The sequence below is a fragment of the Canis lupus genome, chromosome 22 (assembly GCF_048164855.1).
Source record: "Canis lupus baileyi chromosome 22, mCanLup2.hap1, whole genome shotgun sequence".
In the NCBI taxonomy this organism is placed as follows: domain Eukaryota; kingdom Metazoa; phylum Chordata; class Mammalia; order Carnivora; family Canidae; genus Canis; species Canis lupus.
Genome location: NC_132859.1, coordinates 45,900,991 through 46,045,169, shown reverse-complemented (window position 1 = coordinate 46,045,169; position 144,179 = coordinate 45,900,991). Strand labels below are relative to the sequence as shown.

The window sequence follows — 144,179 nt, the reverse complement described above, 5'->3', positions numbered from 1 at the left end:
ATTTACCATACCTCCATTTCCTTAATGCCAAGTTCCCTAAAAAGTTCTCCTCTAAAAGAGGAGATTGCATGTGTTGTCCTGCCCTCACTCTCATTCACTCTCAGTGCCTGCTCCCTCCCCCACAATAAGTGATGAGGATCACTCATCCACAGCCTTTGCCACCTGACTGTCTCCCAGGCTACTCCATTGACATGCTGACCACATGGCTGAAGCCAGCCAATCAGTAGCTTAATAGTTGCCACTTGTGAGCAGAAATTTTAAATATGCTTGCTTCATTCATTTTGGCCTCGTGCCTTCTTGCCTTCTTCCATGAGAATAGTATGGGAAAGAAAGCCCTGATTCAGGACTTTAGCTTGAGTCCTAGAAGATGTCTTGAGCCCAGGAATCACAGCCAACTTGCAGCTTTCATTTAATGTTACAAGGAAATAAGCATTTGGTTTTATTCTGTTGAAAACTGTGTTGGTTGTTACTGCCACAAAAGCTGACTGATACCTAGAATCTGTTCTTCTGCCTATCCAAGTAGCCCCACTATAACAACTAATGAAGGATGATCTGACAAGGATCCCCCCCTTAATGGAACTTCCCCTTTCCCCCCATTCAATTCTCAGTATACACGATACCCCTGAATATTGCCATGTTTGTAACTGTTGACTCCCTGGCCAGAAATTATTGGCTCATATACGGGTATCTGACCTGGTCTGCAGTGGGAGAAAAGAACAAAGCCACCATACACAGAGAAACAGAATGAGAAGGTGCATTCAGGATGGCTTGAGCCACTGGCTAATGCTGTTCTGTTTTTATTTCTAAATGTTCATGTATGGGAAAGAGTTCCTGGCTAAAAGGAGGCAGGTTCAGGATGACCACACACATGAGTAGGAAGGAGCAACATCCTCTGTTCACACAGAGGGACTTACCATGAGCCATTTGGTGGTTGGTGAATAGTAGCTTGAAGAGTCAGGTCCAGAAAGAACAGGTTGGTATTTAAGTGGTTTAGAGCCAAGTCTTTCAGTTCAGATATGGTCCTGACCAAAGATTCAAGAAGCCATCTAAATTCCTCCATGTGGTGAAGTTAAATCTAAAGGAAGAATATAAGGACTTGAGAAAAATTGATACTCCTCAGGACTGGGAAGAACATCATCAGGCAGACCTGGGACACCAGAGGAGGCATCAGAGCACCAGGTTTTTGACAAGTCTACCCAGGACTGTGAATAAAAGACTTTCCTACCTTCAACAGCAGCTTCTAGAGCCAGCTGGGGGAACCCTGCCCAACATCTGAAGAACCAGGTGAATACTAAGTATAACTGGGTTGGGTTACAGATTATATAGTATGCTGATACAATCGTAAGAGCCAACACCTCTTGGGTGATAAGTAAATGATAGGAAATAATCTAAACATGACACAGAAGAATTATGATAATTCTTGAACCATCCTTGTGAAGTAGATCTTATTGAAAGTTCCATCTTATAGAGGAGAGACCTGAAGCATGGGAGAGTTAAGTTAACTTCCCCAAGATGCATTAAGGTAGAATGTAAAGATGTAGACACAAGACTATTCATTATGGAATTATTTTTAATAATGGCAAGGTTTCCATAGTGATATTGTAGGCAAAGTTAAATGTCCAACAATAAGGAGTAAATTACATAAATTACAATATACGCACACTACATTAAAAATAACATTGTAGATGTGTACTTTGGAAATGAAAGTCTGTTTATCACGTATTATTTATTAAAAAATATCAGGGCACAAAATAAATTGAGGCACAATCCCATATTTTGGCAATTATAAACATATATGCATTTTTTAAAGTTCGGAAAGAAACTGCATCCAAGTGTTTCTAGCAGTCCACAGATGGTAAGGTTGTGGATGCTTTGGGTCACCCTTTCATTTATCTAAATTTTCTAATAAAAAATATTTGCTTTTTCATGACAGAAAAGTTAGTTTAATTTTAAAGTTAATAAAGTAGAGTGGAAGATTACCTGAGTACCAAGATCAGATATGTGGAGGGCTCTTAATTCCATGCACATCAAAGGCAAGGCCTCTGGTGCAAGTGGAATTAGTGTGATCCAGCATTTCCCAAAGTGTTTTGCTGGGAAAAGGGGTGTTTCGTGGTCAAGTAAATTGGAAAATTCTGCTTACTCCCCTCAAAGATCCACAATGCATGAATTCTGTTAAAAGTAAAAGAAAACACGACAAATCTATTTTACTTAGCTTATTTTTTAATTTTCTGAGTATAGTGAATACACGATTATATTAGTTTCAGGTGTACAACATAACTATTCAACATTTCTATATGTTATGCTATGCTCACAAGCTTTGGTCTTGACCAAAGATTCAAGAAGCCATCTAAATTCCTCCATGTGGTGAAGTTAAATCTAAAGGAAGAATGTTGAATCACAAGATGGAAGCTTCCATCTGTCTGTATATACAATAGAATATTACGCAGCCATGGGAACCCTGGGTGGCGCAGCAGTTTAGCGCCTGCCTTTGGCCCAGGATGCGATCCTGGAGACCCGGGATCGAATCCCATGTCGGGCTTCCGGTGCATGGAGCCTGCTTCTCCCTCTGCCTATGTCTCTGCCTCTCTCTGTCTCTCTCTCTCTCTGTGACTATCATAAGTAAATAAAAATTAAAAAAAAATTTTAAAGAATATTACACAGCCATAAAAAAGGATTAGATCTTGCTATTTGCAACAATATGGATGGATCGAGTGGGTACTGTGCTAAGTGAAATAAGTAGACTGAAAAAGACAAATACCATATGATTTCCATGCATGTGGAAATTAAAAAAAACAAAACAAATGAGTAAACAAGCCAGTAAAAAGCAGAATCAGGCCTATAAATATGGAGAATAAACTGATGGTTGCCAGAGGGGAAAGAAGTGGAGGGATGGGCAAAATGGTGAAGGGGAGGGGGCCATACAGGCCTCCAGTTATGGAGTGACCACATCACAGGAAGAAAAAGTTAAGCATAGAAAATATAGTCAATAGTATATAATAGTATCATTTTACTTCATTTAATCCAGCATTTTCCAATTTTATTTAATCATGAAGCTCCTTTATATAACACTTACTTCAAGAAATGTTTAAAGGTTTTGGAAGCAGTAGTATTGCTTACACTCATTGTTCTGCTGAGCATATGATCCTTATACAGAATAATATATATTTATATATCACAGAGCTTGAAAATATCACAGAGTTTGGAGCATTTCAGTTCATCTCCTCCCTCTCATCAACACTAATACCCTCCCTTCTTTACAGGTGTGATTTACAGGAGAATTCCAGAAAACCTTTTACATTCCAACCATCACCTTAGAGTCTATTCCAGCCAATGACATTTGAAAGAATTAAATAGAAAAAATAAAAGGTATAGCAAGTTAGAAAACACAAGAATCATACTTACTTACTAATTATTCTCATATTTAAAAATCAAATATTAGAAATTATATTTTTCTTTTCTTTTTCATTTCTTTTTAAGATGGCTAGTTTTTGAAATGCCATGGGGAAAAACAACATAGAATTATTACAAAACTGGATCAGGATTTTTTTTGTTGTTTAACCATTACTTTAAATATTACTGGATCCACTCTGTTTCCTCTATTTGTCTTATTTGTGCCTTTCTGGCATCTTTTGAATACTTTTCCTGTACTTTCCTGTACTTTAGAAATTTTCTACATGTTGAGGTCCACCTGTGCAAGAAAGAAACCAGGAAATGTCCTTTCCCAGCTTCCTTTGCAATTAGGGCACAAGGAAGTGAACATACCCTCACAGATTGCAATGACAAAAAATAAGACAGGGAAGGATTTAGCCCAGAATCCATTTTATTGGAAAGGGAAAAGGAGCTTAGAAGAGAAGTACTAAGCTTTCAGAATCTGGAATGTTAGAAGATTTCACAACAGTGTCTCAGGTCACTGTTTTTGGTGAGAACCAAGGGATGAGTGTTCTGCCTTCAGGGGACTGTATCTGTGAGGAATACTCGGGAATATGATTTCGGTTTTCTTCCTGACTACAGAGGCTCAAACCCTGATTCTCTGAGTATTCAATAACTTCCTATTCTATTTATACTAGCCGGAATGGGTGAGCAATGCATTATTGCAGAACCAGATGTTTAGACACATCACAAAGTTTCCTAAACACAGAGCTCAGTTGCTCTACTCTTTGGTCTAATGTCATCAGGCTACCTCTTCTCACAGGATGAATGAGGGATGCTAGAGAGGAGACAGGTTAATTTTTTCCTGATATTCCAGTGTTAACTAGATGGTTGTTCACTTTATTCCATACAGTTAGTGTTCATTTTATATTTGGCTGGGTGAATTGTATTTATTCTAGCAAATCCAGATTGTTTAAATGGCTAACATAATGCTATTCCTAAAGCAGTAAGAGTAGCCTTCAGCACTTTCCTTTCTTGGATCTGTAACATGTCATATTCTAGTTTTCTTCCTATGTAATTGACCCCTTCTCTGCTACTTTGTACATTCTTCCTCCTTTACCCAAAATATAAATGTTTACATTTCTCAGACTGGGTCCTTTCTTTCTATATACTCTCACTTGATAGACTCCAGTGTCCTATAGTTATCAATAGGATCTGCATATAGGTAACAACTATATTTACAACTTCAGCCTCAAACCCTTTCATGAAGTTTATACTTCATATATCACCTGATAATTATCTAAGAGATATCTCAAACTTAACATATCCAAAATAGAATATGCATATGGTGTTATCATCCACCCCAAACACCTAGAGCTTTCTTTCAACCACCTTTACCCCTTTAACCCACGTAATTCAAAGAAACAGCAAACGTTTGAAAGAAGCTGTTAAAAACACAAAAGTAATATTTATAATGGATCTAATTTGCGCTCTCACTAAAATATGAGAACATATCAACTCTATTTTTAGCATGCAAAATAAACTAGGAAATGCACAGACTAAAATATGGACTGAGATTAAAAGCTCATTGGAAGTCGCTGGAGAGGGGGGTGGGAGAATGGAATAATTAGGTGAAGTGTAATAAGGAGGGCTCGTGACATAATGCACACTGGGTATTATATAAGATTATTGAATCACTGAACTCTACTTTTGAAACTAATAATACACTATATGTTAATTAATTGAAATTTTTTAAAAGCTCGCTGGAAAAAAACAAGCCTTTGAGAAAACAATGTGGGAAACTAAAAGCACAAAATCAGAATGGATTTTGATGTTCATAATAGCAGAATCACAAGTACTGATTTGTGATATAAGGGAAATGATTCAACAGTAGTAATAGTCCAGATTTATAATCCCAAATTGGGGTACCAAAGATCAGGAAATAGTATGGTGAGTGAGGGTAAATAGAAGCAATCTTAATACCAAGAATGACATAAGGACACCTGGAATAACTGACTTGATCTTAAATTTAAGAACTGGAGAAATAGAGATGAATGTTCCAGAAAAGTTGAATAGTAAGATCAAAATGGAAAGCATTACACACATTTAGCAAGTGCCTGGAAAATAAGGAAAGAAAATATGTAGGCAGATAAGCAGATAAGAAAGTTGCCAAAAAGCTAAATTTTTCTATTTTATTCACACAAATGGCATGAGTTAAATCCCACTATTTAAAGGGAAAAAGAAAGAACTTCTAAAATAAAATAGTATGTAGAGGGTATCTGGATGGTTCAGCTGGTTAAGCATCTACCTTTGGCTCAGGTTAGGATCTGTGAATCATGAGATTGAGCCCAGTTGGGGGAAGTCTGCTTCTCCCTCTCCCCCTTTCTTCCCCTTCCCCTCATGCCCTCTCTCAAATAAATAAAATATTTTTAAATAAGTAAATAAAATGGTACATAGAGGTTAAATTTAAATGATGAATAAGAAAAAAATAATAAAGAAAAAAGACTATTATGGTAATATAAACATCAAATTAAAAAAATTAAAGGTATGAAAAGGGTCATTTTATAGGGTACAGTCTATAAATTAAAATTAAACAAAACTGTGGAACATTCTTAATAGCCACAAGGTTTAAGAAAGAAACTTTCTGCTATTGGTCTGGCTGGGGTGTCACATCAGGTGCTGCACCACCCAACTTCACAATTCCCACCTCTCTCATATCTTTCTTTCTGCATCAAGTTGCATTCTGAAAGTTTAAGGAAATAACCCCAAACGTGGGGTAGTGACAGTCTGCTGAAGTGAGATTTCCAAGAAAGAAAGCTCCAAATGCTCTGACAGCAGGTTATAGGGACTAAAGATTGTCATGAACGCTATTTGTTGAGGAAGCAAAAACACAGTGGAGACTTTTAAAAATAAATAAAAGGTTCCCTTTCCCCCTGCCAAGGGACCCAGGATGAACTGGAGCTAGGAATTATTCACATCAGCTTCCACAGGGAACTCAGGCAGAAGCTGCCCAGATTTAGAATGGGACCAAGGGTATTAAGTCTCACTCCTGACAAGAGGTAAGGATCAAAGTCAGAAGTCTCCCGTATTCCAAAAGAAAAAAGAAAAAAAAGTGGGCACTAGAAAAAATACTGCAAATTCACATGAAAAATATAAGTGAATGTTTACCAAAGACAAAAACAGAATCTGTGATGTTGCCTGAAAAGAAAAAGAAACAAAAGCAAGCGTGTGTGTGTGTGTGTGTGTGTGTGTGTTGATTGATCCTGAAACAAAGTTCCAGCCTCATTCTGCCAACACTGAAGTATATCATCTGCGCCCTTCTATATATTCTGTAATTGAACTAAATGAAAAAGACAGCCCTGGGGGCTGAAGCTCATGAGCACAAGGCAGTGGGTCAGATGATGTGAACACCATGATGCAGACCCCTCCAATTTTCCTCTGGAGTGGGTGCCTGTTGGGAGCAAGAAACAGGCTTAGGAATGGAACATGAAAGGGACAATAAATAAAACAACAACAGTGAACAGTGAGGCAGTGCAGGGAGTAAGAATATTCATGTGCTATAAACCGAGGGATAGGTCCAATCATTCCAATTCTTCATGCCAGGGAGGGAAACTGCTTCCAGCCAATGCCAAGATAATGTCTCTTTTAATGCTTACAACAGCCTGAGCTGTTTTACAAGGGAGTAAAGCAGATGAACTTAAGACATGTAGCCAAAGGTTCCCAACTTCACTGCATTGACAAACAGGGATTAAAACCCAACCCTTTCATGACTCTGCAGCCTACGTCTCAACCATGACACATTTTTCCTTCTCTGATGTTCATGCTGGATGTGATTTTCTACAAGTATTTTCTTTGGGTGTGCAATGTCACAGTTATGCTATAGCAAAGGGCTCTTCCTCCCCCCCAGGCCACATACATTCCATTTCCTCTCTGTATCTCACTTAAGTTCCCTTTATCCTGTAGGCAGTTTGCATATATGTATCTGGGAGCTGGAAAGAAGCTCCTTGTTGTGGCCTTTCTGCAGAGTCTATGTAAACATACAGAAAAATATATATTTAACCAAGGTTCACATCCCTCAAAAAGAACATCTAGATAATTTGAGTCACTACATTAAAACTTTCATATGCTATCTTACCTTGGGGTATAGAAACTGCTGTAGAAATCAGACTACAAGATCTTTGTCAAAAAACTGTATTGTGTCTTCTTACAACTCCCCATGGTTCTTCCAAAAAGGAGATATTTGAAAAGTCTGTGGGCAAACCACAATGAAAAAGCCCCACTCCTCCTCATAAATCATGCTATTGTTTAGTGATGCACCATCAGGACAGGCCGCATTTATCTCCCCAAAGCAAGCCTGGCAAAAATATGTTCAGGAAATATTGGTCATATTATCTTTCCAAAAGGTTAAGAGAAGGATTTGCTTATCTATGATGATTTATGGAACTGACAAGCAGGTGCACAAATGTGGCCAGGAAATGCATAAGAATAGAGAGAATGGCTTAGAACAAAATTATGGTGTCAGGCCACAAAGCTGATAGCTTTGGGGTTCATAAATCGCATTTGTGAAGAATAAATAAAAAAAGAGAACAGGACGAGGCCAGGGCCCCTTGTTGTTTCTATATCACAATTTGTTGGCCTGCCCTGTCCTGCCTCTGTCAGAGATAAGGACTTCTATTGCTTTCTTCTATCTCCAGATTCAGTCTAAAGACCAATAAATAAGACACTCTGGCTTCTGTTAGCATGTCCTGTCCATTTCTGACTTGCCATATGACTGTTAAATGATTTTTGGTGACTGGATGATTTACACAGTGAGCAAGCATGTCTGACAAGACCCTATGTGGGTCCCATCCAGCGAATAAGCCCTCTGAGACTACAACAAGAATGCCTGTTTTCCAGTTCTAGCCCTGCAAGTACCCACCTGTGTGACTCTGGACACGTTTTCTGCTCTAACTTCTTTCATTTGCAACACTACTGAAAAATACATCATCCATCAATTTTAAAAGCTGAGGTCATAATCCAGAAGAAAACAAAAGAAACTGTATGAAGTCATTCCAGGGCTCTGGACCCCATAGCTATTTCATTGCCAAGCATATTGGGGGCTGCAGCGGGTGGAGGTGAGAGCAAGTAAATATTTATGCAGTTGACTTGAAAGTCATGTCTCATATCTCTAAATGAAGAAGTGGAATAGATGTATACGGAATTTGTCAGTCTTTCTAATTCTGAATTTATATTATTGAACTTGTAAAGAAGAGTAGCTAACCATCTGCTGATTTAATTGACATTTTAGCACCAGCTGAACTGTTCTGGAATAAATATGTTTTATAACTTCCTGGATTTTGCAAAACATTCTCTCTTTGCGTTTTTATTGTGGCCCTAACAATAATCCAAAGACAAACAAACTTCAATACAAACCCCCTCCGCCTCCAACACCTTGGTCTATTTTAAGTTCAAACTGCACCAGAGATAGCAGTGGAATAAGCACCTTGCCAGAAAAGCTTTATTTTCATTCCCTAGAGAAGACAGCTAACCTCCAGGTGTTCTATTCAGTGGATAATATGTATGCTGTGATGCGTATGCACTTGTTTTTATCCATCTTGAAGCCTAAGCTTGGAACAAATACCATTTTAAGACCATGTGCAGGATTAAAATATGAAAGGTGTCATTAGATCAGGTTCTTATCCTCTGCCCTCTCCCCCCGGCTTCTCCCCATGAAGTGGCCCACACAGCTTCAAGGAGGCAGCACTGTGTGCCCCTCCTCAACCTCATGCTTCACCTCCATCCTTACCCCCAGCTCCCTGCATGCTCTGCTGGCTCCTGTCTTACTACCGTCATCTCCCATTTCCTGGTGAGTGCTCACTTCCTGAATCTGACTCAGCCACCCCCATAGCAGCAAGCACATCATCCACTGAATCCACTCCTGGGAGAGAAGCTTGTACTTGCTCTGCAGGTCCATCCAATCTTAAAGGAGGTCACCCAGTACAGGCCTGGCCCTAACAGCCTATGTTGCATGGTCCTCTCAAACCCACTAGGAGGAAAGCTGTGGCGGTTACTTATTTGTGACTGCGGCTCCACTGCTCAGCTACTGCAGAGTGTAGACACAAACCTCTCCACTTCCTCAGTTCCTTAAACGAGGAAACATAAGAGAGTAAGAGTCCTTAGAGTTGCCAAGAAGGCTAATTATTCAGTCAGGGAAAACCTGACAGGAAAATCTATTATTTTTTTAAGTAATCTTTTTAAATGAACTATAGCCTATGTAGAGAAGAGTTCAAACTTATACATATCCAGGTTGATGGCTCATCTCAAAAAAATATACCCATCTATCAACCACCCAGATTCAGAAATACAGTATTACCACCAAGAAGCTACCCTCATCTGCCTCCCATAAGAAGTCCCTCCTGGGGCACCTGGGTGGCTCAGTTGGTTAAGTGTCTGCCTTTGGCTCAGATCATTCTCTTAGGGTCCTGAATTGAGCCCCACGTTGAAATCCCAGCTCAGCAGAGAATTCTGCTTCTCCCTCTCCCCTTGTCCCACTTCCCCACCCTCACTCCTTCTCCTAAGTACTCTCTTTCAAATAAAAATAAAATAAAATATTTTTTTAAAAAAAGAGGAAGCTCCTCCTTCCTCCTCAAAAACAACCAATATCATGACTTCTGCCCCCAGACATTAGTCCGCCTGTGTTTGAATTTATATAAATGGAATTGTACCTCACATATTCTTTTGGGTCTGGCTTCCTTGGCACAACACTGTTTGTGAGATTTATCCATAGGGTTGCATGTAGATCATTTTTATTTCTGTATAATATTCCACTGAATGAATGAATGTACCATAATTTATCCATTCTAGTGTCAATGGACTGTTGACTTTGCAGTTTGGAGCTAGTACAAGCAAGACTGTTCTGAAATTCTTGCACTAATACTCAGTCAATGTATGTGCACACTTCTGTTGTGTGTATACTTACAGTGGACTTTCTGTCACAGGCCCAAGCAAAGGCTATGCAACAATACTCCAGTGTTATATCAATTTATACACAATTTATTACCAGTGGTAAAGAGTTCCAGAAGCCCTATTTGTCACCTGTACTTGGTATTGTCAGTCTCTTTAATGCTAACTCTACTGATCTGTATGTAACAGCACTGTTAAATAACAAAAATATTCAGTACATATGTGTTGATGGATGTTACCTTAATATAAATAAAAGATGACCCCCCCCCAGCCCACATGCCAGCCTCATGCTAATAGAGAAACATCAGACATTCTCACTTAAGTCAGGAATAATACAAGGATGGCCAATGGCACACTGACTCTACCCACTATTACTGCTAGTATTTAACATTATACTCCAGGTACTACCCAATGTGATCAGACAACACAGAGATATTACAGGTTTAAATTGAAAGGACTAGTGGGACGCCTGGGTGGCTCAGCGGTTGAGTGTCTGCCTTTGGCTCAGAGGATGATCCCAGAGTCCCAGGATCAAGTCCCATATTGGGCTTCCAGCATGGGGCCTGCTTCTCCCTCTATGTCTCTGCTTCTCTCTGTGTCTCTCATGAACAAATAAATAAAATCTTTTAATCTGTTCCATTGATCTATGTGTCTGTTTTTGTGCCAGTACCACACTGTCTTGATGACCACAGCTTTGTAGTACAACCTGAAATCTGGCATTGTGATGCCCCCAGATATGGTTTTCTTTTTTAAAATTCCCCTGGCTATTCAGGGTCTTTTCTGATTCCACACAAATCTTAAAATAATTTGCTCTAACTCTCTGAAGAAAGTCCATGATATTTTGTTAGGGATTGCATTAAACGTGTAAATTGCCCTGGGTAACGTTGACATTTTCACAATATTAATTCTGCCAATCCGTGAGCATGGAATATTTTTCCATCTCTTGTGTCTTCCTCAATTTCTTTCAGAAGTGTTCTATAGTTTTTAGGGTATAGATCCTTTACCTCTTTGGTTAGGTTTATTCTTAGGTGTCTTATGCTTTCAGGTGCAATTGTAAATGGGATTGATTCCTTAATTTCAAAATTTTAAAGGACTAGTGTTAACATTTTGTTTACATATGATATGATCGCACACATGGAATACCTGTTCCCCTAAATTAACTGAAAACTACAACAAATAATTAGATTTCACTAAGTTAGCAAGAAACAAACTTAAAATACAGAAATCAATGGCTTCCAGTTATAGAAACAGCCAACAGTTAGAAGATAAAATGAAAGAAAAGACTCCATTTACACAAGAAATCTATGACTTAAAATAGTCTTGGTAATAGTCTTAACAAGACTTAACAATCTTCGAGGACTATAAAAAGGAAAATTTCAAAACTAGTAAAAGAAGTCTTTAAAAAATGGAAAATCTCCATACCATGTTCCTGCATAGGATGATTCAACATCATAATGTCAATTCTCCCTCAGTTGACTTTTTTGTATATTTTTTTTTATTGGAGTTCTATTTGCCAACATATATAGCATAACACCCGGTGCTTATCCCGTCAAGTGCCCCCTCAGTGCCCGTCACCCAGTACCCCCGTGTCCCTGCCCACCTCCCCTTCTACCACCCTTTGTTCATTTCCCAGAATTAAGAGTCTCATGTTCTGTCACCCTCTGATCTTTCCCACTCATTTTCTCTCCTTTCCCCTTTATTCCCTTTCACTATTTTTTATATTCTCCATATGAGTGAAACCATATGATGATTGTCCTTCTCCGATTGACTTACTTCACTCAGCATAATACCCTCTGGTTCCATCCATGTTGATGAAAATGGTGGGTATTCGTCCTTTCTGATGGCTGAGTAATAGTCCGTTGTATACATAGACCACATCTTCTTTATCCATTCATCTTTCGATGGACACCGAGGCTCTGATTTATAAATCTAACAGGGTTTCCATAAAAATATCAATGAGTGGTTTTAGAAGTTGATAAGCTGATTCTAATTTTAATATAGGGACAAAATGTTTCCAGGAAAAGTCTGAAGAACTAAAAGCACCAAGGAAAGACTACCTTCCAGATATTAAAACAGATTATAAAGCCACTGCATAAAATAAAGCCACTGTGTGTCATTGAAACATGGATATACAGGCGGACCAAAGAAACATAATGGGAAGTATAAAAATAGATCCAAATTATTTTAAGAATCTAAAATATGATAAATGAAGCCCCTCAAATCCTTAAGGGGAATGTAGTTTACTTAATAAATGATTTTAGAGTAGAGTTTCTCATCCTTGGCACTATTGACATTTGGGACTGGAAAACTCATTGTCCTGGGTGGTTGTCCTATGCATTGGAAGGTGTTCAGTGGCTTTTTGGATTCTGTCCATTAGATGCTAATACTATCCCCCCATCAAGTTGATGACCAAAAATGTCTTCAGACATTGCCAAACAGCCTCTGTGTGGCAGCATTTCCCATGTTTAAGGACTATTGCTTGAAAACAACTAGGTAAACCTCCAGGGAGGGGAGGGGGGTGTGAGCTATAATTCAGGAAAAAAGCAAACTCCAAAATGTCAAAAATAAAATTTTAAAAATTAATATGATATAAATGTAATTCAAGGAAACATGAGCTAATTACTTTATAATTTCAAATTAGAGGAGCCTTTTCGAATTCTGACTCCAAATCCAGAATCTTCTTCTCCATCTCCCCACAAATCTTTGAGTAAAATACCCAATTCTCATGAATATGTTTTGGAATAAGAGCTATTTGGGGGATGCAAGTTAGTGAAATTAATGGCCTCACGATTTCCACTAGGAGACAATCACCAGACATACAAGCCATGGGATACATTTTTAGGTTCCCTCTTAAAATAAAATTCTGACAACTACTGAGCATGGAGGCTACTACAGTAATCCAAGTATGGAGCAATGGTTTTTTCATGATAAAAATGAGGAAATTGAGAAGAGGATCCAGTTGGGGGGAGGAGAATTGTAGGGATTACTAAACTCAGTTTCAAATATATTTCCTTTTTCCTCAACAGTTAACTGTCAAAAAAGCTACAAGAGGACCACAACATTGACTTAATTCAGTCATTGAGATTGTCAAGGCAAACACACAGTCCTATTAATAAATGAATTAGCCACGTTCATTTTCCTATATTATTTAGCAATTAATCTGCCAACAGTCTATCATGCTGGTCATTTACATTGCCCACAGTCAAAAAAATAAAACTGAAGTTTTCTGGTTTGCGAATATTTCCCTAGGCACCAACTAGAATTCTGTTATTGCCTAGAGTTTGAAAATGACCTTATGATCAGTCCCGAGTAAAGCAGTCAGGGATGGATGTACTTTGAAGACAATCTGCTTTCCTTTGTATCTCAGCCTCACAAGAATCCTAACCTCATGCCAGGCTTATCATATAGTAGACAGTCATTTTACAGTCAGGTCTTTCCCAAATTCAAGTAAGACTCAGAATACCCTGAGTAGTTTGTTTAAACGCTTGAGACTGTCCCCAGAGATTCTGCTTCTGGGAATCTGCATCAATGCCCCCAAAGTGATTTGGAGGTATATGTTCTTCATGGATCTCACTTACTCATATTATTATAGAATTGATTCTTTCTGTGTGTGGTAGAAGAAAACACTTTTTCTTTAAATTCCAGTCCATCACAGACTGACAATTTTATAAAATGCAATAAAAGTGAAATACTAGAAAAATGAAATTTTGAAAAAGCAGATACTTACATACAAATATAAGTCCACATGTTTTATTATTCAGCAGGCACAAAATTACATATCAATAAATATATCAATTCATTGACAAATATAATCAGAATAAATAAGGCAGGGGAAAGAACAATAACGTGTATCAAATTCATTAAAAGTGTACGTAGAGGCAGTGAATATAGAGAATCATTATTACAGTCATAATGTCACTGACTCACACTTAAAACTAAGCCAAAAATTATGAGTTAGCAATCCCCCATATTAAGCATCTATGTGCACATTTTTAACACCATGTATATCACCATTTAAAGGTTTTAATGCAACAAATGGATTGGTATCCTAAATTGGATTGGAAATGCGATTCATAAGGAATAAAGTATATCTAAATTATTTCTGTGTTTTGTTTTAATAGCATTTGTAGACTCATAGTAGATAAACCATTCCCACAGAGGTATGTTGACAAAAATATAAGAAGTTTTCGAGCAATTTCAACAGATTCAAGTTGTTCACTTCCAACTTTGAATGTGGCCCTACCAGGCAGAGCTAGTTTGCAGCTCATGCCACATGAGACTCACCATGAAGCCCACCATAAAACTGGTCGTATACTCCATTCAAAGACAAAGCCACTGATCATTGCTTGGGTGGCAACAATGTCAAGTTGCTATAAAATTCTAAATGTGTCCTCTACACTTCCTTACTCACCTGCTCATGGGCTGCTCACAAACAGTTGGCTGACTGGTACAGTCCTCATTCCATACTTTGAATAGTGCTGGCCAATGGGACCTGAGAAATTCACTGGTCTGTATTTCCTTCTGGAAAATCTCAAGGTAAAAGGAACCTCTTTTAAACATCAGAGATTCACTTAACAGTGTATGAAAAGCTAGCATGTTGGGGGCAATGCATTTAACTGCTTAAGGCCTTCAAAACCATGTAGATGGTAAAGTTGCTGACAGACATTCATGTTTTCAATTTTAAAATTATGCCACTTCCATACAACATTAACTTTACATTTATTTATAAGGAGTATGTTTTGTTGGAAATTCTTGTATGTAATAATTGTCATTTCACATTCATAATGACATCAGAAAACAGTTTCAGCCAGACAAATTCAATTAACATGAACACATTGTGATTTTATCAGCAAACAAAAGAGAAACCACAGGGACAAACTGGCACTCTGGAGGAGGAGCAGAAGTCAGTTCTAACGTCTCATATTAGTTCATGCCCTAGCTACTGAAGCCAGGCCCACAGGCTGGAAGCTCCAGCATCATTATAACAATCCAGCTAACTAACTGGTGTGTGGAGTCAGTCCACGCATGGGGCACATACTCTTACCTCATAGGAAATAAGGGAAGCCAGAAGTGGAGGCTACAACTTGGCTCAGGGATGGTTTGCAATTGTTTGTCTTCTGTGAAAAAAAGGTTTTTTTGTAGAAATAGTTTGCTCTTCTAAAGCACTGAACTGTGCTTCATCTGTCTCTGTCTACTTCAACTCCCACTTTGGAGTTATGTGTGTCTCCTCCACCTGTCTGTGTCAACAGCTCTCCATCCCCATATCCCAGAAAACAGCTGCCATACAAATGTGCCGGCAACTGTTAATCACTGTAAAAGACTTACTCCTCCCCATCAGGGGATACTTTTCAGTACGTCAGCTGACCCTCCGAGTGGTACAGGGCAGCATAAAGGGAACACTGCTTGCTGGGAAGGGCAGGGAGAAGGCACAGTAGAAAGTCAGACAGTACTCAGAGAAAGAATGAGAGAACTGTGCTTTCAGCTGTATTCAAGAATGTAGTCAGAGGAGTAGCAGCTTAGCTTAAATGGAAGCATGATTCTGAAGGGAATCATGGGGACTAGTGGGTGGGACCAGGGACTAGGGGGTGGGAGATGCTCTAAGGCAGCATGAGACATTGTATACAGTGAGAGGTTATGCTGGAATGGTGGCTGGTTAGCTGGTGCCGGACTGACTTCTAGCACCCTTACTGTGTGCTGCCGAGAATCCACGAGGGTGCTACAAACACAAAAAGCTGAGAACTCTGCTCCACACATCTGTCACCTCCCAGGACAGTGTTTATCAAGTGGGAACCAGAGGTAGAAAGGAAGTCATAGGCAAAGGAAAGTGATGCTTTAAAGTAAATGCACATTCCCAACTCCAGCCCCAAAAGGTTGAGTGAATCCCAAATAATGGATGGTTCCAGCTAGAGTACAGAGGAAATCTCAGTCCAAGTGAGGCAAGCCACCCCTACTGGCCTGGACCTTGAAAGCTCTATACATCTGCTTTGCTGAGCCCCCGATGCTACAGCCTCAGGCACCTGGACCCTAATCTCTTCTGTCCAGGACAGTGAGGATCACTGCTGCCTCACACTCCTCTTGAAGTGTTCAAGGTCTACCCCACTGCCATAAAACCTGGTTGCCTACACAGCATGGGAACTGACCCTTCCCCTAGCCCTTGCCAGACTGGTCTGAGTTTCTTTATTTTTTAACTCTACATTTTTTTTAATTCAAGGAAACACGAATTTAAAAATTTAAAACTAGAATTTATTAAAACTGTGAGACAGCATATGGTATGTAAATAAGTGGTTTTGTACAGAGTCACATATGGTTAACAATGGTATTCTTCCAAAACTAATGAACTTACTTGGTGATGAGACACCTAACTTATGATTATAATATGAAGCATAATTCAATTTGTGATAACTGATTTATGTAATATATATCTGCTAATGACATTGGGAAAGTGACCCAAGAATTAAAATTTGTGTTTGTTTGTTTGTTTGTTTGTTTGTTTGTTTTTAATAAGTGAGATCTTACAACAAAAGCAAAATCCCTAAGGGTTTTTGCTCAAATCTGGGAGTTTGCAAAATTCCCAAGCTCAAAATTATGTAGCTAGTAATACTAGATTTTTAGATTTGCTCATCTAATTAAACATTGGGAGAAGCTTCCATTAGCTGGCCTTGCCAAAGTCTGATTTTCTGATTAGCTCTCTAGAGTTTAGCAGGAACCAGAACTCCACCCTCTAATGATGGTAGTAACCTTCCCTGTATATTGAGAACCTATGGTGTGCCATAAGTGCCATAGCGGGTGCCTTAAAGACTTTATATCACTCTCACAGCATCACTCAGAAATAGGAATTGTTATCTCATTTCACAGATTTGAAAAATGAGGACCTATAAAGTTAGCACACAACTAGTGAATGATAAAACTAGTTGTCTCAGCCACACCACATGTGATGTTGGCCTACGGTCGAGATCCTGAAACCCCATCTAGTTCTTGCCATTCCCCTCCTCCTGACTTTGATCCCTTTTCCAGAATCTCTCAATGTCCAGGACCTTCAGACAGAAAACCCAGAACCGTGCTAGGGCCCCTCTGTCTGCGAAACCCAGCTCCCAACTGGGTACCTGGGATGTCAGCTAGGGCCTGGATCAAGCTAGACTTTGTTCCTCTTGAAACCTGTGTAAACTGGTCCCCCCAGCAGAGAGTCCAGTTTGACATTTGGGTTAGACCCCCCAGACTATGACATTTTCTCCTTCTTATGGCTGGAGTGTCCGGAAACCTGGTAGGTAGGAAAACTACATTTTTCTGGAATCCTGGAACCTCAGCCAACCTTTCTTGTTTAATAATAGAGCAGAAATTCTCAAAGTGCAACCCAGGTACCACCTCCATCAGTCGCATGGAGGCTCTAAAAATGCACATTCTCAGATGCTCTGAGACCTCCCAAACCAGATTATTGGGGTAGTTCTTTTCCCACAGGTGCTCTGTACACACTACCTGAATTCCATCAGCATCCTCACAATAGAAACAGCTTGCCACCATTGTCTTCCAACTTTAAAGTGGATATATATATATATATATATATATTTGCTTTTCAGATATAATTCACGCTACTCAAGACTTTCTTCAGTCATGTTAAGAGCAAAGTAGAGAAAAAGGAAATTAACACTCTAGAGCTGCTATGAGGCATCAGGCATCTTGCAATCTTACTATAGTTAATCCTCCCAGAAACCCCTATACTGGTGGCTTATAAACACCTGCATTGTCAGTTAGGAACACTGAGATGTTAAGTGAAGATCTTGGAAATAGAACGAGTCAATGCAAATACATACCCAAGTCTTTTTGATCCCAGGCCTAAGCTAGTCCTTTTGCACCACTTCCAGCCTTCCCCTAGTTACCTCCTACAGCATGTTCCACACACTGCTGGCTGTTTTGGCTTTTTTTTTTTTTTTCAAGAGAGAAAGAAAGCAGGGGAGGGGCACAAGGAAAGGGAGAGAACCTTAAGCAGGCTCCATGCCCAGCGCAGAGCCCATCACAGGGCTTGATCTCACAACCCTGAGATCATGGCCTGAACCAAAATCAAGGGTTGGACGCTTAACTGAGTGAGCTACCCAGGTGCCCCTTGACACATTTTAATACTTGGTTACTTAGTTGGTTGTTTTGCCATAAGATAAAAATTATTCATACCTCCCACACACAAAAAGCTGTCAATCATTATTTGGTTAATAAATGAGTGAACTCTGTGTAGCCTTTCAACTCTATAACTAAATCATATATTTCAAAATTCCATGCAAGGAATCTGCAAAATCTTGTTTATTTAAACTCTAAAATCTGACCAATTTTATTGTTACAAATCAGGGAGGTGGCAAGCTATGGAGTGTGAGTCCAACTCAGCCCACAACCTGTTTCTGTACAGCCAGCAAGCTAGAATCATGCTTTATTCTTATTATTTTTAAATAATTGTTTTTGAAATAAGCAAAGAAAAGAATATGTGACAGATACCAGAGACCACATATGGCCTGCAAAGCCTGAAATGTGTACTATCTAGCCCTTTACAAAACAACAACAAAACTATTGAGCCTCTCTGTAGACACTAAGAAATTATTAGGCTAAGACCATGTATTCTCAGCAGGGATGATATCACATAAAACTGATTTTTAGGGGAATGAAAACAAGTTTACTTGCTTTATGTATCAACAATGAAACACATATAGAACATGAACAGATACACAGTGTACCTATGGTTTGAAATTTCAGGGGATAGGAGCAATTAGAGAAAAATGTCTAAACAGGTTCCTTAAGGGATAATAATGAAAAATAGGTTGAGAAACACTGTGTCCCTCTGTAGTAAATATTCACAGAAGAGTTGTTTTCATGTTCTTTCAGCCCACTCCACTCCACATCCCTCCCATACAGCTGTTCTCACGATGATCAACAGTGAGCTCCACATCCAGTAGATGTTCTCATCTCATGTTACTAGACCTCTTACAAACTTTTGAAATTTCCTCTCCTTCCTGTCATACTCCTGTTTTCTTTTCAGCAACTCCATACTTTGCTGATTTTCCTCTTACCACCCTGGCTCACTATTTCAAGTTTCATTTTTCAGATTCTTCTTCCTCCATCTGAATTTTGAGTATCAAAATTCCCCAGGGCCATCCCAGACCCTTCCTCTTCTTTCTCTATGTTCTCTATATATATATTACATAATCTCTCCCTAGCTGTGAATGTCACCCACATGCAAAAGAACCCCATATTTGTATCTCTTCATCTCTCCCATGAGTTCTGGGTCCATGCTCAGCCACCTTATTGACACCTCCACATTTTTTTTTTTTTTGGCTAGAGGATGGTTGCATTACATTTCTATAGTGTTAAGCTGCAGACATTTGAAGATCTTTTTTTTTGCCATAATTTAACTCTCACTAATATCAGTGGTGAAACGGAAAATGAACCTAAGTTTATCTGATTCTAAGACCTATTGGGCTTTATATGTCTTCCTGATATTCCTAAACAAGTCTGCTTAGATCTTCTCAGTACTATGATATGTCCTCTCCCATCAAGGAAGATGTCAAGGAAGAGTCATTCATTAACATTTCCATTTTGATATCTATAGGATACCACAAATGTCAGGAAGTTATTTTCCTTCTCCCTCCAACCAACCTGGTTCTAACCCAGGGTTATCAGTTAGATTCTAGTCAAGAAAACAAAATCATTCTAGGTCTTTCCAAAAGAGGATTTAATGCCAGGAATTGGCAAGACAGGTGATAGAAAAGATAATGGTGAAGCCACCTGCATGTTAGCCACAGCAGGACGTCACTACCACCTGAAAGGCTGGAAGGAAAGGGGAGATGGATGTGTCATCAGAGTCCATAAGTCAGCACCATGAACTCTGGGTGCCAAAACCCGGGACCATGAAGGCTGACAAAAGCTAGGGCCATAGAGCATAGCATGGGTAGACGCAGAAAGGATATTAAACTAAACAGGAAGTGACCAGTCTCTCCTTTCTTGGTAAATGATGCAATCTCCACTGACTTACTAAAGCCAAATTATAGAAGTCATCCTTAAAGCTACCCTTTTCCTTATCATCCATTTATAAGTCTGATATAAAGTCCTGACAGTTCTATCTCAGAAATAAATCTATCTACTTCTCTCCATGTCACACATTCTAGTCCAAATCACCTTCATCTCTCACCTGGTCAACTGCAGGACTCCTTACTGGTCTCCCTGATGCCTATCTTCCTCTACTTTCAGCATAAACATAGTCAATGTGACACTTTTTATATTTGATACCAAATTATGTCATCTCCTGTTCAAAGAGTTTGAATGGGGCTTCCACTTCCTATATGGAAATCTAAGTGATTCAGACAAACCCTCCTACTAAAGATGTCTAAAATTCTGGGCAAAACGTTTTTTTAAGAAAGAGAAATCACCAAACAAAAACAAAAAAAAATTATCCTAAACATAATTTAGGTGCAATGTACAGCACAAAGCCAAAGAAACAGGTGAACAAGGAAGCAAATCACTATAATCAAGAACCAGCAGAAACAGAAACAGATTCTCAAATATTTTCTGTATTGTGATTATAAAACATAGGCTACTACCTTGCTGGTTTAAAGATATAAAAGCCAAGTTTAAAAGTTTTGGAAAATAATTAAAAACTATAAAAATTGACATAGCATATCTTTAAGAACCAGATATAATTTAAGAATGAAAAAGTCAATAAGCAAAAATTTAATGGCAGGTTCAACTTTGCCAAAGAAAGAATAGCAACTTGGTTTATAGAGAGAATGTATCATACAAAATACAAAACACAGAGACAATGAGATGGAAAATAACAGAAGAGAGCATAAAAAATATAAAAGACACAATAAAAGGGTCTAACATATTTACTTGGAATCCAAGGAGGAAAAGAGAAAGAGTGGAGCAGAGACAATATAGGAAGAATATGGCTAAGAATATTCCAGAACTGACTAAAAACATCAGTTCACAGATTCAAGAAGCTGAAAATCCCAAACAGAATAAATTAAAAAGCAGCTCATATATGGACATTTCATAGCAAAGCTGCAGAAAAAGAGATCAAAGAAAGTTATAACAGCAGCCCAAGGAAGGGGAAAAAAAAACAAATGAGACTCAGTGGTAGGTGACTTCTTATGAGCAACAATAGAAAACAGAAGTGGAATGATAGCTTCATTGTGTTTAGAGAAAATAAGTATCAGCTTAGAATTTCATACCCAGAAAAACAAATTTTTCCTCTAGGAACAAAGGTAAAATAAAAATATCTTCAGACAAACCTTAAGGACTTTATTACCAGAAGTACCATACCAGGTATAAGGAAGCTGCTTCAAACAGAAAGGAAATTATCTCACATGGAACGTTAGATGTGCAAAAAGGAATGAAGAGCAAACAAAGAGGCAAATGCATGAGGTTAAGATACATAACTACAATATACAATGTCTTGCCCTGTGCCCACAGCCCCAGAAAGCAGCTTCTGAGACAAAAAAAAAAAAAAAAAAAAAAACATAAATGCAATTTTGGATAGGTAATAATTGCAGGGGAGAGGAATAACTGAGGAGAACAAAACAGGAAAAAGGAAAGCCAATAAAAGAGTTCATAGGGCAGCCCAGATGGCTCAGCGGTCCGGGATCGAGTCCCATGTCAGGCTCCCTGCATAGAGCCTGCTTCTCCCTCTGCCTGTGTCTCTGTCTCTTCTCTCTCTCTCTCTCTCTCTCTCTCTCTCTGTGTGTGTGTGTGTGTGTGTCTTTCATGAATGAATAAATAAAATCTTTAAAAAAAAAAAGAGTTCATTAAGGAGCAGTTCACAGCAATGGACAGCTGGAACTCCATCTTAGCAGAGACTTCTGACAAGCCACTTACGATTGTCCACAGGAAGGGCAAAAAAGAGGCAAACTTATTCACCAGCTTGTGTCCCCAAATGGTCATTAACCTCCTAGCATTTCTGGGCTATGGATGCATGAGTGCTGGACAGGTTCTTGCAGACAGGAGAGGAGGTTGAAAAAAATGTAAGATGAGGCATAAGAACAGTTCAGTATTTATTGTAAGTTCTGTAAGTAAACAAAAGTGAAGTGTCCTCAGGGCCTGCTCTTTTCTGGAATGAGAGTAAAGGTATTATTTGGACTGTGATAAGGTAATGTTTCCTCAAGTAATTTCTAGAGTAATCACTAAAAGAATGTAAACACTATGTAAACTTAAAAATGAAGAAAAGTGGAATTTTTTAAATATTTAAACAAGAAAGTGGAAGAAGGGTTATGGAATATAACAAGTAAAAAAACACAAAATAAAATTATACATTTAAACCCAGATACATTTGTTCTTATATTAAGTATAAATAAGTTAGATTTCCAGTTAAAAAATAAAGATTATCAATCTGAAAAGCAAAATAAATAGTAAAATATCACCATGGGATATAAAAGAAAATTGTTAAAGTATTCAACATATAATTATACAATCAAAACACTTTCATGGTCAAGACATTAATCCTTCCCAAATTAATATATAAATTTACTCAATAAAAATGAAAGTAGCAACAAAATATTTTGGAAAAATTGACTAAATAGTTCCAAATTATTTAGTCTGGAGAATATTTAAGAACATTTTTTGAAAGCAGAATAATGAAAAATGTTAAATATCAGTAAAACCATAAGAATAGATAGACCTAATCAGAACAGTTCATATGTGAATACTACTTGACAGTTGTCTGAATGTATTTATCTTTATTATCTCAGTTGATCCACATAATAAACTTTATAAGCCAAACAGACCTCATATAAAGGAAGAAATTGATGCTCAGAAAGATTAACCTATGCAAAGTCACCCAGCAAGTGATTGACCTAAAGGTCAGATCCAGCTCAGACTCACTCCTGGTATGATGGTCTGGTTCATCTCACCCTTTAGAGATAGCTATCATAATTAATCAGCTATACTTTTGAAAACACGTCACAATTTATAACAAAGTAGGTAGAATGGAGATTTAAGTGGGAGAAATGTCCTTGGTTTATTAAAATATTACTTTCCTTTGAGCACAGATATAGCAAGATGTTGACACAATGACAATAAAAGCAGTAATCTCAAGCAGAATTCTCCCTTGAGTTTCTAAAATCTGATATTAATCAGCTACTTAGCTCAAGCTTTAAGAGTTGGTTCTCCCTTATATCATGAAGCTATAATCATTCCTATTTAGATTGGAACCCCCAAGGTTTTCTATAGCTTGCTACCATAACTTTTGTTTATTCATTTGTTTGCTTATAATAGTAGCTTATGTTTAGAATCCATTTGAGCTTGCTCACGGCATGTACCTTGGGCCAACCATATTCTGCTTGGTGTACTTGCAGACTTGCCTGACTCTTGCATCTTCCCTACAATGATGGGAAGATGAACAATCAGCAACTATTTAAAGCTGATTCTTGGACTGTCTAATACCTAACACAGTACTACATCAATGTATAGATATAAGAGTAAATAAATCTGTCATTTCTTTAAAATTATGATGGTGATGATGATGGTAATAGTGATGATGTGGTGATGGTGATGATATTTCCCTCCACAACATCGGAGTATAGTGAATTATTTTACCATCTGCCTACCGAAAGCAAACACAGGAAAACTACAATATGGACTTTTCATCAGCAAGTATGCCTCCTACTGTCCACCCTGAAAAAGATGAGATGGAGTCCATATAGTCAGCAGGCATCTCTTGCAGAGGACAAGGTGCTCAATGGAACCCAAAAAGATTATACTGTTCAGCCTGGAATTAGTTGTTAGATTTCCAATGAATGAAAAATGAGAATGACAAAAAAAATATTCATTTGGACATTCAGAGTGAACATTAAGCAGCCTAGTTACATACAAATATATTTTTCATGTTTGTATCAAAAATATCGCCTTTTGAACCAAATGAGTATTTAAAGGATTTTTAGGTGCAGAATATAGATAATTGTTTTCACATAGTATTCATAATTCTTGAATATTTATCTTATATCAAAAAAGAGTTACTTACATAGTCAGTTTTATTATGTAAAATTACCAGATGCAGTTATATGACTTCAAAGGAATTTCATAGTCATAAATTCCTCAGCCTCTTCTTACCTATCTCATGCACCCCATGTTTTCTCACCATTACTTGTCCAACTATGTTCCATGTTAAAAATAATGACAATGAGAGATGGGAACCAGGCCTCCTGTATAAAAACAAACCCATATTTCTCTTCTCATTAAAAAAAAAAGAAAGAAATTGTCTATCCGCTTGGAAGATCAGGCCATTCTAATGAATTATGAATCTCTGAAAAATCCCAAACCTCTTCCCAACCTCAAGCGGATCATCTGTGTGGCTCATTCACAGTAAATCTATGCCTGAACATTTTTAGTTTTAAGCAAATGTTGTCTCATTATCCCCAAGCTGAAACTATGCTGAAAACTCAGCCAACCTCTCGCTTTCCTTTGATGACACACATTGCCAGAACTACAGTCACTTCTAAGTATCTCTCTTATTACTCCTTGGCTAGGGATTAATATCAGACTCCTCTGCATTTGAAATTGTGTTCTTGTTTTTAATACGTATTCTCCTTGCCTCTTCTTCCCTGGCTGCTGGCCCTCTACTCCTTTACACACATCAGTCCATGGACTCAGTTCCAGTGGTTCCAGTGTCATCCTTGATGCCTCCTCTTAAAACCAGAGAAGTCCAGGGGCTGCTAATGGAGTTGGGAGGACATCTTTTTCAGCTCCTGTTTTTAGATAAAGCCTGAATGCAATCCCTCTCCCACCAATGGCCAACCTATCTGGCCCCCCTCTACAAGTGTCCCTTAAGTACTATCCCACCTAAGGGCCTGCAACCAAGAGAGAAACTCTGCTCTGACCTCACATGACTTGCAGACTGAGCCCTGTTTTCCCACCTCAAGACAGCCCAGTTCCTGAACCAGGTCTTATTTCTCTTAATTCCAGCTGTGACTACAGCCAGAACAACTAACTGATCTTTGCATTTTATCTATGCTGCACCTGCTTCATTTCCCAGAATCAGATGCTCTTCCTGTAACCACATCTGTCTACAAGGAGAGTGACCACGTTCTTGTTGAGAGAAAGCTGAATAGGCTGATCCTCTCAAGGACCCAGGCCACTTTTGTATGCCAGTTTATCTCCATGCTTTTTCTGAGAACACCTCCACTATCTACCCTATCATCATTCCTGAGGCCTCCCTTTTTTCCTGCCACACTCCATAGCTGCCATTACTACTTCACCAAGAATTACCACTGCCTGGGGAACCATCAGATCAGCTATTTCTAAGACAAGGTGTCAAAGAATATGTCTAATAAAGGAGAAATTGCACGCAACTCAGGTCTTAAACTAGGGTCACTGACCCTTGGCAGAAGGCCACAGGGTCTTCAAAGCCCAAGATAAACATGGCACAGCTTCCTAGGGCATCAATTTTACTTAATAGCAGTAACTTCAAACTTGTTAAATATTAAATTATTTTGTGGAGTTAAATATATTATAAATTATTGTGGAGTAAAATATAGAATATATGTTAGTTTTTAAAGATAAAACCTAAGACTTGTAAGAGATTTTGAAATTTGGTTGGAAAATATCAGTATGATTCCAAACGACTTACGCCTTCTCACACCACCCCGTAGCCCCCCAGGTGCAGGCATTCACACTTCTCAGGACTGATAACATTAGAGACCCAGGCTTTATGACTGATCACATTTTTAAGGTAGTTCTTGTTGACAGAAATAAATTTTGCGGGGGAGGAGGGGCAAGATGGCGGAAGAGTAGGGTCCCCAAATCACCTGTCCCCACCAAATTACCTAGATAACCTTCAAATCATCCTGAAAATCAATGAATTCGGCCTGAGATTTAAAGAGAGAACAGAAAAAAATAAAAATAAAAAAATAAAATAAAATAAAGAGAGAACAGCTGGAATGCTACAGTGAGAAGAGTTCGCACTTCTATCAAGCAAAATGACTAGAAGGAAAACCTCACCTCAAAAGAAAGAATCAGAAACAGTCCTCTCTCCCGCAGAGTTACAAAATCTGGATTACAATTCAATGTCAGAAAGCCAATTCAGAAGCACTATTATACAGCTACTGGTGGCTCTAGAAAAAAGCATAAAGGACTCAAGAGACTTCATGACTGCAGAATTTAGATCCAATCAGGCAGAAATTAAAAATCAATTGAATGAGATGCAATCCAAACTAAAAGTCCTAACGACAAGGGTTAACGAGGTGGAAGAACGAATGAGTGACATAGAAGACAAGTTGATGGCAAAGAGGGAAACTGGGGAAAAAAGAGACAAACAATTAAAAGACCATGAAGACAGATTAAGGGAAATAAACGACAGCCTGAGGAAGAAAAACCTACCGAAAGATTGGGATGGTCCCCTGCATATTCTCAGACCATAATGCCTTGAAATTAGAACTAAATCACAACAAGAAGTTTGGAAGGACCTCAAACACGTGGAGGTTAAGGACCATCCGGCTAAAAGATGAAAGGGTCAACCAGGAAATTAAGGAAGAATTAAAAGGATTCATGGAAACTAATGAGAATGAAGATACAACCGTTCAAAATCTTTGGGATGCAGCAAAAGCAGTCCTAAGGGGGAAATACATCGCAACACAAGCATCCATTCAAAAACAGGAAAGAACTCAAATACAAAAGCTAACCTTACACATAAAGGAGCTAGAGAAAAAACAGCAAATGGATCCTACACCCAGCAGAAGAAGAGAGTTAATTAAGATTCGAGCAGAACTCAACGAAATCAAGACCAGAAGAACTGTGGAACAGATCAACAGAACCAGGAGTTGGTTCTTTGAAAGAATTAATAAGATAGATAAACCATTAGCCAGCCTTATTAAAAAGAAGAGAGAGAAGACTCAAATTAATAAAATCATGAATGAGAAAGGAGAGATCACTAACAACACCAAGGAAATACAAACGATTTTAAAACATATTATGAACAACTATACGCCAATAAATTAGGCAATCTAGAAGAAATGGACGCATTCCTGGAAAGCCACAAACTACCAAAACTGGAACAGGAAGAAATAGAAAACCTGAACAGGCCAATAACCAGGGAGCAAATTGAAGCAGTCATCAAAAACCTCCCAAGACACAAAAGTCCAGGGCCAGAAGGCTTCCCAGGGGAATTCTATCAAATGTTTAAAGAAGAAACCATACCTATTCTACTAAAGCTGTTTGGAAAGATAGAAAGAGATGGAGTACTTCCAAATTCGTTCTATGAGGCCAGCATCACCTTAATTCCAAAACCAGACAAAGACCCCACCAAAAAGGAGAATTACAGACCAATATCCCTGATGAACATGGATGCAAAAATTCTCAACAAGATACTAGCCAATAGGATCCAACAATACATTAAGAAAATTATTCACCATGACCAAGTAGGATTTATCCCTGGAACACAAGGCTGGTTCAACACTCGTAAAACATCAATGTGATTCATCATATCAGCAAGAGAAAAACCAAGAACCATATATCCTCTCATTAGATGCAGAGAAAGCATTTGACAAAATACAGCATCCATTCCTGATCAACACTCTTCAGAGTGTAGGGATAGAGGGAACATTCCGCAACATCTTAAAAGCCATCTACGAAAAGCCCACAGCAAATATCATTCTCAATAGGGAAGCGCTGGGAGCCTTTCCCCTAAGATCAGGAACAAGACAGGGATGTCCACTCTCACCACTGCTGTTCAACATAGTACTGGAAGTCCTAGCCTCAGCAATCAGACAACAAAAAGACATTAAAGGCATTCAAATTGGCAAAGAAGAAGTCAAACACTCCCTCTTCGCCGATGACATGATACTCTACGTAGAAAACCCAAAAGCCTCCACCCCAAGATTGCTAGAACTCATACAACAATTCGGTAGCATGGCAGGATACAAAATCAATGCCCAGAAATCAATGGCATTTCTATACACTAACAATGAGACTGAAGAAAGAGAAATTAAGGAGTCAATCCCATTTACAATTGCACCGAAAAGCATAAGATCCCTAGGAATAAACCTAACCAAAGAGGTAAAGGATCTATACCCTAAAAACTATAGAACGCTTCTGAAAGAAATTGAGGAAGACACAAAGAGATGGAAAAATATTCCATGCTCATGGATTGGCAGAATTAACATTGTGAAAATGTCAATGTTACCCAGGGCAATATACACGTTTAATGCAATCCCTATCAAAATACCATGGACTTTCTTCAGAGAGTTAGAACAAATTATTTTAAGATTTGTGTGGAATCAGAAAAGACCCCGAATAGCCAGGGGAATTTTAAAAAAGAAAACCATTGCTGGGGGCATCACAATGCCAGATTTCAGGTTGTACTACAAAGCTGTGGTCATCAAGACAGTGTGGTACTGGCACAAAAACAGACACATAGATCAGTGGAACAGAATAGAGAATCCAGAAGTGGACCCTGAACTTTATGGGCAACTAATATTCGATAAAGGAGGAAAGACTATCAGTTGGAAGAAAGACAGTCTCTTCAATAAATGGTGCTGGGAAAATTGGACATCCACATGCAGAAGAATGAAACTAGACCACTCTCTTTCACCATACACAAAGATAAACTCAAAATGGAGGAAAGATCTAAATGTGAGACAAGATTCCATCAAAATCCTAGAGAAGAACACAGGCAACACCCTCTTTGAACTCGGCCATAGTAACTTCTTGCAAGATACATCCACGAAGGCAAAAGAAACAAAAGCAAAAATGAACTATTGGGACTTCATCAAGATAAGAAGCTTCTGCACAGCAAAGGATACAGTCAACAAAACTCAAAGACAACCTACAGAATGGGAGAAGATATTTGCAAATGACATATCAGATAAAGGGCTAGTTTCCAAGATCTATAAAGAACTTATTAAACTCAACACCAAAGAAACAAACAATCCAATCATGAAATGGGCAAAAGACATGAAGAGAAATCTCACAGAGGAAGACATAGACATGGCCAACAAGCACATGAGAAAATGCTCCGCATCACTTGCCATCAGGGAAATACAAATCAAAACCACAATGAGATCCCACCTCACACCAGTGAGAATGGGGCAAATTAACAAGGCAGGAAAGCACAAATGTTGGAGAGGATGCAGAGAAAAGGGAACCCTCCTGCACTGTTGGTGGGAATGTGAACTGGTGCAGCCACTCTGGAAAACTGTGTGGAGGTTCCTCAAAGAGTTAAAAATAGACCTGCCCTACGACCCAGCAATTGCACTGTTGGGGATTTACCCCAAAGATACAGATGCAATGAAACGCCGGGACACCTGCACCCCGATGTTTCTAGCAGCAATGTCCACAATAGCCAAACTGTGGAAGGAGCCTCGGTGTCCATCGGAAGATGAATGGATAAAGAAGATGTGGTCTATGTATACAATGGAATATTCCTCAGCCATTAGAAACGACAAATACCCACCATTTGCTTTGACGTGGTTGGAACTGGAGGGTATTATGCTGAGTGAAGTAAGTCAGTCGGAAAAGGACAGTGTATGTTCTCATTCATTTGGAGAATATAAAAAATAGTGAAAGGGAATATAAGGGAAGGGAGAAGAAATGTGTGGGAAATATCAGAAAGGGAGACAGAACATGAAAGACTCCTAACTCTGGGAAACGAACTAGGGGTGGTGGAAGGGAAGGAGGGCTGGGGGGTGGGGGTGACTGGTGACGGGCACTGAGGGGGGCACTTGACGGTTTGAGCACTGGGTGTTATTCTGTATGTTGGTAAATTGAACACCAATAAAAAATAAATTTATTTTTAAAAAAAAGAAATAAATTTTGCATTCTATAGGTATGAGCCCTTTCCTCTCCAGCCCTGCCACTGACCATCTTCTTGAAGACTTAGCATGAAGATGCTATGTTTCAGGAGAGTTGCAAGGCTGAAGTGGCTTGAGAGTGTTTTCTTTTGGACTGACTTTTGCAATGGAATTATTTTTTGTGAGGGTTACACAGAAATTTATATCTCAATAATAATTATGAATAATTACAATTTTTCTTTTTTGTGCTCCAATAAACACAGCTGCAATGAATATTCTTATCATCATATCTGTGTCTGCCCCATTAGTTATTGCTCTAATGATAACAGAGGTGGTGGCTCTTTCTAAAAAGTAGAAATTGACCTAATATTTCTATATTTCTATTTTTATAAACCCTAGGACAAGATGGTGAGTGTGAAACATTCTCTTATGCCAGAAAGAGGTATACCTGTGACTACCGAGGTTGGACTGTTTGTAAGGTGTGATCTTCAGGTCCCCTGCCACGTCTGACCACAGCCCAAATCACTCAAACATCCCAAATATAATGAGAAACAAAAGTAGAGAGGAGACAAATGTAGGGAAACCTAGAACTGGATTTCATTACCAAGCCACTACCACCATGAATTTTGGCTACTACAGAAAGTACCTTTATTGCTTTATACCATATCTAGCTCTAATACAAAAATCCAGAAAAATGATATAGATAAAATGCTACTGCAGAGAGCAATGCACTTGAGGGCCATAAGAGTAACTGAAATTTAACAGATTAAATTATACCTTTCTTCCTCAAATTGTGGGTTTTAAAGAATATGGAATCGCAAGAGAAAATGTGTATGTAACCTGGGCGACAATGATATGCAACCAATACTTGTCTAGTTCTTTTGATACTCATCCTACAAGCTCACACTTTTAATTTCACTGGCTCTGAGCATCACCGAAACCCATAAAAACTGAGAGAGCATGTTGCTACACCCCAGCTGGGAGTACCTATTGAATATGTATACTGGTGTGGGGAAGGAACTCAAACTGGAATTAATTGAGCACCCAGTGTGTTGGTGCTTCACATTTGCTGACCATTATTCTTATGACCACCATAAAAATTAATATTATTATCATCACCCAGATAAATATACCAACATCATGATAGGCATGCATTTGCTGAATTTATATTAAATTTGACCTGCGGTCCCAAACACAACACAGATATGCAATTGTAGATGCTGACTCATGGGGCCTTTCTAAGGTGGTCATAAAGAAAAAAAAGCTGTGAGCACAGTAATGACCCATTGAAATAGAGATCAGTGTGGCCAGAGTTCAGAGAAGGGTTGCATTCCACCACAGAAAATGATGAGAAAGCCCAGAGTCCCTAGAAATCTCACAGATGCTGTCTGCAGGCTAGTTTAGGGCCAAATTATGGCTCTCAATCCACCTGATGAAAGGTAACCCTAGTAATTTTTCAAGGTCCATACAAGTAGTGACCTCCAAGTCATAGCTCCGTTGCTCTGAATTGCAAAAGAAAATAATTGCACCACACCCATAGCATCTTTGCAGCAAAATTGAAAAGAATGTTACCCCCTCTGCTTCCCAAATCCCTCAGAAAATAGTAAGGACCAAAGGAACATGGCCTTACACAGAACAGCAAAATAGCTCAATAGTGTGATTTTTGTACTCAGGTTGATTAAAGACATCACCTTGCCTCAACAAGCTTCAAGAACTGCCCAGATGGATCCTTTTTTCTCATGACTCATAAATTACACAGTTCGCTGAACCTGTACTTCACAGAAACATATCATGGTGTCGGCCTTGTAAATGCCAATGCCAAGGCACCAGCACCTTTCATTATATGCTGTGATTATGGATTAAATGATTTCATAAACATATTGGTTGTTTCACATTTGGTATGAGGCTTACAGCCTCTACAATCTGTCATCACTGTTAATGAGATATCGACCTCCTTGTAATCCAAGCAAAAAAAGTTCCCCTTTGAATGTCAGCCAAGAAGAAAACCCTCCAGAACTTCTACAAACTCCTTTTAAATACCATATGTAGAATGGCCTCAGGAAAAAGGACAGCGGCATGACCAGATGACAAGGGATGCATCTGTGCAACATGGAATATAGGCACTAGTGATGTCTGTGATCCTTCCTTTCCCCAAGGCAACAAGGACCAGTTTAAACAGGTGAAGCCTTTAAAGTAGGTTTCTCCATTGTTTCACTGAAGAATCCTTAGTAGCAAAAAAAAAAAAAAAAAAAAAAAAAAAAAAAAAGACTCCTTAGTAGTAGAAAATCTGTTAACCCATGAATCCTGGAGATAGGGCAGCTAGAACCTACCATAATTTCAAAATTTCCTAGAATTCTTGTGTGATATCTTTTAAATTTTATTATACACCTTGTATCCTACTCCACAAAATGTCCAAACTTAATTTAGTATGTAAGTGAACTATTCCAGAAAGTGGAAACATGTTTATCATGGACATGGAGTAGACTGTGGTCTTTGCTCACACAAGAGCCCCAGGGATCACAAACCCTACCTTCAGAGCTTCAGTTCTAAATGGACTAGTTTCATTTAATATCCAAAATGGAGAAATTTCTAAGAATGGACATAGTTTGCAGTTACAAAATTCTAAACGTTTTCTTTCATAGGTAAATTAAGACATTCCTCTATACTCTTTCCAGATTTCATTTTCAAATGTTGCCTTTGTATTACTGTTAGTAGATCATGGGGTAAAGATCTACATAACTGGAGTTTTATATTCATCTATTTTTTAGCAATGAAACTCTAGGTTTGGTGGGACATCATGAAGCAAGCCCAGAAAGCAGATCACATGCACCTTCAGGTGTAGAACAATGCTTGGACTTGGGAATTTAGGGTCTTTAAAGGTCTTTGTGCCAAAGGATCTGCAGTATATCCTCCAGTCATATAAATCTATGGTAGTGCTTCAAACTCCAAACTTGTCTTCCTCATACTGCATGAACACAGCTGGCAGGGTCAGCTCCTAATTCAGGGCCACCTTCTCAGCCTCCTTTTGTCCATAAATTTCCTGAAGGATCTTGTGCTGTTCTAGAGAGGTCCACTGCAGATACTGAACCCCCAGCCAGCTGCATTTGTTGTCCTGGATGCCTCTGTCAATCTTGCCTGTCACACTAGGGTCCCTAAAGAGATCAAGGTAATCATCTTGATCTGAGAGAACTTCCCCATCTCCAGCAGGATCTTCTTGGCATTGGCATGCTTTTCTTCCTGCCTATGCTTGCCATATACATGGCAGCAGCCACAGGAAGATAGAACGAATAGAAAGTTATCTTATACTTGACAATAGATTTGTACCTCTTTTCAGTGAATCTGCCAAGATTCACATTGCCCTGGGGGCCTGTGATGAGGCCCAGGATCTGTTCGATCTCAATCTGATAGGAACTCTGTAGGCAGGCAGCCTGGGTGGCTCAGGGGTTTAGCACCGCCTTCAGCCCAGGCTGTGATCCTGGAGACCCAGGATGGAGTCCCATGTTGGGCACCTTGCACGGAGCCTGCTTTTCCCTCTGCCTGTGTCTCTGCCTCTCTCTGTCTCTGTGTCTCTCATGAATAAATAAATTAAAAAAAAAAAAAAAAGAAAAGGATCTCTGTAGGCAAAACTCAATCAAGTTCAGGTAATAGGCCTGCTCCCAGCAGTAGAGACTCAGCAGGCATAGATAAATGCTTCCAGAAGCAAAACATTATTGATAGCATCCAAACCTATGCCTGGGTTCTGATACCAGCAAATCTGTCCCCAACGGGTGAGGGATGAATCCATGTCATGTGACACAAGGAAGAACGCTTAGAGCAGTTCCACCAGCACACTGTCAGGGCCTGCTGGAGACTGTCAGCAATCCTGCTTCCCTGGCTTCACCAGCTCCTGAAAAGCTATCAGCACTGTCAAACCCCACAGCTACTTGCCTCCAATATATTGTACTCCAAGACCTCCTTAAGTCAGGCAATTCCATTTCCTGTCTTCAGGCAGCCAAGGCCATCCTTGGTCAGCACCTTGACAATCTAGAAGAGCTGGATGAAATCCTGCTTCTCTTGAGCATGAGGGTCCAATTTCTGGGCTGCTTCCATTCTGAGGGAGGAGTAAAGTGCTCTGCTCTTGGTCTAAATTCAACTGATCACTTAAGATTTAAAAACTTTCTTCTGATTGAATTACCATTATAATTATTGCAAACTGATATCAAAACAGAAATATATTATTACAATACTGAAAAATAGTTGTTAAACATAAATAAAATTTTCATGAAAAACACATCTCTTAATGAAGAAATTTTTTAAAATATGTCCTATATTTGTACATAAATATTATAAACATGAAAACAGCAAGATACAGCGTTAATTTATTAACTAATTTTCATTTTTTATAGGTAAGAGCATTGAGAAACTTTGTTTACGTAGCTATATCTATAGAGATTCTCATAGCAATGTATTTAATTCTTTGAATCTTTGTTATACCAAAAATCACATGGTGATCCACCATTAAAACTAATTTTAATGATCTATATGCTGACAATTTTAGCATTCCTTCAATTTTGCTGAAAGCAAAGAATAGGAAACTATTTTTTTTTGTAAAACATTTTATTACACAGTCATTCTGTTATTCACTTTTTCAGTTTCTAGGATGTATACGTAAAGGATTTTATCAGGACCTGTCAAGTAACTGTTAATGATATCTTGTTACTCCTGATACTCTCATTTATAGTCACCTTGTTTAACATAGTATACTCAAAAAGGATTGGGGAAATACAATATATCTAATTTTAACTAAACTGTGTTAAGGCAATATTTTGTGAGGAGATTCTTTTACTTTATAACTAAGTGTGTAGCAGCAAGTAAACTATTTCCACATAACCTGATAATAACGCCACTCCTAACATCAAACCAATCATCAAATCAGAGTTTCTTTCTATCAAGATAATCTAATTTCATTTTTCAATTCAAATAGACATATTAATATAGAACCCTATGACTCTCATCTCAATTTGGAAAGCAACAAAAGTCCAGAGTATTTTGATCCTATTTTCTTCAATGATCAATTTTAAAAGCTTTAAGTTGAACATCCCAGATTTATTAATATTGACTAATTTAATGGCATCATCCAATGGTACATGCAAATTGGGACTTAACTTTTTAGAAATGAAATCTTATATGTGAGGAAAATTGCATTTCCAAGTGCAAGGAGGACTTAAACCACAGATATGAAGAATAAAGCTGATGTTTGCCCAGGCAATGAAACAGCCATTGAACAAAGAAATGTACACACTCTTCCCAACAGAAACCCAAACCAACTCAGTTACAGGACTGGGTGTAAACCAATCTATATAAACAGAAGAGTACAACTCAAATCACACTAAGTAAAGAAACTGTGGCTCTATTAAAAAAAAAAAAGTGGTATAGAGAAATTTCTCTAACCCTTGATTGGCAGTGTAAAACTCTGACTATTTTACCAGAAAATGACTGTCTTTCATCCTTTCCCCTATTTTCATGGATCCTTGGCTTCAAGAGTTCTATCTGGAAGGAAGGGAAGGGAAGGGAAGGGAAGGGAAGGGAAGGGAAGGGAAGGGAAGGGAAGGGAATGATCCACAGCTGGTGAGGAGGATGAGACAGCAGAGGGTTCAAACTCTGCAGACTAAAAAGATTGTGGAAAGAGTGCAACATTTGAGGAGATAGGCTCCCTGGAGGCTGTGAGTAAGCTAGTTAAAAGTGGATGAAAGGAGGGAAAGCTGAAGCCCACCTCTTTTCCCACTCTCCATTCCAGGTTGCTTTGTATGTCACTGATGGGCGCTTAAGAAAGGTTTTCTTCCTCTACTGAACTTGCTGTCCTGCCCATCAGATATTCATAGCTTTGTAAATAGATTTGGGTTTAGATTCCGCCTACAAGATAAATGTGATTTCAAAAAAGAAGAAAAATCCCAATGAGATTTGAAGTTTTCACTTTTCTAGAAGGAAAGTGGGAGAGTGGCCCACCATCCATGGGAACTACCTGAGGCCCAACAAGAGGGCCAGTCATTGGTAATGCAATGACTGGACAGGGCCAGTCAGATTTGGGGATGAGGTAAGAAGCTGAAAGAAGCAAATATGTACCTGTTAAATATCCTAAAATATGCAACTTCCACTCTGCACAATGGGGAATCCTTCACGTCTCATCCATAACCAACTTCCTGAATCTTAGAGTCAGACAGGCCCTCAGGGTTGTTTGTCTTTAGGAAAGTGCACTGTGATTATCTTCATGAACCAAATGAAGCTTGGAGACTTTCCAGAGTCCTATAGTTAGGAAGTGAGTGCAGAGATTAGAATTCAAGTCACTGTCTCTCAGCTCAAAGAGATAAGAACAAAGACTACAGAGTAGGCATGCATCATTTTGCATAATATGGAGAATTACATCATTTGAAGTCTATTACTCTATTAAAGAACAAAAATTCAACTGAGAAATTTGAAGATCTAATTGACTTTATTAGACAATTCATAAACTGGACAGCATCTCATCTGGCAAGTAGAGAGATGCTCCAAGGAGCTGCACAAGTGTAAGGTTTTTATAGGAAGGAAGGTGGGGCTAGAGTTATTAGAAAAAGAAAAGAAAGGATTGTTCCAGTCAAGGTCACCTCCCATTAGGGATGAGGGCAGAGGGTCATATCATACAGATTATGTCACCTTCCTTTGGAGGATAGACAGCCCATGTGACAGATTACCTCACTAGTGTTAATCAGAAAATTCCTGACTGACTCATTAAGACTACATTTCTGGGAGAGGTTGAAACTGCACTCAGGCTAGGTATTAGGGGCCCTGGTTTGGGGACATGGCCTAGCATAAGTGACTCCATCTCAGGTCTGTGGTTTTCTTTCTGACAATTCCTTCAGCAATTTTTTTCCTTGCATCTTCCCTTTCTTTCTCACTTTTTTCTATGGAAGGAATATAATCATGCTGTGGATTTTCTATTATATAAGAATTAAACATTTTTATTCTTATTATCATACTTTGCATAGTGAACATAATATTCAAGATTCAAGAGATCATCTTTTCAATACACAAAGAAACTGATCACCACATTATCATTAATCATTATCACCAATCTTGTTTGGTAGAATTCTAAGATGACTCTGAAGTGACATTTGCTCTGATATAAGTTCTGCCTTTTGTGAGTATGTAGAACCTGTGGATATGATGAGAAATTGCTCGCATGATCAGGTTATGTTATATGGCACAGTTATCTTTAAGAAAGGGACATGGTCCAGATGGGCATCTCTTAATTACATGAGTTCTTTAAAAGCAGAGAGTTTTCTCTGGCTGATGGCAGAAGAAGTCAGTGATTCAAACATCTGGAGGATTCAACATGCCACTGTTGGCTTGAAGATGAACAAGACTATGTGAAAAGAACCTATAAGAAACCTCTAGTTGCTGAGAATGAGCTCCAGCCAATAGCCAGCAAGAAAACAAGATCTCAGTCCTATAAACACAAAGAACTGGATTCTACCAATGGCTTAAATAAAACTTGGAGACTGATTCTTTCCTGAGAGCTTCCAGGTAAGAATGTACCTCTGAGTCTCCAAGGAGAGAATCCAACCTTGACTTACTAGACTTCTGACCTACAGACCTGTGAGCCGATAAGTAGGTATTGCCTTTAACCTTCTAGGTGTGTGTCAATTTGTTATGCAAACAGACAACCAAGGCCCCAGTCTTGAATTTAAAATAAGTATATTCACACAAAGAGAATAAGATCAAGGAAAAAAAAATTCAAGAAACTTAGTTTCTCCTGGTAATTCAATTCAAATAGTAGTTAATAATCACCCTTTCTGATTTTTGCAGTTACAAATATTGAACTTTTGAGGGAAGAGAAAAAAGCTCTTAAAAGGAATAGCAAATGTCTCTAGAGCCAAAGAAGACAAAAGAACAGATTTTTTCCGTATCTCCTGTTTGCATTTGAAACATAGAGATTACTAGGAGTAATCACAGTTCTCATTTTTATATCCAAAATCCATATACCATTTTCTTTAAAGGTGCTATTATCAAAAGAGAAAGCTAAACATGTAAAAACCAGGGGAACAAAAGATGCCAGATGTAAATCTATAGTTTTAGCAGCTAGGTAGTAACAGGTAGAAGGGTGAATATCTCCTGAAAAATATTTTTAACTGTCTTTACTGGGATAGTAAATTCAACTAACTGTAAAAACGTGCCTCTTACAGGAATGGCTTTGTGAAATTATTCTCTAGGAAATGTGAAACTTTATACTTTCATTCCATCAGAAAAGAATTTAAAACCACTCATCCATTACCAGCTTACAGATAATGAGAAATGAAGATTCTATATTAATGATAACAAATACACTGCTAAGGTCAAAGTACTTTCACAGTAGTAGGGCAAAAAAAAGGAGCCCTGTAGCTCCCCTGATCCTAAAACATCCTAACAATAGGGAGGTTGCTGACTCACAAGGCAGGCTACCCTAGTTGTGCCTACCTAAGAGGCAGGGGAAGAGGAAATTTATCAGTGAGACTGAAGAATACTCCAAAACCTTCACTCCAATCTTCATAGATCTTAACCTCTTCTGCTAGAACCATCTTTCCACATTTGAATATGATGTGAGTAAATCTGGAACCTTCTCATAAAAAGGTTTGACAGTAGACCGAACACACAGAAGTAGGGGAAGAATGGAGTCACCAGGGCGCTTGGGTGACTCAGCAGTTCAGCAGACATAAGCCTTCAGCTCAGGGGATGATCCCAGTCCAGGGATCAAATCCCACATCGGGCTCCCTGCGAGGAGCCTGCTTCTCCCTCTGCCTATGTCTCTGCCTCTCTTTGTCTCTCATGAAAAAGATAAATTCAATCTTTAAAAAAAAAAAAGAATGGAATCACCAATAGTCCACAGCAATAGAGTCAGGATGAACTCAGAAGCCTGTATGTTAGGGTTGGTATACAGTTTGCATGCACATCAATGTGTTGTGTGATCCAACTTGACCATTTAGTCCTGGCTTGCCTGAGAATTTCCTGGTTTTAGCACTGAATTTCCATATCTCATGAAACCCCTCAATCCTGCATGAACCCTGTTCCTGTGTATATCAGCTTGCAACTACGCATTATGAGTAAGAATAGTAGGAAATGTAAGACAGAAAAATTTAATTAGATTAGGTACCTATTTAACACAGATTTTAATAATGTGGCATTACTAACCTTAGCTTCAAGGGAATGTAAAAGCCTATTATTCCTCAATGGATACTCATTTAAACTGCCTTTTGAGAAGTGCTTATTGGCAGAGTTTTGGCATAAGGTCTGATTTCTTAAAAGAAAACAAAAAGAGTCTTAAGCTGACCTATATTGTCCTGACAAGTCCTTAAGATAACAATCATTCTTTTCATTAATTGTGCCGGGATAACATACACACATGTTAATTTGTGTTTGTTTTAGCTGCTGCAAGACACCTGAAACATCCAGAATGGTGGGGACAAGCAAGCTGAAATAGTACAAAGGCAGTTGCCAAAAATGAATTACTGACATGAACTACATTGGGCTGGAGGAGAGTGTGGGATGAAAGGGTGAGCCCATAACTTCTGTCAATGTCCTGTCTACATGTAGGAAGGAAGAGCAGATGGAAGAAGGGAATGGAAGAAGGAATGGAAGAAAGGAAGAATGGATAAAGGTCTTGCCTCATCTTTACCCTCACCCCAGACAAAAGAGGAGTCACATGTCCACTGCCTACAGCTACTAACTTTAGCTTCTAGAATTGGCCAATGATGTTTTCTTCTCATCATCAAAATCACTAATAAACTTACCAATGGTATCACTGCAAATTATGACTATTTTAAGGGAAATGTGTCCCATTTAAATGAGTCACATTAATGCAAATACGATATAGAAAGGTCAAGATATAATAAGAAGGAGCTCATTATTAACCTCATTTGAAGTTTAGGCCCATTTGAATATTACTTTCTCTCCCAGTCTCCTGAAAGACATGATAATTAAAAGTAAAATGATATCAAACTGCATCAAAAAAACTAAATAACTACCTTCCAGTAAAAATACATTTATAATGTATTTTGTGCATATTTCCAGTAAATATATATATTTTTTGAAACAAAGAGTATGCTTATTTGCTACAATGTTGGGCTCTGACACAGTGAGAAGTGAAACAGGAAGCTCCATGACCTTGTAAATAAAGGATGCAGCGGACTGATGGTCTCTCTCCAGAGGAAAATGCAAAAGCATTGTAAAAGTGTCTTTTCTATATTAAGTATTAGGAAGGAAAGGGACTGTGGGCACCTCAGATCAGGAGAAAGAAATAAAAATGGGAAGGACTGCCACAGTGTAAAATCTTGCTAAAACTGCCCCTAACCACCATGCACTCTTGGCACATAAGACTAAGGGGACTTTTCCTGGCATGCTCCACCCAGAACCCCTGGATATTCCCACTGGTTAGGCATTCCCCTCCAAAACGTCTGCATCCCTCACTCTTAACAGTACATCTTGGGGTCTCTCTCCACAGAACTTCCCTTGAGCTACCAGAGCTGCATTGCCACAATATAAGTAAAGAAATCCAGAAGTTCCCAGGAGTTTATATCCTCCCTATAAGGCCCATGTCCAATGACCAACAGGTAGATGGGTATAAAAAGTCTAGCTCCTTTTTTGAGAATAAACACATTCTGTTGTGTCGTTTATATCTCAGAACCCTCCTCAGAATTAAGCTAAGGCAGGATATCCTCTGAAATCACACTTTTGCTTGGCTTCCCATACTCTCTCCTCCTTCTGCCCAGAGAAGTTCCTTCATAAATCATCTGTTTGTGAATCCTTATCTTGAGGTCTGTTTCTGGAGACCCAAGACCCCATTCCAATGTTTCTTTTTGTAGAAAGGAATCTAAAATTAAATGTTATAAGCCTACGTAAGCCTCAGTGGCATTTCCAACGGAAAGACAAGCTGAGTGAATTTTGAGTGCAAAATTTGGGGCCTGAGAAGAGAATCCAGATATAGCCAATGAGCCTGCTACTCTACTCCATGTAGAGTTAAGGTTCTGTATCATTCATAACTATTAAGGGGAAAAATCTCTACCAATCCAGATCAGAAAGTGACAAAAGAACCAATTCTCTACAAAGGGGAACATAAGGTCCAAAGTTAGGCTGCCTTCCAAAAGTTCAGAGAAGGAAGGTACTAGGCTTTCTCTTTCTTCAATAACATTGAAAACATCAAATGTCACTATCCTCTTTTACCCCCTGGTCCTGTCCAAAGATGGCAAGATTCAATGGGAAAAGCATGGGTTGGGCTGGAATCAAAACCCATGTCGCGCAACTAATATTCGATAAAGGAGGAAAGACTATCCATTGGAAGAAAGACAGTCTCTTCAATAAATGGTGCTGGGAAAATTGGACATCCACATGCAGAAGAATGAAACTAGACCACTCTCTTTCACCATACACAAAGATAAACTCAAAATGGAGGAAAGATCTAAATGTGAGACAAGATTCCATCAAAATCCTAGAGAAGAACACAGGCAACACCCTTTTTGTACTCGGCCACAGTAACTTCCTGCAAGATACATCCACGAAGGCAAAAGAAACAAAAGCAAAAATGAACTATTGGGACTTCATCAAGATAAGAAGCTTCTGCACAGCAAAGGATACAGTCAACAAAACTCAAAGACAACCTACAGAATGGGAGAAGATATTTGCAAATGACATATCAGATAAAGGGCTAGTTTCCAAGATCTATAAAGAACTTATTAAACTCAACACCAAAGAAACAAACAATCCAATCATGAAATGGGCAAAAGACATGAACAGAAATCTCACAGAGGAAGACATAGACATGGCCAACATGCATATGAGAAAATGCTCTGCATCACTTGCCATCAGGGAAATACAAATCAAAACTACAATGAGATACCACCTCACACCAGTGAGAATGGGGAAAATTAACAAGGCAGGAAACAACAAATGTTGGAGAGGATGCGGAGAAAAGGGAACCCTCTTACACTGTTGGTGGGAATGTGAACTGGTGCAGCCACTCTGGAAAACTGTGTGGAGGCTCCTCAAACAGTTAAAAATATACCTGCCCTGCGACCCAGCAATTGCACTGTTGGGGATTTACCCCAAAGATACAGATGCAATGAAATGCCGGGACACCTGCACCCCGATGTTTATAGCAGCAATGGCCACGATAGCCAAACTGTGGAAGGAGCCTCCGTGTCCAACGAAAGATGAATGGATAAAGAAGATGTGGTTTATGTATACAATGGAATATTACTCAGCTATTAGAAATGACAAATACCCACCATTTGCTTCAACGTGGATGGAACTGGAGGGTATTATGCTGAGTGAAGTAAGTCAATCGGAGAAGGACAAACATTATATGTTCTCATTCATTTGGGGAATATAAATAATAGTGAAAGGGAAAATAAGGGAAGGGAGAAGAAATGTGTGGGAAATATCAGAAAGGGAGACAGAACGTAAAGACTGCTAACTCTGGGAAACGAACTAGGGGTGGTAGAAGGGGAGGAGGGCGGGGGGTGGGAGTGAATGGGTGACGGGCACTGGGTGTTAGTCTGTATGTTAGTAAATTGAACACCAATAAAAAATAAATTTAAAAAAAAAAACCCATGTCGCATACAGCAATGAAAATTCGAATTTCAAATTGAATACATAATACTATCACATTACACCCAACAAAATGAAATATGTAGGTATAAATCTAACAAAATATGTATTACCTATGCAGAAAAGTTATGAAACTCTAACCAAAGAAATGAAAGATCTAAATAAATGGAGAGAGATTCATATTCACACTTTGGAAGATTCCACTCATGTTATTGGTATTGGAAAAGAAAAGAAAAAAAATATATATATATATGTAGCTATAGATCTTAGGGAAAGAATAAAAAGTATAGAAATAGATCTACATCATCATCCTCATCATACTGTGAGGAGGAATGAATAAGTGAAGCACAGGGAATTTTTAGGGCAGTGGAACTATTCTGTATGACACTGTAATGGTGGACACATGACTCTGTATTCATCGAAAATCCACTGAACTTTACAACACAGAGTGAAGTTTAATGTATGTAAATTTTAAAAATTATTTGGGAGGTCAAGAGAATCCTATAATGGAAAGCAGAATGTAGTAAAAGTAACCTAACTGTATTTACAAATTTAAGAAATAACTTCACTAAAGGGATTTGGGAGGGCAAGGGAGGACGTTGATCTAAGTGTCTTTGGAAATGAGTAGAGTATGTAAAACTAAAGGCAAAAAAAAAAAAATTGTACTTCAGCACTGTACTCTGGTTAATAGTTTCCCACGAGAATAATGAGTTAACAATTCTGATACTGCATACATATATACTGGAATTGAACAATTAAGTAAATGGATGGCAGATGGTGGAAGTTAGTTTTCTCACTGTTGGAGTGGGAAGTTACAGATAAGATTACAAAGGAGGCTGGAATGATCCATGTAGTTATAGAGTACAGTTGAAGACATCAGTATAAAGTTATTTTAGCCTAATATATATACGGATTGTTACATACAGAAATATGTATGGGTATGTATATAGATGGGTTAATATATACACATACATCTTCTTGCTCTGTCAGCTTAGAAGACATAGCAATGACATCCCAATAGCAACTAGCACACCCAGCACCCAGATCTTGGTCTCTACTATCATTCTCCCATAAAACAAACCAGGGCTCCTTGGAGAAGGGGCTGATTCAAGGACTGGGGTAGGAAATATACAAGATGAGCCTGGAGTATCTTGTAGTGTCAGGAAGTGAGACAACACTTAAACAAACTCACAATGATGGGAATGTGTGAAAAGGACACAAGAGCCAACTGAAAGAGCTCTTAATAGCTCAAGCAGGAACAATTTGAGAAACAAAATTAAGTTGTATTAGATTATAACCCAAAGTATGAAATAGCTGTCCTTTGAAAAAAATGATTTTATTATCCTTTGAAAACATAGGAGAATACTTTCCCAGATAAATAAAAGCTGAAGAAGTTCATCACCACCAGACTTACCTTTAATGGTAAAAGGAATCCTACAAATTGAAATGAAAAAAATAGTAAATACCAAAACAAAAACATATGAAAAGTGAAGCTCACAGGTAAAGAGAAATATACAGCTAAATAAAAAAGACTGTAACACTGAAATGGTGGTCCATAAAGTACTTTCAATTCTGGTATAGAGTCTAAAAGACAAAAATATTCAAAAAACTATAAATCGAAAACTATGTAATGGATGTACAATATATAAAGATCTAATTTGTGACATCAATAACATAAGGTGGGTTAAGGAGATGTAAAAGACAAATCGAAAAAAGAAAAAAGAAAAAAAGAAAAGAAAAATTATTGTATACAATTGGAGTTAAATTGTTATTAGCTTAAAATTGATTGTTATAAGATGTTTTACATAAGCTCCATGGTAATCACAAAGAAAATACTTAAAGAAAATACAGAAAAGGAAATGAGAAAGAAATCAAAGCATATCAATGTCAAAAAAAAAATAGTGAGACGTAAAAAAAGGCAGCAGAGGAAAAAAAAAAGGAAAAAAATAACTACAAGAAAGACAGAAATCAATTAACCAAATGACAGTAATAAGTCCTGCCTTAACAGTAATTACTTTAAATGTAAATGGATTGGGGAGCCTCGGTGTCTCAGTGTTGAGCATCTGCTTTGGTTCAGGTCTTGATGGTGGAGCCTTGGGATTGAATCACACCCATCAGGCTCCCCGTGGGGACCCTGCTTCTCCCTCTATGTCTCCGCCTCTCTCTGTGTCTCTCATGAATAAATAAATAAAATCTTTTTTTTTAAATGTGAATGGATTAAAGTACCCAATCAAAAGAAATAGAAGTAAACAAACAAATAAGATAAAACTATATGCCATCTTCAAGAGACTCACATTAGATGTAAAGACACACAGGCTGAAATGAAAAGATGGAAAAAGGTTTCTTGTGCAAATGGAACCAGAAGAGAGCAGAGGCCATACTTACATCAGACTAAATAGACTTTAAGTCAAAAAAGTCACAAGAGACAAAGGACATTATACAGTGATAAAAGGATCAAGGGACTAGGAAAACAGCAATTATAAATATGAATGCACATAAATCATAGGTCACAAATACATGAAGGAAACCAGTATTTTCTTCAGTAGGAAATTTTAGCATCCCACCTTCAATAATGGATAGAACAACCATTAGAGAAGATCGGTAAGGAAATAAATGACTTGAACAATACTAATTGGATCTACAGGTATAAAGAGAACACAATATGCACCAGCAGCACCACATTCCTCTCAAGTGCACATGGAATAGTCTCCAGAGAGATCACATGTTGGGCCAAAAAACAAGTCTTAACAAATGTAGGATTGAAATCGTACCAAGTATCTTTCCAACCACAATGGAATGAAACAAGAAATGAATAGCAGTAGGAAAACTGGAAATTTCACAAATACATGGAGGTTAAACAACACATTCTTGAAAAACAAATGGGTTAAGGAAGAAATCACAAAGGAAATTGGAAAATATCCAAGACAAAAAAAAAAAAAGCACAACATACCAACACTAATAGAATACAACAAAAGCAGTTCTAAGAGAGAAATGTATAGCAGTAAATGCCTATATTAAAATTTTTCTCAGACTCTTTTTAAAAATTGAAGATGGCATACTTCTAAACTCATTTTATGAGGCCAGCATTACCCTGATAACCAAAGCCAAACAAAGATACAGGGGGGGAAATATACTACTACCCATATCCCTGATGAATATTGGTGCATAAGTCCTCAACAAAATCCTAGCAAACTAAAATTAACAGCACTTTAAAGGATCACACACCATGACCAACTGGAATTTATCTCTGGGATTCAGGTACGGTTCAACATATACAAAACAATGAGTGTAATACACCACATTAATAAATGAAGGGCAAAAATCACAAGATCATCACAATTATGCAGAAAAAGCATTTGACAAAATTCAACACTTTTTTATGATAAAAACACCCAACAACCTAGGAAAAGAAGAAAATTACCCCAACATAATAAATGCTACATATGAAAATCCCACAGCTAACACTACATGCAATGTTGAAAAACTAAAAAATTTTCCTCTAAGATCAGGAACAAAGTAAGGGTGCTGACCCTTGCCACTTTCATTCAACATAATACTAGAAATCCTAGATATATCAGCTAGGTAAGAAAAAGAAATAACATCTATCCATATTGGAAAGAAATCAAGTAAAATTATCTCTTTCCTAGATTGTATACACTATAACACAGATATGAGCCTTGAGGTCATTAGGCTAAGTGAAATAAGCTAATCACAAAAAGACAAATATGATATGATTCCACTTATATGAAGTATCTAGAATAGTCAAATTCTGAGAGAGCAGAATAGTGGTTGTTAGAGGCTACAGAGAGAGAAATGGGGAGTTGTTGCTTAATAGTATAAAGATTCAGTCATGCTAGATGGAAAATTTCTACAGATTTGGTGTACAACAATATGCATATAGTTAACTATACTGTACTGCACACATAAAAATTGTTAAGAGAGTAAATGTATGTTATTTGTTTTTTACTATGATAAAAATATACTCCTTACCTTTGTGACTGTACCGGTGGAGGTGGTGAAAAGGATCATACACCATGGGCTATGAGAATTTTGGGCTAAGAGAATTTTCAATTCATGAGGTTTTTTTTCCTGTAGATATTTTAAATAACAGTTTTTCTTTGTAGTTATATGTTATAGTTGCAAAATCAAACACCATTGAGCTCATTTAGTAGATATTTATTTCACATGGCTGTTGGGCAACATTATTGCCCATGTTTTCTTTTCACCACTAGTTCATTTAGTAGCCCTGGTCTCCTAACACATTCTTATCACTTTTATCCTGCTTGTAATCCATTTATGCTGGATACTCTCCACTTGCTGCACCCCAGCTCTTGTCCACATTTTCCTGCCCTGCCCCTGACCCCAGATGGCTGACCTTGGTGGAAAGCATCACCCAGGCTTTTTTTCCCTCTAGCTTCTGTTGGCAAATGGAGATGCCACCAAGCAACTTAAGGGCAGGGGAGAGAAGTTACAATGTTTATTCCTGCTCTCTTCCAGCTAGACAACACTTTAACAAATGTCTGCATTTTTCTACCCAAGCTCCTTTCAAACAGCCTCTCTCTGACAGCTACAGGTCTTGCTTGCCACATTCCCATTACCACTCCCACCCCTTGCCCATCATGGCTTCCCACTGATTTGAGTTCTTCAGTGCCTCACCATCCCTTCCTGGTGCTTTTCACCTGATCTACACTTTTGCAAACATGCACCTTCTCATTAAGCAGTCCTAAATTATATTTGTATGTGTCATCTGTTTTCTGCGGGACCCTGACCAATACATCACTGCTAGGATAAACCAAGTACAGAGCCACCATAACAAAGTACAGAGTTGTGGGCAACAACTTTTTCCTATATTCATGGAGCAAGTACCATGTTAGAACCACTATCTCTCTCCACATTGCAAACCAAGCTTTCTCAGTAATCTATCATATAATTTCCAATCTGCATTATGAAAGTTTGTGCTAGAGAGAAACGTCTGTATTGTGAAATCCTGTCACAAAAGACTGACTCTGCATCAGGGAAGAAGTATTCCAATGTCAGGGAAGACTGAAGGTGACAGGGGGTGGGTGAGGGCTTGCTGGAGGGAACCAGCCTTCAGCAGGTGGTGTCAGAGTGGGTCAGAACCAATCTTGAGGGGTTAATTCAGGCTGTTCTGAATGGCTGGCCCCAAGAAGACAATTCAGAGCAAGTGACGCTCATAAACAATAGGGCAGCAGAAGGTTCTCGTGGTGATTAATGAAAGTCCTGGTCTCTGACTCTTTTAAACTCACAAAGAAAATTAAATTTCCCACCAGATCTCTCTCTTGCCTGGGGCCAGAGAAGCCAGTTATTCATCCCCTTGGGATGTAGGCAGAGAAAAGAGTTATCATAAGAATATGCAATTACCTGGTGGTCTACAGCTGCCTCACCCTTCTCTCCAACTGTCAAGCCTCAGCTAAGCCACAAAGGAGGAAGGAGCGAGAGATAACCTGTACCAAGCCTCTTACCATGTGTGGGGCACTTTGCGCACATTGTTTCCTTCAGGATGACTCTCTGAACAGCCCTGCAGGATGGCCATAGATAGAGAGAGCCTGCCTGGCCTTCCTGACAAAACAGAGGTCAAGAAGCAAAGTCACTCTAGTTAAATATTCCAGGGTCATAGATTAGTGTCCTGCCTTTCATAATCCATTCATCACAACAGAGCAAAGGGGTTTTAGAAAGGGGAGAAGGGAGGGTAGGTGTGAATAGATGAAGCACAGGCAATATTTAGGATGGTGAAACCATTCTGTATGAAACTGTAATGGTGGGTATATGTCTTTATGTATTTGTCAAAGCCCATAGGACAATAGGACACAAAGAGTGAACCTTAATGTAACTATCGATTATAGTTAATAGTATATATATATAGTTAATAGTAATGTATCAATATTGGCTCATTGATTGTAACAAATGGGCTACACTAACACAAGAACTGTGTGTTCCAGATAAAGGGTGGGGAAAAGGGTTGAACAATGAGTATATGGAACTCTGTATACTACTTGCTTAATTATTCTGTAAATCTAGAGCTATACTAAAAAGTAAGTCTATTCATTATAAAAATGTATAATAATAATCTCACACACTGAATAGCTGCCCTTTCTATTGCTTTGCGTGCATCTGGCCTTCCTCCCAGTGGAGGAATAGGCTGTGTTGTGACTGGGATTAGTGGCTCATGTGTACATGCAGGACATGGGGGATGGTCCAACATCAACATCTACAGCTGCAAATGAATATCACAGAATGCTAAGAATTCAGTGGGGAAAAGTGGGAGGGTACCTCCTGGTCAAATGTCTGTGAATTAAGGCTGAAGGTCATAATGACAGGAGGACTCCTTCCTGATAACAATGATAGCAGGTGACAGAAATTGGGAAGGACTGCGAAATATTCCTGTGGTTATGTTTCACTTTTTTTTAATTTATATGCCCTTCATTAGTAAATGAATATTTCTGAGGTAAGGAGGAAATAACTGTGTCTAGATTCCCATAATGTAACAGTTACTGTAGTATTTTTTTTAAAGCCTTAAGATTCTAGAAGCCAGGCCTCTCGATTTTTAAAGATATTCCAGGAACCCAAGTCCAGTTACTTTAAAGAGTCTTGTGTTGCTTTGGGTCCCCAGGAGGGCAAAGCTGAGATGGGGCTGCAGCCAGTTTATTAGAGGAGTGATCCCAGGAAGCACAGTGAGGGGTGAGGAGAAACAGGAAAGGAAGTAAAACCAATACAGGCAGGATAACAGGACTGAATGCTGGCAACTGGTTGCTGATAGCAAAAAAAAAAACTTCCATAGACTCTCAAAAAGAATCAGATAAGGCCACTCATGGTAGGTCAAGATAAAAGCAAGACCACTCCATAATTATGACTGAACACAAAGATAAGGACACTGTGTGACCACAAAAATAATCAAATATCCCCTTTTTCTGGCGTAAGCGAGTCTTCCTTCTTTGTGAACAACAATCGAAGCTCTGATTTGTTAGTCCTGCCTCTTAGATTAAAATTATTAAAATACCCAGTCATCAAATTGCCCTGAGATCCCAACTTAGCACTCAATTCGGGAAGGGGTGGGCAACAACTCACTTCTTAAAATCCTTTTCAAAATCATCCAACACAAGTCCACACCCTTATACACTAAAACCTCCTTAACTCTCTCACAGTTGCCCATGGTATGTATTCTCTCTGTTACAGCAAACTAATCAACTTTGGATGGGATCCTGTGGTCTTTGGCTGATGGACAGTGACATCAATAAAAGATGAGTTACTGAATTAATTACCATTGTGGGCAGCTGGGATGCAATCTCACTGTGGACACTACAGAACTGCATAGAGCACATCTCAAAATTAATTGTGCCAGAAGACGGAAGGGACCAAGGAATTAATAGCTGGTTCCCATTCTCCTTTACTTGAGAGTCATCCCAAGGACATTAACTCCTCAGATTTTTTGGATGATGTCTTCATAAAGTTGGGCAGCCTCCCACAGCTTCAGAGGAATCCCAGGGACAGCAAAACGGAGAGGCATCTTGAGTTATGCTCTCTAATGCGTTCCTGGGGACTCTTGACCAAGTCTGTGGAACTGTCCACCAGAGGTGTGCTGATACCAGGAGGTCCAAGAGGATGTTGTGCAGTGTCCTACCCTGCTAGTGATAATCCACATTTTACAGATGCAGAAACTGAGACTCAGAGAGGTTAGAAATGTTGAACTGGGGTCATATGGTATTTCTCTCAATGTTAAAAAAACAACACTGCTAAATTTTTCTGCCAGGGACACATTTCTGCTTACCTCTCCTAGATGTGTTTCTATGATACTGTAAACAACAGGGAATGTGTTAAGCCCCACTTCTCACTTTATCAAATTGCAGAATGGGTTTTGGAGATTATCTGCTACTACTGACCATCTTAAGAAATGTGCAAGACCCTGTGGAGCAGTGATTTGGAAACTCCTGCTCGACATGAAACCCTTTTTCTCTTCAGAGGAAATATTATGGGGAACATATAGCAGAGATGAAGCCCAGAGCTTCCCCTACATCATGACCTCAGTTAGCTTGTAAGACTCCTCTGAGAATGCCCAAACTCCAAAGAGCACAGAAGTAAATCCAAAGCAAAAGATTCAAGTGCCTACACCAGCCTGACCTCTATCAGCTTATTACCCTGAATGAATTATATTATTTTACCTCTGAGACAGAATTCATACGGCCCTAGGATTCCAGTTCCTCTCTTATATTACATTGTAGCGCTATCTCAGCTAGCAACCAACAATTGAGGGCTAAGCGAGCTGATTAAACAGCCCAACCCTGCTGACATAATTCACAGCTAATCTTGTTCATTCTCCAAGTGCAGATTCAACCATTTGATCCTCACCATGCGTCAGCGACACCTGCTGTGGTGCCCACTCTCGTTTATTTTGTGTTTAAATACAGTGTCTTGTGCTCCATGATTATTGTTACAATAGATATGTAGCTGAACACAGAGGCAAAGCAAAACAAAATCCTTCATCTCTTGTTTGCAATTTCCCTTGGGAAACAAATGGAAAAGCATGGCAAAGTCAGGTGGTTGGCTATGAAATATACTGAGTAGAAATCAGAGGGCTTTAGGAACCCAAAGATCCATGGAGGATGGAAAATATAAAGGATATGGGAATGCTTATCAAAAGGCTGCTACATGTATTTAGGGGTAAAATGATATGACTTTGGAATTTGCCTTAAAATTCTACACTATAATAAAAAAAAATGGGAGGACAGATGAAACAAGGTTGGCAAAAGCTACTAATTGTTAAGGCTATGTCCTGGGTATATGTAAGTGTGTTTCTTTCTGTGAAATGTTCCATATCTAAAATCTTCATAATAAAAGGATGTGGTGTGGGTTTTTTTTTTCCAAGTACAGTGTGTTTGATGCCTGTCTTAAACACTTTGCACATCATCTCACTTAAGCCTCTAAACATTTGTTTCGCTTTACAGATGAAGAATCTAAGAGTCAAAGCAATGAAGTGATTTCCTTGGAGTGCTGGAGCCAGGATTTTACTTGAGCTCTCCAACTAGAATTTAGGGTTCATGAAGAGGGTGAATTGGAATTGGACCTTGATTTAACATATAAAGGCATCCCTGGAGAGGGAGTCACAAGAACAGTCCTCCTCAGATAAGACCTAGAGGGTGGGATCCAGGCTATGAGAAGATGGTTTCACAACTCATAAGCGCTTATTTTATTACCCAGCTGATACGAGCAGATTGTGCTATCGCCTAATCAATCCTGAGTGAACGAATAGAGGAAAATCAATGAGAATCAGGTGTTGAAGACGAAGCCTGAGCGATCTGAGGGTGTTCTGGGACTGATCCAGTTATTTACTCTGTCTCAGCTGTATTCTAACTCCAGCCTGAGAGTGAAGGAGTAGAGAGAGCCCTGACAGCTGAATGAGGCAGAAGCTCTGGCTCCTCCCAGCTTTTCTTTCTCCTTCCTTTTCCACTCCCAGCTCCTAGTCAAAAAGAAAACTTACTGAACATACCTGCTGCATGCTGGGCAGCGTGCAGGTGGGATGTTGGGAATTTAGAGGTGCAGTAGATCTGTGCATCCCTCCAGGGGCTACAAGCCCAGAGCAGCAGCCACAAAGGGCGGTGATAATATAAGTTCTGAAGGGGAGGTCTGTCTTTGGGGGGAGCTGCTTAGAGGAAGCAGAACCTGCATTCCACACAAAACAAGGGTAGAGCTTGGGGAAACAAACATGAGAGACTGGCTACCTAGGCAAATGTGGACACATTTAAGATGTAATTGAGGACTGAGCAGAGGAGGGCTGTAAAAAGTTACAGAGGAAGGTAAAGAAAAGAATCCCTTTAAAATTGAGGCTATGCTTAGGGTGACGCGGGACCAGTGATGCTTTCTATGCAATACTGAGAAGCGCCTCATACACAATATAGTAGATTACATTTTGGGGGCCAATTTTTTACACCTTGCTATATCCACACCCTTTCCCAGTTTTCCCATGTATGCGTGAGTGAGTGCATTTCTCCATCCCTTAACTTTGAGATGAGCTATAAAACTTGCTTTCACCAATGGGATCTTAGGAGATGAGACACAAAGCTAGCTTTTTTTTGGGGGGGGGGCCTCCCTCTGGAACTTCTGCCTTTGCATGACAAAGACATGGGTGGGCTGTTGGTCTAGAGAGGATGAGACACACTGCCTGAGACCCACAAACTTGAGTGAGAACTGGAGCTTCCCCAGTCCTCACAGGCAAAGCCAAATGGCTCAGCCATGCCCCACTTTGATCAGACAACCTCCAGCCAACTCGTGATGCATAAACAAGTCAGCCTGAGATCAACAAAGGCATATAACTGACCCACAGATGCATGAGCCTAATAAATGCTTTTTTTTTTCTATGCCACTGAGATTTGTTTGTGGTTGCTTGTTACACGTGATAGCTGACTGATGCACTCACCATGCTTCTCTCCCCCCAAAATTCAGTCAATGTTGTCAAGACTAGTCAATTCATAGACAACCATGGGCACCCATGAAGCTAAAGTTAAGGATCATGTTTCTCTTCTTCTTGTGAAAGGGAAGGCAGGATGGTGCTGGCAACAGCTGTAAAAAAGGCATGGCTCTAGGTAGGATAATATGCACACATTCCTCCTATGAATTTGACCTGGCCTAACTCTCCCTAACCTAGAAGAAGCTATGCCTTTTCCTATAGATTAGAAGCATTCTAGAAGATTCTGAGAAACTTTCAACCAATCCTGGGAGCTGGCCCCCCCAAACAAAAACTGCTCTAGAAAAGTAAACATTCTAAGACCCAAAACTTTAGACTCCTTTAGACACACACACAGACATGTGTACCCCAGCAACACCTTTCAAATCTAAATGTTTCTAAGGTTTTGTAGTATGCAGGGATAAAAACACATTATCATCATATAAACAGAATTCCTTTTATAACAAATCTATATTCTTCAATGTATAAAAACTCATATTTCTGAACCCATAACCAGTAGTGTGTCTTGGGCACATTTAACACTATGATTTTAAAATGTTGGCTGACCCTTAGCTATTTTAGGAGGTTAAAATAGTATAAACCTCATAACTGTCAACAACTCTGTTATTAGGGAAAAAAATTGTACAATTTGAACATTTCAGCCTGAGATCTTATCTCCTTTTCATGACAGTTAGTTCCAGGCAAGTTTGGACAAAGTAGCCATAAGCATATATTGCTTCCCTAAGCCAGGAATCGGGGCTGTTAGCTGTTGAGAGAGAGAAAGAGGTAGTTATCTCCAGAACAGACATTCAAACCCTAACAAACTTTTTCTTTCTCACCAATGGAGATTTGGGCAGAAATGAACCCAGATTGCTTTGTCCTTCAAGTGTGGCCACAGCCCCCAGCTGGCTCCATGTGCCTAGCCCACCAGCATCAGGACATCCCAGCAGATGCCACTCAGCAGGTGTCCTGGTTAATCTAGAAAGAGATTTCCCTGAGCCTCCCATAGAATGAATCAGGACGTTTCAAAGTAGCAATTTGACAAGGTTCTTCTAACATTTATGATGTTTTTATTTAGTCTTTTAAGGCATATATAAAAATATATAAAAATATGGACCCTGTCAAAGTATATATAAAATATAAAAATATAAAATATGGGCCCTGTCAAAGTATATATAAAATATAAAAATATAAAATATGGGCCCTGTCAAAGTATAAAAGTGTTCTTTCACATGTTTGCAGAGTATGTGCATGAGCCCCTCCCACAGCTGCACCCCAGCCTTTGGTTACTGGAATCTGAACCTTTTCCCATTTAACTGCCCTGTCCTCTGACCCCCCACAGGCTCAGCTCATCCTTCCCTGGCCCCTTGCCCAAGCTCCAGCCCATATCTGGGTCTATCCATCCACATCCCCTCACCTTGACCGTCAGAGTCTAGTTAAGGATTGGGGCAGGACTACACACCTCAGAGCTTATCCATGAAGCTTTTCATTGCCAGGAGCAAGAACATCTTGTTACAGTAACACAATCCTTATCTTGTCTGACAGAAATATCCTATTTTGAGAGACTAAACCTCGCAGGGCAGAAAATGAGAAAGATACCAAACCCAGATTGTCAAGGAAAGCATTTTTCAGAAGCCAATTCAACACAGATCCCTCAGGTACAGGGTCAGGAAGCAGGGATCAGACCTATGCATGGTTGTGCTTTGTTACACTGAGGTCATTCCCTGATTAGAGCCAAGCTGGCTCCTCAGGACCAACCAACACAGTGCCCTGGCGACAAGGACAGGTTCCAGGAGCACCTGCCTCACCTGGGAGTGGCCATAGGTGATACTGCTCACATGCCATCTGGTGGCTCCTTGATGATGTGCCAGCCTGCAAAGCCCAAAGCCCACAGCAAAATCTCAACCTGAAGGGTTCAGAAAAGTCAAAACTTCACTCCACTTTTAGTTCTTCCTCCCACCTGCTCACTCTTGTTTAATTGTCAAGATTTTCCTGGTCCTCGTAAGGAACATGATGAGAAAAAACTCCACCAAACCTCAGTTCCATTTGAAATAAGCAATTTACCCATTTTCTTTGCTTTTAGACATCCAATCAGCCAGACCAGTACTGGAATGTGCCAGCCCATATGGAGTGCAGTGCTATGTGCAGCGTTTTCCCACTCGTCCTCCCCTCCAATGACTGCAAAGGCAGGAGGTGACGACAGGGAGGGCCTTTCCCCGCCTGCCCCCTCAGGCTGCAGTGTCCTCTTACTCTTCGAATATGATCTCCAAGGGCTATGCTCAACCTAGAATGAAAATCTAAAGCTGCCAAATTATTCAGTGGCCAGTGGCGCTTTTTACCTTTTCCAGTCTGCTTTCAAATACATCAGAGCAAACCTCTCCTTATGATTAACACCCATCCCAGTGTTAAAACGCCATCAGGAGACAATACCCAGCTCTCCTCAAAAATCTTACTGCAAACACGGGAAGACGAGTGGAGTCACTGAGCAGTAATGCCACTGAGGACAGAAGCCGCCGTTGGGATTATAGTGCCATGAGGTTGTGTTCTTTCAGCTGAACTGGGCACAGGAAGTGACTATTTCCAGGTAAAAATAATCACTAAGCCCCTGCCATGATAATCCTGATCACACCAGTGAAGTCACACAAAGAAAGGAGTACAGAACATTCTGGACAGTGAGGAAGAGAGAAAATCATAGAGTATCATAAGCAAAACAGGCCATCAGGAAAATGTAAACATTGGCAGAATACTTTTTTTGAGCTATTAATCTGTTTTTCTTGGGCTGTTTTTATCTCCTTGGGTTTCATGCAAGTAGCCTTTGTAATTCTTCCTCTCAGGGTATTTTTTACCAAGCAGGATACAGATAGGACTTGAAGTCAGCAGCTTGTCCTTCTCCTGTCCTCTGTAATGGCTCCCTGATAAACACTAGGTGTCCCAGATGTGGAGTGGAGAGAGAGAAGCCTGTGCCGGATGGGGCTGGGAATACCCATGAGTCCCACATCTATGATGGCGGAAATGTCTGAGCCATGGGGACAGCACTCTGAGGCAGGGTGGGGGTGAAGGGGTCACTAGACCTCAAGGGGAGGCTAGAGACAAGGACCCAACCAGAAAGCCTCACTGAAGACTCTGGTATTCCAAGCTGAACTTGAACAGACCCAACAGGCTGGGACAATGAGTGTGTCTCAGCATTAATCAGTGCAGACCCATGACTCATGACTGGAGAAGCCCCCCTTTTGCTTTATCCCTATAAGTAACCCCAGGACCCTGGCACAACCCCCAGGATAGAGAGATGCCCACAGTAATACCTGAGGTGAAATTTCCACTCAACCTAGCAGAATGGGGCTCAGATTAGGATGTAAGAGAGGTGATCCTCCTTGCATGCCCTAGTTAAAGACTCAGATTCACACCGCTTCAACCGTATTGTCAGGAATAGACTCTGCGGGACCGGCCACTAGAATCACAGAGACCCAGGAGAAACATGAAACGGAGACTGAAGCTTTAAAAACACAGCAGTATGGAATTAAAATCCAAGCACTTGAAGCCCAGAGCCACACACAGGGCCCTACACAAGCCTCGTGTCTCACCACGTTGGTGAGGGTGACTCCCAGATTGTTAGTGAGGAAGCACAAATGAGAGCCTGTGTGGTTGGCAGGAATAGCATTTTGTGTGGCCCCCGCAGCTTCTGAGACCTCAGTAACGCTGGCCTGAGCATCCTCGCCCACAAGCTGTAGGAAGCAAGCGTGGTGGATTTCTGGGCGCGGCACACCCAGGGGCCGCCCCTCTTAAGAAACTCAGAACAATGGACAGGGTCATAGAGATGTCAGGCTTCCTCCCTCTCCAGACAAGCCTTGAGAAAACTATTTGCCTTCCCTCGGATACAAATTGTGTTACTCCATCCTCCTTAAGACTTAGATCTATAGTCAGCTTTGTCCTCAAAAAGCAATTACATGGTTGTCAAAACCCATCAAGCTGAATACTTAACATTGGTACATTTTACTGTAAAATAGCCCTCACCTTAAAACACACGCACGCTTGCACACACACACACACACACACACACTTGCTCTGCGCATCCCTAAAATCTGGAAACAGACAAATATATATGTCATCAAAGACACCTTCAATAAAAAATATACAAAAAGGTGATACTTTTACACTTTAGGATACTCGAGATTTGAATTAGGTTAATGAAAATGAATAAATATAATATTCTCATTGTAGGGTGTGGGTTCAGTCCTTCGCAACACTAGGAATTACTTGGGTAGCACAGAGCAGGTGAGCAGCCCATGACACTGTACAGGCATGGTGGTATGCAGAGAGTTAGGGCTATGGTGGAGGAAAATATTATGTTGTTTTGTTTTGTTTTTTAAACTGGATTGGGAGAGGAGAGATCTAAGCTCATTATATAGCACCCATTGTGCTCCCATGAGCAAGTATATTTCTCCTCCCTGGGCATTAGATATTCAACTGTAAGGAGTGTGATGGGTAAGGTGATCTCTACATCTTAAATTTTATGATCAACCCTGTATTTTATCTATCTTGAAGCACTCAGGTGACTTGCATTATAAATCATGTAAGTGAGGCTTGGTATCAATGACAATCCCTTAAGGCTAAGCTGCTATTCCAAGTTTCTGAAGGGAAAACCAAGGCCACACAGCAACTTGAAAATGAAGTGCCTTCTGACCTCCACACTGAAGACCATGCATGCTAGATTTCCATGTTGCTAAGGGTAAAATCACCACAACTGCATGTTTACAGACTCCTTAGACTGGTCAAGGACTAGAGCAGACCCACCCCCTTTCCTTAGCACTAGAATCAACCTGCCAGCTTACAGGTGTGGGGCTCTAAAGTAGACCAGGGCCCAGAAGCTAACTGCCTGCCTAGAGAGGGTCTGAAAGTCCCAGCAAACCGTCAGCTGCTAGCCTGCGGCCAGGGCTGCTTTCACGGCCTAGAAAAAAAATAGAATGTATCCCAAGGACCAAACCACAGCCCGGTCGGTCGCCAGCCTGTGCTGCATTAGGGCTAAACTTGGCCCAGATAAGATCATTGCAGCGAGAATGTTTTTAAAAGATGAATAAACAGCAAACCTACTGCAATGCATCACCAGCAAATTCTATCCAAGGCTGACCCGAGAACCCAGCACGGCCCACCCCCGTGTGATTCCAAATGTCAAGAGCGCCACCTACTGCCCAGACTGGAAACATCAAATGGAACGTGCTTTCATCTCCAGCTGGAGGAGCCTGCTCAGGATCCGAAGTTCGCTCCAAGATCTGTGAGCTGTGTGTATGTTTTTGTGTTTATGATGGTCTAAACGCTGTCACACAAACTCCAGGCTGATAAAGGAAAGGAAAGTCATCAAGACATTCCAGGCTTCTATTTTGCATTTGTTAGGATTAGGAAGTTGTTTCTGGAGTTCCTATTTAAAAAAAAAAAGACACATTTATTCAGCGTCATGATCAGACTATTACATTTAGCAATCAACAGCATGGGTGCAAAAAAAAAAAATCTACATTAAAACCCTTTGTTGGAATGCTTTACACTTTCCACAGAACAGAAACTAAAATAACCTGTCATACAATTAGTCACAAATACAGTCCTCGAGTTTTTTGCCCATACACATGAGTATTGTCTAAAACAGGTCTTCTTTGTAGCAGCTAGGCCCTGCCACCACTGTGCTTGGCTGAGGTCACAAATCTGTTGTAGCCTGTAGCTTCCCTGTCACTCCTCTGGCTCTCCTCTCCTGCCAAGCTCTGTTTCCTGGCAGTAATTAAAACCTTCTGCCACCGCCATAGCTGCTGCTGCTGCTGGAACCGCCACAGCCACCTTGGTTTCGTGGTTTGGCAAAGTATTGGCCTCCACCACCATAGGGGCCAGAGCTTCTGCCTCCAAAATTTCCTCCTTTCATGGGTCCAAAATTTGAGGATTGATTGTTGTAATTGCCAAAATCGTCATAGCTTCTGCCACCTCCGAAGTGGCTTCCGTCATTACCAAATCCGTGACGGCCATCCCCACTGCCACCGTATCCACCACCACCTCGACTGCCACCGAAGCCACCTCGACCACTGAGGTTCCCTCCACGACCAAAGCTGTCATTCCCACCAACACCAGCTCCACGACCACCCCCAAAGTTTCCAGAACCGCTTCGGCCTCTTTGGCTGGACGGAGCTCTAGCCATCTCTTGCTTCCATAGGGCTTTCCTTACTTCACAGCTGTGGCCCTTCCCAGGATGGCATTTCTGAATGACAATCTTGTCTACAGAGTCGTGGTCGTCAAAGGTCACAAAGGCAAAGCCTCTCTCTTCGCCACGGCCTCGGTGGGTCACGGTCTCCATCACCTCCACGTTCCCATACTGTTCCAAACAATCTCTTGGATGATGTTCTTCAGGGTCTCCTTTAATGCCACCGACAAAAATCTAGTTCACAGGTCAGTGGGCACCGGGTCTTCGAGAATCTCCTGGGGAGACAGCCCTCTGGTTCCAGGCTCTCCCGCCACCTCGGGCGGCCCAGGTTCCTGCGCGGCCGCCTCCTCCAGGGGGCCCGGGCCGACCCCAAAGCCTCTGGAGCGCTTGGCCTTGGGGTCTCTCACGGCCACACAGTCCGCAAGCCTCCCCCATTGCTCAGAATGGCTCCTCAGACTCTCATCGGTCGTTTCCAAGCTCAAACCTCCGATGAAGAGCTTCCGCAGCTGCTCGGCTCTTTGGGAGACTCTGACTTAGACGTGCGGGCGGGGGGAGGGGAGACTCTACCGATGCTTGCTCGGGCGTCCAGGGGCGGAAAGAAAGTGGAGTTACTATTTTTTACTGTGGTGCGGGGGGTTTTTTGTTTTTTAATATTTTATTTATTCATGAGACACACACACGCAGAGAGGCAGAGACACAGGCAGAGGGAGGAGCAGGCTCCACGCTGGGAGCCCGACGTGGGACTCGATCCCGGGGCTCCAGGATCACGCCCTGAGCCAAGCAGAGGCCCAACCGCTGCGCCCCCCGGACCTCCCCACAAGAAGCAGATCTTAAAGCAACATGGAGAATAACAGAGCTAGAGGAAGAGCAGCCTTTGTAAACCGGTGCTTCACTTATAGTAGGAAAATTTTCTTGTTTTACACCGTGAGTCTTTTTAATGCTCTCTGTAGACTCCCAACCTACTGAGGCTGATAAAGCTTCATGGTTTCTTCTGGAAGCCCACTCCCCTATTCTCCCATTCATGAGACCATTAAGGTACCATAGCCTTGAGGCTTTCGAAGGAAGAGAGGCCCCGGGGCAGTCCCCTATCACTGGGGAGGAGACGATGTCCTATTGTCCTTTACGTACTTTTTTTTTTTTAATAATAGATTTATTTTTTATTGGTGTTCAATTTCCCAACATACAGAATAACACCCAGTGCTCATCCCGTCAAGTGTCCCCCTCAGTGCCCTTCACCCAGTCACCGCCACCCCACCCCACCCCACCCCACCCCCACCCCCCACCCACCTCCCCTTCCACCACCCCTAGTTCGTTTCCCAGAGTTAGGAGTCTTTATGTTCTGTCTCCCTTTCTGATATTTCCCACACATTTCTTCTCCCTTCCCTTATATTCCCTTTCACTATTATTTATATTCCCCAAATGAATGAGAACATACACTGTTTGTCCTTCTCCAATTGACTTACTTCACTCAGCATAATACCCTCCAGCTCCATCCACGTTGAAGCAAATGGTGGGTATTTGTCATTTCTAATGGCTGAGGAATATTCCAGTGTATACATAGACCACATCTTCTTTATCCATTCATCTTTCGATGGACACCGAGGCTCCTTCCACAGTTTGGCTATTGTGGACATTGCTGCTAGAAACATCGGGGTGCAGGTGTCCTGCCATTTCACTGCATCTGAATCTTTGGGGTAAATCCCCAACAGTGCAATTGCTGGGTCGTAGGGCAGGTCTATTTTTAACTGTTTGAGGAACCTCCACACAGTTTTCCAGAGTGGCTGCACCAGTTCACATTCCCACCAACAGTGTAAGAGGGTTCCCTTTTCTCCACATCCTCTCCAACATTTGTGGTTTCCTGCCTTGTTAATTTTCCCCATTCTCACTGGGTGTGTTTGTGGTACAGAACAGGGGCAGACGGACTCCTTGAGGACATAGTTACACAAAGTAAAAGCCAAAGGACCCAGATTCAAGTTCTATACTGATTGCAGAAAAATAGGGTAAAAACTGAGTCATCACGGTAAGAGCACACCTAACTCGAAAGAATGTAGACAGAACAATAAGGACCATATTTGCAGTGCAAAAGGTAATTTAATAGAAACAAAACATCATCCATCCCATCAAATTGATGTAGATTATGATGTAGCTTTCTTTGAAGTTAATTTGTCATTTTGTCTTGCTTGTCTGATGGAGTATGAATTATAAGGATAAGAAATGTATACCTAGTATTGTTTGAAATATTTGTTAAATTATGTAAAATGATTTACTCCTCACTCTTTCTAACTGCTTTCGTTATTTCTATCCCTTCCCCTCCAACACACACACACACACACACACACACACATACACACACATGTTCAGCGCAATTTGTTGCATGAGTGGATAAATTATGCCAACACAGAGGGTTCGCTAGAATTTTCTTCCTCTGAGAGGGGCACATATATGACCCAGTATTAGTCAGGCTTGGGCTGCAATGGTGGCATGCTACATAACAAACAACCCCAATCTCAATGACTTACAATGACAACTGTCTGTCTTTCTCACCTCCATGTGTGGCAGGTCAGTTAGAGTCTCTCTGGGTCTGAAGGCCAAGCTCAGGTCTGCTCCACGTGTCTCTCATTTTTGAACCAGGGCATGCTCTTTTTGTGGCAGATGGCAGGGGCACAAGAGGCCGCATCAACAGGCAAACACATCTAAAGCCTCTGTGCCCATCACATCTCCCATTCTTTTGGCCAAAAAACAGGGTAAGGAAGTATATTCCTTCCATGGAGGAGGAAAGAAGCCAGGACAAGGGGAGGAGGGAAGGTAGAGTTGTGGACAGACCATACAATCTATTACAGACCCACATTTTAGAAATACTGCCTTTAAGGGATCACTTCCACTCCTGTTACTCCCTTAAAAATGTGTAGAAGCTCCAAGTGGCAATTAAGTCTCTGCATTTTATTCTCTTTTCTCATTTCTGAAATCTCCATCAGAATAACTAAATAAACATAGGACTAAATCACAACAAGAGGCCAGACCTAACACTTAAAAGCTGAAAGGCCCTAGGAGGAGCTCTGGCCTCCTCACAGCCTGCTGCATAGACTTCCAGTAAGGGCCCACCTGAAAAGTGAGAGACAGATTCCAGAATCCTAACTCTCACCCCAGCTCTAAACCCAAACCCAAGTGGCTGGGGATGCCTGGGTGGCTCAGTGGTTGAGCGTCTGCCTTCGGCTCAGGGCGTGATCCTGGGGTCTCAGGGTCGAGTCCCACATCCAGCTCTGCTTCTCCCTCTGCTTCTGTCTCTGCCTCTCTGTGTGTCTCTCATTAATAAATAGTCTTTAAAATAATAATAATAATTTAAAATAAATAAATAAACCCAAGTGGCTGGAAATGGGAGTGAGTGGTGTCACAGTCAGCCAAAGCAAAATCCAACAGGGTGGCCATCAGCCTGCTGCCAAGTCATGAGGGAATGGGGCCACAGGGCGACCTCACTTCTCCTCAGAGCTCACCAGTACGCTAAGAGTGTGGGTAGTGAGCTGCCGGGTACATGGTTCCTGCTGGGAATACCTCTTGCCATGGCACTGGGCAGGCTAATGAGTGCACCTCGATCCTGGCAGCTTCCATCTGCTGACCTGGACATGAAGAGGAAGTGCCCCCACAGAAAAGAGGCCCCCCCGTGGTGAGATGGCTCCCTTCATGGAGAGGAAGAGCTGCTCTGGCTCTTCCTCAGCATCCAATGTCATACAAACCAGACCAGTCTATATATGAGGATGAGTAGTCAGAAGAATGACCGAAGGGGAAAGGGTGGGAAGGGGCTAAAGGGTGAAGGAAGGAGAAGGGAAGATACAGGTTTCCAGTTATGGAATAAGTAAGTCACAGGGATGAACGGCACAAAATAGGGAATATAGTCAATGATACTGTAATCGCAGTGACAGATGGGAGCTACACTTGTGGCAAGCACAGCATAATGTATAGACTTGTCAAATCACTAAGCTATACACCTGAGACTAATGTAACATGTGTGTCAACTGTACTTTAATTTAAAAGAAGAAGAATCACCAGCTGTACAAAATGACTCCACAGTTTAGAAGCAGCAGCCCACATTAATTAAAATATGGTGCTTCAGGGCAGCCCTGGTGGCGCAGTGGTTTAGAGCCATCTGCAGCCTAGGGTGTGATCATGGAGTCCTGGGATCGAGTCCCACGTTAGGCTCCCTCTGCCTGTGTCTCTGCCTCTCTCTCCCTCTCTCTCTCTCACTGTGTGTCTCTCATGAATAAATAAATAAAATCTTAAAAAAAATAAAATATGGTGCTTCTGACACATGGTTTAACAAGTTAATGAAACTGAATACAGCCTAGATATATTGATGTATATATTGATTGATTGAATGCATAAGAAAATGTAATATATGATAAATAAGATGTTCATTCAATTTTTTTAAATGGATAATCAAAAAATTGTGTCAGGATAACTGGCTAGCCACTAGGGAGAGGAAATAAAACTGAACTCCCTACCTAACCCCTTGCATCCAAAATAAATTCTGGATGGATTTAGAGTTTAGCTGTTTAATAAAAATACACACAGTTTTAATATTTAATCTTGGTGTTGGGGGTCTGGGCGCTGCTCTCTAGGCAATATATCAACAACAGAACTCAAAACAGAAAAGACCAGGAGTCAGGCCACCAGAAGAGCATCATGTTTCCTTGAAAGGGAAGCTTACCAGGGGTGTGCCCCAGAGCACTGGACCAAACAGGAAATGACCCTTAGGCACTAGAAATGCTGGGATTCTCTCCTGCCCATTCCGCACTGTCCACATCTTAGAAAAACTACTCTCAATCCATGCTCCTCCCTGAGGGGCAGCCCATGTCCCATGTCACCTGCCACCACCATCACACACAGCTGACAGGACTAGGGGTGGACATGGGATCCCAAGCCAACCAATTGAAATTCCTTTCCCAGGAATTTAGAAACTGGTGAGCCAGTTAACTCCAAGAAGAGACCCTATAAGGTCACAGAGACTCCAGAGCCAGAATAGGCACAGGACACCTATAACTGTGAGTGAGCAAGAACAGAAGCTGGTGTGAAGCAGGCTGGTGTGCAGGGGAGAAGGAGAGAACACCCAGGCCAAGGCTGAGCTGAAAGCCCTTGGGCCACAGAGAAGTAGCAAGGCTGCCCACCCAGTCAGTGCAGGTGACCTCTGGTTCTCGTGAAACCTTTGCAGTGGAGTCCCCCATGACCTTGCAGTAAGCCCCCTCTCTACCGAGTCACTTGGGCTGCTCCTTGCCCTTGCAACACCATGATTCCTGAAGAAGATGCAGCTTACCTGGATGCACACGCTAAGACAAGAACCCTGAGAAGGAAGGAACAAATCAGAGCTAAGGGAAGTGGGGGGAGACGAGGTCACAGCTTGCTCTGTCCTGTTTGAGCGCCATCAGAAGGAACAATGAAGGCAAACCTAAGAAAGCCAGGCAGAGGAGTGGAAACTGCGTACACTCAGCTCTCCGAAGGTGGCCTGCATCCCAAAGCTTGGCAACAGAAAATACTCAGAAGCTGCAAATGTGGGACAAAACGTCCCATGGTGCTTCTGCTATTTTCAAGGGAGTAGGCAAAGCAGAAAAAAAAACTGCAATGTTCAGCTTTTGAATGATTTCTAGGAGGGCTGAAAAGCCGCACCAGGCAGCTTGAAAGCAGCCACCTTCCGGTTACAAAGGCTGGGCTCTCTGATTCCACGCAGGTGAACAGCCCCGCTGACTTTTCACAATCTTCCATTCTCAACCTGGTTTCCACCCTGGAGGGCAAGTTGAAAGAAAGAAAGAAGTGCAATAAAAGGAATTACCATCTGGTTGGAAGGCTCAGTTTCCCTCCTCAATCCAAGTGCTGTGTGGGTGCCTTCAGGTCCAAGTTGGGCCTTTTATAAAAATAGAATCAAACTTTGCTGATTCCATTTTGGAGACTGGAGACTGTTCTTGAAAAAGTGTTTTGTTTTGTTTTTTAATGAGTGCAAAGGTGCAGAGCAGCCACAGCCAGAAAGAAAGGAGTTGAGCCTCAAAGAAATGAGAGAACTGCCAGCAGGTGAGGGGTTGTTCCTGTTGTGATTTTTTCTAGCCAGGCAGGCTTTGTCAAATGGCCTGGCCACATCTCCATGGCCAAGAATCTGAGCTGAAAACAATTTGAATTGCGACCGATGCCTGAGGTACGTGAGAGAGCAGGTGTCTTCCTCTGTGCACATCTGTCCAAGAGCCTCTCCGTGTGATGTGAAGCTCAGACAGGAGAGCTGGAATATTTTTGAGACAGAACCCCTCCCTCCACCTCTGTGAGGCTCAAGGTGTCTTGAGACCTTAATTGATGGTTTGTCCTCCCTGCATTTCCCTCCCTCTTTCCTTCAATTCAAGCTGGTTCTCAAGGCATGGCAAGACAGGACAGGAAACCACAGGATCTTCTGATTTTGTTTTCAAAACCCATGGCCAGCATTAAGGTGAGGCAGAGGAGGCACTGTCGTCAGCTGCAAGGTTTAAAGAGCCAGCAGAAAACTCAGAAATAAGGATAAATATTTTAATGCAATAATTTTAAAAATAAAAATTAATACCAAAAAATCCACAATTTTTAAGATGTACCCTGAAATTGAGCGACTGAAAAGTATCCTCATTCGCCTCACCTTAATCCCAGGCCTGCCCAGGGGAGAATCTGGAAGACCTACAGAAGGTGTAAGGAAGGAGAAAGGAGCTTACAGAGAGAAAAGGAGAAAGCCCCAACACCACCCACCCAAACCATATAAACTGATCCTTCCTGGCTTGAGCAAATAGAATCGTACAGGCTCCAGAAGCCCCAGGGATCCAAGTGGAAATCCCAAAGAAGAATAATCAGTGGGACCAGATCATGGACTATCGTACAAAGGATGCCCAAGCTCTAGAGGGGCAAGGGAGCTGTGGAGACATGGGCTGGGACAGAGGATGTGACAGCAGGAACCTGTGAGGACTGATCACTGAAGACGGCCACCCTCGATGTGACACTTCACAAGACCCCGGAAATGTGATCACATGCGGAACGAATGGCTGAAGTCATCGCCCAGCATCCAGCAGAACGGGGGCACAGTCAAAACATCATTCAACTGAGAGAAAATAAATTATGTAGTAATTGTTGTACACCCATTGTTTGAGACTAATATTAATACCTGCCATATCCAGACAGGAAAACCGAAGCCAAAAGGTTAATTAAGCAACTTGCATTAAACTTGGATTAAAAAAAAAAAAAGACTGTATGAATCTACATTTGATGGAGAAACATATCAATGTCAACATATCAATTTAAAATGACATCCTTAGTTTTAGAAAGAACGCTTATTAAAATATTTCCTGTTTCCAGAGTTACCTTCATGACACTCCTGCATAAATCTCTCTGTCAAAGGTCTGGGAGCCCTGTGAAGGCTGACGAGACAGTCTAAGAAGCACCTGTCTTGCCCCGCCCCCACTCTCTCCCTCTGCAGTTCTTTGGGAAAGTTGGAGCCGAGAATTTATGCACATGCTTCCTTCTATCAGATCAGGGGAGGGCCCAGGTGAAATATACTTTCAGATCATGATGAAGCTATTGGCTTTCTGTTGACATAAGTTACACAAGTACCACAATAGATGAAGCATCATTTTCTCTGGGCTGCACGGTTTTTATAATAGCAGCTGGATTTCTCAATGTAATTTTTCTTAAGGTCAAATATTCTTCTCCAAGTCTATTCGGTGATATGAAACTTGTCAGAACAAATCTAGATATATCTTTATGTTCTTGTATTATTCACTTCTCAGATCCTATCAGGGAGATAGACAAGGACGAAAAAAATATATATACCATTAACAACAAAAGAAATATCTGATGTTATTCTGTCTGGTATCTGTGTAAAACAGAAAAGCTGCAACCCATGGGAAAGAGAGAAATCTCCACTATTTATTCCAATACCACTGCTTTCTTAAAAACAATTACAGAGTTTTCACAGCTATTCGTTTCCAGATTCTAGGACGCCATCGCTAGGTTTCAGAAGCGCTTTCAAGGGGAAAAGGAAACTATATTAAGTATGCATCAATTGGGAAATGCACTCCAATTGAAGAGATGCTGTGATATGGAAAAGTGTCCGTCTCAGAATGAAAGAAAACAGCTACGGGGATTCGATCTCACAGCAACTCAGCTGTTAGTATTTGCCCTTAGAGGGATGGCCACGGTGACCCCACACTGACACCAAAGGCAAGGTCATAAAACGTGGGCTTGAGACCCAGAAAAAGGGGAGAGGTATGCTTTTCTGCGTTCTCTAGGCAAGATGGAGTGGAGGGAAGGACCATGGCCTACCACAATCATGAGTTAGGATCCCAGCTCTGCCACCTACCACCTGTGTCACATGGTCCTCAGTTTTCTCATCAGTAAATCAGGGATTTCTTCATTCATGCAACAAATATTTATGATGAGCCTAAAATTTTCCAGGCACTGTTCTAGACACTGATGATATCAAAGGGAACAAAACAGTAAAGGTCCTTGCCCTCCTGAAGTGTAGGTTCCAGCGGTGTAGAGGGTGGGGAGGGACAGACATCAGGCAATAAGTGAGCATTTCACACACTGCGTCCACTGTCCACTGGAGGTAATTAAACAGGGAGTTGGGATAGCATCTCAAGGAGGCAGCTTCTTGAGAGATCACCCTTGAGCTGAGACCTCACAGGGCTGCAGGAAAATCATTCCAGAGAAAGGAAAGAGCCAGTACAAAGGCCCCAGAGGGCGCTGGCTGGGCTCCAGAAGGCACCGCAGTGTGAGGACAGCCTCACTAGGAATGGGGGGGGGGGGGATGCAATCAGTGAGGGAGGGATCTTTTCAGCTTCTCGAGGCCACAGTGAGGAGTTGGGTTGCCTTCCCAATGTAACAGGAAGTCATTTTAAGTGGCAGTGACATGATTTTATTTCTGTTTTAAAAATTCCACTCTGGCTATGATCATTCCTGCAAGAGGTGTGGGGTAGGATGCTAAAGCCTCTATCACGGGGGCCTATCTCCCCAACAAGACAGAGCTTCTTGACAGCAGATACCATGCTATACCCATCAGTGTATCCTTGGGGCCTAGTACAGAGCCTGACTCATGACAAACGTCCTATCATATTTGCTGACTAAAGAGCTGAACGCACGAATGATTTTTTTTTTCCTGATGGAAGGAACCCAAATAGTTTTTATTCTTCCACTGTGAGTGTAGAGATGGAAATTCTCTAGACCTAGAGTAGAAATCCAATGCAGCCAATGCAAGTCAGCAGGGGAAGAAAGACCAGTTTAAAAAGAGGAGAATATACAACAGGCAGTGAACTGCAAAGCATGAACCAAAAGCAAGACTCCTCTTTTACTCCTAAATGCAGATGGCACAGTAACCTGCACCATTTTAGCACGAAAAAGGTCCTCATACCCTGTGGCCTTGCTGACATTGCTGAATCCTCTGTCAGCGCCACTGACTGGTTCAGTCTGCCAAGAACCTGTCTCTCTATGGGAAAGTGCCCTGCCAGCCCCTCCTATCTAAAAGCCTGTCCTCTGAGGAGGGCACTTGACGGCACGAGCACTGGGTGTTATGCTATATGTTGGCAAATCGAACTCCAATAAAAAAATGCAAAAAATTTAAAAATTTTAAATAATTAAAAAATAAAAAGGCTGCCCTTCTCTAAAAGCCTGAGGTTTATCCATTGTGAGATGCTGCTGGTGGCACCAGATGCTGCTGGTGGCACAGATGCTGCTGGTGGCACTTTTATTGCCCATCCCAATAATGGGAGCTCCTTGCCTCACTAGGTGGGAAGGTATGGAAGCCATCTGTTTCCCCAAGTCTCCAAATCAGCCCCTGGAAAGTATGTAGGCAGAAGCCTAAGGGCCCAGGCTCTCTGGGCCATTTTTTTTTAATTTTATTTATTCATGAAAGACACAGAGAGGGAAAGAGAGAAGCAGAGACATAGGCAGAGGGAGAAGCAGGCTCCATGTGGGGAGCCTGATGTGGGACTCGATCCCAAGACTCTGGGATCATGTCCTGAGCCAAAGGCAAGCGCTCAATCACTGAGCCACCCAGGCATCCCATCTCTGGGCCATTTAAAAACTGTCACCCAAATGCCCCACCTCCAGGGATCCCTTGTGCCTCTGACTCCCCAAATCTGGGAAAATACGCTGTCAACCTCAGTGAGTGACAACCCTAGCCAGAGGATAATGCAACAGCACCCAAGAGCAAGGCCCAAATGCCAGGAGACTGTCATGCCATGGATTCACAAGGGCCTGAAAACCTCTCCGGAATCACTTTGATTCCATTTGTCATCTTTGTCATCCTTACAACGTCCCTGCCTCCCCTGCCCCCATGGCTCTGGGATACTGAAGGGCAATGGCAGCACCACAGCAAGTGTGTCAGTGTAGCAGCTCACATTCCCCAACCTCACACCAACACTGCACATACCTTCCCCAAATCCTGGAGCTCCTGCCTCTTAGCTTCCCATGTGTAGCAGCACCCCCACTATCCCATCAGCTCCCCAGAGGTTACCTGTTATAGGTACCCCCAGCTTCCTGTGACTCTCTGCATGAAGACATCCCCCAGATGGGGAAGCTTTATCCCAAAATAGGCCAGAAGTGGCAGGGAGTTAACCCATCAGGAAAATCACTCCACCAACGAAGGACAGAGGTGGTGGTTAAAACCCCAGCTCTCTTGCCCAGCAGTGGGAGGATTCTGATGTGTATTCTACACGTGTCTCGGAGGCGTTCCCCCCACACACATACACAGTGGGAGCAAGCCTCAATTGCCCACCACAGTCCTCAGGCATGAACCCATGCTTTCTCGGCTTTCTTCCCTTTCCAGACTCCCTTCCTTACTCTCTCCACATTTCTTGAGATTGTCTCCCCTAAACTGTCCAGGTCACTGTCTCAGCCTCTGCTTTGAAGAACCCCATGTCCCTAGAACATTCCCAGGTCCCAGCAGGTTTAGCTTCCTCATCTCCTGACCAGAGACCTCCAGCACCACCTGCTGGAGCTTCTCTTCACTGCCCAGCCCACCTACAAGGGCTGGAGCCCAGTGACTCCCACAGGCCCTGAAAGTCTTGCTGACACACTGGAACTCCTTCTAATCTCCCTCTTGGAAGAAAGGAAGCCACAGGTGAGTCTGTAACCCCTCTCTGAGCTTGCTGGTCCCCGGATTTTATCCTCTCACCAAAGTCACCAGGGTCTACCCATTCAGGGAGCCCTGGACCCAGAGCCATTCTGTGCTGTGGTTCCACAGGATTAGCCTCAATCTGGGCAGCCAAGCATGAGGGTAGGGGGTCCATTCCAGACATGGAGGGGCCCAGTCCATAAGGACTGGAAGTACCTCCTCTGGAAGGCCTGAGGAAGGTCCCTGGAAGCAGCTGCCTCCTGCTCACTAACTAGATACAAGAGACTCACAGGCTATTTCCCAAGAAAGCAGACTCAGAGGGAGATGTGGGGAGTGGAGTTTACTGAGGACTGTCCTCGGTATCAGCACCTGCTGGGGAAGGGGGTGTCAATCACACAGGACTGGGTAAAAGGAGTGTGACACAGTTGAAGCAAAGGTATTGTCTGGCCCCACAAGGAGCTCCGGGATGGCCCTGCAGAGCTCCGGGGTTGAAGCAAGGGGTTGGACCTTTGTAATCCACAATGACCAGTTGTTGGATGTGAGCTGCCCTGGAGAGGCCCATGAATGTGAGTCAGGACACTCAGTTCATCTGAGAGCAAGTTCGGAAGAGCAAGTGCTTCAGTCCAGGAGTGTTCTAACATCACAGTAGTGTTCTAACATTCAGAGGGAGGCATGCTCAGAAACTGCTCTGCCACCTGGAACAGATGAGCACTATAGAGTGACGATCCCACGATAACGTGAAAGGAGGTGGAGTGAAGCCCTAAGAAAAGAATACAGATCACTCGACAGCCATCACTGGGCTTCTGCACTGGAAGTGCCTCCCCTAGGCCACCCCTAGACCGCAGGTAGGCGGGTTGCGTGAGATGCCCAGGTCTGGCAGGCATGGGCAGAAATTTCAAACACAGCCTTTCTGGCTCACAAAGCAGGAATGGGAGGGGTTAATGAAGCCTCTGAATGAGTACCTATGTTGCAGAAAGGAGTCTGCCTGAATCACTCATCCATAGGCACTGAGGACTCAGTCTTGCAGGATCAGAGAAGAGCAGAGGTTGGGAACAAAAGCAATGGTACCACTTTGCCCTAGGGTTCCTATCTGGGAGATAGCATTTTTGGTAAACCAAGTGACAATGAGCAAGTAAGATCACTTCTCTGAGCCTCGGTCTCCCCATCTATTTAAGTGGGGCTGAGAAATACACCTCTGGATGCCATTGTTTTAAGGTGGAAATGAGGTACTTGCAGGAATTCCCTTTGAAAGCTATAAAGTGCTACAAGAGTGCCAGAGTAGAAAGCAGCTTCTATGTTGCTACTTCTCAGGTATATCCATATGGTAACATTTTAGCAATAAAAAACAAAATCATGAGGGAATCCCTGAGAGAAAAGGAAAGAGGAAACTTTCATGGCTTTTTGTGAGAAGGTAGATTAATTCAAAATCAAGTTGGCAATGCCCTATAAGTGAAGTTCTTCTAGTCTAAAAGAAACTCTTCCATATGCGCACAAGGAGATGGGAGATGTATTTATAATGGTGAACACAGCATGTTTGTAACAATACAGAATTAGCAAGAAACAACCTTAGTGTCCATCAGGCGGGAAACTAAGGAAATAAATCTAATGGAGTTGGTCTGGATTTGAGGTGGGAGACAGAGGTATCAAGGATGATGCCTTGAGCAAGTTTTGAACTTGCTCCATAGACCTGTTCCATGCAATAGGGAGCAGTGGAGGAGAACCAGGTGTGGGGTGATGATTACACATTCTGGTCTGGAGGAATTTATGCCCACATGGCTAGTTGGACAGACATTCTGAGCCAAGAGGAAAGGCCTGGGTTGCAAATATACTGGGAGCAGGGAGGTAGAGGATCATCTGCAAATTGATGGCAGATGCAGGTAAAACTGCCAAGGGAGAGTATGGGGGGTGGGGGAGGAAGGGGGTCTGGGATTAGTCTTGAAGGAACTGCAACTATATTTTTTGACAGCTTTATTGATGTGTAAGTGATACACAATAAACAGCACATATTGAAAGTGTACAGTTTGATAAGTGTGGACATGTATATACCCACAGATCCATTATTACATTCAAGAGAATGAGCATATCCCTCACCTCCAAAGTTGCCTGGTGTTCCTTTGTAGCTCCTCCCTCCCATCCTCAGGCAACCCCTGATCTGCTCTGTAGCTAGGATTAGTTCTCATCTTCTAGAATTGTATATAAATGGGATCACACAGAATGTAATCTGCTTTCGTCTGGCTTCTTTCCTTCACTCTAATTACTTTTAATTTTTTTCATTTTGTCCAGGTTGCCACTTGTATCAAGAGTTCATTCCTTATTATTGCTGAATTGTATTCAATGTACGGGTGCACCACAATTTGTTTATACATCACCAATGTGTGGACTTTCAGACTGCTTCCACTTCTGAGCTACTACAAGCATAGCACCCATGAATATCTGTGTAAAAGTCTTTGTATGGACATATACTGTGATCTCTCTCATAACTATCTAGGGGTGGAATGGCTGGATCATACAGTTGGCATGTGGTTCGCTTTTAAAGGAACTGCCAAATTGCTCTCCAGGGGGAGAGGACCACTGAACATCCTCAGCTGCAATACACAAGATTCCAGTTCCTCCAACTCCTCACCAACACTTGATATGGTCAGTCTTTTCCTTGTAGCCATTCTAGTAGGTGTATAGTATTATTTCCTTGAGGTTTTAACTTGCATTTCCCTAGCGACTAATGATGAAACAACCTTTAGCAACTGAAAGATAGTTTATCAACTATCTATAATGGGAGACTCAAAGGAGAAGACAGAGATGCAGGAAGAAGAGCAGAAAAACATGGCATTCCAGAGGTCACCAGGGGAAATGGCTCAGAGAGAGTGGTCAAGAGAATCAAATGATGCTAATGTGGACTGAAAACTCTCATTTGGATTTAGTGCCTTTGGTGACGTTCCAGTAGCAACTGGTCCTAGCTTCCAGCCTCTTTCCATGTTTGCGGGACAAGAGTCCATGGTACTGCCTGCTGGGTGGCACCCTCTCCTCAGGTATTTGTACCCCCAGCACCCTCCTCAGAGCCCCTGAGGTGAAAGCATCAGCTGGCACCACTTTGCAGCAGTCCCAAGTTTCCGAGGCGGCGGGGGGGGGGGGGGTTGTCACAGGCTCTGTCTCTTGCGAGGCCCACTGTGACATGGAGATTAGCATGCAGAAGTTTTATTAGGGAGTGGTCTCAAGCTGGTCACCTCTGAGAACAGAAAGAAGCAAGACCAGGCAAGGCAGATGCTGCGATGCTAACTAAGGCTGGGATGGCCCTTCAGCGTTAGCCCCATTGAGGGTAAGGACGCTAAGCTTTCCTTCCCTGTGTGGACCAGTCACTGAGCGCAGCTTGCCCCAGGAGGGAGGTGTGATCCTGGGTGAGGCAACTCTTTCAGCCGACAGTGATGCCCATAGATAGTTACTGCTGAGAGCTGCCAGCCCTGCAACCTATTCCTTTAGTCTTCAAGGGGAATCAGGGTAGTACCTTCAGCATCCACTACAAAGGGTTTCTCCTCCAAATTTCCAGCCTCTTCCTTTGGCTCCCCACCTAGGATTGGAAGCCATTTCCTGCAGTTACTGTTGCTAGATTACTTCAGAAACTCCAGTGCACTTTTGCACATTCCAACACCCATTTAAGGGATTCCCTACCCTAAACATTCTCACTGTTCCCAGTGTCCTGATGTGCTCCTCCACCCAGATGACTCGAACAGCATTAGGGAGGAGGAGGCAGGGTGAGAAGCCCACACTTGAGGACTGGCTGTGTCCCACTGGCTGGATTGCATATATATGCCCAGAAAGGTCACTTAGGGAAATATCAGGATTCTGTTTTGCTTTCAGCTCATGCATACCCCCGAATATCTGAAAAGACCAACATTTCCATACAGAAATCTGGAATGAATCAGAGAACATGCATCCTGAGCCCTCTGTGTGTCTGCCCTGCAGGTAGGAACGTGCCTGAATTCTCTAAGCAACTTAGAGCCTGAGTGTAATCCACTTACCGCATTGCTGACATATCAATGCACTAAATGGCTCCCTGGAAATATGAAAATGTGAACACAGCCACAGCCTGAGTGCCTAACTTCATGTGGAGATGACTCCGGCTCAGAGATAATCGGCTGATAAACAGTAGAGAGGGGTACTGTAGGGGCAAGAATACATCACTAACTTCTTCTTTCCATTTTCCCAACTGCACCAGATGGATTTTCAGTAAATGCTGGACAGCAAGACCAGCACATCCCAAATAAACGGGTCCTGCCAGTTCATCAAGTGTTCAGCATGACACTTATACGTAGTCATATTCGTTCTAGGAAGAAGCGTGTCTAAACTATACCTCCCTGGCTCCCAACACCAGCATTAAGAAGTCATCAGAATACAGCCCACTTCTGTTCATCAGAGCATGTTTTATTAGTACAGAAAGACCACAATTCACTTTGTTAATCTCACAGGGGGAGTTTAGATCCTGGTAAGCACCACTCGTGTAGTACACCACGAACTTGATTATGAGAAGGAAGCAAAACCCAGCATTATTACCAAAAAGTCCTCACTGACTGCCCTGCCCCCCAAAAAAGGTATTAAAGTCTTCAAATATACAAATCTAAAAATATGTTACAACATTTAACATTAAGACTCAAGTTTGTTTTTTAAAATATGCTTTAAAATATCCTAAGCATCTCTCGCCTTCCCGATTCTCCAATTATGTGCCGAAGCCCTCCTCATTGTCTGTCTCCTGGATTTCTGTCTTGTTCACCATCTGCGGGGAAGAAGGGGGCTGCATAGGTACCCGAGGTGGTGGCTACAAGGCTTGCTCTGCAGGCCGCTTGTGCTGGCTCCGGACGTGGCCCTCATTGCTGGAGGGCACCTCCTTTTGTAGGTTCACCATGCTTGTCTTTCCTGCAGTTTCAATCCAGGGGTGCTGGAGGACCTGGTGAGCGGTGTAGCGCTTCTTGGGGTCCACCACCAGCAACCGGCTCACCAGATCTTTGGCAGCTGTTAGAGTGCAAGAAAGAAGAGGAAACGAAATGGATGCAGGTGGCTCTGAGTTTGCCCCGCCCCAATCCCCATGCATGAAATGACAACACAAACCTCCGTGTGAGCACCACGTGCTACACCGGAGCCACGCTGTCCCACAGACCTATCTGCGATGCTGGGGACCCTCCACATCTGTATCTGTACTGCCCATTGAGCCTCTGAAATACGGCCACTGAGACTGAGGAACGGGATTTGTATTGCATTTACTTTCAACTAGTTTACGTTTAAATTGCAAGACCCAGGAGCGGCCACGGGTTACTGCATTGGGACAGCTCAGGTCTAGAGGATGTCCGTTCATTTCTAGAGTCACAGGCCCAGGCCCGCCCCTGACACCCACAGCCTCATGCAGGAGAACAAATGGAGGCCACATGCCGTCTGCCTACAGATCTTAAATTTTGAAATCGATCATCAGGCTGTTAAATAAAATCTGTTCAATCCCCTCCCTAAGTTGGTAAATATGCCTTCACACTGACAAAATTGAGAAACATGTGAAAGAAACCTAAGTAAAAAATAGCACAAATTCAAAATGAATTTCATTTCCTGCCCAAGATCGTGAGTGATTCTAGAGAGATAGGGTGGCAACTGGTGGGCCAGGTGGCAGGCGAGGAAGAGAAAAGATTTCTCTGGGGCTTGCTGGCTCTCCCTGGCCAGCTCCCTGAGCCTCCTTTTCAATCACGTGAGAACAAAAGCACTCACTTTTCTCCACCTTGATTGGGGGATGACTCTTGCTCAAGATCAGCTGCTCACCCACCAATCAGCCCCACCTCTACACCACTGCCCAGCCACCTCTTGAGCATGGAAGCCACAGGATTTCTCCTACCCCTGCCCACTTCAAGTTGGGTGAGTTCTGCCCACAAAAGGTGCTGGCGCCCACCCTGACCAGCCTCACTCCATCAAGATCCTCAAAAGACTCAGTGGGGAGCATGTCAGGTTTACACTGGGAATTTTCAGACTCACATGTACATGTGTGGACAACTGGACACCCCACAAACATGTCCAAGCTCTCTCTACCCCTCTGAAGAGAGGCTCCTTGGCTACCTTAGGGCCCAACAGGAAGTGTCTAGGAAAGGAGGTCTCCCCAGTCTTAGAAATGGGCCTGCACCTTTGGGGTTTTGCTGAAGTGATCTAGAAGTGGGGAGCTGGGTTCTGGAGGGCACCTCTCCTTGGCCCTAGAGTCTCCTCACTCTGTGGGGTAGGTGTGACCAAACAGGGCCCTGTAATGCATGGGGCTCAGGGCAGGGGCCACCATACCCAAATCTAAGGACAATGCTGCACAGAGCTTTCTAAAATGATTTTCAAACTTTCAATTCCCAAGTCACCATTGGCTTGATCAGCTCAAGATTCTCACTCTATCTGTATCATACCACTCCTCTCTCTACCTTATTTAAGGGGGGAAAAATGAAGCTTTCTCTCTCCTTCCCTCACCCCCCAACCCCAAGTAAGGAGACTGAGGCTGGGGATGAAGGTAGTTTGACAACTAATCTTAGATGATATGGTTAGGGGAAAATGGAAGAAAATAAAGTTATCACTCCTACTCTACTTTTCAAGCTGAAGACTCAAAGTCTCAAAACCCCAGAATATCTAGTTCCCAATTTTACAAGGGCAGTGGGTGGTAGCAACAAATCAGTAGCAAAGGGAGGAAAGATTGCATTTGAAAGGTACAAAAAGGAGGAAGACCCACATACCTCTGCTCCACTGAAAATAACTAATATCTTCACCCCCTACCTTCCAGAGCCTCTGGGCTCCAAATATACCTCTACACAACCCCTGGCTGTTCATGAGTAAGGTATGCATTCCCCGTCTTTTCAATTCACAGTACTTCTATATACGTGATGACTGTGATCTTTCCAAATGAAGGTTTATATTTCTGATATTCTTCAGGTCTGAACTCCCTTAATTGCCTTAAGGAAAAGTATCTAATGACTGCAACCAGTGGTCAGACTTTTTCGTTGAATCTAAAGCAAGTCATGTTTCCCAGTGTGCTATGCAAATAAACCTACATGAGGCTCACAGTTAACAAAGGATGAAGCCCAAGTGGACAGCCCACCTCCATGCCCAGTTCTGAGGTGGGCCCCCTGCACGTCTTATCACACAGCTGACCTAAAACCCACTTTGCCATCAGAACCCAGGATGGGCTCCAGCTCTATCATCCCCTCGTCTCCAGCGTGGGGAAGCCCATCTCACCGTCAGAAATATTGTCCCAGTAAGGGGCCAGGAATTCGAAGTGGCCCAGCTGGATGATGTTAAAGAGCTCATCCTGGTCCCTCTCTGGGCTGCGGAAGGGGGGGAAGCCACACAGTAGGATATACAGGATCACGCCTGCAGCCCACATATCCACTTCCAGCCCGTAACCTGTATGACATGCAGAGACACAAATGAAACTGAGACCAGGCTGGATCAGATGGAAGGAGACAAATGTAGGGGGTTGTAGTTCTAGGTCACAGAGGACCACAGTTTTCAGTAAGCATGAGCCACTTCCAAACACATGGGTGGGCTTTGCTCCCAACACCTACAAACATGGGGCCCACAGCAGTGTTACTTGAAGTCTGGTCCTCCGACAACTGCCAGTTTGTAATCCTTTATCACTGGTCTGGGATAAAATGAGCATAGAATCTGAAAGTAAATATTTGGAAATTCATAGCAATTTGGCATGGCCATGACCTCCAGCTGCATGATCAAGGACACATCTCGCTGAACACAGAATACATCAGAGTTCAGGTCGAACATATATGGTAAGTCACACGTGGCATGAACGGTGAGTGACCCAGTCATGTGTGATAGAGCTTTGTGTGTGTCTGCACTATATTAGAAATTTTAAAAACTTCACCAGAGAGAGTTCAAGCAACCCTGATCTACATCAGCAGCCTCTCCATCCTATTCATTCATTGTCTTCTCACATTTAAAAAATATTTTTACTGGCTCTCTCCTATGATTATAAAAAGACTGACATTACTAGCTATATCCCCCATGAGCACATAAACACACACACACACACACACACACACACACTTTTATACTTCCTGTAACAAAATTAGGATCACATTGGACATTTTACTCACTTAATATAGTATACCATTTCCTATTCCTATAAAGAGTATAAAAATTCTTTAAAAAATATGATTTCTAATAGCTGTCAGTATTCCCTTTATAGATGAATCCTCTGTGTTATAATGTGTTTCCTAACTCTTCATACTGTAATTCTATGATGAACATCCTTATCTGTTAAATATTTGTGATGTCTCTGACTATATTCTTGAAACGATTTTTCAGAAATTAAATGCAGTAAAGGCTTTTGATACATACTGCCCAGTCATCCTCACAAAACCCTACAGCAGCAGTATAGACATCTTCAAACACATTGTAACTTTTTACCTTCGGAAAAGGAAACCACTCAGCAGCTGCAATATGGAAGTTAGATATTCATCATTAAGCCCCAGAGCAATGCTGTCAAGGCAAATTAGCAGAAAAATATTACAAACAAATCATTGCTGACCTCTTTCCAGTGTTATACCACCTTTCACGCTCGAGAGGGTCTGGCTTAGCTGGGCTTTCCATCTTGATATTTGCCCCTTGACTTTTATGACACCGTATTTTCCTCGTCTTCTTTCTGCCCCTGCTGACTTGTCCCCTGCTAACCCATCCTTCCTTCTCTCATCCCCCAACTGTGGACCTCCCTCCAGAGTCTGTCCCTGGCTGCCCTGCTGCATCACTAGGAGCTCATTATCTCACCCACCTGGGCTGCCATTTCTGAGTCGAGGCATCTCACAAGCACATGCTCAGCACAGGGCTTCACCTCCCTGCCATCTGGACAACTCTGTGGGTCCATCCTCATATCTCTACCAAATCAGGGTGTTTAAAATTTTAAGCCACTCACCCCATCTACCAAAAGAGCTTTCTGACACCTTAGCATAATTGGTATTAGCACCAGTGCTGTGGTTTCCCTCAGCATTCAGATAGACTATTTGCTTTCCTTCTTCCCTTACCCAGTCCACACTGAATCCAAATTCCTCTGCTCAGCCTCCTCAGTTGTGGGGAATCCAGACTCAACCGAGTCAGCCAACTAACTTTCCCTCTGCAACACTGAGACCAGTCTTCTCAATGGCTCCACCCCCAACCTCCATGCAAATTCCCATCTCCCCATCTTACCTTCCCTGATGCTCCTACTGCTGGGAAACTCTCTCCCTTCTCCCCACCAACCCCACAACCCATCCAGAACTATCCCATTTTACATATGGTGCCTAAACTGATTTCTCCCAAAGTGGCACTGTGACTAAGCAATCATTCATATATTTGGAGCTATGTAATAATAATAATAGTTTCCGTTTTATGTACTTTACAAAATGTATCACTAAAACAGTCCATTAGGGGGGCACCTGGGTGGCTCAGTCATTGAGCATCTGCCTTTGGCTCAGGTCATGATCCTGGGGTCCTGGGATCGAGTCCCATATCAGGCTCCGTATAGGAAGTCTGCTTCTCCCTCTGCCTGTGTCTCTGCCTCTCTCTGTGTGTCTTTTTATGAATAAATAAATAAATAAAATCGTTTTAAAAATAAACAAAAACAATCCACTGGATCCTTATACAATATGCAAACTGGTAATAAATATTACTCATGGGGTTTAAATGAGACACCTTCTTCCTCAAAATGCAAAGTTGGTGGAGGTATTTTTAAGTAAATTACCATAAGAACTGCTTCAAATTTCTCCCATTAGAGGTAGCCTTGGCTCAGTGGCACAAATGGCCTTGCTTGTTTGAGTTCCCCGGCTAATTCTCCATCATCTTTTATCTCACTGTCCTGCACACACACACACACACACACACTCCCATCCTTCCTCTATAAGCAGCCCAGATGAGGAAAAAGTCCACATGCTTTGGTCAAGATCTGCTTCAAATATTTCCATTAAAATCCAACTGCAAGCCTAGTGCCAAATCTGAGACTTTTTATTGCTCCACATTGAAAAATACAAAACATTAAATATTAAAAATAAGATATTTGTTAGTAAATGAGCCAGAGTCCCATGGAGCAATGTATAATACGTACCTTTCTCAGAAAGAATTTCAGGAGCTACATAAGTTGGAGTCCCACACACAGTAAATATAGGTCTCACCACATGCTTTGCAAGGCCAAAATCAGCCAGTTTCAAGGTGGTAGATTTGTCCTCATTTCGCTGAACCTGGAAGAAAACAAAATCTCCAAGTCACCCAAATTGTGCTGAGAACAAAGAAGAAAAATTAATGAGACAATAAACATGTAAGGTGGATAAACAAATGATAAACCTACTCAAGCTTATAGCTGATAAACCCAACTTGATTTCAGTGATGGGTACTCACATTTTCAAGTAAAAAAACCAATGAGCTAGATTTACTGTGTTATTTACTGTGGTAGCACCTTATTGCCACAGATGGCTATCAAAATTTAAATCAAATTAAAATTTAGCTTCTCAGATGCACTAGTGACATTTCAAGTGCTCAAGAGCCATTGATAAAAAATGGCTACCATATTGAATAGTGCAAATACAGAACATTTCCATCATCATAGAAACTTCTATTGGGCACCACTGAGAACAAGGATCAATGATATTTTGAGCACTGACTAGCATTAGCAAGGACTAGAAAATGCCTCTGAGTAATGTGAAATCTGGGCAGAAGAAAAAAAGGGAAAGAACTAGGAATTAAAAGGAGAAAGTAAACAAGTAGTGGAGAAATACTAACTTTGAAGGCAGGGGGTAGGCATCAATACCCCACAGACCAGAAGTGTTTAATTCCAAATCCAAGACTTGCCTCTGGTGTGGGACTTCCTTGCCTGAAAGGTGCTCAGGTTGCAAAGTGGAGGCGGAATCCTAGGTGGGACAGTGTGGTCTCAGGATTCTTGGGGTCACACAAAGACCAGGGGTACCTGAGTCAGCAGAGCTCCCAAACATCAGAGCAGGGAAGCTGGCTGCAATCAGTGAGCCCAGGAGTGGGCTCTCAGCTGGCAGTGCCATAAACCAGGAACCACAGCATGATAGGGCCACCAGTCTCCTAGCAGGGGCTCAGCAAGCGGCAGGCCACGGTGTGACCCCCCTCCCTCCCCTGGGAGGATCGGTACAGGTGTGCACTGCAGGAGTTTGTAGACTGCTTTTCCCTGAGGGTTTACTGAAGAGTAGGGGCAGTGATCATTCAGCTCCAGGGCTGGAGATTTGGACATTTTTACTTTTCTTTCATCCTCTAAAGCAACAGGAAAAGCCTTGAGGAAAGAAAAGCCACAGAGAGCATTCTGAAGCAGCTTCCACTGAGCCCGGCCCCCTGGCAAGGGGTGGTGCTACATCACCAGGGCAAAGAGACCTGAGAATCAGTGCAGCAGGGCCCTCCCCAAGAAGACCAGCAGGAACATCAGGTGATTACCAAGTTTATGGAGCACATAGGACTGCAAATCTCCAGAGCTAGGGGAAAATAGTATATAGAACTCAAGGGGTTTCTTTATAAGTCTTTATAGCCTTTCAGTTTAAAATTTTCTTTTTCTTTCTTCTTTTTTCCTTTTCATCTAGTTTCTTATTTTATCAATTCTGTTTTTAAGTCTTTTTTTAATTTTCAGTTTTACCCTTAAATTTTAGAGATATATTTTCACAGTGGCTTCCTTTCACAGTATTCAATTTTATTTTTTTTTTTTTTGTATATAAGTTTTTTCTTTACAACTTTGGGATTTAGTGTCTTCTAACAAACAGACCAAAATATACCCAGGACTAAGTGGATCACCCTGTTCTGTCCACCTGTGAGATTACATTCTCTCTTTTTTCCTTTTTTTATCTTTTCTTTTTTGGTTTCTGCCTTCTTTGGATTTGTCTGGTGTATATTTCACTTGGGTTGTGGTTGATATTTTTTATTTTATTCTCATTCATCTATTCTTCTCCAGACAAAATGACTAGAAGGAGAAATTCAAAACAAAAGAAAGAACCAGAAGTAATACTCTCCACCATAGATCTAATTGATAAAGATACAAGTAAAATGTCAGAAATTGAATTCAGAGTAGCAACTATAAAATTACTAGCTGGGCTTGAAAAAAGGACAAAAGACACTAGAGAATCTCTTAGTGCAGACATAAAATCTAATCAGGCTTAAGTTAAAAATGCTTTAACTGAGATGTAGTCTAAATGGATACTCTAACAGCTAGGGTAAATGAAGCAGAAGAGTCAGTAACATAGAAGACAAAATGATAGAAAGAAAGGAAGCTGATGAAAAGAGAGAAAAACAACTAATGGACCATGAGGGAACACTTCGAAAAAACAGTGACACCATAAAGTGAAACAGTATTAGAAGTATTGGGGTCCCAGAGGAAGTAGGAAGAAAGGGAGACAGACAGATAAACAGACAGAAGGTATATTTGAGCAGATCATAGCTAAGAACTTCCCTAATCTGGGGAAGGAAACAGGCATTCAAGTCCCGGAGGCACAGAAAACCCCCCTCAAAATCAATAAAAATAGATCAACACCCTGACATATAATAGTGAAGCTTGCAAATTTCAGAGATAAAGAGAAAGTCCTAAAAGCAGCCCAAGACAAGAGATCCTTACTGGAATATTAGACTGGCAGCACACCTATCCACAGAGACCTGGCAGGCCAGAAAGGGCTGCATGATATATTCAAGGTACTAAATTAGAAAAACATGTAGCCAAGAATACTTTATCCAGCAAGACTTTCATTCAGAATGGAAGGTTAGATAAAGAGTTCCCAGGACAAAGAGAAACTAAAAGAATTTGTGATCACTGAACCACCCTACAAGAAATATTAAAGGGGATCCTGTAAACAAAGAGGGAGCCCAAAAGTAACATAGACCGGAAAGAAACAGAGATAATATACAGAAACATTGATTTTACAGGTAATACAATGGTACCAAATTCCTATCTTTCAATAGTTATTCTGATGTAAACAGGCTAAATGCCCAATCAAAAGACACAGGGTATCAGCTTGGCTAAAAAAGCAAGACCCACTGTTATGCTGTCTATAAGAGACTCATTTTAGACCCAAAGACACCTCCAGATTGAAAGTGAGAGGATGGAGAACCATTCATTATACTAATGGACAACAAAAGAAAGCTGGAGTAGCAATCCTCATATCAGACAAATTAGATTTTAAACCAAAGACTTCAATAAGAGATGAAGAAGGACACTATGTCATACTTAAAGGATCTATCCAACAAGAAGATCTAACAATTATAAATAGTTAAGCTCCTAACTTGGGAGCAGCCAATTATATAAACCAATTAATAACAAAATTAAAGAAACACATTGATAATAATACAATAATAGTAGAGGGCTTTAACATCCCATTCACAGCAATGGACAGATCATCTAAGCAGAAGATCAATAAGGAAACAAGGTCTTTGAAAGATACAATAGATCAGATGAACTTCACAGATATATACAGAGCATTCCAACCTAAAGCAAAAAAAATACACATTCTTCTAAAGTGCACATGGAACATTCTCCAGAATATATCACATACTGGGTCACAAATAAGGTCTCAATCAGTAAATCTCAATCCCAAAAGATTGGGATTATGCCCTGCATATTTTCAGATCATGATGCTTTGAAACTTGAACTAATCACAAGAGGAAATTTGAAAGGATTGCAAACACTTGGAGGTTAAAGAGGATCCTATGAAGAATGAATGGGTCAACTAAGAAATTAAAGAAGAATTTGTAAAAATTCATAGAAATGAATGAAAATGAAAACACACAGCTGTTCAAAACCTTTGGGATGCAGCAAAGGTGGTCCTAAGAGGGAAATACATAGCAATACAAGCCTTTCTCAAATAATTAGAAAAGTCTCAAATACACAAGCTAACCTTACACCTAAAGGAGCTGGAGAAAGACAGAAAATAAAGCCTAAACCCAGGAGGAGAACAGAAATAATAAAGATTAGAGCAGAAATCAATGAAATAGAAACCAAAAGACCAGTAGAAAAGATTAATGAAACTAGAAGCTGGTTCTTTGAAAGAATTAATAAGTTCAATAAACCCCTAGCCAGACTTATAAAAAGAAAAGAGAAAGAACACAAATTAATAAAATTATGAATGAAAGAAGAGAGATCATGACCAACACCAAGGAAATACAACCAATTTTAAGAGCATATTATGAGCAACTATAGGCCAACAAATTAGGTAACCTGGAAGAAATGGATGCATTCCTGGAAACTTATAGACTACCAAAACTGAAACAGAAAGAAACAGAAAATCTGAACAGACCCATAACCAGTAAGGGAATTGAAGCAGTCATCAAAAATCTTCTAATAAACAAGAATCCAGACCTGGATTGCTTACAAGGGAATTCAACCAAATATTTAAAGAAGAATTGATACCTATTCTTCTGAAGCAGTTTCAAAAATAGAAATGGAAGGAAAACTTCCAAACTCTTTCTACTAGGCCAGCATTACCTTGATCCCAAAACCAGACAAAGACCCCACCAAAAAGGAGAATTACAGACCAATATCCCTGATGAACATGGATGCCAAAATTCTCACCAAGATACTAGCCAATAGGATCCAACAGTAATTAAAAGGATTATTCACCATTACCAAGTGGGATTTACCCCTGGGATGCAAGTATTGTTCAACATTTGTAAATCAATCAATGTGATACATTACATTAATAAAATAAAGGAAAAGAACTATATGATCCTTTCAATTGATACAGAAAAAGCCTTTGACAAAATACATCATCCTTTCTTGATTAAAACTCTCCACAGTGTAGGGATAGAGGGAACATACTTCAATATCATAAGAGCCATCTATGAAAAGCCCACAGCAAATATCATCTTCAGTGGGGAAAAACTGAGAGCTTTTCCCCTGTCAGGAACATGACAGGGACAGTGAACAACCATCACCACTGTTGTTCAACAGCACAGAAGTTCTGTATGTTAGTAAATTGAACACCAATAAAAAAATAAATAAAAAAAAATAAAAAAAAAATTATATTTATGTAAAAAAAAAAAACAGAAGTCCGAGCCCCAGCAATCAGACAATAAAAAGAAATAAAAGGCATTCAAATTGGCAAAGAAGTCAAACTCTCACTCTTCAAAGATGACACGATATTCTATGTGGAAAACCCAAAGACTCCACCCCAAAATTGCTAAAATTCATATAGGAATTCAGTAATCTGGTGGGATATAAAATCCCAAAATTGTAGGTGCAATTCTATGCACTAACAATGAGACAAAAGAAAGAGAAATCAAGGAATTAATCTCATTTACAATTTCACCAAAAACTATAAGATACCTAGGAATAAGCCTAACCAAAGAGGTAAGGGATCTGTACTATAAAAACTACAGAACACTTATGAAAGAAATTGAGGAAGACACAAAGAAATGGAAAAACATCAATGCTCATGGATTGGAAGAATAAATATCGTGAAAATGTCTATGCTACCCAGAGCAATTTATACATTCAATGTAATGCCTATCAAAATACCATTAACATTATTCACAGAGCTGGAATAAATAATCCCAAAATGTGTATGAAACCAGAAAAGACCCTGGATAGCCAAAGGAATGTTGAAAAAGAAAACCAAAGCTGGTGGTATCACAATGCTGGAATTCAAGCTATATTACAAAACTGAGATCATCAAGACAGTATGGTAGTGGCACAAAAACAGACACATAAATCAATGGAACAGAATAGAGAACCCAAAAGTGGATCCTCAACTCTACGGGCAAAGCAGGAAAGAATATCCAATGGAAAAAGGACAGTCTCTTCAATAAGTGGTGTTGGGAAAATTGGAGAGTCACATGCAGAAAAAATGAACTAGACCACTTTCTTACACCATACAAACAGAAATAAACTCAAAATGGATGAAAGACCTAAATGTGAGACAAGAATCCATCAAAATCCTAGAGGAGAACATGGGCAGCAACCTCTTCAACCTCAGCTGCAGCAACTTCTTGCTAGACACATCTCCAAAGGCAAGGGAAACAAAAGCAAATAAAATCTGCACAGCAAAGGAAATAGTCAACAAAGCCAAAAGGCAGCCTATAGGCTGAGAGAAGATATTTAACAAATGATATATCAGATAAAGGGCTAGTATCTAAGATCTATAAAGAACTTATCAAACTCAACACACACACACACACAAAAAAAAAAACAAAACAAAAAAAAAAAAAAAAACAAAAACAAATAATCCAGTTAAGAAATGGGAAGAAGCAAAAAATAAAAATAAAAAAATAATAATAATAAAAAGAAATGGGAAGAAGCCATGAACAGACACTTCTCCAAAGAAGACATACAAATGGCCTACAAACACATGAAAAAATGCTCCACATCACTTGGTATCAGGGAAATACAAATCAAAACCATGAGATACCACCTCACACCAGTGAGAATGGCTAAAAGTAACAAGACAGGAAACAACAAATGTTGGCAAGAATGCAGAGAAAGGGGAACCCTCTTGCACTGTTGGTGGGAATGCAAACTGGTACAGCCATTCTGGAAAACAGTGTGGAGGATCCTCAAGAAGTTAAAAATAGAGCTACCCTACAACCCAGCAATTGCACTACTAAGTATTTACCCCAATGATATAAATGTATTGATCCAAAGGGGCACTCCAATGTTCATAGCAGCAATGTCCACAACAGCCAAACTGTGGAAAGAGCCCAGATGTCCATCAACAGATGAATGGATAAAGGTGTGGTATACATATACAATGAAGTATTGCTTCAGAAAGGATGAATACTTACCATTTACATTGACATGGATAAACCCGGAGAGTATTATGCTGAGCAAAATAAGTCAATCACAGAAAGGCAATTATCATATAGTCCCAGAGGATCATAGGGGAAGGAAGGGAAAACTGAATGGGATATCATCAGAGAGGGATAAAAACCATAAGACTCTTAATTACAGGAAACAAACTGAGGGTTGCTGGAGGGGAGGTGGGGGGGATGGGGTAACAGGGTGATGGGCATTGAGGAGGGTACATGATGGCGAGCACTAGGTGTTATACACAACTGATGAATTATTAAACTCTACCTCTGAAACTAATGATGTACTACATGTTGGCTAACTGAATTTAAGTTAAAAAAAATAAAACTAGGACAATCTCTGGGACACCTGGGCGGCTCAATCAGGCAAGCATGCAACTCTTGACTTCAGCTCAGGTCACGATTGAAGGGTCATGAGATCGAGCCCTATATCAGGATCTGTGTTCATCAGGAAGTCTGCTTGCTATTCTCTCTCTCACTCTGTTTCCCTCTGTGCCTCCCCCTCTCTCAAATAAATAAATAAATCTTAAAAAATAAAAATAAAAAACTAGGACAGTCTTAAGCAAACCAGGATGAGGTGGTTGTCCTTGTTTGCACATAATACAGAATTAATGCTACTTAACTGGGATTTATTCCTATATATGAGAACTGACAGATTGGGTTCTATTAATACTTTTGCATGAAGGTGAAAGAAGTTAGCTCTGATTCTTTAGACCTCACTTCCACCAGGTTTTAGAAAAGGGGAAAAATCAGTCATTTTTAGAGCACAGAAAAGACAGCTACCCTCCCTCTGAAATGAATACAGAGAAGCACTGTTCTCCTTTGTCCTCATCAAAATAGATCCCACCTGATTATCATTCTTTCAAATAAATCCTAGCGACTGGCTTTCTGATCACTGGTTAGCTAATTCCCACTGCCTGGTTAATGTGTCCTGTCCTCCTTCACCCTCAAGTTATCTGCATGCTAGATGATGTGTTACGAAGAGGTGGGTCTTCACCTAAAAGAAATGAATCTCAAGAAGTGAGCCAAGCAGGAATTTAGACCACCGTGCAAGATATGATAAAAGTAAAGATATATTTCACATAAAAACAAACAGTGAGGGGGAAAATCTAGCATTTTTTGCAGTAAGTGAAAGGTGAATTGGTTTTCTCTGGGGAAAGGCTAAATAATTGGGCACATCAAAACTCCTATTGTCTTCAAGTAAGGTAGAAGGGTGGCCCATGAGAGGTCCGGCCTCCAAACGTCAGAGAGTGTTAAGACTCAGAACAGCTGCCTTCCCCAAAACAGTCTCACCTTGACCGTCAAGAAATAAAGGCACAAGTCAAAGGATTTGCACAGTCCCTCGTTTCCAGGAGGCAGGAAGTGAAGCACAGCACATCCTGCCTGGGGACTGTCAAGGTCTCAGGCCAGAGGGGAATTTATCCACAGAGGGTAGAGAAAATAGTAGAATCTTAAAAAACAAACAGAAAAAGTCCAACTCCCAGAAACAAAGAGTAGAATGGTGGTTGCCAGGGATCAGAGGAAGGGGCCCTGGGAAAGCTGGTGGTGTGGTCTAAGGGCACCAACATTCAGTTGTAAGACAAATATGTTCTGGGAATCCAACGTACAGCATGGTGATTGTAGTTAATGATTCTTCATTGTATACTTGAAATTTGCTAAGAGAGTAGATCTTAAACATCGAAAGAAAGAAAGAAAAAGAAAGAAAGAAAGAAAGAAAGAAAGAAAGAAAGAAAGAAAGAAAGAAAGAAAGAAAGAAAGAAAGAAAAAGGGAAAGGGAAAGGGAAAGAAAGGAAAGGAAAGGAAAGGAAAGGAAAGGAAAGGAAAGGAAAGGAAAGGAAAGGAAAGGAAAGGAAAGGAAAGGAAAGGAAAGGAAAGGAAAGGAAAGGAAAGGAATAGAAAGGAAAAAGAAGCCACAAAATACAAGGCAACTCTATGAGTTGATGGATGTGGAAATTAACTTGATTGTGGAAATCCTTCCATAATGTATACATGTATTGGAGCATCATGGTGTACACTTTAAATATATTACAATTTTGTCAATTATACCTCAATAAAACTGGGAGGAAGAAATTAATGCAGAGTTTGAATTAAAACATAAATTTTGTTATATATAAGACTAAGTAAATTTATACATGGGAGTTTTTCCAAGGCAAGTTCTCAACAAAACTTTTTTTTTTTTCACTTAAAAAAAATTACAGCCCCTATTGCTATCTTGAAATCCAGCCAGCCAGCTAGTGCTCTGGGAATCCTGGCCACACAGCAGAAGTGCCCTCAGGAACACAGCCACCACCACCACCACCACCCCACCACCACCACCACCACCCCACTCCCGGAGAGATTCTTCCTGGACCCAGCACCACCTGAGGAATTCATGGCAAATGGCCTGTTTGTAACAAATTGGTGAAATCAAGGTCAAGATGACTGGCTCTGCCTCCTCCTGGCAGAGGTCTGCCTCAGGTCCCCCTGCCTCTGGTTCTGCCAGGAAGGGGGATTGGTGGGGGCCTCTGGGCGGCTTCCTCACGTCCTGCACTGAAATAACCCTTTGCAGGAAGATTCAGCCTCATCCTCAGTTACATGCACAGACTCTAAAGCCCAACTGCCAGGTGCAGACTCCAGCTCACTTCTGCCTCCACTTCCTCACCTGTAAAGGGAGATGTGAACGATATGCGTGATGAGAACTTAATGAACTAACATTTGTAAGGTGTGATAAACAGTACCTGGCACCTAAGAAGCACGACGTGTTTGTTAAGTAAACCCTAAGTGTTTTAGCCTCTGTAACCTCTGAAGAGCAGGACTGACTTCAGGCAAAATGAGGAGTATGGGAAGTTGTCCTTGCTACCTTCCTCGTCCAGACCAAAGGCCCTCTAGCCAGACGGGGCCCTGGTCCATCCTCTGCTGTCCAACTCCACCGCCTCACAACTCTGACCTGCCCTACACCTCATCAGAGAAGCTGGATGCTCAGGGCCAAGGTGAGCTGAGCAGTCAATTCCTGAGCTATGGCGAAACAGAGACAAGCCTGGCGGAGATCATCCCAGGGGAGAGGCTCCTCGGGCCCACCAGAGCGATGGGAGAAATGATCAGCTTTCTGCAGGCACATGCTCTCACATCTCTAGTGGAATGGGGACAAAGGTTCCCAATGCCTCCACCATGCCGGGGCGGGGGGGGGGGGGGGAGGCAACAGAAAGACTGGCTCTCCCTGTGCCCCAACAGAGCCATGGGCACAGCAACACCCAAAAATACGGGACAGGCAGCCAACTACCCGGTTTCCCCAGACAAAAGTAAGTTCTCTGAACTTGCTTTGCATCTTACCAGTGAGCTTAACATCTCAGGAAGCAGACTGTGTCTTACCGCAGGGCAACCTCATGGATGCCTCCCTAATTAACCTAACTGAAGGGAGAGTCACTGAGGCAAACGAAAGTGCAGTTCAGCTTTGGTCTGCAGAGCGAGACAGATACAGCCCAGAAGGAGACAGGGAGGTAAGATTAGAATAACTCAGACTAGAAAATCACGTTTGGAAGGGAAGGGCAAAAAATAGTGTGGTGCCCACAGTTTACGGCTGGATCATCTACATTAATCACATTTGCTGGGTAATTGTTGAAAAAATATGCCCCCCGCAAATACTGGTAAATATTCCCAACCAAGTGATCAGCAATCAAAGCATCTGACTGCTTTGATGCACCAAAATAAAATATGTACCCCCATGAGAACAAACTACTCCTTTCCTCAGAGAAACCCCCCAGCTCCAAAGCCCGGCTCCGCCGAAGAACCAGCATATTCAACACGGTGGAAACTCAGTCATTTGTTTTGCACAATTATTAGGTTAAATGTCCAGATGCTGATGCACACATTTTCAAATACCAAATCCGTGTTTTACATCGTTCCGTGGCCTTTCTGTGACATCCTGCACTGCTCCTTGTCTCTTCACGGTTTCATGTTTGCTCCTTGTGTTTTGGAATCATCCCCACAGCATCTCCACAGCACCTCCACAGCATCCGCACTGCACCCCCACCCCCAGCACCCCATCCCCTCAGCATCCCCCACAGCAGCCCCACAACACCCCCATCCCCACAGCACCCTCACAGCACCCCATCCCCTCAGCACCCCCACAGCATCCCCACAGAACCTCCACATCATCCCCACTCCCTCAGCATCCCCCACAGCATCCCTCAGCAACCCCCACAGCACCCCTCAGCAGCCCCCACAACACCCCCACAGCATCCCCACAGCACCCCACATCACCCCCACAGCACCCCATCCCCTCAGCACCCCCACAGCATCCCCTCAGCATCACCCACAGCATTCCCACAGCACCCCACAGTACCACATCCCCTCAGCATTCCCCACAGCACCCCACAGCACCCCCACATCATCCCCATCCCCTCAGCATCCCCCACAGCATCCCTCAGCATCCCCCACAACACCCCCACAGCATCCCCATAGCACCCCATCCCCTCAGCATCCCCCACAGCACCCCACAGCATCCCATCCCCTCAGCATCCCCCACAGCACCCTCACAGCACCCCATCCCCTCAGCACCCCCACAGCATCCCCACAGCACCTCCACATCATCCCCACTCCCTCAGCATCCCCCACAGCATCCCTCAGCAACCCCCACAGCACCCCTCAGCAGCCCCCACAACACCCCCACAGCATCCCCACAGCACCCCACATCACCCCCACAGCACCGCATCCCTTCAGCACCCCCACAGCATCCCCTCAGCATCACCCACAGCATTCCCACAGCACCCCACAGTACCACATCCCCTCAGCATTCCCCACAGCACCCCACAGCACCCCCACATCATCTCCATCCCCTCAGCATCCCCCACAGCATCCCTCAGCATCCCCCACAACACCCCCACAGCATCCCCATAGCACCCCATCCCCTCAGCATCCCCCACAGCACCCCACAGCACCCCATCCCCACAGCATCCCCCACAGCACCCTCACAGCACCCCATCCCCTCAGCACCCCCACAGCATTCCCACCCCCTCAGCATCCCCCACAGCATCCCTCAGCAACCCCCACAGCACCCCTCAGCAACCCCCACAACACCCCCACAGCATCCCCACAGCACCCCACATCACCCCCACAGCACCCCATCCCCTCAGCACCCCCACAGCATCCCCTCAGCATCACCCACAGCATTCCCACAGCACCCCACAGCACCCCATCCCCTCAGCATTCCCCACAGCACCCCACAGCACCCCCACATCATCCCCATCCCCTCAGCATCCCCCACAGCATCCCTCAGCATCCCCCACAACACCCCCACAGCATCCCCATAGCACCCCACAGCACCCCCACAGCACCCCATCCCCTCAGCACCCCCACAGCATCCCCTCAGCATCACCCACAGCATTCCCACAGCACCCCACAGCACCCCATCCCCTCAGCATTCCCCACAGCACCCCACAACACCCCCACATCATCCCCATCCCCTCAGCATCCCCCACAGCATCCCTCAGCATCCCCCACAACACCCCCACAGCACCCCCACAGCACCCCATCCCCTCAGCATCCCCACAGCACCCCACAGCATCCCATCCCCTCAGCATCCCCCACAGCACCTCCATCCCCTCGGCATCCCCCACAGCACCCCCGCAGCATCCTCACAGCATCCCTCAGCACCCCCATCCTCTCAGCATCCCCATCATCCCCATCAGAGCATCCCCCACAGCATCCCCACAGCACCCTCACAGCGCCCCATCCCCACAGCATCCCTCAGCATCCTCCGCAGCATCCCCACGGACACCCCTTGTGTCTCGGGATCATCCTCACAGCACAGAGCAGACACGGAGCCCCAGGGGTGGTTAAGATCTGGGAGTCATTTGTCCCTTCCAGAAAGGGGCTCGAGACCACTGGTGTTTTTTATTTCTCCTTCTCCAGCTTTTGCTCTCAGTAGGGATGTCCCAACCTTCAGAGCTGTCGGGGTGACTTGAGGCCTCTCATCTATTTCACCCACGTGAGCAGCTTAATTACATTTAAGGTCCTGCCCCACCTGTGTGAGTTTCATTGTTTTGTTTTGTATCAACAGGCACTTCCTATTCTCGGCTTCCAGCAATTCCTATCTTAATCTTGCAATCAAGTGAGTGACATCCTCCCGGGATAACTCTTCCCCTAGCATCTGTGGGACTTCCAGAACCATCGGCTCTTCCACCCAGACAGGAACTTGTGTAAAACATCCTCCCACAAGGACTGTTTACCCCTGATCGAATTCTCAACATGGAAGAGATTCCACAACTTTATCTGGCGGTTCATCCCATTCATGGCCAGTTTCACTTGGGAGGAGGTTCACCACTATGTTGAATCCAAATTCTACCTCCTACCCTGCCCTGTTGTCTAAGTCTGCCCTCTGGGATGGTAGTGAAGAAAGACACACGCGTTCCAAAGGGAAACAAGTATCATGATCCCCATGTCACCTCCAGTTTCCCTAACTTCACATCTGAGGATCCTCCAACTCATCTTTATAAGACCTATTCTCCTGATCATCAGCCCTTTCTCGATCCTTCCTACACTAAGTTCACTGTCTGAACCAACAGCATTGTCATCCCTTGTGAGCTCGTTAGAGATCTAGACTGCTCAGATCCACTGAACCAAAACCTACATGTCGACAAGACCCCTGGGTGCTTTGCGTGCACGATCAAGTTCTGGGTGATCCCCATTTCATCGATGCCTCTTTGAACAAAGAATGCTCAGAAATGAACGCTATACGCCACGTGTGATTCAATCAGGACAGTGGACCTTAGGTCTCTCAGCGGACGGGGCACTGGGTTGCCATAAAGAGAGCCAAAGACTCCATTCAGAGTCCCACTGTGATGCCCCTTCCTCAGAAAGCCTCGTAGGGGATCAGAACATGCCACCCCAAATTATGCCACTTTGACATATTGAGTCTTTTAAGCTGACACTTGAGAAACAGCAGATGCAGGAAGTACTATCTGCCCTTCTTTCTACTTAAAAGCAGGACATAACGTTTCTAGTGAGGAAAGTGCCCTCCCCGTACCAGGGAGCACAGACCACTGGAAATCACCAGACACTGGCCAGGCAGAGAGGCACTGAGAGAAGAATCTGCATAGCAAAACTTATTCAACAACTCTTATCTTCCACTCATTCTCCCATGACTTTACTTTCCACAATTTGCTGCCCCTAAAAGCCTAAAGACACTTTTCCTTTATCTTGTCTCTTCTCTAAAAATGTATTGTTCTTCAAGATGCTCTATAAGCCCCAAATTCTAACTACCCGTTTGGGTCACTCATCATAGAGTTCCTCCCATGTGTGTGTGCTGCCCACTGCACTTTCTCTTGTTGGTCTGTCTTTTGTAGATTTACTTTCCAGGGCCTACCAAAGAACCCAAGGCGATGGAGACAAAAGGGTTTTTGTCCTCCCCTACACCTTCGTGGGCCAGGTTTGGCTGAGGGCACACCCGCAGCCCCAATGTACACATCTGAATTTGCTTCACCCACATTTCCATTTCTCTATCTTCTGGTCCATCGAAACTCACTGTTCCAGGTCATCTTCCTTCTGGGGCTCTGTTTTCAGCTGCCCCCCAACTGCAAGGGTGTTAGAGATGGATTCCCACGGCACTGTTAGGACTGCTGATCCATCTGCATCCAACACCCCCTTTCCCAGTCACACCAAAGTTCCCTGATTTGAATCCAGGTTGTCTATATTATTTACATAAGCACCCAAAGGGTCTCGAAGCTTCAAAAGGAATCTATTTTTCTGAACAATTAAACTCCTCTCCCTCAACGGTACCTCAATTTAAACATGATCTTGCGGGGCAGCCTGGGTGGCTCGGTGGTTTAGCGCCACCTTCAGCCCAGGACGTGGTCATGGAGACCCAGGATGGAGTCCACGTTGGGTTCCCAGCATGGAGCCTGCTTCTCCCTCTGCCTATGTCTCTGCCTCTCTCTCTGAGGCTCTCATGAATAAATAAATAAATAAAATATTTAATAAAAATAAACATGATCTTGCAATGTTCACCTCTGAGCAGCAGATGGCAGCAGAGTATAGACCAAACAGCAAGCAGCTAAGGTAAGGAAAATTCAGACGTGATTAGGCCCACTTTTCTTCTTTTTTTCTACTTATTCCTTACTTCACGGTCCTTCTGGCCTTTTCCTTCCAACCAGCTATGAGGACTTTATGACCTTAGAAACCAGCTCACACTACAATACCAATGCCCCAAATCAATTTATATTTTAATAGCAAAAGATACCATAACACAAAATGTTTGAAAACATCGTTGGAAACAAAGTCTTCCCTGGGACCTATGACAGGCCTTCTTCCCAATACTATTCTACTTAATTAATATCTGATATTCATCCAACAAATATTTAGATGCCTACCATGTGCCAGGTATTGTTCTTGGTACTAGGAACAGTGAATGGAACAGATAAAGTCCTTGCTCTTATAAAGCCTTCTTTCTATTAATAAATAATATTCAAATGAATATGTAATGTCCCGCAGTGATAAATGTGTGAAAAGAAAAAGTGAAATAAAGGCTGTGTTGTCTGGTATAGTTTACAATAACCACATGCGGCTATTTATTTTAAATAAAATTTAAAATTCAGTTCCTCAGACACCCAAGGTATATTTTAAGTGTTGATCTTGTAGTGGCTATTGTACTGGGCAGTTCAGGGATAGGACATTTCCATCATCACAGAAAGTTCTACTGGACAGTGCTAGAAATGACAGTGGCAGGAGTTGCTATTTTAAATGGGGTAGTTAAGGCAGGATTCACTGAGAAAGTAATATTTGAAAAAAGTCAAGGGTGACCCATATTCAAATCTGAGGAGAAAGCTTTTCAGGTGGAGGAAATAGCAAGTGCCAAGGTCCAGGGGCATGCTTGGTCCGATGTAGGAACAGCAAGTAGATGCAGGAGTGGAGTGAATGAGGTGGTAAGTGGTTGGAGTGGAGCTCTGAGAAGAGGCCAGAGGCCACATCATGCAGCACCTTGGAGGCCAGGGAAATGAATTTGGCTTTTATTCTCAGTATGACAGAAAGCCAGTGATTGCTCTGAGGTCCCATTTACATTTGGAGGATCACTCAGGCTCCTGTGAGGAAGATGGCATTTAGAGGAGGAGGGAGGACCAGTGAGGAGGCCACTGCCGCAGTCCGAGCAGGAGATGATGGTGGCTTGGTCTTGGGTAGTGGAGTGGAAGTGGAGAGAAGTCATCCTAAGGGCAAAGGGAAGTCTCGAATGGGTGAGGACAGGGGCTCCAGGGTGACTCAGGCCCCTGCCACGAGGAGCTGGACCAGTGGCAGCCCCATCTTTGTGACAGCACAGTATGGGGATGAGAGCCCTGCTGAAGTTCGAGATGGGATGGAAGTTGGGAAACTGCAAACAATGCATACAGATACCTCTTTCAGAGTGTGCATATATGTGTAGTTCATAAATGTGGGGTACTAGCTGAAGGGGGGGCGTGGAGAAAACGAGGTTTGTTTTCTTAGTTGGGCGATAGCACATCAGTGTAGGTGATGATGGAGCAGTGAGCTGGGTTGGAGAAGTCTGGGAGAGGCACAGGTTCCGTGTGAAACTCAGCTTTGACATCCTGAGTTTGAGGTGTGACCAACTATTCTATGTGCTAAGTGCTAAAGTTACGTGACGAAGTTTGTGTGTGCTCTAATGGGTGGTGGGCTCTAATCAGGGGAGAGCACAGAGCAAATCGTCACTGTGGCAGTGCAACAAACATAGGTAGTGATTCTCCAGCAGGGACAGTCTACCACCACCCCAGAGATACCGGACAGTATCCGGAGACATTTTTGGTTATCACAACTCGGGTACTAGTGGCATCTCGTGGGTAGATGTTCAGGACAGGCCCCACAGCAGAGTCATCCTGCCCAAATGCCAATAGTGCCACAGTTGAGAATCCTGCTATAGAACAATAGAAATAGAGCCACAATCATGAGGTCCAGACTAAAGTGATTACCCCCTGGTAAAAGAGACAATTGAGGTAACTAGCAGAATGCTTCCAAGCCAACGCTTGGACTAATGTGTGGTTTCCATACTTTCCTATCTCTCTGTGTAGAAACCCAAAGAGTGTGCTCCTCCTCACCAGCTTCTCAGTCTCCCTGATACTGGAACTCATCCAGTTCCCCCACTCCCAAAGGACCAGAGTCCACATTCCGCATCAGACCTTCTGAGGAAATCATTTAATCCAAAATCAAGCAACTGAACTGTCAACATGTATCTTGCAAAAGAGCTCAGAAGTCAGACTGAAATTACTTGGACCTTTGTTCTAGCTCTGCTTATACTAGAAGAGCCAGATGACCTCCATCTTGACTTTTTCTGAGAATACTTTATCACCCACAATATGGGAGAGGTCTCTAGACTTCCCACGCAGACCTAACTTTCTGTTATGCTACAACCTACCAGGATTTGAAACCATGCAGCGATAAAGGATCTCTTTCATCTCAGCTTTAGCAGTTAGGGACAGAAAAAAAAAGTTAAGATCAACCAGGCAGCCGTCTAGTAGAGTGCCCAGGAGCTTGGATGGGCCTGGATTCAAATCCCACTTCTCCTCGTTTGCTGTGTGACTCTGAGCAAGTTACTCAACCTCTCTGGGCCTTAGTTTCCTCCCCCGTAAAGGGAGGTGAGCGCACTTACTGCAGCAGGCATATACAGCAGGCAGCAGGAGTAAAGGGTCTAGAGCAGCGCTGCGTCTATGGTGAGCACCGTGTTCCCTAGCAAGGTTATAATCCGGTCCCTTTTAATTACTTAAGTAAAGGGAAGTGAAGATTCTTTCAGTCTCCCCCATTCTATTCTTCACCACCTTGAGTCCTTGACATTTCTGAAAACCAAACTTTGACGTCAAATTCTACAAGAAGCATTACCATTTTGCAGCCACACCTAAGTACCTAAAGCTAAACAGCTTTCACTCGCTCCCCACCCCCCAGGCCAGTGAATGTGAGTGAGGATTGATCCACAGGTAACAGACAAACAGACACATAAAGTCTAAATTTGAAAACAAAAAAATAAAAAAATAAAAATAAAAAAAATAAATTTGAAAACAGATAAACCAGGGGAAGAGGGTGTCTGAAACCAGAAGGTCATTCTCAGCCCAGCCCTAGAATAAGCCTCCCTACAGCAAGGTACAGGGAGGGGACCCTTCTCTTTCCCTATCAGAGACTCCAGCCCCACGCACATGGAAGCCAAGCTCGGAGGGCTTGGCTATCCCAGAGGCAGCCACAGCTGGACAAGGAGACAGCAGGCATCAGAGCAAGAGGACTGGGGGTCTGTGTGCAGAATAACGGGGCTGCTATCTCCCCACCAGGGCAGGGTAAACAAAAGCAGGCCAAGAGGAAGAGAAAGCATTTGAGAGATGTTTTGTCCCATAGGATAAGGAGGTCCAACTTTTTCTATGAATCTGGGGGCCCCCAAGAGATCCAGAAAAATTACAGACACCTGGCGGGCACTTGTTATCTACGGCTTCCTGAAAGCTGTAGTCTCCCAGATTTGCCCTACATCAAGCAGTCCCCCAGATTCCCTGCAAGACGATTCAGAAGTATCCCTGTGACCCCACAATGGAGATGGGGAGAAGAATGAGGACGTGGCAAGGGCCACCCCAGAAATGGCCCTGACCAGGCCCTATGCTGAGGGGTGGGCCCCTCTGAACACCCTCTCCAGGAATACAGTCTTCAGTGACCTCAAGAAACAGCTAGCAGCTTCTATTTCCTCACCCAAAACTTCCTTACAAGGAAGGGTACCAAAAGGCCTGATAACCAGGCCAAGTCCCCAAGAGAAAGCACAAGTGAACATCGTAAAAGTGTCCTATGCTAGGAAATTGTGTATTTTGAAAGCTACCCATGCCCCATCCACTGTGCCTGGTTAAGAGGCCACGGTGAGGCCAACATACAGGCCAAAGTAGAAGCAACAGAGTGGAAAAGTATACTGGCCAAAAACCTTACTAACCACAAGGCCATCTGGCACATAAACACATAAAGCACCTTTCCTGATGGGCTGGCACATGAAAATAAACAGGCCTGCAGGGCCCAACCATCAGGCCCGCACATGGCTCGGGCATCACCTCCCTACCTGTCCTGCCGGCCCTATAAGACACATAAGTCTGTAGAGCCAGAGGCAGAGAAGCACAGCGTGGGTGCACCATCCAGCACAGCAGGTTCTCAGACCCACTTTGAGTTGTATGGCAGCCACTGCCCATACCTTCCCATGAGTTCCCTGCTTGCCAGCAGAACCCAGACACCATCCGGCCACAGGGCAACTTGCATCACGAAAGGCAGGCCCAGCTGAGATGCCAGTCAAGTCTGGGCAAAGTCAATCCCTGTGACCATTCAGTCCCCTTTCCCAAGGGAGGCCGCCTGACCCATCCTGGCCAATGAGGGAGAACAGGAGGTGTGCTGAGGAGCTCCTGAGCCAGATTTTCCTACATTTGGAAAATGGAGAACACTAGGAAGAGTCAACCTCCTCTTTTTCCTGCCATTGATGTAATCCTTAGAGAGTGGTAAATATTTGGGGGCCCTGGCAAAACTGGGAATTGGCAAACACTGCCTTGAGATCTTTGACCTGCTCCATTAACCATCCCTGTGACCACCGGTCTCCAGGCTTCTTGTCACGTGACACAACTAGATGCTCCAGGCTTCCTGTCATGTGACACAACTGGATGTCTGGATTGTTTGAGCACTTGCTCCAGGTGTACTCTGCAGATCATCAGCACCACCTGGGAGCTTATTACAAATGCAGCCTCTCAGGCCCCTCCCACACCCACTAAATCAGCATCTGCATCTTCTAAGATCCCGTGACTCCTGCGCATATGGTGGTTTGAGAAGTGCTGATTTACCCCACTGTTAGTCACCTCGTCCCACAGCAGCTGGAAGGTAGCTCAGCTATAACAAGGGTCCTTAAGGGGGTCCCCTCCCAGTTAGGGTGTCCTCTCCCTCTCCTAATCCTCTCCTCACCCCTTACAATACATCCCACTCCCCTAGATGCAAACATACAGGCAGCATCTCCACAGGCACACATTTTTATATTTCTGTTTCCAACTCCTTCCCAGAAAGACAATGAGCTGACATAAAACACCGAGCCCACCACAATATGGCCATGCACGTAATTTATCAAAATTCCCAAGGTCAAGGTCCTACCCAGGAAAGCCAAAGTTATTACCAACAGAATTATTATTGTTATGGTCACCATTACTTATTCATGGGCCTCCAGTGGTGCCCTGCGATCTATCTGACGAGGTCAAAACATCAGAGACGGTTCCTATAGGGGAAATTTACCATCTTGGAAAGGCACCTGGGATCAAATGCCTGGGTGTGCTGCCCACAAGAGATTCTTAAACAAATAACCCTTTAACCCAATTCCATATATTCTGACTGACTGAAAGGGATTTTAAGAGTTTTGTTTCAATGCAGAACAATGAAGTCTCCTTTCCCAAAATGCTAGTTAGAAACTAAAGGTTGGGGAGGGATCAACAATGTATCCGCATCCATAGAGAATGCCCAGTTCTCCTGTCCTTAGGCAGAAGGCCCATCAAAACAGGACAGTCATGTTGGCAAAGTTGAATACATGAGAGAGTGGGAGAAATGAGACCCACGGCTGAGTGTTCCCCCTTCTACCTATCTTTCTTCCTTCTTTCCATCTTTCCTTTCTTCCTTCTATCCTTCTTCTCCATATCCTCACATAAACCTTAACATGTAGGACATCTGGAAGAAGCTGAAACAGAGGGAGAGGCTTCATATTAATGCAATGAGACAACTAGATCTTCGACCCTGGACAGTTGTTGAAGGAATCTACCAATTTGCTTCCTCAGATTAAGGGCATTTTGAAAACACAGATTTTTAAGACAATCTTATATCCTCAAATGCCTCACTAGAAATAATTCTCTTAGAGCAGCAGCAATGCACATGAACACAAGTATTAAGAGGACAAAGGCAGATCGCAGTTATTTACCTTTATAAAGGACCTGAGCTTCAGGACTCTTTGGGGGAATGAAGTCACAATTTTAGAAGAGACTGAACAACATTCAACAACCTTCTGAATCATGCTTTAACGTTGTCTCTGTTGCTGATAATTTACTGCAGACTGTCTACAGTAAATTATCAGACATCCACCCTTGTAGGTGTCTCTTTCAAAAGGAATAAACAGAAGAAAACCTCAGTTATCAAAATGACCCAGTATCCAGAATTTTTGAAAACTTTACGAAATTCACTGAAACTTCTGGCTATGTGGTCAAGCCTTAAACAATATATGGGTTCACGGACTATATGGATGCTTTCTATTTTCCTGGAAAGTGTTGAAATGGAGACCAACAGCCACTCTCACTGACATAAACCTGAAACCGTAACTCTGATGTCTCCTGCTAGAATTCACCCTGGGGTTCTTGAGATGATCCCTTATGAACTTATCTTCTCACAAACTTGATCAATATTGACCAATGACCTAAAGGCTTTATCAATGCACTTTTTCTTTAGTGTTATTGCTGAAATCTCCATTTCTTGATTTTATTAAGCATACCTCAACAAGATATGCTTCATAGTCATGAACTTTTTAATTGCAATTAAGAATGTAATTGCAATTAAATATATACCAAATGCAATTGGTATATAAATACATTCGTGAATACTTGGACCGTCAAGGAGAGGACCTGAACACCTCTGCCTTAGATGCTAAGGGGAAAGAAAATTGAAACTGGAGCTGGAAAAAGAGAAGTCATGCTGGTCAGGGAGAAGAGTGCACCGCAGAACCGCTCACAGCATGAATCATTAAGTCCTTCCTTTTTTTTTTTTTTTTTTTTTTTAATTTATGATAGTCACAGAGAGAGAGAGAGAGAGAGAGAGGCAGAGACACAGGCAGAGGGAGAAGCAGGCTCCATGCACTGGGAGCCCGATGTGGGATTCGATCCCGGGTCTCCAGGATCACGCCCTGGGCCAAAGGCAGGCGCTAAACCGCTGCGCCACCCAGGGAACCCCATTAAGTCCTTCCTATACATCCAAGTAGAAGTGAAGAAAATAATTTAGAGAATTAAAATGAACAAAATTATTGGATAGGTTTCTTTTCAAGGAAGAATGGGCAAGGAGTGTGCCTGGCCATTTTTTTGCCTTCCAGCTTTTCCTCACCACCCTTGGGGAAGCTGGTCTCTGCCCTGTCCTAGCTGCATTCAGCAGTTAAAAACCTAGAAAAGTCTGTCCCTTCCCAGAACCTGTGAGAGGCCAGAAAGAGTACAACCTTTATTCTTGATGAGCTGTGACCTGTCTCCACAGCTCCCCATCACCACTTCCCCCTGGATTCCGACAGTCTCTTTTCCAAGCACTTCACTGCTGCCTATCCTCCTCCTAGCAGCATGTTTCCAGAGCAGGAACCTGCCTCTTCTCTTCCCCTTCTTCTGGGACAGATGGTCTCAAATGACCTTGCTCCTGTCTGACTTCTCTTCAGTGTTTTCCCCCACCCACTCGCTCAGCCTTCTTTGCTATAGGTAAAGCTGTTGCTCATACGTAGCCTGGTGATGTCCACTTCCCACCCTGTGCGGGCTGCTGCTCTCATCATCCTCACCTCTCTGGCTCCTGTCTGTCCCCTCCTCTCCTCCCAGGGCCCAGGCATTACCGCACAGCACATTCCAGCTCCACCAAGGGAGCACATACTGGCAGAAGAAGCAATTAACATTTCTGCAAGCTGGAAATTCTCATAATTAAAACTTCTTTTGCGAGATCTCAGGAGTCGAAATAACCCAAAGGGAAGAAGAGCGCTGGCATCTTATCAGGAAATGTGATCAGTAGAAACAGATAAACTCAGTAACATAGGCCTGAAATTGTGCCCCGGGGCCCAATTATTAGACAGGAATAATTCTGTTGATTAAAATAACATGATAAACTTGCCATGTTCATAAAGAGCTCTCAGCACATTCAGAAAGTCTCTAAAAGAAGCAACAGTTATAATCACTCATGTAGCCAGAAATTAGTTCTAACGGGAAATCACTTTCTTAAGCTTAGCAAAGTCAGGTCTTAATACAGACAGTGGCCATCTGCTGAAGGACGTAGAAGAACATTAATTGAGGGACAGTGGTCACCAAGGTGACATTTAGGAAAAGTAAGTCTTAGAAGACCAAGCAAATTCGTGAGGTGTTTGTCAGACCAGCAAGTTGAAAGACGCCAATCTTCTAAGCACAGACAATGGAGCCCACTGCCAAACCGAATACTATCCAGAGCTCTGTCTGAAAAGCCAAAAAACACTGACCTTAAAGAGCAGTTAGACTTTTGACATAACAGGTTGAACTTTACTTACCCAGAACTCCTGACGAATGTGGCTTATAAATGTTCCTTTTGATAAATGCAAGCTGACAAACTATTCATGGGACAAAAAAGATATTAACCTATTTCACAAAAGATGGCTCAAATATGTCGCATTTTGTAGCTTCTGAAAGGAGCCATTACCACCACCACAAAAAAAAAAAAAGGTTTTATTTTTTTTTTTTAAAAAGTAGGCTTTCTTTGAAATCAGAAAAGAGAAAAGGATCTAAACATAAGTTATAATCGACACCAATATATAACTCATATATGTAGGGTGAAAAATTATAGCTCCTCTGCAGTTGTGACTCTCTCTCTCTCTCAGAACACACGCGCAGACACGCACACACACTTTAGTGCCCTTAAGGGCACTAAAAACGTGTACTGACATTCAAATCCATGCAGAGTTGTCAAATGCCCACTCAAAGGGAGTCAGCTTGTCCATACTAAACATATTCCTTGCAGCTTTCCTAATTCTTCAAGTAAACTTCTCTATGAAATCTAAACCGGTGCTTTCTCCATTTTAAAAACTGCTGACAAGTCCCTTAACACAAGTGAGAGCCTCTATGGCCCGAGATACACAGGCTCAACCTATTGATTCTGGGACCTTGTTGAGAAAATGCAAAGTTAGATGACTGTCCCCCAAAGAAAACAATCCTAGGGGATACATGATCTCATTCCACATATTTAAGAACTTGTATAACCATTATAATGCTTTATTTAGGCACATGCCCAAAATGTTCAGTTCAGGAGAACCCACCCAGGCCTCTAATCAGAACCTCTTCCGGTTAGATAATTCACTGAAATATCAGAGGTTCATTCCAATGTGTCCATAACAAACAGTGCACAGTGCATCACACATGGAGAACACGTGGGCTCGGACCCAAAAACCAGAAACAATAAAAAAAGCAGGTGAAGAAAGGATGAGGACACTCAGCTAATGCAGAAAGGAAATTTTTTCAAAGGGAGACGTCTTATGATAATTCAGACCTCTCAGGAACCGAGGCAAATGGCTTCTTCAGTTCTACAAATTTGGGCAAAAACAAGGTTGCTCGACATAGTGGTCAACATAGACCTCATTTCACCAGATTAATTTTGATGTACTCAGTATTTCTGTTTGCTTGTGGGAGCAGCTTACAGACAGATGAATATTCCCCACCTGCGTCTATAGGCATGAAATTTAAGAAAACAAGCTAAAGCCCTGCCAAAAAGAAAAAGAAAATGTGGCTCCTGGAGATCATCTTCCCCATTCACTGTTGCTCTAGCTGCAGAAATCTGGCTTTGGATTCCTGCTCGTGATATCCACCTTAACATCAGAATCTTTTCTAAAGTGCAAATAATGATGGTGGCCACCGCTGATGCAATGTTTGCCGTCTTGCAGGCAGCCTGCTATGATCTGAATTCATTCATTCATCCAACTACTATTTAAAGAAGACCCACCATATGACAGAATTGTTCTAGGTTTCAGGGTAAAGTCTGAATAAAACAAAGTGCCTGCTATTGCAGAACTGTCTTTCCAGTAAGAGGACAAATAAAACAGAAGAATAAATGGAGAATGAATCTGGTGGTGATCAGGGCTATGAAGAAAGTGGGATAAAGGTGCCAGAGGGTGACCGTGTGAAGCATGCGGTCCTCACACAGACCACCAGGAACACACCTGCAGTTCAGAAACACTGGGTTTACTGACTCACTGCAACATGAGAGAATGCACACCCCTGGGATCAGGGCATCCAAATAAGAAGTGTTCAAAGGACTGTAGGATTTGAGGGGCACTGGGGTGGTGGCTCAGTCGGTTAAGCAGCTTCCTTCGGCTCAGGTCATGATCCTGGAGTCCTGGGATTGAGCCCCAGTATCTGGCTTCCCTGCTCAGTGGAGAGTCTGCTTCTCCCTCTCCCTCTGACTGTCCCCCCTGCTTGTGCTCTCATTCACTTGCTTTCTCGTGAATAAATAAAAAAATCTTTTAAAAAATTTAAGATTTGGGTTGTCAGGTGATTTGGGGGGAGGGTTCAAGAAAACAGGGTTTTGCTCCGAATACTGTCAGAAAGTGAGGGTAACTCTAAGAGTAGGCGTCTTAGTAATTCTTACCAAGAAGGCAAGAGGAATGAAGTGAGGCAGTCACTCATAGTAGCCAAAAGGGGATGTGTGCCCATATTTGTGGTTTGGACAATCTTAGTTTGTTTTTGTTTTTGTTTTATATTTTTATGTATTTATTCATGAGAGACACAGAGAGAGGCAGAGGGAGAAGCAGGCTCCCCCGCCAGGGAGCCTGATGTGGGACTCTATCCCAGAACCTTGGGATCACGACCCAAGCCAAAGGCAGATGCTGAACCACTGAGCCACCCAAGTGCCCTGAACAATCTTGGTTTTATCTGCATTTGGACATGATTATAAAGGGGTCTAGCTTTTGTCTTGATCCGTCATGGTCACAGAGTGTCCTTATCTGATGTTGGTGTTCTGTGAGACTGTTTATGTCTACCAGGAAAAGGCCACAGCTGAGCTGTGAATGCCAGGCCAGCTCCCAGACATCCTCCTTCAACGCTGCCGGACAAGTACTATTGCTATTTCTCTTTTGTAGATGAGGAAACAAAGGCCCAGAGAGGTGACACACTTATCCTAGGGCAAGCAACTAAGAAGGCCAGGTTATCTGACTCCAGAGCCAGCCTCCTACACACCTCACACAGGGGCCCCCGCAAAGCTGAGCCTTTTGAATACCCTTGACAAGAGGGTCTCTTCAAAAGGCCGTGGGGGGAGAGGGGGGTTCCGGGGGAGGGTGAGATCGAGCCCACAGGGGAGGCTGCCTGGCACCTAGGCCAGAGGATGGGCCAATGCACAAGGGGTTACGTCCACTGGTCACCGTCCGGGCCGACATATGCTTCTCCCAGGAACCAAGCAGCACCTTCTGTTTCGCTGACACTGGAAGGTCTCCTTTTCAATGCCTGGCTCGACCGCAGCCTATCTCAGGAACTCAGGCCCTGTACCCCCGGCTTGGGACGCCGGTGCCGGCAGGGCAGGTCGGAGCGGCGCGAAGGCCGGGTCGGGGAGGGCGGGGAGGGCGGGGAGGGCGGGGCTTACCAGCAGGTTCTCGGGCTTGAGGTCCCGGTGGACGATGCTCTTGTCGTGCAGGTGCACGAGCGCGCGGCACAGGTCCAGGAGCAGCAGCGCCGCGTCGCGCTCGGCGAACCTCACGCTCTCGGTGATGGCGTCGAAGAGGTCCCCGCCCTGCACGTACTCCATGATCAGGTAGACCTCGCCCTCGGTCTCGTACACCTCGTGCAGCTGGACGATGTTGGGGTGGGACAGGCTCTGGATGATCAGGATCTCGCTGTGCACCATGTCCTCCTTGCCCCGGAGCCTGGCCTTGTCGATGATCTTCATGGCGTAGGCCTGCCGCGTCTGGCGGTGCCGGCACTCCTTGACCACCGCGAAGTTGCCGTCGCCCAGCACGCGGCCCGCCTCGTAGTGCCGGTGCACGTCTGCCGCCACCAGGCCCGCGGGCCGCCGCCTCCGAGCGCCGCGAGGCCCCGGCTCCGCGTCCCGCCCGCCCTGCTCGCCCCCGCGGGGCTGCTCCCGGGGCCGCCACGCCCCCCGCCGGCTCCGGCAGGAGCTCGGGGCCTCCCTCCCGGCGCCTCGCAGCCCCTCCTCCCGGAGCGGCTGGGCTTCCCCCTGCTCCCTCTTGGCCGGGGCCGCCGCGGGAACGCGACCCTCCTGACCCCGGGGGTCTCTGTCCTGCTCCTCCTGCTCCTCCTGCTCCTCCTGCTCCTCCTGCTCCTCCTGCTCCTCCTGGTCCGGGTTTCTCGCGGGCCTCCGCAGCTCCTGAGTGCGGTTCCTGGGGCTGCTCCTGGGGCCCTCGCCCTGCCACCCCCCCTCCCCGGCGGCAGGGTTGGCCTCGGGGGACCGCCTGCAGCTCCGGGTCCTCCCCAGCTTCTCGCCGGCGGCGGCGGGGGCGGCTGCTGCCGCTGCTGCGTCGTACCTGTGGCACCTCCCCAGGTCCAGCTCGCTGGTCCCCAGGGACAGCCGCTCCCTCTGCGGGCCCTGCTGAAGCTCCCTTTCTCTCTTGCACTTCTCACATCGGATGATTTCGCCCGACGTCCTTTCAATCTCCACGCCCAGGTGTTTCTCTCCACTGGCAGGTCTCTCCAGGGTGGCTTCCCTGGGCGGCCTGCCACCCAGCTCAGACTCCCACTTGCCCCCACCCCACTTCTTCTGGGGCCTCGCCCTGTCCTCCAGAGCTGGCTCCACCGGGGCCTTTCCCTGATGTCCCATGGCAGCCTTGGACCGGGCAGCCTCACCGCAACTCTTGGCAGCCTCGGTCTCCCCGCAGGGGTGACCCCCTCTCAGAGCCTTGCTATAAAGCCTGCTTCTCAGCCTTGGGGAAGGGGCTCGGCTGTGCTGGGTCAGTGTCAGGGCCCGGGCTTTGCTGGGGTACAGTTCTTCTATAGCTACCTGAATGTTCTTCAGGGTCAGCGGTTCTTTGCCCATGGCTATGAAGGCATCCCCTTCCCTGAAGAAGTCAGAGACACTCCTGATCTCCCTGCCCTTGAGGTTAAAGAGTTTTCTCACGCGATCGTTCTTCCATCTGGGAAAGCCCAAGGATTCGGAGATGTCCGCCAAGAGCTGCTCAAAGTTCTGCACGGACCGTCTGTTGAGGAGCAGGGTGATCTTCCGGAGCGGGTGCCCACCCAGCTTCACCACGGTCACCACCCTGGGCTTCAGCGTGCTACTCTCAACATGGACCGAGTGCAGGCCATTCTGGGGGCTGAACACAGGCACAACAGAGCCACGTGGCCCCAGGAGAGGTTTCTCCAGATTCCCTCGGCCAGCAGGCAGCCACGTGCCCTGCAGCTTCCGCTCGGTGATTCTCGAGCTTAAAGATTTTAGAGGATGGTCACATAGGCCTCGATGTCCTGCAAGAAGAAAATGACAACATGGTGTCAGTTGTCATGGGTTCAAAGAGTCTTCACCAAAACTTTACTAAAGGTCACTGATTCTATTGTGGTTTGTAAGTATGATGTTTGAGGATCTGCCTGAAACCATGGAGCCTGTGCACCATGGGTCTAATCCTCAGTCTCCCCTATAAGAGATCGGGAATGCAGGACTGAGTCAGCATTGTGCCTGAGTGGCTCCCCCATGCCTTGCAGGAGCCCCCAGTATGGGCTACACCTTGGGAGCTTGGGAGTCCTCACTAGGTGAGGCCTAGTCATGGGAATGCAGCTTCTGCTACCCCAAAGTGAGCTATCTTTCAAGGACACACAACTGAGATAAAAGGTCCAAGCTTGGGGCACCTCAGTGGCTCAGTGGTTGAGCATCTGCCTTTGGCTCAGGGTGTGATCCTGGGGTTCTGGGATCGAGTCCTGCATTGGGCTCCCTGCAAGGAGCCTGCTTCTCCCTCTGCCTTTGTCTCTGCCTCTCTCTGTATCTCTCATGAATAAATAAATAAAATCTTTAAAAAAAAAAAAAAAGTTCCAAGCTTTACCGCTCAGGAAATACCAACAGGAGGTCAGAACATTCTGGAATTTTTTAAAAACCCAAATCTCACCCACCTCTTTGCCAAGAGTTTTCTAAGCTTGACTTTCAATTCAAGGTGAGGTGATGATGTGAAAAGGTGAAGACCACAGACTCTGAGACAGATCTGGATTTGAATCCTGACGTGGTCACTGACTACTTGCGTGAATGTGGGCAAATTACTCATGTTTCTGTTTTTTCATTTAGGAAGTAGGAATGAAAACACCTTCCTTCCAGGGCTTTTGTGAAGAGCAAATGGGAAAATAATTACAGTTCACTTCAAGGAATGTATGGGATCCAGTAAGGGCACAGTAATTGCAGTTATCAACACTGTCCTTACAGTCTCAATATCTCTTTTGTATGATAATTATCATTTTGGTAGCAATATATTGGTAAGGCAAAATTCATTTGGGGTCAGAAGAACTCATGGACCAGCATAACATGGCAGGTATTTCTGAGTGGGTTGCAAAAAAAAAAAAAAAAGAAAGAAAGAAAAGAAAAGAAAGAAAGAAAACAAAAGGAAGGGATCCCTGGGTGGTGCAGCGGTTTAGCGCCTGCCTTTGGCCCAGGGCGCAATCCTGGAGACCCGGGATCGAATCCCACATCGGGCTCCCAGTGCATGGAGCCTGCTTCTCCCTCTGCCTGTGTCTCTGCCTCTCTCTCTCTCTCTCTCTCTCTGTGACTATCATAAATAAATAAAATTTAAAAAAAAAGAAAACAAAAGGAAGTTGAATGAAGTTTTAACTGTTGGTACAGAAACTTTCTTCTCCAAATGGTTTGTCTTCCCAATATTTAAAAAAAAGGGAAGAAAGAAACCAAGGTCATATTAATGTTCAGAGCTTTTATAATGAAAATTCACTCATTCTCAATGTATTTCCTAATAAACTGCATAAATGAATAAAACAAGATGTATTTCCTGATCAACTGTGCCCAGCCAGAATAAAGCAGTTCAGGCAAAAGTGGTTCAATTTCCATTTCGGCCCAGGTCAAGAAACAGGAAATGACAGAATGTGTCACTAAGTTAAACCATGAGGGTCGCCTGCAGATTACTTACGTTACCCCCGCAACCCCCACAGGATCCATCTGTCCTACCCTCCCTGTAGGAATCTGCATTTAGGCTTCCTTTAAAAAGAGGTTAAAGATAATTATTTTTATGTGCATTTGAATCGTAGCAAGAGCCCCAGTTGTGCCAGGATGCGCAATTTGGCCCAACATATTTACACAGAATGTTTTTTGTTTTTTAATTATAACGTGCAATCTGTTCTGAGATGATTTCCATCTAGAGACAGGTGTCAGATTAGATGACAAGTAGTGGCTGCTACTGATCTCACATGCCATAAATTTATGAGCTTAGCACTCTCATTTACAGTTCAACTATTTACAGACATCTGTTATTCCTTCCCTTCTCATAATCTCTAATCTGCCTCCATTTTTGTCTGAGAGAGTTGAAAGAAAGAAAGATCTACAGCAGTAATACTGGTGTGTTTTCTCACAGGGATAGTTAAGGAAGGATAACAAGGAGGATGACCTACCAATGTGTGTGTACAAGGGGACTGGTATTGTCATTTGTTTCCCTTGTGGCACTTCTCACAGAGTAGGACCTGCTATACTGGTCAAGCTAAGTCAATGGAAAAGAATTCGCTGTTCCAGGGAAGGGAAAGGAGAGGAATTTTTCAGGGGAAAATGAGAAGGACCAGAGAGGATTTGATGAATACACTAGGGCTGCAGGAAGAATTTAGCATGGAAGGGGGTTCAGGACAGTCCCAGAGAGGGGTCCAACATGGGATGCCAAGAACCGTATAAGCGTACTCATAAAACAGGACAGACGCTAGTAGTGCTCACACATTGAATGGTGACCAAGGATGAGTGAGGTGAGTTGTGATGGGACCTGTGGCCTCAAGGTCACAGTGAAACTATGGATTTGGGTATGATGATCGAGGACTTGGCCTTGTGGTACCCAGAGTTAGGTGCGGGAGGGTCACACTCTCTGGGGATTACAGTGCCCAGCCAGATTCAGCAGACCTGACCGCAGATCCAGCCCTGATTCCTGGTGGTTAGGAGAGTAAACTGGGAACACCCTACCCCTAAACCCACGAGAGACTCCACCAGAGTGGCCCCTATTCCAGGGCACAGGCACAAAGGATGTGAAGACAGAGTAACTCTGTTCCACCACCATCAGGCACGCTCAGTCCACTGCACAGACAATCACAAACTCATTCAAATATCTGCCTCAGACTACTGGGGAGTACTAGGAAAATACAACTGCAAGGTGCAAGCCCTCCTCCTCCCCACCTTAAAAATCCTTAGTCCAGAGGAAAGTTTTCATCTTTAAAAGTGAGAGAATAAAATCAGGAGACTCTGAAAGCCTGGTCTTTAAGCAGAGAGAGCAATCACTAGGGAGAGGAAGAATACAGCACAACCTTTGGGTCTCAGTCTCCAGCAAGAGTCCTCACCTCCTGAGGGCAACAGCACAGTGTGCATTTAGGCTAACTCTAAGCAGCAGTGTCCTGGTGCCTACCCCCATCAAGCCAACCAGAAAGCCAAAGACCAGCCTGTGTCTACTTATCTCCAACAATTTACAAAATTGATTAAATGGAATCATGTGAAATTGTTGGTATGTCCATTTTGACCTGCAAAAATAAATGGAAATTTCACGTGGCTCAACCTAAAATGATATAGGATAATAATCCCCACTCTGTCCCTACATCAACCACAAATAGTTAAAGAAGGTACAGATAGTGGGGGAAAAAATTAAGATTTTATTTATTTATTTGACGGAGGGAGGGGGAAGAGAGAGAGAGAATGAGAGAGCACACACAAGTAGGTAGAGCAGCAGGCAGAGGAAGAGGGAGAAGCAGGCTCCCTGCCCAGCAGGGAACTTGATGCAGGATTCAATCCCAGGACCCAGGGATCATGACCTGAGCCGAAGGCAGATGCTTAACCAGCTGAGCCACCCAGGTGCCAAGATAGTGAAAAGTAAATACACTACTTCCCAGTCCTCAGTCACCAAGTCTGCATTTTCCCAGAAAGTGACACAGAAAAAGATGCTCTTGTAGCACTTAGGTTTTTTAAGTTCCTACAGCAACATATAAATTGGCCTTAACTTGGCAATACCGCTGCTTTTGCCTCATGCACCCTAAATACAAAAGTTTATAGGGCTTCACCCCAGAGCAAATCTAACCCCCTAACATACACACACACAGCAGAATAAACACTGCTTTCGTTGAGCCACTCCTCTGCTCAAGAACCTACCGTGGCTCCTTATTATCTTCCTGGGGAGCCAAACCGAAACTCCTCAGCTCAATATGTAAGAACCTCCATAATCCAGTAGCCCCCACCCAACCCAACCCACATACCCCTCACTCCTTACACCCACCCAAGCCTCACCATCTTGTAAGACCTGGGACCCACATCCACTGCCAAACCTTCCCTGACATCATTTTCACAGTCAGCTCTTCTTCTGAAGCTCTGTTCCTTAAACCAACACTTCACACGAATGCTTGAGACCCAATACTGGCACTTGGACCTCTGGTCTCCCCTTTGGTACATCTCAGTTCATTGTTAATTCATCTTCACAGGTGTAAATATTCTCCCTCTCAACTGTACATAAGCTCCCCCTAAGACAGACATCATGGATTGTGTAAATCCCCCCTATTGCACCCTAATAACAATAGCAGGCACTGCAGACTTGGGGAACCAGACTCCAACCCTAACATCCAACACAAGTACCAAGTCTCGGTCTGCCAGCTCTCCTTGTAGACAACTGAGTGTTACTCCTCTCAACTTTGGTAAACATCACACCCCAGACCTCCCAAGGAGATTAAATAAGAGAGGTGGAAGAAAGCATCATCACAGATACCCATTTACTACAAGGAAATCTGCCAAAGCAGCGTTTATAAAGAGGGGCTGATGCAAGTAGGGGAGAGCAGTACATTTTTTCAGAGTTTGTGATAGCATCATTTTAGAGGCGTGCAAAGAACACCAAACACAAGGTCAGAGACCTCAGTTAAGCCCTGGTTCTAGCCATGTGATCCTAGGAGAATTATAGAATCTCTCAGTCTCCACACCTGCTACCCACGATACCTCACTTGTGCTGAAGGTGGCTGGCATGTGTTTGTTTTCTTCCCTCTCCGAAAGAAAACAGGTCTTGTAACCTTGTATTTCCCCCAAATCCATTGTACATCTCGAGAGCAAAGAGGAAACTATGCTAAATGTGACTCAGCAGGTGAATTTGTCATCCATGCAGTGATTGAAATAGAAAACCTGTAAGGACAGGATCATAAGAGGAACACTCCAGCAAATCGAAGCATACAGCAATTCTGGAAGGATAAATGAACTTCCTGCTCACCAATCCTAGGATTCTCTAACTGGTGCGAGCCAGGACAGGCAGGAACTACACAGGCGTTTTGCTCTGATTGCCTCTAACGGCTCTGGCCCCTGGCAATCCTGTCTCATATCTGCTGCCATGATTCAGATGAGCTAACATAACCTGATTCTACAAGGGTCAGATCTACACCTTATCATGCTGACCAGGCTACCTACCACAATGCTGGGAAGTCACATCCATCCAGTTTCCTGTGTGATCATTTAAGAATACTTTGTTTAGGCTGCTAATCATGGAGTGTAGGATCAAGAATTGAAAAACAGAAAGTACCCTGCTAAAATTAATCTTCTACTTGCCTTTTTAAATCAGAACAAAAAGAGTATACCTCTTCCTAGTCATTTTTAAATCCTAACCCATATGTCTAACAAAGAAAAACTATGTCTGAGACGCCTGGGTGGCTCAGCAGTTGAGCGTCTGCCTTTGGCTCCGGGCGTGATCCCTGGGTCCCGAATTGAGTCCCACATCCAGATCCTTTCAGGGAGTCTGCTTCTCCCTCTGTTTGTGTCTCTGCCCGCCCCCCTCATGAATAAATAAATCCTAAAAAAAGAAAAAGAAAAGAAAAACTATGTCTGAGGTCAGCACTTTGGAATTCTCACCTTGGTTCCTAGAGAGCTATAAGGACACATGAGAAAAAGAAATGGGATTTCACAGGTGTGATTAAGTAATACGTCATGCATAAGTAATACATAATCACTTGTTAAGCATTTCCAAATTATGAGTACTAAAAGACACAGAAATTGGTATTTCAGGGACACCTGGGTGGCTCAGGTGATTCCAGCCTGCCTTCGCCCGGGTCATGATCCTGGAGTCCCAGGATTGAGTCCCACATCGGGCTCCCTGCATGGAGCCTGCTTCTCCCTCTACCTATGTCTCTGTGCCTCTCTTTCTCTCTCTTTCTCTCTCATGAATAAATAAATAAATAAAATCTTTTTAAAAATTGGCATTTCAAAACATCTGGTAATATGCAATACAACAACAAAAAAATTCCTATAACCCCCTCCTGGCAGGGACACTCCTCCTAAAATACTTTCCCTTTTATCAACCTCATATTTCTGAGTGGTTTCACCAGACTGATCACGTGCAGCCCCAGGACACAGTGCTGAAAGACTGTTCACTTCCATTCTTTTGTAGAAGATGGAGAAGGACAGGCTGGAATCATTTTCCCTTTCACTGAGTAATCGTTTGTCCTGGGCTTTTTCCAGGGGCTGTTTGGGAACAAACTCATTTTGTTCATATGCAGATGATGAGGCAGGAGAAACATTTGTGAACTTACATTTGATTATGCAAACATCCCAAGGAGGGTTTTCTAAATGAATAAAAAATTGGAATGCAGCCTCTAGTCACTAAGCCTCAAAAATGCTACTGTTTTGTAACTTGCAAGCCTGGTCAACGTACGTATTGATCAAAGCTAGAGAACTTAATAAAGGTAAGGTAATAAGATGAACCTGTCCTGCTATTTATTGGCCATCATTGCTGATGACACTTCAGTCTCTAATTAATGCTGTCACTACTTAATCTTTATTACCAACAGCACATCAACTGAGACATCAGAAACAGAGTAATTAACAGAGTAATTCCAGCTCTCATCTCAAAGGTGCCCCTGGTCAGGGTTGTCTTTTAATCTGCTAACCTACTCATGCCAATTTTCCTATATACCTCCCAGCGTATTGGCACAAGAACCTTGTATGATCTCTGAGTGAAGGATATTTGCCAGTCCTTGTTATAGCCCTCCTAACAGATGCCTGATACTTTCTGCCTAAGCTACTCACTGATTTAAAGATGGAATTTGCCAAGTAAACACAAAGCAGAATCAGACCCATTAATTCAGATAACAGGTAGTTGCCAGAAGGGAGGGGTTAAGGGTGATGGGCAAAATGGGGCAGTGTGAGGGGGAGGTACATGCTTCCCGTTGTGGAATGAATAAGTCATAGATATGAAAGGCACAGCACAGGGAATATAGTCAATGATATTGTCATAGTGATATATAGTGACAGATGGGAGCTACACTTGTAGTGAGCACAGCAAAACATATAGATTACTTGAATCATTATGTTGTATACCCAAAACTAATGTAACATTGTGTGTCAACTGTATTTAGTTAACAAACAAACAAACAAAAAAATCAATGAAGAAAAAGAAGAAAGCTCAATGGATACTGACCAGGCAAAACTAACAGTTGCCTATACAACCTTGTTATGGGTGGAATTGTGTTCCCCGACCCTTAAATTAACCTGAAGTCCTAATCCCCAGTCTCTCAGAATGTGATAGGATTTTGACAGGGTTTTCACAGAGAAAGTCAAGTTCAAATGAGGTCCATGGGGATCCCTGGGTGGCGCAGCGGTTTGGCGCCTGCCTTTGGCCCAGGGTGTGATCCTGGAGACCCGGGATCGAATCCCACATCGGGCTCCCAGGGCATGGAGCCTGCTTCTCCCTCTGCCTGTGTCTCTGCCTCTCTCTCTCTCTCTCTCTGTGATAACTATCATAAATAAATAAAAATTAAAAAAAAAAAGAAAAACCAACAAAAAACAAAAAACGAATGAGGTCCATGGAATAGGCTATACTCCAACATGACTGGTATCCTTATAAGGAGGTTAAGTTTAGACACAGACAATTGTACAGGGAGAATGCTGTGTGAACATGAAGACGGTCATCTACAAGCCAGGAAGAGAGGCCTACAGCAGGTCCTTTTCTCATGCCATCAGAAGGAACCAACATTGCCAGTTTCAGATTTCAGACCTCTAGCCTCTGTAACCATGAGACAATGTATTTCTGTTGTTTAAACAAAACAACAACAAAAAGAACTTTATTGTCCTAGCTACTTTGGAATTGTGATTAGTTAATGATTTTTTTTTTAAGATTTTATTTATTTATTCATAAGAGACACAGAGAGAGAGGTAGAGACATAGGCAGAGGGAGAAGCAGGCTCCCTGCAGGGAGCCCGATGCTGGACTCGATCCCTGGAACGGAGATCACGCCCTGGGCCAAAGGCAGAGACTCAACCACTGAGCCACCCAGGTGCCCCAGGAGGGTTTTTAAGTGAACAAGCTTACATATCTCCTCAATTTCAAAGCTCACCCCAACCCCTTTGGTAATGCTCCTCCCTTTGCCCTTGCGTTTCCCTGCACTCCGATCCCATCCTGCACACGATACCCACCTCATCACCATATCACACTTCTCACTTCCTCTTCTGCTGGTTTTATTTTGTCTGAAGAACCTTCATGGTCCATGCAAGCAGAAAGCACTTTCCTCTCTCCCCAAACATCCCAAGACACCCCACAACAAAGAGGACCAGTGACCAAGGGATAACAAAGAGGACCAGTGACCAAGGGATGAACTTTTCCCCACTGTCGCTAATGTGCCTCCTTTGGTGTCCAATTAAACTGGCTAAGCCAGCAGCTCCCATCCCTGATGTACTGTGTCCCACAGGGCAGGATTTCTCACATGTTAGCATACATACACACACCATCTGGGGACTGTGTTCATGTGCAAGAACTAATTCAGCCAGTCAAGGTCTAGGGTAGGTCCTAAGATTCTGCATCTCTGACAAGGTTCCAAGTGGCACCTATGTTGATGGCTCATGGACCACACCTTGTGACATACAGATACAGAGACAAGCTCCAGAGTATCCTTCCGGGAATGCTGGTCACCTATGAGCAAATTCAAAGCGGCCCATAAACCAATTCTTTAAAGTAGTACATAACCAACAGAACCTTTATTTTCATAATGTGAGTAATGAACGTATGGTATGTAATTAAGACATGACGTCACCAGTACAGTGAAGCAAAGTCCAGTCAGGATTTCCTTGCCAGAGTTTTCATTTAAGTACAGTACACATGGGGATCCCTGGGTGGCGCAGCGGTTTAGCGCCTGCCTTTGGCCCAGGGTGTGATCCTGGAGACCCGGGATCGAGTCCCACGTCAGGCTCCCGGTGCATGGAGCCTGCTTCTCCCTCTGCCTATGTCTCTGCCTCTCTCTCTGTGTGTGTGTGACTATCATAAATTTAAAAAATTAATTAATTAAAAAAAATAAGTACAGCACACAGAAATGAAGGGAGGAGTGACCACTTTGACCACTCAAAGTGGGTCAGCAGCACTGGACTCACCTGGGAGCTTCGTGGAAATGCAGAATTTCAGGCCCCACCCCAGATCTCCAGGATCAGATTCTGCATTTTAACAAAATCCTAAGGTGGTCTGATGCATATCAAGTTTAAGAAGCACGGCTACAGGGGTGCCTGGGTGGCTCAGTCAGTTAAGCAGGTGCCTTCAGCTCAGGTCATGACCCCACGGTCCTGAGATTGAGCCCCACATGGGGTTCCTTCCTCACTGGGGAGCATGCTTCTCCCTCTCCTTCTGCCTGCCGCTCCCCCTGCTTGTTCTCTCTCTCTCTCTCTCTCTCTCTCTCTCTCTGTCAAATAAATAAATAAAATCTTAACCAAAAAAAAAGAAGAAGAATCACTGCTACAGACTACCTCTTGCATCATCAAAATGGCTAGCAGGACCAAAATATGCAGACCACGATGGGAGAGATTACAAAGTCCTTGGACTAGTGTATATCCATTTGATTAACCCTGAAAGTATGGCAGCATGACCCAACCAGATCCAAAGTGGGATCCAGGAGCAGCTCTGGCCCAGGGGTGGGTTTATTTCTCTGGAGTCTACATGCGCCAGCTGCCAAATGAGCATGAAACGGAGTGAGAAAAGGGGAAAGAAGGAGGTGTTTCATGCACAGGCATCAGACTCCTGGGAGGAGGTAAGAGGATAAGAGATAGTGACAAAAGAGGCAGTGAGTGGAATGACATCTGCACCCGTCCTCCTGATCCTCAGAGCACAGGGTCAATGAGGGACACTAAAGAAGCTGTGTTTCAAAAGCCTGTGTAAGGCTCTAGGATCCAGGTGATGAGGCCCTAGAGGAAGCAAAGGCAGCAGCCCTGCCTTATGCAACACAGCAGAAGAGGGCAAAGTGCAGCCTTGGGGATGCACAGACAGCAGGGGTGGGGGAGTGAGGAGTGACTTAACCACTAGAGAAAGAAAAAGAGCCACAGTGTACCCAAGCACAGGTGACATCCTGTCCTGGGGACTCAGAGGACACTGAGGTCCTGTGTAAGCAGGTGGGGCCACTGGAACTCCACACTAAGCATTAATATTAACGTGGTCTCATTTGCTCCCATGGCTGGTGAGGCCTCAGACATTCCAGGGACCACAAGAATAACCATTTCTCCCAACAGCTTCATCCTCTAGATGAACCCTTTTCCTGCTTTCAAATTATTTCATCACAGGAAGCTTTTATGCTCCTCTTTTCCCCTTTGACTCCATGTTTGCTGAACCTCATCAGATGCCACCCTGTCACTCCTGTTGTCCTTCTTTGCAACATCCAAAGCTTCCCCTGGGGACAGCTTATCTTCCCGTCTCACCCTTGGGTTTAATGTTTCCTCCCAACATGCTCCAACTCACCCACGATCTCATCCCTGGGGTGTCACCTCTCACTCAGTAAAATTCCAATGGAGCATGGCTCCCAGACTGTTGTTGTCTATGACCTGGATTTTTAATCCCAATTGTCTGTTGCAGCTCAAGAAACTTGATTTGGGCTGAATTTTGCTTTTCTCGGTGCTGTTCAGGGAGGCTCTCTGGGTATTTTCGTTTGGAAGGGGAAAGTATAGTCTCTAGCTGACTTAATACCTCCAAGACCTCATATCTCCTTTCTCTGGCTGGTTATGGCACCCAGGGGCCTTCTTCAGACCACCAGTCCCCACTGGCCTGTGTCCTAACAACATTTAAACACACTGGGCTAGGTAGAGCTACACCACAGTCCATTTCTATAGGTGAGGCTGCAGAAATAATTCTTTTTTTATATATTTTATTTATTTATTCATGAAAGACAGAGAGAGAGGCAGAGGGAGAAGCAGGCTCCCCACCGGGAGCCTGATGGGGGACTTAATCCCAGGATCCCAGGATCATGATCTGAGCCAAAGGCAGATAGATACTCAACTATTGAGCCACCCAGGCATCCCTGCATAAATAATTCTAAGGGCAAACTCCATGTTCTTTTTCCTAAAGAGACTAAGCACATCTGTCCCATTTCTACATCTTCATGCTTTGGTTTGGATGGATCTCCGATTGATGGGAGACACTGAAAATATCTGAACCATCTGAAAGTGCAAATCCCTGTGGACTCTGATGCCTCGTTTGTCAGCTGCTCATCTGTGAGGCTGGTGAACACCTCCACTAAGCAGTATCGTACAGGACAAAGGAGGCACAGACCCTGCAGATTCCTTAAAAAGCACTATTTAAATCATTTTGACCTCTTGTACAACATACAATTAAATAGCAAACAGGTAAGGCGACTTAAGAGGAAATGTTTCCCCCAAAATACACAGTTTTCCCTCATATTCAGGAGTGATGACATATTTGAAAAATACAGGGGCCTTTTACATAAAATAATGATAAGGGAATACTATGAATTATTTTATGCCAATGACTAAGACAACTTAATAAAATGGATGGATTCCATGAAAGATGCATATTACCAAAGATCTCTCTGGAAGAAATAAATAGCCTGAGTGGCTCCACTGTGCTCTTTACCTGAGGTTTGGGTGCATCAGATGGAGGAATAACTTTCCATAAATATGGAAGACATAATCATTACTTGATTGATTAGGTTTACTGGTAAAAAATTCTCAGAAATTGCTTACGTGGAAATATGCATCCTTTGTAAACAAAAGTAATGCCTTGGATCCATTCTAAGAAGGAGGCAAAGGGAATCCTAAGGAGGCTGTGAGAGCAGAGATTGTGTGGGTGAAACTCTTTGTATGTTAGAGCTGATAGGCCAGTAGCCCAACACCCTGTTTTCAGATACAAACGTAGACAAGAGAGGGTAGGCAAAGGGGCCCAATGCCACACAGCCAATTAGTAAGAACTAATACAATCAGTGGCTTTAGACAAATTTAGGGGTGTCATTTGTAACCATGGAATAAAGCAAAGCTCATGGGATCAACGAGAGGAAACAGAGCAGGACGCCAACTCAACAGGACCTAAGCAAAACAGCCTCAGTTTAGCTCTGCCCTAATTGTTAAGGCAGCCAGCATCCCAACTGGGCAAAATGAAGTCACACAGTGTTCCTGCAGCTGGCAATAAACAAGTGAGCTTTTCCCTGATATCCCCGTAGACAGGATGATCTAAAAACACAACCCCCCAAAGTGTATTAAGATTCCAAACAAAGAGTGATGTTAGTATAAAGCAGATTAAGAAATAAACTTTTCTTCCTGTAGGGAATTCAAACTGCTCAAACTGAGTTTGGTTTTCCTCTAATCGAAAAGTAGGGAAGTCACCAGGCCAAGACCCTGGCTGCAACAGGCACCATAAAGCTCTGGCAGTGGCCCCAGTACCACCCTGAGTGCCAGAGTCAAGAGGGACCTTGCCTTCACCTCTGCTGGCAGAGTACCAGTGGTCCTCGCTGCCATGGGAGCCTGCATGGCCACCACCAGCCTGGCCTCACAGGATGGCTGTGAAGGCTGCAACAAGATGACAGGCATAAGGTCACCTGCATATGTAAGTACTTGGTACATCATCATTAAATCACACTTACAACAGTAGCACCAAAGCAACTCTGCTTTGGTGGATACTAAGAAGCTGGATGGCTTCAGCCGGTTGGGCATCTCACTCTTGGGGTCATGGGATAGAGCCTCCACTGGGCTCTATGCTCAGCAGGTGGGTCAGCTTGAGATTCTCTTCCTCTGCTGCCCTCCCACTCACGTGAGCATGCAAACACCTTCACTCTCTGTCAATAAAATAAAGAACTCTTTTTTAAAAAGAAGAAGCCAGCCTCAGTGGGCAGAAATGTATACAGTTCCCTCAAAGAGCCCAACTGCTGCGTGTAGGTCTTTTGAGAGCATCATTTATAAATGTTTTAGCAAAGCTCGGTGCCTTCAGAGCCTTGATAGGAGTAAACCTTGCAGTTTCTATGGTTAAGCCTCTTTGGGAACCCTTGCAATGCGCTCTCCTGGCATTTGCCAAAAATATATCATTGGCAGGGATGGCATCTACTAAATAAAGGGACCTTGCATGGAGCCTGCTTCTCCCTCCTTCTGCCTCTCTCTGTGTGTCTCTCATTAATAAATAAATAAAATCTCAATAAAAATAAATAAATAAATAGACCTTGTTTGGCAAGACTCCAAGCATACAGACCTAATGCCAGGCAGGCGGCAGGTTGGCAATAAACAGGTATTGTGTGAAAGAATCCAACAGATCCATAATAATGTTAATGAAAGCAACCTATCGCTTGAGTCCACAAACATCAGGAAGTTCCAGGATGACTAAAGCAATCCTGCACTTTCCATGTTTCTGCCCCCAAGTCCATTTAAAGCTACTCAGCCATCCATATCCCATAGGGCCAGAACAGTCATGGATGCCGGTGTCCAACTCAACCCCTTACCAGGCAATGGCCCCCAGCTTTCATAAATGTTGGCTGTGAAAGGGCCACCGCTACTCTAGTCTCCAGAATTACCCTCTGTTGACTGGAGTCCCCCACCCAGGAGCTTACATACCCACCTCCACCTTCGCAAGCACAGCCCACAATCAGTAACTGATAGGGAAAGGGAAGGGTACCAAGGACCAGTCAGTCCCTCGCTTAGGGGGGCCCACCTCTGCGTGCAGTAAATGCTCCAAACCTGTGGGCTCAGGCTGAGGTCATCTCCAGCGGAGACCACATCCTTGCTTAGCTGTGTCCCCTGCTCCCGACAGCTCTCCCCTCAAAATCACATACACAAGAATCCCCTGCTCAGGTGCTATTTCTAGGGAACATGGACCCACATCATTGCCTAAAAGGATGAAAGGCCTTTAAATCTCAAAATAAGAATGAGCACTGAGCATTTGGTGGCACGTTTTTTTCAAAGTCTTTCATAGAAGACATCCCATCCTTCATGTTTCATTAAAAACAAAACGTAATTAATTACCCAGAAATGCCTAGAGTGCCTTCAAACTATTTCTCTCACATACACACCATCCTTCCTACTTTTGGTCTAGTCTGCAATTGATCACCTGATAATCATTTCTCCAAGCAGCTTTCCATGAAGGCCCTCAACCACTCCATCTCCCTCACTCACCAACCCTGTAGCTGTTTCCCTCCTAGTTTACCATTACTGGTGTTACAATATTTACCCGATGCTCTAACCACCGTCATCCAGCCCACCAGCTCTGTACTAGCTAATACAGTAGCCACCAGGGGCTATTTGCAATTTCAATTTAAACTAACTAAGAGGGATCCCTGGGTGGCGCAGCGGTTTGGCGCCTGCCTTTGGCCCAGGGCGCGATCCTGGAGACCCCGGATCGAGTCCCACGTCGGGCTCCCGGTGCATGGAGCCTGCTTCTCCCTCTGCCTATGTCTCTGCCTCTCTCTCTCTCTCTCTGTGTGTGACTATCATAAATAAATTTAAAAAAAAAATTAACTAAGATTACCCTGCCTCAGACAAGTGGCATAGGAGACCCTCACTAAATAAATGAAAGAATGAAAGAGTAATTTATAGTGATCATCAGTGATTTCCCAGTCTCGAATTTTGTAACCTTTACACTAAAAATTGATACTTTCCGGGACGCCTGGGTGGCTCAGTGGTTGAGCATCCGAGTTCAGCTCAGGGTGTGATCCTGGAGTCCCGGGATCCAGTCCTACGTCGGGCTCCCCACAGGGAGCCTGCTTCTCCCTCTGCTTGTGCCTCTCATGCGTAAATAAATTAAAAAAAAAAAACCTGATACTTTCAAGGGTATTAAAAGAACTGTAAGAACCTTCTAGAAAAAGTTCCTTAAAAAGCCACGTAAGGATATGAGTGTTACTGGTTGAATTTTGAGCGGATGGTAGTTAATTGTAGGTTAAGAAAACACAATGCCAGCCTCCAGATGGAGGCAGCCGGCTAGCCAGGAACTGCTGAGAATTTTTGACAGTTATTCAAGGCAGAATGGAGAATATAAAACTTTCCTTTTTTTCCTCCTAGGATGGGCAGGTATTTAAAACTCCACTTTTTCCTCTCAATAGAATAAAAACCCATCACGTATGTTTTTCCTTTGTTAACATCCTCACTTAAGACTACTTAAAAGCCCACATACCACACGGTGTTTATGGTCATGCAAATATTTGGGGCAGGGGGGATGGGGAAGGAGCGGGGTAAGATAAAGATAAATATCAGTCTGTCTCCCTACCCATCCCCTCTCCACCAACACTCCACTTTCCTAAGAAAACAGCTTAACAAAGACACCTACTTCGTACTCCGGATGAAGAAAGCAAGCTAAAAAAGAGAACCAGGCAGCCTCTGCTGTCTTCGCTTTGTAATGTAGACAAAGCAACTGGGGTGGGGGGTGGGGAGCAGATAACTAACAAATGTTCCTGGGAACATGGGAACCACGGGGTTCTCTCAACTGGTTCTCAGATTTTTTTTCATTTACTCTTTATTTCTCTTTTAATATGACTGTGGACCCATTTCCCTTTCACACGATGGGACATCCCTGGAAAATACCATCTTCAAAACCAGTAAGACATCTTCAGCTGTGCCATTCTTCTAGAAAATGATCAAGTCCTTTGAATTCCAAATTGATACTAATGGCATTAAGGAGAAAGCACTCCAAAGTTCAAATAGCCAGCGCACTGCAGACTTAAAACCTTAACTCAGGAGCTTCCTCAAAATTACATTACTGGGGAAGTCTGCAAACCCTTGCGCACAGGTTCACTCCAAGTTCCAAAAAGAAAAAGGAGCTTCAATAGAATGCACTTAATTGCTTTCTGTCTCTTTGTCCTATTCAAATGAGTATGTCCAATGATTTGGTTTTCTTAACTCAAACACAAGGTGAAACCCTGACCAGGACTGTTGTGCCCTTTTATTTTGTTCTACATTAATGACTGACATACTAGGCCTATCTTTAGCATCACTGAAGAGCTGGTGCCCTCTGACATTATCTTTTTATCCAGATTCACAATATAAGCATGCTATTCCTAACAAGTGTCAATTATCTAAGGGAAGACTATGATGTTGGGGCTAGTGATGTCTAGTGCCAGTTAGAGACACTGACAAGCAAATTTAAATGACTTTCCATTCCAGAATGTAAAGTATTAGTCAATTAAACATATCAGTTCTTCCAGGATGCCTGAGTGACTCAGCTGGTTAAGGGTCTGACTCTTGATTTCAGCTCAGGTCATGATCTGAGGGTCACAAGATCGAGCTCCACATCGGGCTCCATGCTGGGCATCAAGTCTGCTTGGGATTCTCCCTCTCACTACCCTCCCCACCCCAGTTGCACATACTCTTTCTCAATAAAAAAAAAAAAATCCATTCTTCCCAATTATAATTTGTAGGTCTGATGCCATTTAAGTACCAATGCAATTTTTGAAGGAGGACAGGAGACAAGAATGAGTAATGAAGATAGTAAAATATATTATGGAGCTACAATTTTAAGATCTTGGTACTTAAACAAGAATAGCTGGATTTTAGGAAAAGAGAAAATAGTAGCCTCAAAAGAGATACCACTTCGCATGAGAATTTAATGTGTGATACAAAATCATTACAAACGAATCAGCAAGATAAGAATCATTTTTATTCAATATTGAAACAATTGGTTAATAAATTGGAAGGAAAATGAACCTAGATTCCAGATTATTCAAAAGCTACAGAAACACATAAATAAACTGTACTTGAATATTAATCAAACCACCGGAGCAAGAATGAGTTTGGACATTGGAAGCATTAAAGGAGGTCACAAGTATTAAGATCCCGAGGTCTCACGCATCAGTTCAGGATGGGGAAATGGAGGGTAGATTGACTTCAGTGTTGGCACCCCCAAGGGACAGTGCTGGTGCCACATGGCCGTAGGTAGGGGCCTCAACCGATACATGTCAAGCTTGGCAGCTACCACAAGAAGAGTTCTTGCCCATATGAATTCCATGTGGATTAAGCAGCCCTCCTCCATCTCAGAGACTCCAAGTGGGACGGACACAAGAGCAGTGCCCTGGCTCTTACCTGTTCTGTAAGAGAAGGGACACACAGCACTTCCAACCATAGTCCAGTGGCCCCAGTAAACCCAAAAAGGTCTTGGGTTGGACTCTCCCAAGAGAGAGCCTGGGGTAAGGATTTGAGTTGAGTTAGGAGGTGATCCTGGGAAGTGCTGGAGGAGGGTGAAGAAATGAGGCAGTAAAGCAGCATAAGCGAAGAGCTGGTTGCTGCTATGGGCTCTGCTCAGAGAGGAACCTCTGGGGAAATGAACAGAATATGCCCTATGGCTGTCTCGCAGGGGCAAGGTAACTGTGATATTTATCCACCTGTTGCACTCCATTAGGGGGTGAGGGTGGCTCCCAGGGGCATTAACTCCCTAGAACTTCTGAATTCTCCACGAATGGGTAGACCATTCCCCTACAGTCAGAGAAAGCCCTCACACAGGGTTGCAGTGGATTGCAGGGGAACCATAAGAACAAGAACTAAGGACAGGTCTGATCGCATCTGCTAAAGGAGGGGAGCACATGGGTATCTGGGGAGCACAAATTGTCTGCCACAGATGTAGAGACCCAAGGATTCTGGCTATAACCAATCTAAAATCAACACAGCATCTGAACTAGATTGAACAACCAGCTTCACCCAATTCATTCCTAGAAGAGACGTTCCAAAAACCAGGCCGTTGTTGCTGGGACATCTGCTCCTCCAACCAGCCCCGAGGCCTAACAATAGTTCTTAAAGGTACCCTGGACTAGCTCTTGGGTATGTGGACAACTCTTAGGAAAAATGCTCTATTAGTCTGGGGGGATTCCAAGATGAAAAGATACAGCGCCTGTCCACCGGGAGCATGTGGTCTCTAGGGGATGACAGGTCAGCACTTGCTTCCAGACCATTTATCACAGATTCCAGAGAGATGCCGTGGGGTGCGAGTCCCCTGGAGGACCTCAGAAACTCTGCCATGAAGGTAATGGCTGTGCCGAGGCCAAGAGACAAGTAGCAGTTTGTCATGAATGAGAACAAACAGAATGGAAGCCACTTCCAGCAGTTTGCTCCTGGGGCTTCCAGCAGGGAATGTTAGGTTAATAATTCATACAAAAAGAAAACATCAAGTTATGTTTTAAATTATTTCATGCCAGTAACTTGAATTAATACAAGATCTCACTCTGGCCACCACAGAAATTTGCCCTCAGTTTGTGACATTTTTGTGTGTCTGTTTGGGTGCCCTCGGCTTTCCCCAAGTGCAGAGTTTCCATTTTCCTTGTTATGTAACTACCTTGGGATCATTTAACCTGCACCACGCCTGTTCTCTCCTCAGAGAATTTTGAGTATCTCCGTCCAAAAACAGAGTTGGTGCTCTTAAAAACTGAAGGCAGATAACTAATCTCACCTTATATGGTATGACAGCTTCTGTCTCAGAACCATCCACGATTTTCTCAAATATTTTTCACTCTCTTGAAACACGTAGAAGACAAAAAGTATGTACCTAATTAGGCCACACAGAACCTACTCCAGCGGGTCAGAAGCAGGAGGCACAACAGAAAGGCTAACAACGCCAATCACATCATCCAAAAGAGCACTAATTAAAAGTCCTGGAGAGGAAAAAGAGACCCCACAAGAGGCTGCAGTTCCTCAGAAATCGGTTCAGGAAAGCTCAAGTGAGTCAAGAAAGATGGGATGATGAATATGGGCGGCACAGCTCTGGCCTGGAGCTCTTCTGTGCTCCTCCTGGACACATGTGGTCCTCACCCTGGTCAGTGGCCAGCCACCCTGACCCCATGGCGAGGAGCCATCTCTGACTCTTCTTCCCTATTTTCACCTCCCACACAGCCAGTCCACCTCCAAGTCTTGTGGATTCCCCCTCCCAAATAGCTCTCAAATCAGACACCTCCTCTCCATTCCCTTCACTACTTACTTCCTTGGCACATGGGACCTGAACCACCTGTCTCAGGCCTTCCTCCCTACCACCCACCTACCCACACCTGGGCAAGCGATGTCTCTGAGACATGAAGCTGGTCATTTGCCTCCTTCATTAAACACTCCAGCGGTTTTTCCACCTGCTTCTTTAAAAAAAAAAAATTATTTATTTATTCATGAGGGACACAGAGAAAGAGAGGCAGAGACACGGGTGGAGGGAAAAGCAGGCTCCATGCAGGGAGCCTAACGTGGGACTCGATCCTGGGACTCTAAGATCACTCCCTGAGCCAAAGGCAGATACTCAACAACTGAGCCATCCAGGCGTCCCCCGACCTGCTTCTTAAATTCTGGAGGATCCTCAGACACATTCCAGGGGATTTGCATGTTCTCTCAAATTATGTTTGTTTAACTTGGTGCTTGCATTTCCATGATAAGTTTTTTTTAAAGATTATCCACAGAAAATCAACAGAAACATATTCTGGATCATGCTATGACCAATTGCTGCCACATCATTTCACCACGTGTATTCCTACATTTATGATACAGTTGGCAACAAGAAATATTTTAACTGTCACAGCTAATAAGAAAATAACGAATCAGACTTACCACAGAGAGCACTAATGAGAACTGAGCCATCACACAACCCATGTGGCACAGCACATAGCATACCAAATTGGCAAGACCTGAACAGTTGTTTTTAGAATCAGAAACAGTGATTTCATGGTAGCTAAAATAACTTCATCCATCACACAAAAATTCATCAAGTTAATCTGAATTTCCCGATTTGTAGCTGTGTTGCTATTTTATGTATATATCTGTTTGGGTTTTATAGTCAGATGAAAGCTCTGAGCATAAAGTATAAACCTATTTCACGCTACTCCGTGTTTGAACTGCATTATAATAAAAATAATGTAAGCCACCACTAGGAATCTACAACATTTTGTTTCCTTTAAAGGAATTCACATATTACTCCCATTTGAAAAACTCTGGCCTTCAGACTGAGGCTTAAGGTCCATACCAAGGCATATGTAGGAGAGACAGGGATGTTCTCCGAACTTTCCATCCACACACGCCACCCCGGCTCCTTCCCCAGCCCCCTCACAGTGAGTTCTGACCAATGGACTTCGGGCATGAGCAGCAATGCATCAGTTCCAGAGTGAAGCCAGCACAGAGGAGCCAGAGAGCAGCTCTCCCATGATCTCCTCCTGCACTGGTGACTACATAGGCCACATTTTCCCAGTGGTGTGTCTACAGGATGGGACTGCCCGCATGCCTGCCAGCATGGCCCTCTGCTGAACTGTGAGGGACACAGAGTGTGAGTGACACATAAACTTGGTTGGGTTAAGCTATGAGGCCGGTGCAGTTAATTTGTTACTGCAACAGAGCTTAGCTCCTCCTGACAAATACATCTTTGGAAACAGAGCTCAGCTTCCCTGCCCAAGCCCTTCTCATCATACTCCTGCTCCAGACAACTCTTAGTTCAATGACCTGAATGCACCAAGCTGTTTCATGACACCCTACCTTTGCACACGCTGTTCCTTAATCCTAGAATGCCAGTGTTCTTACTCTTCTGCTCTCCTCCCTCACCCCACCACCATGATTCATCCTTCCAAACTCAGATCAGATATCAGTACCAGCAAGAAGCCTTCCTCCCTCTTCCTTCCCTTTGACCCCCATCACCATTACCCATGAACTGTACAGAATGCCTGTCTTAACCATGTAAAAATCATACATTTACATGTCTGTCCCCATCCTACCCACAACCACATTGTGACAGGGTCAGTGGCTTACTCATCTCTACACCTTCAAGACCAGCATGCAGGTGGTGTAGGCACCATTTGGTTGTTTGACCAGGAAGATCTTCCTCCAGGGGGCTGGCCTAAGGCACTTGAAGGAAGTTATATCCATTACTCCTGCAAGGAATAAGTCCCAGCTGTCTCTGCCCCAGAACCAGACCAGATCTGCCCAGAAGGCCCCAACCCTCCCCAGCATCTCCCCAAGCACAGTGCTCCTTAGCCCTAAGAGGGGCCTAGGTCCTAGTACTCTCAAGTGTGGTCTCCAAACAAGCAACACTTACAGAACTTAGAAGCTAGTGAGAAAAGCAGAATCTCAGACCCACCCCAGACCTCCTGGATCAGAATCTGCACATTAGCAAGATCCCCAGATGAGTCATGTGCCTGAGAATATCTAAGAAGCACTGGCTCAAGGCACCCAAATAGAATCTCTTCAGCCTAAAAGGTAACTTTAATAATAATACTTTCCATTTGTAATCATATCTGCTGAGTGCCTTACATCACTAAATCCCCAGAATAATCTGATCATGCCCATTTTCCCAATGATGAAGCTGAGGCTCAGAGTAGTGGGTACTCTGCTGAGGATCACACAGGTTGGAAGTATTTGGAGGCAGTTCTGATGGAGTCAAGAGCTCTACCCACCCCCCATAACTACACACAATAAGGCACCCTGCCATTTGCAAAGTTCTGTAAAAGTCAGCTTTCCAGACCAGCCCAAGCCCCCCCAGAGACCCCCCTGTCTCCTCATAAGCCACTGAACTGTGCTTCTCTCTATCCCATCACTAACTGCCTATACCATGAAGCCTCCACATACACCACCGTCCCCGAGAGACTGCCCCTTCTCCCTGGGTTGGGATTTTATGGACTTGCTCAATCAATAATTGATGAGTCAAAGAAAATATTTCCCCTTTGATCATCAACCCTCTGAGATCAGCTTGACAATTACTCTTAAAGAGAGAAAGTTGAAGATGCTGACATTCCCAGGGAAGTTCAGTGACTTGTCCCCAGGTCACCAGGAAGCCGCAGACTTGCGGATAGAACTCCACTCCCTGACTCCCAGTACGAATGAATTCTTCCGCACCATTCCTCTTCCCCTGCGTTTCCCTCTCCTGACCTATATTAGTAGGCAGTTAACAAAACATCCTTTCCAAAGAACACCTCCACATATGCATCTTCAAAAGGGGCTCTGCTACACCACCCGAAGGCCCAAATTTAGACATTTAACAGGAGGCCACCAAAGGAAAAGGTGGGGAAACTGTGTGTCCCACATACAATGAGCCTAGCACTGAAGCTCAACAGTCCAGCATCGCTCTCTCCAAGCTTTGCCCACAGCCTGGCCACAATAAACTAAGACTTCACCTCAGTTATTCTGAGGGCTTCATGGGGTTCTCATGCTGAGACTCTCCCTTCTCACACTTTTTTAGCTCACCATCAAAGAATATGGCTCAGAAAGATCTTTTCAAGCCAAATGAAGTGAGTTACAGAGCATCTTTCAGCAATTATTTTCTGCCTCTCTGTTCCTTCTCCAGTGGAGCATTTTATGGCACCGCCCAAAGCAATCTGAATATTAAGTTGAAATGCTTTTCCAGGGACATCTGGGTGGCTCAGCAGTTGAGTATCTGCCTTTGGCTCAGGGCGTGATCCTGAGATCCAGGATCGAGTCCCACATCGGGCTGCTTGCAGGGACCCTGCTTCTCCCTCTGGCTGTGTCTCTGCCTCTCTCTGTGTGTGTGTCTCTCATGAATAAATATATATATATATATATATATATATATATATATATATATATATATATTTTTTTTTTTTTTTTTTTAAATGAAGTGCTTTTCCAAAGTTGGGCTGCCGGGCAAACTGAACATGTCTTCCCTTTCTGACTTCTCAAGGCCCTGGTTTCTTACTACTTTGCCCCTTAAGGAAAGCACAGTGGTTGGCTACAGCTCCACATGCCTTACTGGTTGTGATGGTGGTTGTCAGCTCAACACCAGCCCACCAGACCACCCCTCCTAGCAGTCACCCAGACTGACCTCATAGCTCCTAACACAGTCACCGAAGCACAGGACCACCGTATGCCAAGATGCTTCGTGAAATACAGCGATGGCAATAGAGCCAGCTTATTTTGATCACTGTCATCCTGGACAATGCACAGAGTAAAGGAAGGGAACAGAATCAGCGGGGAGGGGTGAGGTGGAGAGATGACTAATGTTGGGGATGAATAACAAGTGAGTTCCCTCCACAACTTCTCTCACCCCCCCCACCCCCCCACCCCCCCCCCACCCCCGCTCCCAGCAGGCAGATCCTCTGAGAAGGTGCCCCCAGTCTCCTCTGCCCAGCCCTGGTACTGTCTTCTCTCCACCTCCCAACACTTGGCCCCAAAGCCAGATGTGGAAGGCAGTGTAAATGTGGTCCTAGATTTGAAATTAAGTGATGGGAGATTTCACAGAACTCATTTTTTTTCCTGTTAATTCCCAAATGCCCCGCCTGTAGCCTTTATCCTGCCGGTCTTTAGTTCTCCCGTGTGTTTCTTTATCTAGTTCTAAGGAGTTTCCTTTCTTTCTGCTCGGTGGGAGAGCTCCGGAGACTTGGGTTCAAATCCCAGCTCTACCGCTACCAAGCCATTTGACCTGGGGCAAGTCAAGAGTTGCGGGCATGGCTGTTGCTAATCTGAGAAATGGGGATAATGCTACCTTCCTTCCAGGTTATGAAAAGGACGGAAGGTGGCCAACTCCAGGCAAAGCACCTGGCACCCTGAGATGCTCAGTACGCGTCAGCTGCCTGCCGGTGGCCTGCACGCTTCCGCAGCCCCCCGCACCTCCACCTCGAAGACCGCCCACGCGTTCCCCAGCAAGGTCCCCCTGGCTGGCAAGGGCGAGGAAGCAGCTGCGGACAGCGTGATCCCGGGTCCCCAAGCAAGCGAGTTCCAGCGGGTCTAGACGCGCGCGCGCGCACACACACACACACACACACACACACACCCAGAGCTCGGGCACCCCCGCGGGGCTGGCTCGGCGGCGCCACCCGCACGGAGCAGGGTCTCGGCGTCCCCGGCCCGCGGGGGCCCGGCGCGCGGCACTTACCCGGGGCGGGCGGCGCGGGCCGGGCGGGGGGCGGCGGCGGGCGCGGGGTGGGCGCGGCGGCGGGCATGGCTGGGCGGCGGGCTCCGGAGCCCGGGGCGCGGCGGTGGCTCGACGGCCGGGCTGGCGCGGGGAGGCGGGGCCGGCCGAGCATCCACCCGCCCGCGCCCGCGCCCGCGCCCGCGCCCGCCCCCTCTCCTCTCACTCCCGCCTCCCGCCCCGCGCCGCGCCCGGCGACAGCCACCGGCAACGTCTCCGGGGGCGCCGGGCTTAGCAACCGCGCGGCGCCGCAGCCTCGCTCTCCGCGCCCGCCCCGTGCGCGCCGCGCTGGGCCCTGGAGGCGGGGAACCGGCGCCCCCACCCTGCTCCCGGCGCCCGCCCCGTTGGGGTCCCCGGGCGGCCCCCGCGCCCAGCCTCCGCGCGCTCGTTCCCCGCCCTGCGCGCCCTGGAGCCCGGCGGGGTCCGGCCTGGAACGTGCGCCTCGCCCACGCTCTCTGTAGGTGGCCAACCCCAGGCAGCCTCGGCCCGCGTCCGCGTCCGCACGCCGCACCATTCCCTCCGTCCCAGCATTCCCGCCGCCCTGGCGCGCTGACCCCGGTCCTGCAGCCACCTACATCCCGGATCCCGGGACCCCCGGAGTCAGAGACCTGCTCCCGCTCTGACCACAGCCGCGGCTTGTAAGGCACAGGCTGCGCAACAGCCCTCAGCTCCACCCCGGTCTTCAGGCTTCATCCAAGGGCTGCTCGATGCCCCGATGCCCCGATGCCCCGTATTGTTACACTCCTCACGAGTACCCCCGCTCAGTCCTCGTACGTGCAGACATCCCGGGCCTGCCGTCAGGGAACCAGGCCCAGGGGACCCACATCCTCAAGCACCTGTTCCCAGGCCTCTTCTGGGAGAGATGGTGAAGGCAGGGGACCACCATACACACACCTCTCCAAGTGGCCACTGACAAAATTACAGAAGTGCTCTTGATTTTGCCCTGATCCATCAGATCACCGAGCCGTCTTGTCCAATGTGGGTGTTCTGTGAAGTTGTTCAGGTTCAACAGAACACTGGGGCTCAGCTAAGAGCACCAGGCCGGGACCCACATGGCAGCAGCTGTCTTTCTTTCTCACACAGAGCAAGTCTAGAAGAAGCTGTTTCCACTTCTCGTGGATGAGCTTAGGACCAGGTATCTCTCCAGGCTTCTAAATGCCCACCTTCAACAGGCTGCCTTTTCCTCCTCAGACTCAGCCTCTTAAGCCATTGCGTGAAAAAGCACCTTCTGCTTCTAGCTGGTATGATGATCAGACAACCCAAAGCGATCTTGGAGGACTATAGTCAGCAATCCCATTCACCAACAGTGACCAAGATGACGAATGACCTGCCTCCAAGTCACTCACCTCTAGTGGCAGGGAGGCAGATAATGAAATAATCAAGTATGGTTACAAATGATATGGAGAAGAAGGAAGTAAAGAAAGAAGAAAGTGGTTATCTTCAAGCTGGGTAGTCAGGAAACTGACCAGGTGACTTTCAAAACAAAAGCCTGAATCAGGAAGAGCCTATTTGGAAATTTATCTTAAGTGCCCTTCGGCTACTTAAATATTTTCTTTTTAGAAGCCTTCAACAGCCACTCTTCCTGACCCTATCACTTATATTCTAGGAGTAAATAAAACTGAAATTGAGTTTGAGAAAAACATTTCACTTGTGGAAGAGAATGCTGATGACTTGTATTTTCCTTCTTCCAAAAGCTACAATCCAGCAGTGTTTAATTACTGCCTAGAGTGGGACGCCTGAGTGGCTCAGTGGGTGTGCATCTGTCTTTGGCTCAGGTCATGATCCCTGGGTCCTGGGATCAAGTCCCACATTGGGCTCCCTGTGGGGAGCCTGCTTTTCTCTCTGCCTGTGTCTCTGCCTCTCCCTGTGTATCTCTCATGAATAAATAAATAAAATCTTTAAGAAAATTACTGCTTAGACAATCATTTATATGTTAATTAGATACACGTTAAACTAGTGTAATGAATATCTTAACTGAAGTTATCAGATGACCTTGCAACAGTGAGGGGGAAAATATGATGCATCTTGTTGACGTTACTAGTTGCCTAAATATGTCTTCCCTTTTTCTGACCTAGAAACAGACCCCAGTGTTTAGCTGAGCACCCTGCAGCCTGGAATAAAGAAAACATTTCCTGGGCTCCCTTGCAATTAGGAATGGTCATATGGAAAGTTTCTGGCCAATGAAATAGAAGAGGATGTATTGTGTGGGAGTTTCTAATAAGCTCTTTACAGACTCTGACGTGGTTAATAGGTACACTCCTTTGTCCTTCTCCTCCTTTTGTCCAGGATTTTACACATAATGTCTATGGTTGATTGGATTACTATTTTCAACTTTTCACCTTATCCCTTAATAAAATTAGACAATTCATCCTTTATGGTACGTGGACTGTACTTCCCAAGCCTTGATTTTAGACTTGACCATTTTCCTGACTTTGGCCCATGAGATGTCACCAGACATAATGTGAATAGAGGCTTGGAATGTACTCCTGTGATTTGCTTTAACGCTTGTATGCTCCTGCCAACACTCTGGGTAGCTACTGGTCCAAGCAAAATGTCAAACAACATGCAGCATACCTAAACGTGGACCTACTGCTGAGTTCAGCCAACTTGCAGACTAAAGCAGAGCTACTCTACCAGACTTGCAGAACTAGGAGTGAGACAAAGACCTGCCCATTGTTGTAAGCTACTGAGTTTGGGGCTGGTTTGTTTCTCAGTATTATGGCAAAAGCTAGCTAACATGATGGTTGATGAGGGCTGGAGCTTCAGCAGCCATCTTGGGTCTTGTGGTCCGTCACCTTGAAGATGGAAGCCAAGCCCTAAAAATTGCAGAGCTCAAAAAATAGAAGCCTGAGTCTCTTACAACATCATAGAGTTACCATACCACCCCTTGACTATCAACTTTGGACTTTCCTTTAAAGGGAGTAATCCTTGCATGCCTAAGTCACCATAGTCAGGAGTTTGCTATTATTAGCTGCTAAGTGATTATTTGTATCAATTCACTCAAAAAGGAAATCACTTTATTTTCATATTAATAGAAGTATTGATCACAAGTCAAGGCATCAGAGCTAATCTGATGAGAGTGAACAAAATCCACTCAAGTAGCTCAGGGGAGCGCAGGATAGTTGAAGGATATCTGAAGAAATCTCACAAACATCCAAAAGCAGATTGGCTACTACTTCATGACATGACTCTTAAATGTTCCATGCATTTGATGCATCTGAGACTCTGATTTCTCCAGTAAAGAATATACTCAGCCCGACTAATTTATTCTAGCCAGGCCACTTTCATCATTGGCCAATCACTGGATCAGCTGCTTTGGGGTAGGTGTCCAACCCTGGTCCAAATAGCCATGGCTCCATGGGAAAGCAGGTAGAGGAAGTAGAATGGAAGTAGAGGCCTGATGGGTGGGATGAGGGCCTCTCAGAGGCTGTGCCTAGGATATTCTAAGCCTAGAGGAGAAACTGATAATTGCAGGGAAAATGACTGTCGTATCCAGGACACCGGGTAGGCTTTGTTGAGGTAACAGCTAGAAAATTTCCAGAAGGTCAAGCCCAGGTGGAATACCACTGCCAGAGAAGCTTTCTGGAAAGACCTACATAAAGGTATCACGAAGCTTTTAAGAGAAATTGCTCTACTTCCCAGCATTGCCCAGGATGACTCCAGATTGAGATCTAGGAAAAGAAGAAAAATTCAGAATCTTAACACCTACCACTATTCTAACAAATCTGCAATGTACTTTCTCCAGTGATGCTTTACATTTCTCCCTACTATATGGATAGGACATTTCTAGGTGCCTCCCCACCCATGTCTCTCCATCCCTCCCTAAGTCAGCCTTTTGACAGATTACCGTGAATTCCCCATCTCCAGTCCCTCCCTTCTTCCCAGCTTCTCAGACCTGCTGTGATGGCACTTGTTTCCTATCTTTCGCCATCACTGCTTTAATTGCGCTGCTAACAACCTTATCTGCCAGACTCAGTGAGCATGATACAGTCCTTGTTTTATTTCATCACACCATGGCATGTGACCCGTCTTGAAATTCTCTCCTCTCCTGGCTTCTGTGGTACCAGTTGCTTTTCATTCTACCCCACCTTCTCATTTTTACTCCTTTGTGCATCTCTCTTCCTCCATTCAGGCCTTAAATTGCTACATCTTAGGGCTTTGCTTCTGACTTTGGTAGACTCATTCTGGCTCATCTCATCCTCCAATGCCTTAGTTCTAATTTCAGACCAATTTCATCTCACCTCTCCCAAGATCAGCTCAGTGGCCTATTACACAGCTCCTGTGAGGCCTCTCTTAGGCACCTCTCATAGTATATCCAAAACAAAACTCATCATCCATCCCCCCCGATCTGTTCCTCCTACTGGATTTGTGGTCTCATTTAATTCAGTTGCCCACGCCATAAACCCAGGAATGAATGTCAACTCCACATCCAGTCACCCAACCCTCTCCTCTCCCCCACTCCTCCTCCCTGTCAACCTGCCATTGCCTTGTTCACACTCTGATTACAGCCCATCCAGACCACCACAAGTCCTCCCTTGCGCTGCTATATCCTTTCCATACTTATTCCCGGATCATCAGCCTTACTGGACTCAAGGAACTCTTTCTCAACATTTCTCTATGTTATATAATTTCTCCACTAAAAACCCCCCAATGACTCCATGTATCCTGAGAGTTAAATTCTAAACCCCTTAGAATGATTTTCAAGGCTCTTCAACCTCTCATCCTATCTACCTGTCATCCCTTATCTCCTGCCATTCCCTCCTGGACACTCTGGGCTCCAGCTCACACACATTCCTTGCTTTGTCTTGGCTGCCATGTTTTTCCATACACTGCTCCATCTGCCCCCGAACAGCCCTTCCAGCATCACCTCCCCACAGTAAATAAATTGCCAAGCCATGATTCAAGCCCTAACTCATTCATACTCACTAACAGCAGAAAGAAAAGAAAGTAGGGTATTTGAAGTGACTGCAGCATGGCCAATCTGATCTCTCCCCAGTGCTGACAACTGACCCAGTCACTGGCACATTCCATCCAGCCTGTGATTCTTATCTACTTAAAGTCAGCCCAAATGCCTCAGTCTGGCTTGAAAGACTCATCAGGTTTGGCTTGAGTCAACACTAATGAAAGGTGCCAAAAGTGAAGAAGTCAAAACTACTGCCTAAGATAAATTACAGGGTTTCCTGTGGATATCCTTCATGCATGTAATCTCTCTTCTCATGCTAGCTCAGATAACTTTGTGTCAGCTATGTGTAGACATGATTGAAGGAATATATCTAAAATGTTACCACTTTTTTTGGATGCAAACACCTGCTAAAATTGCCATTTGGGCCCTCCTGATGCCCAAGAATATGGCACTCAGTGCTATAAATGTAAGACGCAGATCATTGTTTCTGTACTCTCACAATAAACCCATTTGCAAAACTACTAATCAATTTTCAAATGTAGAATAGTAATAAATGGAAAGTTGAAAACATTCTCAAGTCCTTATGGTAGAGCAGTAGACTCAGGACAAGATTTCAAGGATCATAGGATACAGGGTTACTTTTGAAGCAAACAGCATTTCTCAAAACACTATGCCTATAACTGGATACAATAGCTAGAAAACTGAACTGAGAAAAGTCTGAGAGAGCTAGACCATAGTACAAAAATATGTGTAATCTACTGAATTACCACACTTGCCCTTAAAAAAAGAAGAAATAGTAAATGATATCCGGTCCTAAGTTTCCAGAATAAGACATGTAGGCACACAAGTTAAAAACGTACATAGGTCCGTGCACATTTGCAAAATGTACACACACACACACACACACACACACACATACACACACATATATATATGATTCATGCCTATGTATGGGATATACTGAAACTGAGAAAGCTGTAAAGGAATTCCTAAATCAGGAACTAAGATCCTCTTATATAAAATTTTAAAATAAATGTATCAATGACTAGGATGGCCTTAGATGAATTTTTCCTGTTCATCTAGATGTCAAATATAAAGGATAGATTACCTGGGATATGGGTGCTATCCTCAAAGATAAACAGAAAGTGGACAGACCTTTCCAGGTTCTTATATTTATCTGAAAGGTTGCTGCTCTAGGGCAGAGATCTGCATATACTGTATGGAACTCACTGCCAAATCTGGCCCCTTGCCAGTGTGTGTGTGAGTAAAGTTTTATCAGAATACAGTCACATCTGTTCCTTTACATATTGCCTATGCAGCTTTTACATAGTTGTGACAAAGACTGTGTATTCCACAAAACCAAAAATATTTGTTACCTCGTTCTTTACAGAAAAAGTTTGCAGACCCCTGCTGTATTGTCAAAACATTTCTGTGGTCTGTCCTTGGATGAAACAGAGAAAAGCAAACCACTAAGTGTACCTATTTGTTGTATGTTTAATAATGATGAAAACTTCTAGAAAAAAACTAAAGCTCCTCATTCTCAGGTTCAAGTGAGTCATTCTGGTTTAATCTAACCCTCTCAGTGTCTAACCACTCAGTAGATTTACCCCCTCTCTAAACATTCTCAAAATCCCTACCAAGGAGAGGCCTCTGGGTGGCTCAGTGGTTGAGCATCTATCTGCCTTTGGCTCAGGTCCTGATCCCAGGGTCCTGGGATCGAGTCCCACATCGGGTTCCCCTGCTTCTCCCTCTGTGTCTCTCATGAATAAATGAATAAAATCTTTAAAAAAAAATCCCTACCAAGGAGATAAGTCCAACGCAAGAGGAGAAACAAACATTTCTGAACTATCAGGAGCTTCCACAGAGGGATGCCACTTGTAAACCTCATAACTCTGTGAGATGGGTCATCTTACCATTTTTCTGAGCCTGTCCCCTATTTTTAAACACTTAGCAAAGCTGAGAATTGGAAAGCTTAAGAAACTCACCCAAAGTCACACAGCAACCTTGTCAGTTGCAGAGGTCAAATCGGAATCCAGGTCTGTCTGACTCCAATGCCCATGTTCCTTCCACCATGTCTTGCTGCCTGATGAACTTATCTACTTATTCATCCAGTAAATAATTATGAGGCAATATGTTCAATCATCATGTCACCATGCCAGGCAATGAGGACACAGAGATCGTCAAAAACAATGAAAAGTGACTGATGCCACAATAAGATACATTTCAAATAAGATTGCTGTGACCTCCCACCTCAGAATCCCCCTCAATCCACAATCTAACCAAAAAATAATTATAATAAGAGTAAGTATATCCTTATGATAGTTCCACGATTTTGTTTTTCTAAAAGATGTGGTGTTGAGTAATTAGGTCGTACCTTTGGGTATCCATTGGGTATAGACTATTGGCATGATGTCAGAGAAGTGGCTCACAAAATCTGATGCAATTTCTCAAGATGATACAGTTTTTCTTTTATCTAGATTATCTTTGAATCTCTATTCACTACTACAGCAGACATAATTCTATTGTCCTATCGACATGGAATCTATCAGACTGTGGTAAGTCAGACACATTCACTACACTGTGCTCTCTAACTTGGGTGTTATTATTCTTTCAGTATGGTCATAGGCAATGTCTCTTGTCTAGAGCTTAAAATATTGGAAGTTTATTTTATAATCTTGACAGAGCATCTTAAATTTCTAGTGGCAGCTCTGGGTTCTTAAGATAATTATTTCTATTTCTTTCCACTGACTCTTCATAGTTGTATGAAGCCTTTCATAGAAGCCTAAAAGTGTGGTAAAGAAAAAAGTATTTTAAACATCACCAATCTAAATAATGTTTTTTTTTTAATAATGCTTTCAATGTAAGTAGTGAAGACTCCAGTAGAAGCATCAAATGTGATGGCTGTACTGTGACAAGTGAATGATTCTAGGGCCTGGCTTGCAGTTTCACACACACAGGTGGGGTTTTTTGCTATTTATTTTTAAAAGCAAGTAGGAGGCTCAACCATGAAGATGTGAAATCTGAACATCACCAGGTCATCAATCTACTGAACCCCAATGCTCAAAAGCAGTCTGTCTTGAACCCCCATTGAAAAAAATAGCAGGAAGTCATCTACCCTTTTCATCATTTACAAACTAAACACAGCGACAGAGCCATAGTTATAGGTTAGCCAGTTTCTCCCGGCTCTCACCAGAATGTTCTGTGCCCCACTGTGAAACTGACAAATTGTTAATTAATTGCTGAAAAAAAAGAGCAAGGTGTGTCACCCCATGCTGTACTCCTCACAGCAAAAACAAGAGTGAATATCTTGTAAAACCAGCCACAACAAGGAAGACAGAATTATGCCTAAAGGGCTATTGGCAAAAGTCTCTTATCGAACGACGAGACAGGGGGTCACATAAAATGAATGGGATACAAGGCGAAAGGGCCATCTGCATTATGTGTGCGTGTGTGATAGAAGTTACTTCAGCCTAGATTTGGACAAAAACACTGCAAAATGTAATCCAGCTCTTGACACAAACATGAGGGAAAAATTCTCAAAGACTCTCACGCTCCGGGAGAAGAGATTATTTTGGCAGCTGTGCTATAGACTGGAAAACAAGTGTTGGGATCAGGACTGATGGGGCTTCAACCACATGGGAAACAAAAAAGGAACATTCAGAGCCAATCCACACAAAGAGGAGAGTCAGTGGTCAACAGCATGCCTGTTGGCCCTGGTATCACATTGAAGGAGACAGCTAAAATCATGAACATGATCAAAGTACAGCAACTCAGGGTCTGCTCTCTCAGCATGCTGTGAGAAGCAGTGAGCACTAAGAACAATTCTGCTTTTCCCACTCGCAAAGATGACCACTCAAGAAGTGTTACAGAAAAAAAAAAAAAAAGAAGTGTTACAGAGAATTACAGAGATAAAGATGAGATTATAAAAGTAGTTTCTTTATGTCATTGATCACATAAAAAACATCTCTTCTATGATTCCAAGTGGTGTCAGTGACATACATAGAATCTTAGAGAGGCTGAACGTCTCACCTCAAAACTAATAAATATATCACAATTGGAAATATCAAAGATGACATAGCATAATTCCAGAGGGAGGTTCATCTGTGGTACAAATGAATCCATCACTGAGTAGGATTTTTATTCAACACTTTCTTCTTTCTTTACTCATCAGGGCAAAGTCATAATCATATTATTGAGCAGGTTTAAAGGCCACATTCAAACACTGCACCAGATCATGAAGAAAAAAATCTTTCCTGGGCCAAGTCAAGCAAGAGCAGAACTGGAACTCAGGAAGGAATCTCTTCCAAGTTCAAACATCCACCCTCTGGGGCTCCGAGTGCAATACCACCATCAACCAGACTTTGAGGTTTAGTCTTCACCATGCAATTTCTGCATGATAGTCCAATTTCAATATCCAAATAAACTAACAGAGCTATCAAATACCCACCGGTATCCCAAGTGCCTACAATGTGATTTAGTAGAGATAAGGAGCTGGGTAAGAAAACAGCTAGAAAGAGCAGGAGCCTGACCTTTTGTTTATGCTGACAGATAGAGATAGCCTTGTGAGAAAAACAACAACTCTCTTCTTCTAGGTGATCTGAAACTATTGCTGTTCATCTTCACTTTTTAATGTCATGCTTTGTCATATTTGAAAATTGTGATGATTTTTTTTAACCTAAAGTTGGTAAGTGAGTGGTATGATCCAAATCCCCATGAGTGGTCTAAAGTAAAAAGCAGAATAAATTCCCAATAAGCATGTTAAAAATACATGCTGCAGCAAATATTTGCAATATGAAAGCCAGGCAGTCATGGCTGGGTCTGGATATCTATTGTCTTTTGTATGCAGTCCTTGAGTTTATCAGCTGCATAGAATCTTCCTGGTTTGAAATTTCAAGAATGCTGCAAGTCTTCCATGAATCTTTAGACCATCCCACTTGCAGTGCGAGTGGGTGGAGAACATGAGACCCAGAGAAATGAAACAGCCTTTTCTGTGTCACTGAAAAAAAATTAAGGTTGGGGGGAAAAATGTCCTAACTTTGTTCTGGTTCACTTTTATTAACATCATTTCTTGCGGCATTTAGCACCAAGAAAATTGGACAAAACCCCCTCACATTATCCCTAAGTTTCAGAGAAGGTAGAATAATGTAGATTTTTTTTCAAGCTATTTTCTGGAAAGCATTTAAAAAGGACAATTATCTAACAAAGCAAAACTGATAATTATATAATTTCACAGCACTTGGCAGCATGATAACTTTCATTTAAAGGAATGGGTGGGATTTTGTTCCTTCGTGTCTACAGAACTCTGTGCCTCAGATCTCCAGAGATCTCTGGTGCAGAACAAGGTTATCACCAAGGAAATATCTTTAGGAAAACAGAAGTTGAAAAGTGCAAATGGAAATAAATGGTAATGAAAACAGTCAAGGTATGGTTTAAAGGATGTTTTCTTTGAAAAACGAAAGCAAATGACACACATCAGTGACAGAAGACTCAGTTCCCAGAAAGGTGGCACCTCCTACACCTTGAACTTTAAGAAGATATCACCTTGATTCTTAGACAGAACCTTAGTTATAGAGCATTTATTATGTATTCAGTTTTGTGTTGCTAGCTTTGTATGAATTGTCCTATTTACTCCTCCCAACAACCTATTTGTGGAAATTGTTCTTCCCACTTCCAAAATGAATCAGATGAAGTGACTCTCCAAGACCACACAGCTAATAAGCAACAAAAACAGGATTTGAACCAAGGTCTGTCTGACACCAAAGTCTATGTTTGCTTACTATACCACACTGTTATAGGCTAGGAAATGAGTGTATTAGTTAGTTTTGTTGTGTAACAAATAACCCCAAAACTTAGTGACTTAAAATTACAATCACTTATTCAACCCATGATTTTGTGACTTAATGGTTTATGCTGGGTTCAGAAGGGCAGTTCCTCTTATCTTTTTTAGGCTCACTGATACACCTACAGTCAGCTGATACATTGGCTGAAGGCCATCTGGCCCAGGGTGGCCTTGGCTGGCGGTGCTTACTTATCTCTGCTCCATGTGGTCTCTAGTCACACAACAGGTTAGCTCAGGTCTGTACATATAGTAGCTGCTCAGTGTCTCAAGAAACATGCGGAAGTGCGTGAGACTTTTTGAGACCTAGACATCACATCATTTCCATCACATTCTATTGTCCACAGCAAGTCACAACACCAGCTCAGATTCCTGAGAGGAAACATAGACTTCACTTCTTGAAGAGAGGAGCTACAAAACTGCGTTGTGCACCACCCCTGTGATTTTGTTCCCAGAAATCCATAACCTTTCTCTAACCATGAGAAAGCATCATAGAAAACCAAATTGATGAATATTCTTTAAGATAATTGGCCGGTGGTCTTCAAAAATCTCTAGATCATGAAAGATAAGGAAAAAGTGAGGAACCATTAGAGATTGGCAGAGCAAACCAAGGAGACATGACAACTAAAAGTGACATAGGTTTGTGAGTTGGATCCTGAAACAGAAGAAGGACATTGGTGGAAAAATTGGTGAAATCCAAATAAACTTATGGTTTTATTAAAAAGTAAAGTGTACTGTTTGGATGAGAAGTTATACAGTTGCCCCACTCATTTCTAACCTTAAAGGGAAAACTTTCTCTATTACATCATTAAGTATGATATTTGCTATAGTTTTAATTGATGGCATTTATTAGATTAAAGAAATTCCTGTCTACTCCTAGTTTACTAAGGGCTTTTCATAATTTGAATTTTTAAAAATATTTTTTTTATTTTTAAAAATAAAAATAATTTTTATTTTGAATGTTGAATTTTTAAAAAAATTTTTTTATTTATTTGACACAGAGAAAGCGAGAGAGAGGGTGAGCACAAGCAGAGTGAAGAGGAGGCAGAGTGAGAGGGAGAAGCAGGCTTCCATGGGGAGCCTGATGCAGGGCTCAATCCCAAGACCCTGGGATCATGACCTGATCTGAAGGCAGATGCTTACTCAACTGACTGAACCACCCTGGTGCCTCAGTATGTTGAATTTTTGTAAATTGTTTTCTGTGTCTACTAGAACAATCATATGGTTTTTATTCCTTCATATGTTAATTTATATGATTTCCTAGAATTAAGGCAATCTTTTTTAAAGACAATTTTGTATTCTTAGAGTAACCCAAATAAATAATAATGAATTAATTTTTTTCATACATTGCAGAATTTGGTTTGATAATATTTTCTCTAGGATGTTT

The 144,179-nt window shown here is 43.2% G+C and overlaps 1 protein-coding gene and 1 pseudogene across 1 annotated transcript; both read right to left on the bottom strand.

Moving 5' to 3' along the window:
• Positions 1-32,997: 32,997 nt before the first annotated feature.
• LOC140614393 (farnesyl pyrophosphate synthase-like) lies at positions 32,998-74,400 on the bottom strand (annotated as a pseudogene).
• Positions 74,401-74,777: 377 nt separating this feature from the next.
• DCLK3 (doublecortin like kinase 3) lies at positions 74,778-132,950 on the bottom strand. Its single transcript, XM_072793444.1, has 5 exons — positions 132,629-132,950; positions 106,461-108,292; positions 80,464-80,596; positions 77,610-77,777; positions 74,778-75,383 (listed from the first exon to the last, which is right to left on the bottom strand). Exons 2-5 carry the CDS (start codon positions 107,865-107,867, stop codon positions 75,190-75,192), a joined length of 1,902 nt encoding a protein of 633 aa, XP_072649545.1. The 5' UTR covers positions 107,868-108,292; positions 132,629-132,950; the 3' UTR covers positions 74,778-75,189.
• Positions 132,951-144,179: the final 11,229 nt, after the last annotated feature.

Excerpts from the sequence above, each read along its gene's own strand:
- DCLK3 (XM_072793444.1), bottom strand. The coding sequence starts at position 107,867 with ATGGGCAAAGAACCGCTGACCCTGAAGAACATTCAGGTAGCTATAGAA. Across the intron at positions 80,597-106,460 it reads TCAAGCCCGAGAACCTGCTG|GTTCAGCGAAATGAGGACAA; the intron begins GTAAGCCCCGCC and ends GTTTTCTTCCAG. Across the intron at positions 77,778-80,463 it reads TGAAATTCTTTCTGAGAAAG|GTTACGGGCTGGAAGTGGAT; the intron begins GTACGTATTATA and ends CATGTCATACAG.